Source organism: Meles meles, chromosome 18 (genome assembly GCF_922984935.1).
Source record: "Meles meles chromosome 18, mMelMel3.1 paternal haplotype, whole genome shotgun sequence".
Classification (NCBI taxonomy): domain Eukaryota; kingdom Metazoa; phylum Chordata; class Mammalia; order Carnivora; family Mustelidae; genus Meles; species Meles meles.
In genome coordinates, this window is record NC_060083.1 from 34,383,510 (window position 1) to 34,527,688 (window position 144,179).

The window sequence follows — 144,179 nt, forward strand, 5'->3', positions numbered from 1 at the left end:
GCAATCAATGCCACTGAGCTGAATAACTTGTATCTTCAGGGATGCTGCTCACCCAACACCTTGCACATCAACTCAGTGAACTTCTCAACGGTACCTCAACCCAGGTGCCCATGATCCTGCCCCAGACATTATCAACTACCCACACCCCTTCCAAAAATCATGGCTTTATAAGTCCAATTTCTAGGCCTCTGACCTATAAGGCCAACCACTTCCTTTTTTCTTTTGTTCAATGGCCCTCTCTTGACATTACTTACCTCTTTATGGCTTCTATTTCATGATCTATCAATGTCATCACTCCCCTGCTGCTATCTTTATTTTACCCTTTTCTCTCTTCATTCACACTCACCCTACAAGCGGAAGAGTTTCTACCCCAGCACTGCCGGGAATGGCTATGGGAAACACAATGTGGAGCAAACAGCTGTCATTCTAAATGAATAACTCACTCTGAATGGGTCACTGTGGTACCTTGGCTTCCTACTCTCTCTCTCTCTTGATCTGGTAAGCTTGAGCTCCCCTTCTCTCCTCAAATTTCCTATTCTTGTCTTTCACTTTTTGGTAAAGTAAAAGCCATCATATGGAAGGGCTGCTGCCTTTCCTTGACCGGTTCAGTACACATGCTTGTGTGAGCTCAGTCTTTGCTTCCACCCCTGGTTCAACGGAGCACGTGTCCTCCTCCTCTGCAAGGCCGGTCTCTTCATGTGCACCTGGTCTTGTCTCTCTCGAAGGCAAGAGCACTAATACTGCATCTCATTAACTGCCCCTCCTTCACTGGATCCACAAACACAGTGCAAAACTACTCTGATCATCCCACATCCCTGTGCAACTCCACCCTATTCTCTTGATTCCTCGTGCTTTCTCTGAACTGTCTCCACTTCTCCTCACATCTGCTCGTGCTCACTCCTGCATCCATTCTCCCCTTCCCATTCCAGAACGGCTCCTGTCAAAGTCCCTAGGGACTTGTGTCCTCGTCTGGCTCTGGTTGCTCCTGAGGGGTGCAGTACTGCCCAGCCTTCCTGACCCCAGAGTTGACTGTGATCGAAGGAGAGTTCTTCTCGGCTCTCTCTTTCCCTGGTCTTCCCCACTGAACTTCTGCCTGCTGTGCCATTTTGCTTGTATCATGCAGATGGATACCACTCTCCTTCTGCTTTCCACAGAGATGGCTGTTATTTTCAACAATGCTTGTCATCATGAAATTTTCCACACTCTAATCCAGAGAAAGCCAGTCCCCTAAGGCAGAGCTTTTCCCTCCTTAGGCCATGCTTTTCCCAAAAGGCAGAACCCCTCTACTACTGCACTGGAACTGGGTCAGACCCTCTTTCTCCAGGATGACATCCTGTTCTATGAGGGAGTCCTAGGGGAAAGGGATATGGAAACCCTTTGTCTTCTCAGCTTGCCCTTCCCAACATGGAATTTCTGCCCTGCAAGGAAGCTGGGGTGTGGGCAGGGTCCAGTACCGCTGACTTACCATGACTGGAGGAGAGCTTCTGCCCTACCAGTGGAGGCTAGATAAAGGGGACCCAGTCCTCTTGCTATGCTTATCTGGAACAGAACTTCCGCAAAATGGGGCTGGGAACTGAGAAACACCAGCATTCTGCCCCTTCAGAAGTCAAACTACAGCCCCAGACTGGAGTCTAAGGGACACTGGAGCCCTGTGGCTGCACAAGACCCGGGTAGAGTATAACATGCAGCTAGTGGGGAGGACGATGAAGCAGAACATGGCTCAGATGCCACAGACCTGTGCTGTTCCTAACTAGATTTTATAGGTTTTCATGAAAGAACATTTTCCTTCGCTCTAAGCCCTTAAGACACTTTCCAGAGATTTTCCGTGATGGGTATTTAAAATAATTTTCTCAGTTATATTGTTATTTTGCTGGGTAGAAAGTCTCTGTTCTGCTACTTGTTAGCTGTGTTACTTAGAACAGGTTGTAAAACTCACAGTAGCTCCCTAAGAGGACTGTGGTGGCGTATGTGGGTTAATGCCTGGGAAACAGTTGGCTCAGAGTTAGGTGCCCACTGAAGGACAGCTCTGGGTTCCTCTTGGTAACCCTTGCATGGTGACAGATCGCCACAAGGGGGCATCAAGAGTCAGGCGTAATGATGAGGCACTCAAGGGCTCTTTGGTTAGCTCATCCCCATGGTTATATTTGTAGGCCAATCGGAAGTGGGTATCTTCCCAGGCGACAGAAGATAGAAGTTGAAGGCACTTCCTAAACATCACCATACTATTTTCCTCCAAAGACAGGAACTCAAGACCCTAAACATCACTAGGTCAATCCCCCAAATGGAAGCTTTGGTATATAGAGACAGGAAGTCTGCTGTCAGAAGAAAAGCCTCATTTGATTTACAAGGTACTAGTCCTGTGTGCAAGGTAGTGTTCTAGGAGATGGGAGGCTGCAGAGGTTCCCTTTGGGAACAATCACAGATACGAAGTTGTTATTTACTTACTGAGTGTGTGCCATGTGTCAGGGATCCTAACAGCATAAGACATCAAATTGTTCCTTTCATTCTGATTGAAGAGGGCCCCAGAGGCTCAGCCAAGGGTTTGACCTTTGCTCAGAGGATGATAAAGAGTCAATCGATATTTTGGAGCAAGGAGGAGGGAATTTATGAAGAAGGTACTTAGCATGATTTATTCAGAGTGCAATGCAGGAAAAAAGAGTGAAAGAAAAAGGGAGAGATGCCCCCTGGGAAGACTGCAATAGACCAGTGCAAAGCCAAAGCTGATGAAAGCAAAAGCTCTTAATAAAACTAAATTTTAGGAGAAACCCCCATAGTTAATAAAAATGAAGCTAAACCATGAAACAATGACTAAAGCTGGTGGAAACAGGAGTCTTCAGCAACCTAGACCTCTGTCTCACCTTCTTACAGCTCCCCAAATGGTGAACTGGATATAAGTTTTCGGAGCTAAATCAAATGTTGGAAGGCCCTTGGGTGTATCTCTATGGGACACAACTTGAACACACTGCAATTGTCCAGACAGTAAAGCGTACGGATGAAGATGCAGGAGAAAGGATGACTTGAGGATGGGGGAGGTAGAGCACAAGATAACCCAGGACCAGACACCAAGCGGCCCCAGTGTCCTTACTGTGTCCCAACTGTGTCCTCTGCCCTCTGTCTGCCTCCTCCTTCACTTCTGCTTTCCTTCACATTCTGTCCATTGCCTTAACTAGTATATGTCTAGGGTCTGAGCCCCACTATTGCCATCAATCTTGGTTCTCATCCTTGGTTACAATTCACATTTGCCTCTCCCTTTCCAGAGAGCCCAGCCTGACCCAGGCTTATTACTGGGATCCTTGGCCTAGACCCAGGAAGCCACCATTCTTGCCACCTGCTGTGAACATTAGGAAAGAAGAATGAAGGGGATCTAGCAACAGATTGTGTATGGAGGCAGAACTAATGAAGGGGAGGAAGGGAAAAGGGTCATTAATAAGCTAATATTTATGAAGTGGTGTCTGTGTACCGGGCACACTGCTAAGATGTCATATACACAAGTTATCTTATTAATATGTCCATATTTGTATATAATATACATAGTTACATCCTTATATATCATATATATTTATATAAATATATGGGTGGTGGGTGGGAATAGACAACATGCCACAAAGTCCACTGTTTTTGATGAAGATGCAGCCATTTTTCCTGAATAAATACTCCTTGTATTGTTGCAAGACTTTGGTTAATTTCCAGAGTTCTGAAAATGTTGATTCTGATCTTTTTTTTTTTTTTTAAGATTTTATTTATTTATTTGACAGACAGAGATCACAAGTAGGCAAAGAGGCAGGCAGAGAGAGAGGAGGAAGCAGGGTCCCTGCTGAGCAGAGAGCCCGATGCGGGGCTCCATCCAGGACCCTGAGATCTTGACCTGAGCCGAAGGCAGAGGCTTTAACCCACTGAGCCACCCAGGTCGCCTGAGTCCGATCATTTTTGCCAGTGTTCTCATTGCTTTTGTGGAAGGGTGGATTTTCAGAAGTCTTTGCTTCACTGTATGGAAATCGCCAAGCCCCCCACCCCCCACAATGTTTCCCCAGCCCTGCATCCCACTGCTCACTCACCCTGGGCTTGTAGTCCTCAGAACTGGAAGGCTACTCCTTCCTATATCTGATTGTTTTCAACTAGGTGTAAGAATTCGTTTTCACTAATAAAGTTTCATTTTCTTGAATTTTGTTGTTGTTCCAAGATGTCAAATAATCTGGAATCCTGGCATCAGGAAGTGTGCTTTTTTGGGGTTTCATTGGGAGTCATAGATGTTTATTGGCCCAAGTCGGAGCACAGACCAGCCTTTTGGGGCTCCGTAGGGTATCCCCTCCAGGGGAACACTTAGTCCATTAACTAGTTTGGGCACTTCTATTTCCAAACTGTGTCTCTAGCATTCCAAAATCTGCCAGTAAGACACCTTTTTCTAAAAAGGAAAGTTGGTTAATTTTACATGATTTATTCACAGCAAATTTTCCGAACTCCTATTATTCACTATTTCTTTACTGTCACACATCATTTGCTTCTAAAGAATGTTATAATTATTGAAGTAATAAGGATCCATCATTGTCCCTTTTGGCAAAGTGACGCAACATTTGGTCTGTCCTCAAATTTCTAGCCCCTTTCCATCTCTCCAGACATTTCCCAAAGGACAGTAACAATTGTGTTAGAGTTAATCTGCAGCCTTCACTGTCTTGTCCCTGGTGACAGAGGGGCTAGGAAGAGCACAGCCTAGGGGGCGGATGGCTTAAGGGCAGGGCGTTGTTCCCCTCTGGGTGGCCAGGGCAGCTAATGAATAATTCTAGGCATGGTGTGGGAAATCGTCAACACCAGAGGTCCAAACTGCACTCTGAGGGTGGTGGTATGGCTCGGGGCTGGCTCTTTTGGTTATCTGTGACCGCACCACATCAATAATCAGTGAGCAGAGAGAGAAGAATCCAGTGTTCCCCACTCCCTGGGAGAGGGGGTTGGTGGGAGTAATATGGGTCATAAAGCCCAACTGAGCTGACTGAAACTTGGGGCTAGAGTCTCAGACATAGTCTCCAGGGCAGGAAGCCCCTACTGTGAATTGGGCCAACTATGTGGGCACATGGAGGACAACAGCCCTATTAGTACCCACTGCTGACACACTTGCTGCCTGCCTCCACGAATGCCTCAATATGGAGAGGGGCACATTCCCGATTCCATCTGTGAGGGGCCACAAATGTGGGAGCTACCAAGGAATGTGACTTTTGGAGAGTTTGCATGAGACAGGGGACATAAAGGCCCAGACAGGCTAAATAAACGGTGGTCCAACCACTTGGCAAATTACTTATTACTGTGAGTTTCAAGTTTCTCATTTATGCAGTTAAGTACTCAGCGCACCAGAGCCCCAGTAAATTGTACTCGGGAATTTTCATTATGCAGGTACGTTTCCTTCTCCGAGCAATTCCCCATCCCTACTGCCAGATGGCGCCTGGGAGCAGGGCCACCCTTTCCAAAGGCCTTTCTTTCCACCCTTTGGGCGCCAGGTAGTTAGTGATCTTCCTCTCTGTCATTGCTCAGGCTGGCATTTAAAACCCAGGACTGCACACAGACTTCGTGCCTTTGATGCATCTGCTCCATGAAGAGCTGTGAAACTCAGAAATACCTCCTTCTAGCCAGACACCCATTGCTCCAATAGGATTTGTCGGTTGATGAGCCTTTGTGATATAACCGGCAATGGGGACACTCAGAAGAAGTCAAACATTTCATTAGGAATCCGATTTTTTTTTTCTTTGCATGCTTATCTCTATTCTAAGTTGGGGAATCTAGAGAGACGCAAAGTTCAGGCCTCATAGATTTGAATCTCAGTATGCTGCACACCTTTGAGCAAATGATTTGATCTTTCTGAATCCTACTTTCTTTACCTGGAAATAGCTGTGATAAGAGTAACTGCGTCCTAGGGTTGCCATGAGAATAAATGAGATAATACAGGTAGGACATAGCATGAAATCAGGTACAGAGCTAATGCTAAGTATAAGCAATTATATGTCAAGAGCATGAGCTTCAGAGTCAGACAAGGATTTGACTCCTAGCTCTTTGATTCAGAAGTTGCATGGTCTTGAATAAATGATGCAAATTCTGAGCTCCTTGAAAGTTGAAAGATTTTTATGAAAATTACAGAGCTATATCGACAACACCTTTTCGTTTTATTTGCATCATGACCCATTTCAGATAGGATTTGAGTTTCCCCACATGAAACAAAAGTAACCCAATGACTTTTTGTAAGCAGATAATAAAATCGGGGTGAAGAAAAAGCAAGGATAGGAAACACGAGGGAAAACAAGAGATAAGGTTAAGTCACCCCGATCACATCAAAAGAGTATCTGTGTATCTTCACTAGCGAGGGGGTCACAAATGTGGCTCTGGGCTTCTTAGCATCCAAGGCAATGAGGAAAGGAAATATGGTTCGTTAAATGATTCAGTGTGCCAAGATAAATGCAGAGGAGTTCTGAAGAAGAATCTCAGCTATTCCTAGTTCTGGGACTGAAGAGGCTGTAAGTAGCACATGGTGGATACACAATAGATATAAAAATGTGAGCTGTCCTCATCTTCGAGCACAGAGGAGAAAGTGAGTCTAGGAATAAAAGCAACATGGAAGAGGTAGCTTCTGAGCCGAACAGAACTGAATACAAATTTGCCAGGTGTCGGGGCAGAGACGGGGGGGGGGGGGGGGGGCTTCCCGTAAGGGGAGAGCGTGACAGTGGCAGGATCACCGCCGCCCATCACTGCAGCTCGAAAGCCATGGACTCACGTGGTGTCACACCAGCTGGAGAGAAAGCTCCCATCAGACTGACAGGCACAGGGACCTGTGGCTTGAAAAAGCCAAGCGGGGAAGGACAGAGGTGACTTGGGAGCTGAAGTACAGCTGTTTTGGCTTAGAGTCTCTCCCGACTGGACATCTGGTGTTTAATGACGGTCCTCAGAGGGAAGTGAGTTCTCTTTTTTTGAGTGTGTTTTGTTTGGTTCTGTTTTCCTGTGGACCCAGCCTTATGGCTCTTGAAGGAAGAAAACAGGCAGGATGGTTAAAGGGAATGTTACTTTTTTTGCCAGGTTTTCCCCGCCATTAGGAACAGGGCTGGAGGCTTCTGTGATATAACTGAATCAGAAAGTGTTTTGCGACTGTAAAGACCCACAGCCTTGTATGGAAATTGTATTCCCATTCCTCCTCTTCTCAGGCCACACTCTCAGATCCTTCTTCCTTCTTTATGTCTTCCATCACATTCTCTGACTCTGTCTCTATCTGTCCCTCACTAAGTGGGAGGGGGTGGGATTAAATCTGTGTTTCCCTCTGCATTAGCCACCCAGAGGAGCCTCCAAATCCCTGCATCCCCTTGGGACTTTGTCCTAAATATATCTACATACAAAGACAGAGCTTCTCTGCTTCGAAGTGTTTGTACCCAGGAGGTTGAAAATGAGCTCATTAGTGCTTATAGTTAGGCTTGTATCCCTGGACACACAGTTGGTATTACTGTCCTGCTCTCGGTGACAACTGAGTAGTCACTAACTTTCAGGACTTAAATACCCTTGAGACTCTTCCTGGCCCACCCAGAGTAGGCACAGCATGATCCCCGCAGGCCAGGATAGCAGTTTCATATCTCTGCAGTCATCTGTTTTCTAAGAATTCTCTCCAGGGCCAGTTCTTGGTATGGTTCTGATTATTATCTTTGCACCCTATGGGTGACGACTGTGACAGAGTCCCCTTGTTAGCTGGCTCTGCCCAGGCACGGTGAAAGGGACACAGACTAGGAGTGTCAGACATCCGGGTTCCAGGTATGACTGTCAGGGACAAGTTGGGTAGCTTTGAATAAGTCACTTCTGTTTTCTGGTCCTCAATTTTTTCATCTGTTAAAAAAAAAAAAAAAAGTCTCCAAAAAAATTTTTTTTTAAACATATGGATTTGTCTGGGATCCATGGCTGTCACTATTTTCTCAAAAAATTTGTGACTCAAAAAGGTTAAGAATCCCTGGGCTTGTTGATTTATAAATTCTTAGAATCCAATGCAGAGCAGTTCTCTGGTTCTCTGCTTCTAGGAATGTCATACATTGCATAGTTCAGCAATGTCTGCTGACTGCCTACTGTTTACCAGTTCCTTTGACATGATGCAAGGATGGGAAAGTAAATAAGACAGCTTCAAGGAGACCCCTGTCCCATGGAAAGACCCACCCACAAATAAGGAATCATGGTAAGATGTCTCAAAGATAATGATGGAGAGGCACACAGGCACTTGAGAAAGAGCATAAGGAAGTGACAGCCCCTCTTCCTCCTCGCCTCCAAAGAGCACGTGCGCTGCTGAGAAAAGGCTGGGGGGAACCTCCTTTCAGGTTTCCAAAGTGGAAGGCATGCTCCCACCCACTCTTTCAGAAGTCTCCAGGCTCCTGCTGACCTGGTCCCTCCTGACAGTCTCAAACAGGTTCTCTGTCCTTGTGCTGCCAACAAGGTCATTGAGCTTGAGTGGAAACGGGCCTCCTCCTTGAGTGTAACGCCTCAGAAGCCCGTGCACGCCTCAGAAGCCCCATTCACTGCGGGAACCCCAAGACCTTGCCAGCCCCTCTTTTCCTGCCCTTATGCGCTCTCCTGGCCCGTTTCATGTCCAGCACTCCAGGACACTAAACCTTAAGGATGCTGACAAGGGTGCTATCCTGACAGCATGTTATTCTTGTTTCTATGCAGACCTTAGCAGTTCCCAGCAACCTTATGGCCCTGTAGGAAGCACTATGAAAGGTAAATCCATTTAAAAAAGAAAGCAGAGGGGGCCCGGGTGGCTCAGTCAGTTAAGTGTCTCCCTTCAGCTCAGGTCATGATCTCAAGAGTCCTGGGATGGAGCCCCATGTCAGGCACCCCACTCAGCAGGAAGCATGCTTCTCCCTCTCCCTCCCCCCTGCTAATGCTCTCTCTCTCTCTCTAACTTTCTCAAATAAATAAGCAAAATCTTAAGAAAGAAGGAAGGAAGGAAGGAAAAGAAAAAAAATTTATTTTGGCACATAGTGGGTCAGAGGGACAGACGCTGCCATGAGCCTTGTTCTAGCCCCAGTTCCCTTACTCACCATCCAGATGCAAGCCTTTCCATAGAGTTGCTACCCATACTCTGGGCTACCATCACCTCTGCCCTCAACTATTCCACTTAACTTGCATATAGGTCCAGTAATTCACTACCCATATGGCAGCCAGAGGGATCTTTTTCAAATGTAAATCAGAACATACCACTCCCCTGCTACAGCTTTCCAAATATTTTCACACTCTCAGAATAAAATCCAAACTGCTCGCCAGGTCCTGTAACACCTTCCATGATCTGACATCTGCCTACCTCTCTAGCCCTGTCCAGGGCCCCTTTCCTTATTCACTAAGCTCACTGCTCTTCTACATCATGGTCAGTTCTGCCTCAGGACCTTTGCACATGCCATTTTTGTTACGTGAACTCTTACCCCCCAGGAAAATCCCAGGCATGGCATTTTCCCTCTTATGATTCCAATCTCAGCTGCAAAGGCACTTCTAAGGTTTCCTCTTACTGCCCCCAGCATGGCCTTTTCATTCTATCTTTTACTCTCTTCATGGTGTTTACTGTAATCTGAAATGATCTTGTTTATGTGTTTATTGTTTGTTTCCCCTGCCCCACTAAGGAGCCTTGTCTTTCGCTTTCACTGGGGTACTCCTAGCACCTAGAATATGGTATGGCACATAATAATTGAGTATTTGTTGAATAATTGAATGAGTAATGATGGTAAAGCCATTTAATATATAATGAGTAAAGATGGTAAAGCCAATTAATAAAATATATTTAATATAATTAATAATATTTAATATATCCATTTAATTATATAGCCCCCAATCCCTGGCTACATATCTGATCTTTTAAGATCTTTAGAAAACTCCCTTTGGTGGTCATTATTACAGCCACTTTGTGGCTGAGGAAATAGAAAGTCAGATGGGTTATATCATTTGCCTAAAATCATAATTGTGTCCTAAAAGTTTATCCCCTTTGAGATAAATAAAAAATTGGGGGGAGAAAAATTCTCCCTATTCTTCCAAAATTCAAGTTCCACTAAAAAGTTATCCATCTGGGGTGCCTGGGTGGCTCAGTGGGTTAAGCCGCTGCCTTCGGCTCGAGTCATAATCCCAGGATCCTGGGATCGAGTCCCACATCGAGGTCTCTGCTCAGCAGGGAGACTGCTTTTCCCCCTCTCTCTCTGCCTCCCTCTCTGCCTACTTGTGATCTGTCTATCAAATAAATAAATAAAATCTTAAAAAAAAAAAAAGTTATCCATCCATTGTGAAATGGAACAATACGCTACTATCTGGTCCACCCAGAAGCAAGGTCTGGGGCTGAGACAGCCCTGCGGGGTGACAGACTCTATTCCTACATATAACTCCTGTGTATCTGATCCATGCTGAGCACATCTCCTACATTCAGTCATTCACTTATTTCACCACCGATTCATCACATATGCGTGGTTAACAGCCAGCACTGATAGCTATACAGTAGCTCTAGGGGAGAAACCCCTGATTCATGCCAAGTGCACATCCTTGGTCTCCTCTAGAAACAGGGTCCCCAATAGGGTCTGTTGGCTAAACAGTAATTCTTTTGACTAAATAAGATAATGCTTATGAAATGCTTATTAACCAGAGTTCTGGCTTAGAGTAGGTGCTGAGGGAGTGTTAGTGATGAGGATGACGATGATATTAGATGATATTAGACCTGGACCTCCTTTCTCAGCCCTCTTATGAGGGATAAGATATTATCCCTTATGAGAGAGAGAGATATTAAATATTCCTTTGGCGTGTTTTTCCCTTCCAGATCCATTCCATTAGAAAGTCCAGCACACGTGATTTTCATTTCTTTTTCCTAAATCCACAGCCTGTACAAGCCAACTGAAAGTAATAAGCATAATTCAAATGCTGTGTCTTTCCTAATTAAAATCCATGCAGAAGGGGATGCCAGAGTGGTTTTAGTCCATGTGGCAGAGGAAGTTCCATTATATTAATCCAGGCTTCCAAACAGAGTCCAACGGGAGACGTGTCCGTGTGTGCGTTCTTCTGGCATAAGTTTGGGGGTGCTACCAAGAATGCATAGTTGGCCCTGAACAGGTTGTAGGATATGAATTTTCAGAGGAAGCTGTTGATGGAGCCACTGGGAATTGCTTCCCGAGGCTCTTGAGGCTGGTGAGTAAACCCAGAGTCTGTCTTGGTTGGCCCTTGTCAGTGGTTCTGAAGAAACCCCCTGGAATGGCTTCTCCATGAGGAGATGCTGGCCCAGCTCTCCCCACAGAGGCTCCACATGCTTGGCGGCTCTCCTTGGAAACACCAGTTGCCAGAGCAGCTGTGTCAGCCCGGCTTCCCCAGAAAAGACAGGAAAGCAAACAGGGAGCCCTCAGCTAACCCAAGGGCCTCTTTTCAGGGGACAACTCCCAAAAGCAAACCACACCAGAAACCAAATCCTGACAGAAAGGCAATGACAACGGAAAAACAAGGAGGGAAGGAAGAGAAGGCAGAGAAACTAGGAAGGGCAAGGTTTTGCTTTTCAAGGGCAGGAGGCTGTCTCTGTGGGAGGAGAGTTGGCTGAAGAACGAAGGCAGTCTGGGGCATGCTTTTCATTTTCAGAGGACTCTTCTTTCCCATCACCTGGCTCAGAGCCTTTGCTGTAACTGTTAATGGTTTTGAAATATATCTCAATGTATGTTCTCTTAGTGATGAACCTGTTTTCCTCCCAGCAGCCCTTGGGCCGCAGTGCCACTGGAGAGAGAGTCAGTTATACGCCTGAGATGGGGGTGCTTCTGCTCCCCCAATCAAGGTTGAACCCTACGGTGTTGAGGGTGGGAAGGGTGAAAGATATTTACCATGAATTTAGAAGCACTGCGATGGGGAAATAGGTTAACTTACCTCTGGGAAATGTAAATGTCTTAGATAGCCCATGGTCAGCTCAGAATGCACGTAGTGTGGTCCTGGGGCTGAGGAAGGTGGCCAGGTAAGGGGGCCAGAGGTCCGACTTGCAGAGACTTTCAGACTCCAGCTCCGTGCAGGCAACACACCTGGGAGCTCCTGGGTCTCTGGGAGATGCAGAGGCTGAAAGAAATGAAGGACATAAGTAGATCTGGGTCATAGACAAGGTGACTGAGGGAGTGGGGACCAAACACTAAGCTCCAAAGGACAAGGTGGGACTCTTTGCCAGGCAGATACCCAGAAAGAGTCCAGAAGAGCCCACAGATCAGTGGCGACTTGCGGCCAGCTCGGAAAACTGAGACTACCCCCGCCAGTCACTGTAGGACTCCTAAGTTCCATCCCTACCCAAACACAGGGAAAGAGAAGAAGGTGGAGAGAGATCTTGAGGGAAACTTCCCTGGACATTTGTATCTTGAATTAATTGAATTCTTAACCCAAAGAGATCAAGTTGAATGGAAAAGGCGGTTTTAAATGGAAAAAGAAGAAATTACATTTAATTGGCCAATTAAGTTTTCTGGGGACTCAAATAAAGACGAAATCAATTATAGATCCTTTTAAGAGCTACATTTTTTTCCCCTACCACTGAACTGCAGTGTAAAAATTTTGACCTCTCTATAATAATGACCTTATACAACCACAAATAGATTTAGACCATACAAGTCATTTTCACATACATTATCTTTTTTGAACCTCCCATCAAAACAAAATAGAAGTTCTTATTCCAACTCTACAGATGCAGAAAACAGGCTCAGTGATGCTAGGAGTCTTGTCCAAGTTCAACAACATAGAGGACGGCCTCCTCCACGCCCATTTCAACTACAAGCAGTAGATTCTCAATCAAAATAGTGGTTTGCAACCAGGACCATTTCTGGAGACAATTTTGGTGGCCACGCCTTGGGAGCGGGTGCATGGGAGGAGTGTCATTGACATCTGGAGGGAAGAGGCCAGGGGTGCTGTGACACATTCTATGATGCACAGGGTAGCCCTCACCAAAAGAATTTTCTGGCCTAAAATGTCAGTAGTGTGGAGATGGAGAAACCCTCTCATACAGGGGATTCCAAGGGAGGATACTGTATCTCTCCTTTCACATTGTAAAAATGGACAAGGACCTAGAGCCAAGGCAATTACAATTTAATAGGGAAGACACAACTAATAAACCTTAACTAGCCAGAAACAGTTTCATAGGAGCTTCATTTCCAAGATGCTGTGAGGGATGGGTGGGGCAAGTCTTGTTGGAGGATTGAGAGGAAATTGTGTTCACGTTGGGGGGATGGAGTGAGAAGGAGCAGTGGGGGGGGCGGCATAGGAGGGGGTGGGGGAGCACCCAGAGATGTACTCAGAATGGGTCATTTTAGCCTCCTTTTCTCTGTATAACACAATTACTTTAAAACCAATAATAATGGCAGAAAACTGTGAAATTTTTCTCTCCTTGAATGTCATACACATAATCACATCAGTAATAACAAAAGATATATAAGGAAAAAGGGGAATAGTACCAGATTAATACTTTAAAAAATTTTATCAATGTATTTTCTTGTAAAGGAAAAATGTACACACCTGCATGTTTTGTCTGCTGCAATTAATGAAAAAGAATATTACAAATTCTATGTTTGTCCCTTAACTTTTGTAAATTTGTCAGTGATTTTGTCAAAATTAGTCTTTGCAAATTCATGTTCAGTATCCAGATTTGTCAGGCCTATTTTCTTCACTCCTGGTTAATCAAACAATTTTTTTAAGCCAATTTTAATTTCGAAACTTTCTTTCACACAAAGTAACAGATTTACAAACAGGAATTTTACAATCTTCATCTGGGCAAGTTTGGCAGAGATACATAAAATAGCTCACTTCTCAATAAATTCCAGAAATTATAGTACTTTCCATGTTTTTGTTTCCCTTCAGGATTTATCTAAGAGTGTTCCAAAGTCTCCACAGTTGAAAATTTCCACTAAAATACCTTCAGCAGAAAATTCATCATAATTCCTATCATATTTGGTAAAAACTGAAACTTTTTCTACCATAAGAACAGAAAAATGGCTGGAAAACAGAGAAAACTGACATTATCTTTGTTTTTTTTTACGATTTTATTTATTTGGCAGACAGAGATCACAAGTAAGCAGAGAGGCAGGCAGAGAGAGAGAGAAGCAAGCAGGATCCCCGAGGAGCAGAGAGCCCCATGTGGGGCTCGATCCCAGGACCCTGGGATCATGACCCGAGCCAAAGGCAGAGGCTTTAATCCAATGAGCCACCCAAGAGCCCCCTTTTGACATTATCATTTTAAAAATCACTTCAGGGGCACCTGGGTGCCTCAGTGGGTTAAGCGTCTGGCTTTGGCTCAGATCATGATCCTAGGTTCCTGGGGTTGAGCCCTGCATCTGGCTCCCTGCTTAGTAGGAGTCTGCTTCTCCCTCAGCCCTTCCCCTCCTCTTGTATTCTCTCTCTGACTCTTTCTCTCTCTCAAATAAATAAAATCTTAAAAAATAAAACAAAATCACTTCAAACAATGTACCCCTCTTGTCCACACCTAGGGCTAATCCATCCTGCTCTGAGCCCCTCACCCAGACCTTGGTATGCATCTGTCCCTGGAAGCATTGTTTGGGGGAAGGATCAATGTGGTAAGGCAGGCTTCATGGAGTCACAGTGTTCTGAGATCAGATCATTTTTTTTCTTTTAAACTTTGTGGGATTTTTTTTTTTTAACTCTGCACAAAGAATATAAAAATACAGAAATGCAGGGGCACCTGGGTGGCTCAACTGGTTAAGCATCCATCATCCACTTATGATCTCAGGATTGTAAAATTGAGCCCAGGTGGGGCTCTGCCCTCAGAGTGGAGTCAGCTTGGGATTCTCTGCCTCTCTCTCCCTTTCCCTCTGTCCCTCTCCCATTTGCTGTGGCCATGCACTTGCACGTTCTAATGAATAAATAAAATCTTTTTAAAAATTACAGGAATGCATTAAAGAATAAAGATTATACATTGCATTGGTTAGAAATAAGGTTTGGTTGCAATCCATAACCTAATCTCTGCCCTCAAAGATGCTGACATCTTAAGTTGTGGACAAAGGTATCATCGTAGGGAGTTAGTCATTGTAAGACAGGGATGGGGAGCTTGGGTTGGAACCGGGGTGAGGTTCAGAGGAAGGAGTGGCTGCTTCTAACCAGGAGCCTAGAGATTTCATGGGAAAAGTGACATGGAAGTTGTCTTGAAGAATGGGTAGCATTTGGACACTTAAAGACCTTGCTTAAGCCTAGAAGACAGTATGCTGAGGGAGTCAGGCTCTTCATGCCTCCATTTATCCATCAGCAAAGCCAGGATCAGATAATCTTTGCCCCTTGGGTCCACATAGAAAATAGCAAGAGACAGGGTGCTTGATCTGTTGAAGGAGGGGTTGCTATGCTTGTATTTTGCTGTGTGTGACATTCAGCAAGTCACTTTCCCTCCCTGGACAATGTTCTTGTCTGAAAAATGAAAGGATTTGCCAGATGAAGTATCTCAAAGGCATCCTCTGACTCAGACATTATTGTGTGATCCTAAAAGTGCCTTGGGGTGGATTTCTGCCAATGGGAACAGGGCTTCCTGTTCACACAGACATGTTGGTGAATGGGAATTGCTTAAGAGAGTCAACCATGGTGTTTGCAAGTCACAGTCAGGGGGCCGGGAAGTCTGGGCTTCTCCCATCCCATCCATCTCTCTGGAGCCTTGAATCTCCACCCTTGATTTTTTCCTATGGTCTTTCCTACCTCACTTCCACATCCACCCACTCATGTCCCCCCTCCACTACCACACCCGAGGGGAGAGAGGGAGAAGGGAAAGGTAGAAGGAGCATGTCCGTCTTGGTGCACAAATAACTCCATTCCAGGCTTCCCACTGAGAACTGTGAGACCAAGGGAAGTCTCATCTTCCTGCTCCCCTACCTCCTCTCCGCTTTTAAGTTGCTTTTTCTCTATTTCAGGGATTCATGTTCTTTCAGAGGAAAGAAAGGCACTTTGGTCTTTTGAGGGTACCTTTTCATAAGGCTTTGGTATGAGTCCACTTCCCTCTGTAGTTCTGGGGAAGCGGCAGGGGGCCGGGGAACCTGAAAGAAGGGTGAAGGGATTTCTGCAAGGCTCCCTGCATGGACAGGAAGTAGGGAGGGTGGAGGACAGGGAGGGGCATCTTCAGGCTGTCTAGGTAGCCCTGTCAAAGGATGCTCATTTGCAGGCCTTCAAAGCTACAAGGAAAAAAGATAGGAAGAGGAGAATAAGGTGGGGAAAATAAGAATATAGGTGGGGAAGATTCCTTTGAGGAAAGGCAGTCCTATCTCAGATGGAAAATCCATGGGGATTCTCTGGCACCAATCATGACCTTTGATCTCAGAAGTGGTGGGGGAGAGGGGAATGCCCCTCTGGCCAAGGCATTTATTATTTTCTTGTTTATTCAGAATTCCTTACTTATAGCTGAGGAAGCTGGGGTGTTTGTAGGGCACTGAAGAGATACAGGCGGTGGGCGGAGGTGAGAACACCCCGCGACCCCAGCAGGGAATGGAAGGGAGGACGTCAAAATATACTCTGCAGCACAGACTGCCCCCTGCTCTCTGAATTTGGACAAGGTTTGCTCTGGCTAACCCTCCGTTTCCTTATTTATTCTCCGCCAAGCGCCTCACAGGGATGCTGAAAGGGCCGCCTGACGGGAGGAACACCTGAGGGAACTTTGCGCTCTGCAAGGGTGTTCAGACAAGGCGGCATCCTCATCCCGCGGGAGGGAATCCTTTCTCTTCCCCGAGGGCGTCCTCCTCAGAGGAGACATTCCTCCGGAGCTCACTCCTCAGAGGGAGACATTCATGAGGACGTCTTTCCTTCCTAGAGCGCCTCTTGAGCCTCCGGACGCGGCCGAGGGACAGGACAGGAAGGAAACATGGACTGTAGCTGCACTCTTTGGACTCCCGCCGGAAGCCCATCTTCAGGAACCCCCAGGAAGACCTCATGGTCCCCAGCCCGCTGGGGGCTGCAGGTTCATATCCAACGGCACAGATCCCCGCTCTTCACGTCCTCGGATTCATTTTCAGTCGTGGCTTCAGAATTCCTAGCTGGAAGTGGTCTCGGGGCTGCAATCTATGGGGGTGGGGGGATGCATCTAGAAGAACTTAAAGCAAGCGTCCCAGGGTTACGTAAGCACGTGCAGATTTGGGGAGGCTTTCACATGTGAGTGACCGGGGTTCAAAAGTCCATGAAGCCCCTCCACTCTATCCGTGTATCTCTGAGTGAAGGTTCAAGATGGGATCCGGTTCTTAGGTGCAAGGCTGATGTTACTGCATGGGCAGTAGCAGAAGTTTGCAACCCTGGAGTGGACTCCAGCCTCTACCAACAAGGGTCTGATTCCTCATCTTAAAAGGGGCATAGATGCGAGAATCCCTGAGATTCCTTCCTCAATCCGCTCCCTCTCCTGTACTATGTTAGGGTAGAAACCTGCAAGGAAATCTAACCTCCGGGATTACAGTGCCAAATGCCTCAGCCTGTGATGTTATTCGTTTGACTTTCAAAGCCCAGAGAGAGGACAGGAATCCTGGACCACTCCCAGGAGCTCCTTATTCATCTTCTGCAAGATCGGGGGGGGGGGGGGGGGGGGGGCGGTTGGGGGTTGGGCACATGAGGGAACCAACCAACACTAGCTGAGTATCTCTACTCCAGCTTGCTACATGCTTTATCTTTGTTATCTTGCTTACCGCTACCAACACTGAGATGGCCTGAAACGACCCCGAGGTTCAGAAAGACGAAGTATAACGTTACCAGTTAAAAAGCGCTTCTCTACAGCGAGTGCTCGAGGAGTATTTGTTTCTAGAATAAACAGATGCCAGGGCTTGAACCCAGGCTTGATTCCGCTCCCAAACAGGTACTATTTCCAGGCCGCTTCCTTACGCCCGACTTAAAGAGGAACATGGTGACTGACCTCGAACGCCGCACGTCGCTGGTGAGCTTGATCTAGAAACACGGTATCCGAGGGACGGTCTTCTGAGACTGCCCCGGAACCCCAGCAAGGACTTTCGTGCTCCTGCTATGCTAATGACGCACGCAGACTTACGTGCGCCTGCTATGCTAATGACGCACACCGCAAAGCACTTTGGTTGATTCCAACCAAAGGAAATTTTTAAATAGCTAGCCTCTCGTGGCACCAGTGGTTGCAAGAAACAGAAGTCTGCTCAGGTTGGCCCAATAAAAGGTGTGGTGGTGGTGGTGGTGGGAGTAATTATAATGCTGGAGATCGTACTGAATCCAGGGGAGGCTGAACGATTAAACATCAAGAAAAGCAAAAATCAGAGAAATCTAAACTTTGCGGGTTTACAAAGATTTTTACTCGTTTACATGACCTCGTCCAGTGATTTATTCCGTCCCCCCAGGGCTGTTTGGAGGAGGGTTTTGCAAACCGCAGCTGGCGCAGGCATCACCTGGAGATCCTGTTCAAGTGCGGATTCTGATCCAATAAGTCTGGGGTAGGACCCAGGAGTCTATGCTTCTCGCAGGCTCCCAGGTGATGGCGATGCTGCTGAGGTATAGACCGCACTTTGAGAGCAGCAGGAACTAAGGTCACTGACTCACAAGCTGCAGTTGGAATCACCTGAGAAATTTTTTTTAACCTTGACACCTGAATTCCACCCCACACAGCAGATTCTGATACAACCGGTTCGAAGTATGACCTGAGAATTAGGATTTGGTTTTTTTTAAGCCTCCCCTCCCAGGTGGTTCAAACGAGCAACAAAGTTTGATTTGATGGAGGCGCTTCTCTGAGGGTTAGAGGTCCCTCCTGGTTTTAGGCAGCTGTGGATGGATATGGGGCTTATGAAGTACAAGCATATCAGCCACACTCCGGAGTGTATAGGGTCAATGGGCAAGAATCAGCATATCTGGAATGATAAAGGACTTGGAGTCCAAAAAGCATGAGTACAAACTCTGGCATTCCCGCTCTGCTCCAGAAATTCTGGGTTCAGAACTCTTTTTAAGCCTTAGGGTGTTTAAAAAAAAAAAATTTTAAGTGAAAGATGGAAGCTCTGATTTCTGATCCACATCCCCCTTGGGGTCTTTTGAGGCTCAGTGAGTGTCGTTCAACCAGGGGGCACAGGGGAGAATAAACTTGGAGAGCTTTCTAAGGAAGACAGGCTGGTCTTCCCCCACAGAATTCTGCAAGTCTCAGGGTGGTGCAGGCATGGGTATTTTTACAAGCTCCTCCCCACCCCGGATGATCCTTCTGTGCTTCCCTGGCTGTGAACCATTGATCAACTGACATCATGTCATGAAACTTTCGAGCTGTCCTTGACTCTTCTACCAAACCCCATGGATTCCAGCTCCCTAAATAGCTTCTGAATCTATCCATCCATCTCATCCCTAGAGCCTTACTCAGAGACTAATGGAGAAAGTTCCCTCGGCCTTCAATTCTTCCTAATTCCTTGCGATCCATCTTCCGAGTAGCTGCCAGTATCATCTTTCTAATCCAGGAACTGCTTATGTCATTCTCCTGATCAGGATAAAGTCCAAAGGCCTTAAGATGGTGTGCAAGGACGTTCATGGTCTGGCCATACCTCACTTGCCATCACTCTCCCCCCCATACGCCACACTCTGACAGTCCTGTTATTCCCCGGGGAGTTCTCCGCTCTCAGCCTCTGTGCTGCTACTTGGCATATCCCTCCCCATCTTTGACAAACTCGTGCTTTTCCTCTCCCTGCTCCACCGTCCCCTTCCCTGCAGAGCCCTCCCACACCCACCCTGCTCCCCATCAGAGGTGGAGGGAGGCTTAGGGCCACTTCTGGTTTATTAATCTTAGCGTATATTTCAAAAGATGAAGAAGTGCCCGAAGAAAGTTACTCAAAAAGTTATCATTCTGTCTCTGTGAATATATATTCATTTAGTGACAAATCAAACATCTTCATTTGAGGCCCTTCAGAAATGTAAGATATGGACGAATGACCTCAAAATACAGGTGTCAGCATTTAGCACCACTCAGTACACTGGTTAAAATAAAGGTCTGCAAAATACCAACAATATTCAAGGCAGCATAGTTGGCTTAAAATTAAAATTAAAATTCATGCTTCATGAATTTTATGTTTATAAAATCCGTCTCAGAAACACAGTTTGGCTCAAGAAGTGGCCGCACTCTCTCCCCTGTTTACTCATCCCTGCAGAACTGGAATTTCTCAAAAACATAGCAGTGGCTCTTGAATTGAGTATTTGCAGAATGAAAATGCATCCACTTAAATATGCAATATAGGGCCCAACTCTGTTGTAGCACGTACCCGAGAAACCAGATCAAGCAATATTTATTAACAACCACTATGATTATTACAAAAAGCAAGTATCCGTTGAATTCCTATGACAGTCTGAGCACGTTCTCACTTAATCCTGATAACAACCCTACAAGGAGAGGACTGTGATACCCACTTTACAGATAAACCTCAGGGTGATTTGGTGAATTGTCCATGTCACACGGATGGTGATTATTCGGTCTGAGATTCCAGTCCAGGACTACCTGCTCCCTGCTCACCCTCCCGACCACGGCAACTGCCTTCTGCCTTTGCTGAGCTCTGAACAAACAGTGGAGTGGAGTGGTGTAGAACACAAACTCTCAAATCAGGCTTTCGACCTGGGTTTGAATTCTGCTGACTTCTTTCTTGAGCCGGCTCTTCACCTGCAAAACAGGGATAATAATACCACTGATTTCATACCATAGGGATTAAATGAGATGTGGTAGGTTGAAGTAGTTTAGGACTCAGTGACTGTGAGCTTGTCCTGTTGTTTCCTGGCACTGAGCCAGGTTTGGGAGGATGAAAAGAAGCTAGAGACAGGGGCCTTTAGACCCAAGTTATCGCTGAGTCAAAGCCCAGAAAGGCAGAGGAATCTCACCACCATCTTCACTCGGGCCTTTCTTCTCTAAAGGGTCCTTTTGATTTATTAGCAAGAAGCCATCTTCTGAGTACAAAGGCAAGATTTCAATAATTCTCACCCGGTTCCTGGCTAAAGATGCCCAAAGAGACTTCTAAGCCAGTGATTTTCGAAGCGGGAACTTAATTCCTATGCTTTGAAGAGGGGGGTTGATGGTTGGAGAGTTTGTCCTATTTTAAGTGTGAACGGATGAACCATCCCACATGGGCAGCATGTGATGGGCCCTGACCATGATCATGAAAGTAAAAGGCGCCTGGGTGGCTCAATCGGTTGGTTAAGTGTCTGCCTTCACCTCAGGTCATGATCCCAGGGTCCTGGGGTCGGGTCCCACATCAGGCTCCCTGCTCAGCAGGGAGTCTGCTTCTCCCTCTTCCTTTCCCCTCTGCTCGTGCTCTCTCTCTCTCTCAAAATAAAATCTTAAAAAGAAAGAAAGAGTAGAGCTGAACCCTCACTTGTAACTGCCTGATCTAAATGGGAAGCTGCCACAGAGTGAATGGATACCGACCACCCTGTGTACAAAGCTACGATTGCTTAGGAGTGTCAGAACATGAAGCCCCATGCACGTAGCAGCCCTCATTCCCACACCTCCAGCCACCTGCTCCTTCTTCTGAACAGGGGAATTGTTTTCTGTGCTCTTTGAAGGAACAAATGGTCTAAGAGAGTGAATTGGAAAAATTCCTCCCAGCCCACAGTCCCCTCCCCGGGCTCCCAGGGCAGATCTTTGTTGAGGGCCAATGATGTGTATTATAAAGTCATCCCTGCGCCCCTCAGAGGGGGAAATTACACCTTCTTCTCACAGATGAGGAGATTCGGGTTAAAAAACGCTTAGTGCTGTGCAAGGTCATACACTTGCTAAGTGACAGATTTTTGACTCACCAAGCTCCTCACCACAGAGTCCTCTTCTCTCGTGCCCAAGATGCTGAGCTCCTTGGCCTGGGCTGCAGCCCATGCAGTGCTGGTGTTTGGAGCTTCCCAGGGGAGTGTGGTGGGCTGCAGGGCCGGCTGCCACTGCGCTGCGTCAGCCCTGCTAGAAGGCCATAGTGGGGGTTTTCATTCGTGTCACAGATTCCTTGGGGGAGTGCGGGAAGCTGTGGCTCTCCCCTTTAGAAAAATAGGTTTATATGCAAAAATTTGCATACAATTTCAGGTAATTATGGAAATTTTGAAGCTTCTGCCTGGATCCCCCAAGAGTCATGAACTCAGATTAAGGTCAAGTCTGCAAATCCTTGCTTCCAACTCCTTGGCCACACATGGGAGTTAGCTGGAAGCCCTTAAACAATTCTTTTTCTTCCTACTGACTCGGAATTGCTGGATCTGTAGTCCTGGGGTATGTTCCCAGTCAATTTGTATACATCAAACCAGTCTTTGGACTGGTTTGGGGGAAGCAGCTCTCTAAATGATGCCCATCCAATGGGCCAGAATTCATTTCTGTCACCTCTGCCTGTATAATGTTAGACAAATTGCTTAACCTCTCAAACCTTCTCTTTTCTCTTCCATAAAATGGGAATAACAATAATATATCCTACCTCAAAGAGTTGATATGGGATTAAATCAAATATGCCATGTAAGTGTTTATCATAGTGCCTGGCACAGAAGTACTGAATAAATAGTAACCCATCACTGATGACATGGTATTATTACTTATCATCGATGTAATTAATCTCTATAAATGGTCTCTTGGTGATAGGATGGGGAACAGTCTAATTTCTAGTAGACTATCAACAAAAATACATGAAAGGGAAAAAAATCAAAGTTTATTAAGCATTAATAACAGACAGATAAAGGTTTGGACTTAACAGCATAAACACCACCAATATCATGGTGTAACAATTAAACTAGACCTCATGTGAATTTTTACCTGTTTAACAGATGTGGACTTTGTGGTGTTGCCAGAAGGATAATGGTTATGGTTACTGTTACGTTTGGTAAGGTGCTCCCAAATTAAAGATGTTATGATTTGACTTAAATATTTACACACACACACTCTCTCCTCTACACATACACACACTTGGCCCACTGTAAAATGTACTGACTTCAGTTGCCAAGTCCAATTCAGTCAAGATCTAGGATAAGGCTTTGCTCATTTTTAAAGTGACATTATTAATTGTAGAGAAAAGCAGGAAGAGACCACAGCCTCTCCAGGGAGCCCCAGGAGCCTTGGCAGGAAGCTGGCACATTGGGAACAGAAGAGGTTTACCACAGACACAGTCTCCCATCACCTGCAGCTTGCTGACCCCAGGTTAAATCCCGGCCTCTGCACTCCACTTAGGTAAGCAGGCCAAGCCAGCCTGCCTTGGGATTGCCCTGATGAACTCTGCTAAAATCTGAGTTTTCCTAAAAGGAAAATTAAGGGGGAAATTAGATAAAATACCAGAAAAAAAGAAGCATAACTCTGCATATTACGGAATGCCCATTTTTTTTATTCTGGGTAGGGGGGATGGAAGAAAGGGGCTCCACCTAGAATTCTTTTTGACTCTTCCAAAATCAGATGCAAGACCTTTTAAGTGCACCTTTAGACTCTTCCAAAATCAGATGCAAGACCTTTTAAGTGCACCTTTAGAATTATTGTGTGTTCTGTGGGGATCCTAGGTGGCTCAGGCAGTTAAACATCTGCCTTTGGCTCAGGTCATGATCCCAGGGTCCTGCTTAGCAGGGAGTCTGCTTCTCCCTCTGACCCTCCTCCCTCTCATGCTCTCTCACTCACTCACTCTCTCAAATAAATAAATAAAGCCTTAAAAAAAAAAAAAAGAATTATTGTGTGTTCCCTCACAAAACCTGTAATGACTCACCGGAGGAAACTGTGGGTTACCTAGTACAGCACCCTACCCACACAGATCCCATTCACACTCTCCTGGAACCAACAGTCATTCTGCTTTGAGGGATGGCTTCACACAGGCCTGTCGCACTGGAAGATGAAAGGACCATCACAGTCTTGCCCACTGGGTGCTTTGAATGGTCAGAAGGCGGCCACTGTCTCAAAAGGAGGAAACAACCATATACAGCCCTCCCTCCCCACCCCTACAGCCTCAAGTGGCAGGAGCAGCAGGCCAGGCCAGGTTGATTAGTTTTTGCCTTCCTCTGCAAGTCTAGTCCACAGAAAGGATAGCATGACCTTGTCAGGAAGTCCTGGGCCGCTCCTTCCAAATTGTGTCTAAATGATGTTAGCATGATACGATTTGGATTCATTTTTAATGGCCAAGTAATTAATCTCTGAAAGATGCTTATGATGAAAAGGTGAAAAATGACAACAGGATTTTTAATAGCTGCAGTCTGCAGAACTCATTTGACCCTGGTTGATCCGAGTCGTTCCAGATCAGGCCATGGCTTCCCACGTCATTTAGCAGAACTGCCTTATTTACTAGTTAATTGCCCTAGACAGAAAGCAGGGAGTCCAGGAATGAGTGTTCACGTGTGTGTGGTGACAATGACCTACATAGAAGGCCTGCATACAGACTCCAAAGTTTCTTAAATTTTAAGACGAGGTAGGTTTTCTGAAACCTTTCCTGGCACACCAAAGGATGAGTTTTATTATGATCTGTTTCTTCCGCAGAGAACATTTGCGATCCTCCTTTGATATAAACCACCCAATTCCAAGAACGACCAGTGCTCAAATGTAGTTTTCTCAGCTACCATTTCATTGGGCAGTGAACTTGGATGGTCCACAGTGCATTGCTTCTCCACTTAAAGATACTGCTGGTCTGTGTTTTAGTAACGACTGCCTCTTAACTTCTGGGCTGTTGGTCTTTTTACCTATAAAAAGGTAACTTTGTGTGTCCACCTGTGTCTCTTACCAAATACCACTTACTCGGTTCTGCTAGAGAACTTGGCTGAAGGTCTTACTTATTTTACTAGTTGTATACCTGAACAAAGCATTTTGATTCTAAGGCTCTCCCACATCAGTTGTCAGCGGTGGCCTGGGACAGAATGAATACCTAGTAGGAATATCCTGCTGGTCAGGTTTCCTAAGATCAGGACACTGTTGACAGAAGCTTTGCTGCTGGACTGACCAGGAGACCACCAGGTCATTAAAGAATTAGATACTCTGGAGGCAGGAGACTAGAAAATCCCATTGATGAAAGGGTGTTTTAATCTAGCACAAATTGTTTCTTTGCAATAACAGCAGAATCTCTTGACATTACACAACTTTGTGAAACAAAAGAACAATCATCTTTGAAGTCAAAACACCTATCAAATTAGAAACCATACACTTAACACCGATATCAACCTTATATTGCATAAGACGCACGTGCCCACAGAGGAGAACAGAATTGTTTGGGGTGCTTGCAGTGATATTTCATTCCAGGAATTCATAACTTTGAAATGAACATTTTCGTGACAGATGCTTTTCCTAAAAAACACTGTATCATCCAATAAATATTTGACTAACATCCACTTTGTGCTTTTTGGGTGACGTTAACTAACTTCTTTCTGAGACCTAATAGGAAACAAGAAAGCTCCTTCCATATTTTAGAGCGAGATGCGTCACACCAAGCTTCGATACTGTCATAAAATTTTAATTTAAAGCAAAAAACATGCTGATGTATCAGTGATAGGCTTAAAATATTAAAGACTTCAAAAACCCCCAAGCGCTTCTTCTCTGTACAACATTGATGAATATATATCTTTGCTATATAATTTTAAAACATGGAATAGTTTTCCTTTTCTCTTTGCTATATATAATATATGTCTTCCAAAATACATTGTCAGTATTTATATCTGAAAAATACTGTACAAAAAAGAACTTCCTATAATTACTCTGTATAAACATTAAACAATTTAATAATCTCTCCTTTTGGTCTATAGTAAACATTTAAATTGATTGGATTAACCACAGTTTGTGACAACACCCTCCTCTTCTGAGATACACCAGTGTCTTTTACATTCATTTTTCAGAAGTCCACTTTATAAGAGCACATACGTTCAAAAAGCAAACAGAAAATAAGAAACATAAGCTCCAGAATCATTAATTTATGAAGCATTCAAAAACGACACCACTAGGAAAAAGGGTCTTACAAAACATCAACTTATTAACTTAATTAACTGATTTTTAAAAACAGCAAGATATAATTCACAAAAATATATATATTACAAAAAATGGGGAAAACTGAATCTTAAGTAATTGTTTCGAGTATCAAGAGGGATATGGAAAAAGGCAACTAGAAAAGGGGGAGGGTGGATGGATGGGGGAGGGGAGAAAACAAAACCAGACAGATCAATGTCAAAAGCTATTCCAAGATGCAATTGTTTTTGGCTCCTACACTGATAAGTTAACCCCTCGTTCTGAGACCTGGCATTTCCCTCTGCTTCCCTGTCCTGGGGATGTTCTGGGCATGCTCAAATGCATTACTGTAATTTTTGTGTTGTAAAAGACAGTGAAATTCTTAGATAGGGAACATATCCTATGCCCACTAGTAATACTCAGGCAGCATGCTCTAGCGTACAGTAGGATTATTGCTTTAGGTACAGACAGTGCAAAAACACACTCTGTGTTCTAGAATAGTATTCTTACTTATCTGGGGTTGGTAGAATTAAAAGGAAACTTAGTAGATAGCAGTAAGTAAATATGGGATCTAGTAAATCTAAACAGCACTTTAAATTTGAAGACAATTATCACCAAAACTGAAAATATGAGGAAAGCAACCTATAACTGAGAGAGACAGCTGCAGTGTAGTGCTAAGTGATTTTTGTGCACCTTATTAGCATGGTAACTTACAGATTAAACAGAAACAAGAGCTCGTAGTCTTGACAACTGAGATCTACTAGTTTACCAGGACCCTGCCTGATGAAGCCCAGCAGAGGGTCCTGGAAGTGTAGGCGGGAGTCACCTGGGAGCAACGCTGGAAGGGGGAGGAAGAGTGGGGGAGGAGGGAGGGGCAGGAGATCCCACGGGGGTGTGTGTGTGTCGGGGGTGTCTCCTCAGTCCAGTAAAAACACGGCACCTTTCTTTTTCGGAACTGAAAGACGACGAGAGGGCTACCTTAACATGGCAAGTGCAAAGGCACGCGCGCGCGCCTTGGACCACACGGGAGCACAAGCACGCGCGCGCGCACACGTACACCAGAACGTTGAGTCAGTTGTGTTTACGCCTCCGGTAAAGTGCTGATGTCAGAAAGGTTGCTTCGGGTGTGGTGCTATCGGACGGGAAACACATTGTCCATCTATTCGGAAGCCAGCCCACAAAACCGCCAGCCTACAGGGGCCCGTGCCGGGCCTCGTACTTGGCAAGTATGTTCTTGCATTTGCCCAGCTCCTTCCGCAAGTCAGCCACCTCCTGGCGCAGGGCCGAGTTCTCCTTCTCCAGGAAGGACGCCCGGATTGCAATCTGGTTCTCCTTCAGCCTCCGGGCGTCGCGGGAGCGCTTGGCTGCCATGTTGTTCTTCCTGCGCCGGGCCCAGTACTTGTCGTCCTGCTCATTAGTCACAGGGGGAAGGAAACAAGAAATTAGATTTCAGCCTGGGGGGGGGGGGGTTGTGGTGGTTCAGGGTGGTGCCCGGGCACCAAGGACCCAAGCCTCTCATCTCGTGTCTCCTTCCTGTGCGAATCTGTCTGACTGCGAGGGCTGTGTGCCCCGCTTCCCTCCCGCAGCAAGAACGCACCTGTCATGGTGCGCCCCTCCTTCCTCTCTGCCCGAATATGTGCCCAAGGAGGGGGGCTCCACAGGTTGCATGAGAGCAAGCAGCTCAACTTCACCCCCTAAACTACCTTCAGATCTCTCTGCGTTCTTTGATGAGAATGTTATTTTAAGAACCCTTTCCTTCATGGGTACTCCAATGCTTGTTGGTAGAAGTCCACAGGATACTGTTGCAAGGCGACGTGGCAATGTCTCTCAACGATTGAAATGCACAGCCACTGACAGAGCAACTCCCCTTCTAGGATCTCAGCCTCCGCCCATCTGCACGCGTGTGCACACAGACAGGGGCAGAGAATTTTTACTGTGGCATTGTTTCTAATAGAGCTGGGGGGAAACTAATCAGCAGGAGATTTAATAACTACATGATGGTGGAGTCATACAAAAGGATACTCGGCAGCTGTTAACAAATAATGATCCAGCTGAACCCAAAAGATGTTCATGATAAACCATGACGTGGGTGGAAACAAATGCAATTTGCTGATAAATATGTATGGCCTCATCCCACTTTGGTTAAAAAATCACAGTATTGTATATTCATAGAAAGAGGCCCGAAAGGATTTATACCAAGCTATTGAAAGTGGTGCCTCTACAAGGGGAACTGGAGGAGGGATGCTAAGGAGAAAGGTAGGAGCTTTCACCTTTTCTATCTTTCTGATGTATGTCTTGTTAATCAAAAACAAATTAAAAAAACAACAAGAAACCAAAAACTTCCACCTACCACTGATCAGTATGCTCATATTGGTGGCTAGCATTTAAGTAATTCACTCTAATTTCCTGTTTAACTCTTCTCTAGGACTTAATTTGCCCGGGTACTACTTAAATGTGCATCGTGCCCCTTCCCCCTCTTCACTGCTCCATCTGCCAAAAGAAAGGAAAACTTTCTGAGGAAGACTAAGAAATGTAAATCTTCTTTTAGGCCTCACCAATTCAACTATGGTGCCAGCTGGCGTGTTTTGCAACCCTTTCTCTTCAACGACTTGCAACAGCGAACCCCTCCATCCTAGCTAGGCCAATCCTTCCAGTTGCGCAGTTACAGGTCACCCAGAATAGGTGGGGTGAGGCCAGTTCTTACCCTCCCCCACGGCTACAAGGGGCAGTTGGCTTTGGGGGAGGTCACATGGGTTGGGACCGAGGCTGCAAGGAAGGGCCAAGGCCAGTGAAGAAACTTCATACCGGTCCATTACCCTGGGCAAATGCGTGCCCCGCACCGAGACAGGAAGCGCGAGAAAGTAAGCATGCGCAGGAACCTTCTGCCCGCCACTCAGCCTGGTACCGGTATCTTATTTAGAAAGCTCTCCCAGCCTTCTACGTGTTTCATAATAATATGTAACAAAGTGAAAAAGTGATCTTCCCAGTAGCTGGCACTAGCGGCCTTCTTTAAGAGAAGAGGCCGTGCTCTGAAGAATAGTTGGGTAAGCCAGCTCGGGGCAGGTGTGTCCCCGCCATTGTCGTCTGTGCTTGAGAAAAGGGGGCAGGGGACTGAAGGAAGCGGGAGAGGCCAGGCCAGCTGCATGGGGTGAGTTGGGAAGAGCAGAAAGAGAGTCAAATGCCTCCAGAGATGTAGGAGGACCTGATGGCAGCTGTTCCGTTACTTTGATGTAAGGCCCAATTCTACCCCTCCCCCCACAGTCTGGGTAAATTTATCACAGTCCATGTTCCTTAAGTGTGTGGTTTCCAAGATCATTCAAAAGAGGAGCTTAGAATGCATCAGAACCTGACCCAGGGGACCAGGAGCCCAGGAGGTAAAGGAGTGCATGAGAACGAGCCCCTGGGAGATGGCAGAGGCTGGGGGCAGGAGAAAGGGAAAGGAAGGGGGGTGTCCTGCCATGGGCCCTGGACTTAGAGGTGTGTGACTGGGTATTAAGGATCAGGGGAATCAGCAGCTGACCTCAGGATAACAACCAACTTTTCTGTCTCTTGGAGCTCTTCTCCCTTCTAAGATGTTTTTATTTCCCAGACTCACCTGTCCACACAAGCAGGGGAGCTGGGAAAGGTGTAGAATGGGGACCAGTTCAGGTGGAAGGGGAGCTGGGAGGAGGGGTGGAGCGGAGGACGCAGAAGGCAGGAATGAATGATGGATGGAGGACTGCCCTGGACCAGAAAAGCAGCTTGTCCCCCTTTGTTACCATGGAATGGATGGGGGAGGGGGAAGCAGGCTACTGAGTAGGACTGACAAATCTGGCACTACATTCCTGTCCTTTCCTCCTCTATGCCCAGGGCCATCTGGCTACCCCATTACCCCACCCAGCAAGGGCCCACCCAGTCCTGCCCCATCATCTTCCTGAAGGTCTCGTGTTCCGCACTGCCTCCCTCATGACAAGTCAATGATCCCTTTTTCTTGCCAGACTAGAAGTTCCTTGAGAGTAGGAACAATGGCAGTTCTGGCTCACCTCTCTATATCCCCAGGGCTTGGAACACACAAGCATTTGAAAAATATCTGTCAAGCAAATGAATGAACAGTTACAAGTATGAAGACATCAAAATGATTAAACAGATTCCTCAGGTAGGAATCCCAGGACCAACACTGCTTACTTCTCCCAGGAGATGCGTGCTAACCCAAGTGAATGGTTCCAGGGAGGGTTTAGGCAGCCGTGGGGAAGACCATTTACTGGCAGGGCCATTTCGCTTGACTGGCGTGCTCGTGCCATGCTGGGGGCCACAAATACCTCTCCCACCCACTCCAGCTCAGTCCTCTCTGCCAGAAGGAGAACTGCGTTACAGCTCTGCTTCTCGTTTGCACGTGAGATCACCGTCTGTGGCCCTGAAGCTTCCCTCACAACTGAAGACATCCAAGGACACTTGGCAGGAGAACTTTCCTGCCTGCTACCCACCTGCCATGGGAAAAGGTCAGGCCCGGCTGTGACAGGAGTACTATGCATAATTCCAGCACACAGTTATCCCATGGCCTCTTGGTTGCCAGGGTGACCTGGGTTATTCAGTAAGCCTGCCCTTTGCTTTGAACTTGTAAACCTGGAGACCCTGGCAAGGTCTGCCTGCAAGTCAGAGCTACTACTCAGGATCATCCTTCCAAACGCCTCTCTGTTCAAAAGCAGACCCATGCTGTATGGATCCCCGGTTGAGTTGAAGACATGAGCTTTAGGACACCCACAGGATTAGATGGCTAAGACAAAAAACATCCAGTTCAAAGGAGAGACTCAGCTGCCAGGACCTGATCACCTGGCTCTTTCTCCCCTCTTGTCATCTGACCACCAGTTCCCAGACTCATTGAGATTTCACGGTGTGTCTACTATGAACTTCACTCTTCGGATCCTTAGGGTGACAGCTACCGGTGACAGCCAACACGCTGCAGTGACATTTCTGGAAACTGGAAGACTCAGGGACCAGGCCTTCCACAAACCAGCAGTGTTCACCTCACTTCACCTCTCTCCCTGATCCATTTCCTCAACTGCAAAATGGTACTTTTGGTCTAACGAACCTCTGAGGTCCCTTTCAGCCTGACATTTGATGAGTCTGCCTCACTCAAGATAATCTCGGGTAAGTAGATAACAGCAGTGATTTCAATCTGCTGATTTCCTTTTCCCCTAGTGCTCTTTCTAGATAGCATAAACAGGTTATCTGGTCCAAACTGGTTCTAGGACCATGTCCCAAACTCCCATGTGCCCAGCCTACAAGTGACTCTCCATCCACATCACAGTTAGTTTTGAGAAATGGGGGATCAGAAGCTAGAAAATGGCTAATTATGCCTGATTTCAAGGCCTCGAATGCATACAATCTCTCTCTATTGTCCATATGATTGGAAGGAACCATAAACACAAAAAGTTCTAAGCCATGGCTAATCAAAAATGGTTCTATCTTGGGATTAGTGGACATGGCATAGTTTTGGAAAGAATCCTCTTCCTAATTATTGTTAAATGTGTCAGATTAATTTTGTTTCAAGTTGTATCAGACTTTGTGAGGTAAGTCTATTTTCCCTTCTAAATAATGCATCCTTTCAATATAGCAGCAAACACCTGGAATTAACCCTTTCTTGAGATAGTCAAGTGATCATTATTTAAGACACAGAGTAAACATTACATATAAATATGTAAGGGAACCCACAAGCTTCCTTAAGAAAATCCCACCCAAGTCATCCAAGGGTGGAGGGAGATCCTATCTCTGGTTGTTAACTCCCTAGGGTCTATAAGGCAAAGGCAGCAATTGGTTATCAATCAATTTCCCAAGGGAAGGTAACCCTTGAAGGACTTTTTGGTCCAGATGTCCTTTGCAAATAATTTCCTTTCTCTTTCCAACCCTGAAAGATTTTGGTTTGATTTTATTGGGCTTTCACAGGCTTCCCTGCAGATAGTACCAGGTTTGTTTCCTTCGTGGGTTGTAAATCATTCCAACATTTTATTGCTTCTCCTTATTTCTGTGCTATATCAAGACATGAAAGGCATATTTCAGAAGACACCCAGGGAGAAAGCAACTTGCCTAGAGTCACATGCCAAGAAATAGGATAAGAAATCACAAGTCCTTTGTTCACTGGCGTATGTGATCTTCCTGGAGGTCATGCTTTTTATCTGCCTCTTGATCCCACCCTCCATGTGCCCAAAGCCTGATGACCAGTTCCAATTTACCTTCAGATCATCGGGGATGAAGACCTTGCGTGCTTTCTTGATCATGGGCTGTGGCTTCAGTTCTTCCTCCGAGAACTTGCGTTTGCGGGGATCAAACATTTCCTGGCCAGGGATGCTGGAGAGGGCAAGGTCTGCCGGGTCTGGCTCATAACCCACCGGGACCTGGATGGTGTCAGGATCGATGGGACTTGGTGTATTGCGGTTTGCTGGCAACAGCTGACCTGGAATAAGGCAGGAGCTTTCATTCAGAAACACCACGGGAGCCCCATTAGACAACTACTTCATGAAACTCCAGGAAGAGAGGCAAGTCTTCAACTTACTAGATGACTAACTAACATTGCATATTTTATTCATTTTTGTCATGTTACTAACAACACAGCAGGCTGAATATGACTTGACTCATGTCAGATCAGGCAAAACAAAGACGCACATGCGTGTTTGCAAGCTAAATTTTTAAAAATTACATGCATTCATTCTTTCCTATGACACTTTCATGAAGCACCAACTATGTGCTTCTGATTTTTACCTTTAAGGCATTTTCCAGGTGAGTCAAGGAATCAGACCCATAAGGAGTCCATGTGAAGGGACACGAGTACAGTGAAGGGGCAAGGACAGAAGTAAGCCCAACGTGCTTCCAGTGCATGGGGGATAGTACCTAAGACAAAGGAGGCTTGGTACACTTTCTAGAGGTGACAGGTGCAGCTGAAACATGAGACAAGTAGTAACTGGCAAAAAAGGTAATCCAGGGACAGAAACCAGCCGGAGGGCAATCTTTGCAAGGGGCCACCGCAGTGTTGGGTAGCCACAGCACTGGCTCAGGGCACATGATGGAGTGATAAAGTGGAGAGAGGCACAAAGCAGGACGTGCGGTCAGGAGGGTGTGCAGTGGGGATACTAGACCAGGCCCTGAATGCCACCAAAGGATCCTGAGCTCTGAAGGGACAAGCAGAGCTTAAGTTTGGAAAGAGGGCTCCGGCAGCGTGAGGAATGTCCTGAAGGAGGCACAGCTGGAGATGGGAGCTCGGCGTCCAGACTGCTGTGATGACCCCCGCATGCAGCAGCGGGAACAGTGGGAAGAGGACAGATTCAAGAAGTATTTCACAAATTAGAAAGGACACACCGGGGAGGACCTGACTTCCACGGGAGGGTTCTGTAGGCCCAACCGCTGAAATGCACAAACGTCGTTCCCCGAATAACGGGATGTGTCCTCCTGGTGAAAGTGAACTTAGTAACAGCCCACGATGTTGACGTGGTCGGCTCTGAATCTTAACTTCTAATTGCCTCTGAATTTTACAGTTGCTCCTTTCACACCCAGAGAATAAACGAGAGGAGACAGCCTGGTGGTGTTTGGCACGCCGCTCCCCCCAACTCCTCACTGCTAATGGCTGGACAACGTGTGAAACATCCTTCAGGTTTCATTAAAACCTACCCCAGGTCGAAGCATGAAGCCTCTGGCTCCTGGTCTAGCTGAACTGTAAAACCACGCTCATCTGTTTTCTGGAAAGGCCTGGTGGGGAGCCTGCAGAATGAATGTTCAGGGTGACCTTTGAGGTCCTCACTCTGCTTTGAGCTCTCTTTGTATCCTGCTTGCCAAAGAGGAAGAGCTAGGCCCCCGAGGCATTGGCAGAGGACAGAGATTTCTCATTAGCCAAGCTGCCGCGCAGCAACGGCTTCTAGAGACTGCTGGGTTCGGTATTGGATGGTGTCAAGCTAGATTTGATCTTGTGCCTCCTGACATTGCCTCAGACAATGAGCCATATCTGAGTCAAATGGGGATTTTATTTTCCCTTTAGAAATTCTCTTTGAACTTCGTAACAAAGCTTCCCAAAGCTCTATCGCTCCTGGCACCGCTCCTCCGCCACCTCCCCTACAACCCAGGCACACGCCCAGGCATATGCACCCTCTCCTACCCTCTGAAAGTATCTCGTAATTAATATTTCCCAAACCTAATTGCTCTAAGTTACTTCAGAATTCTGTAATGATGCTGTATTACAGTGTTCTCCTTTATTGCTTTATAAACGTTAAGCTTGACACACACACACACACACACACACACACACACACACACATACACACACCCCTCCTCTACTGGACAACAGGGCCTTTCATGTTTTATCTACTTTATGCCCACCCCACTCTTTGCTGTGGTACCTACTTTAGAGGTCAGCATTTACAAAGAGTTCTCCTCATTTAACGGGGGCCCTCCGAGACCCTGGGTTCTGACATTCATTTGTAGACATTCTAACAATAACATTGCACATTCAGGCAGAACCTTTCTTGGCATTCTTTCTCTCCAGCCCTTTCCTCCATGGAAGTAGGTCACGCCTACCTGCAAAATGCAGAAAACCTAACTGGACCACAGACGAGGTCAATGGCTTCCCCAGGGTCAGATAGCAAATGGCAACAGACCCAAGCGAACCTGAGAAACACAACCAGGTCCTCTTTCTCCCCAAAGATACCCTCATGCCATCTTGTTCATCTTATTTTCTAAGGAGTGGACTCTGCTGGACTCACTTTTCTCCCCTTGATCCGAAAACGTCAACAGTGCCACTGGGTCATGGAAAGGAGGATCTTTATTTCTTTGTCCTACTTTTGTGGATTTTTAAAATTTTAATGGAAGAATTTTCAACCTAAGAATGTATCATTACATAAATTTTGTAAATTACCTAGGATATTCATTGCAAAATTCCAACAAGTGCAGAAATGGGTCAAGAGGTTCTCCTCTCCTCTGTCCCCAGTCCATCTTGCCTCTCTTCCCAGATGTGACTGCCCTTAACTGCTTGGTGTGAACCTTAGTTTTAACACATAAATGATTTAACCCAAGTAGGATTATACTACCCACATATCTTAAATTACTGTTTCAATATACCATATACAATTTCCCATGTTAGTACAGATAGAACTACTTTGTTCTTTTTAAAGGGTGAATAGTATTGAGGCACCTGGGTGGCCTTCGGCTCAGGTCATGATCTCAGAGTCCTGGAATTGAGCCCCATACTGGGCTTCCCGCTTAGTAGGGAGTCTGCCTTCTCCCTCTGTGATCTCTCTCGCTCACTCTCTCAAAAATAAATAAAAAAAAATTTTTTGAAATTTTTAAACATTTTTATTTATTTGAGAGAGAGAGAGAGCATGTGTGCACCATGTGCAAGAGAGTGACCATGAGTGGGGTAAGGGGCAGAGGGAGAAACAGACTCCCTGACAAGCCAGGAGCCACCCAGTTGCCCAATAAATAAAAATCTTTAAAAAAAAAAAAAGGGTGAGTAGTATTTACCTACTCATTCCCAACTGATGGATTTTTTTTTTATTTTTTTATTTTTTAAAGATTTTATTTATTTATTTGACAGACAGTGATCACAAGTAGGCAGAGAGGCAGGCAGAGAGAGAGGGGGAAGCAGGCTCCCTGCTGAGCAGAGAGCCCCATGTGGGGCTCGATCCCAGGACCCTGAGATCATGTCCTGAGCCGAAGGCAGAGGCTTAACCCACTGAGCCACCCAGGCGCCCCATGATGGATTTTTAGATGAGTATTTTTGTAGAAGAGATTCCTAGAAGAGGGGCTGCTCATCCAAAAGGTATGTACATTTTATCTATATATATATTTTTAAAGATTTTATTTATTTATTTGACAGGCAGAGATCACAAGTAGGCAGAGAAGCAGGCAGAGAGAGAGGAGGAAGCAGGCTCCCCGCGGAGCAGAGAGCCTGATGCGGAGCTCGTTCCCAGGACCCTGAGATCATGACCTGAGCCGAAGGCAGCGGCTTAATCCACTAAGCCACCCAGGCGCTCCTACATTTTATATTTTTAACTGTACTGCTAAACTGTCATAGCTACTTACACTTCTTGTACCAACATTTATTTTACTTATTTATTTATTTTTTATAAGATTTTATTTATTTATTTGACAGAGAGAGAGGTCACAAGTAGGCAGAGAGGCAGGCAGAGAGAGAGGAGGAAGCAGGCTCCCTGCAGAGCAGAGAGCCCAATGCGGGGCTTGATCCCAGGACCCTGAGACCATGACCCGAGCCAAAGGCAGTGGCTTAATCCACTGAGCCACCCAGGCACCCCTACATTTTATATTTTTAACTGTACTGCTAAACTGTCATAGCTACTTACACTTCTTGTACCAACATTTATTTTACTTATTTATTTATTTTTTATTTTTTGGTAAGATTTTATTTATTTATTTGACAGAGAGAGAGGTCACAAGTAGGCAGAGAGGCAGGCAGAGAGAGAGGAGGAAGCAGGCTCCCTGCAGAGCAGAGAGCCCGATGCGGGGCTCGATCCCAGGACCCTGAGATCATGACCCGAGCGGAAGGCAGCGGCTTAATCCACTGAGCCACCCAGGCGCCCCTGTACCAACATTTATGAGTGCATTTCCGCACAGTATTAATTTTTAAAATGTCAGTCTGATAGACACAAATATCACTATAATTTTAATTTGCATTTCCCTTATTACTAGTGAGACTGAACAGCTCAACTATTTTTTATTTTTTAAGATTTTATTTATTTATTTGACAGAGAGAGACACAGCAAGAGAGGGAACACAAGCAAGGGGAGTGGGAGAGGGAGAAGCAGGCTCCTCGCTGAGCAGGGAGCCCGATGTGGGGCTTGATCCCAGGGTTCCCAGAACCCTGGAATCATGACCTGAGCTGAAAGTAGACACTTAACGAAGGAGTCACCCAGGTGCCCCGAAGGTCTCAGCTATTTATTATTTATTTCTTTTGCTATGTACCACTTCTTCCTGTCTTTTGCTCCCTTTTAAATGGATTTTGTTGTATACTCATTTGTAAGAACTCTTTATAGATTGGATATAATCCTTTCATCTGATTTATCTATAGAAATTATTATCTCCCAGACTACTGTTTGTCCTAACTTTGTAGATTTTTTTCCAGTATTGGAAAGACCTTACATTGTAATGTAGTAATATCTTTAAATTTTTTTCCTTTATGGCTTCTAACTTCTTACCTTCTACCCCAAAATTATATTACATATGCAGACATATGTATACATCTCTATGTGTACATATATGTATTTATATATGTATATTACTCTACACTTTTCTCTAATACAACTATAATGGATTTGTATTTTTAGAATTGTGAATCACCTAGGATTTAGTTTTGTGTATAAGCAAGGAATTTTACTTAATGTTTTCTAAGTGTCTTAATATAATGGTATCAGTAAGGGTTGATATTTGAGCAAGGCAAGTTCTGCACCCCTTACTGTTCTTTTTAGAAAGTTTTCTTTGGTATTCTTCCTTTTTATTTTATTTATTTTTATTATTTTTTTAAAGATTTTATTTATTTATTTGACAGAGATCACAAGTAGGCAGAGAGGCAGGCAGAGAGAGGGGGAAAACAGGCTCCCTGTCGAGCAGAGAGCCCAATATGGGGCTCGATCCCAGGACCCTGAGACCATGACCTGAGCCAAAGGCAGCGGCTTAACCCACTGAGCCACCCAGGCACCCCCCCCTTTTTTTTTAAAATAAAGTTTCCTTTTAAATTTTTTTATTATTTTTTTTTTTAAAGATTTTATTTATTTGACAGACAGAGATCACAAGTAGGCAGAGGCAGGCAGAGAGAGAGGAGGGAAGCAGGCTCCCTGCTGAGCAGAGAGCCTGATGTGGGGCTCAATCCCAGGACCCTGGGATCATGACCTGAGCCGAAGGCAGAGGTTTAACCCACTGAGCCACCCAGGTGCCCCTCATTTTTTTTTTAATATCTTATTTATTTATTTGTCAGAGAGAGATAACACTCAAGCAGGGGGAATAGCAGGCAGAGGGAGAAGCAGATTCCAGGCTGAGCAAGGAGCCTGGAGTGGGACTTGATCCCAGGACCTTGGGATCATGACCTGAACTGAAGGCAGACACTTAACCGACTGAGCCACCCAGGCATCCCCGAAAAATTTTCTTTGGTATCTTATACTCTTCAAGGTGAATCCCAGAATATACCAAGTAAGTTATATTTAAAATTATTATTGAGATTTTTGTTGGGTTTTTCTTTTGAGATTTTTTTTTTCTTTTGAGATTTTTAAAAAAAAGATTTTATTTATTTATTTGACAGAGAGAGAGATCATAAGCAGGCAGAGAGGCAGGCAGAGAGAGGGGGAAGCAGGCTCCCCACTGAACAGAGAGCCCAATGCAGGGCCCGATCCCAGGACCCTGAGATCATGACCTGAGCCAAAGGCAGAGGCTCAACCCATTGAGCCACTCAGGTGCCCCTCTTTTGAGATTTTTGAATGAAGATTGCATGAAAGCTATGAGTCAATTTGGGGACAAGTGAGGTTTTCGAAATATCGAGTATACCCATAGTATAACTATCCATTTTTATTTTTTTGGTCTTTTACTTACATCTAGCAGGTAAGGCTTATAATTTTCTTCACTTTAACTATTTACATTTATTGCTAGGTCTATCTCTTAAATGTTTTATAGTAGTTGTTCCTAGTGTAAAATTTCCAGGATACTTCCTAATTGGTTATTGCTGGCATCAAGGAAACTACCGGTTTTCTTTTTTTTAAGAGTTTATTTATTTATTTGAGAGAGAGAGCATAGGAGGGGAGAAGGTCAGAGGGAGAAGCAGACTCTCCACGGAGCTGGGAGCTGGATGCGGAACTCAATCCTAGGACTCTGGGATCATGACCTGAGTCGAAGGCAGTCACCTAACCAAATGAGCTACCCAGATGTCTGAAACTACTGATTTTAAAATGCTGGGTTTATATCCAGCCAGTTTACTCTCTTATTAGTCCTAATTGCTCTAACATTGCCAACTTGGTTTTCTAAGAGAAAACTAACATGATCTTGTCTGCTCCTCTGGGACAATTGATAATTATTTGATAATTATCCTTTCCGTGTTGATAATTCCTAATTTTATAGAACCTCACTGCATGAGCTAGGCTCTGCCAGACAAGGAGGAGTAACACAAGTAAAGATTAGAGATTGCTGCTTGTCCCAGCCTTTAATGGAAAAAGTTTTTAATACTTCCTAGGAAGTGTTCAAGGATGAAGGTTTGTTTTCTAGCAACCTAACAGGTGAAGTCTGACAAATGAAGGCAGTTCCAACATATTGTACTGAGAGTTGCTTTTTTTTTTTTTTTTTTAAGTAAAAAACGGTGCATTACATTTCTTCAAATGCCTTTTTAGAATCTGTTGAGATGGTCGTGTGGTTTTCTCCTGTATTTGTTAAGTCTGAGCCCGGGGTTTCTCCAGGGCTTGCTTTGAAAGATCCACCCCATGATCTAGACTACAATTTGCAGGCACACTATTTTCTTCTTTTTAAAAACATCTTGATGAAAGTCACTTCCAAAAGGGCCAGAGAGGATTTCTGGAGGAAAGGGTGGAACAAAAGAACTTAAATCTGGAAGAAGATTAGAAATTACCTTTAAACCCAGAACAGGCCTCCACTTTTGTCACAGTTTAGCTGTGACTAAACCTCCAAATAGTGTAACCAGAGATTGGTGATTTCTTATGTGCTTTAACAAGAAGCAAGCACCTTGTGTTCAAGGAGCTGATTGGCTAGAAGTCACCAGTGAATGGGGACAGCAGCAATCTGTGTCCTGGGTCCTGATCTCTTTCCAAGTCAAGGGTTTGTTTAATTTATGGTGGCGTCAAAGTGATAATAAGTCTAGCTGTAGCAGCTAGTTCATTCTCAAGGCTAATTGCGACACCTCCAACATTTTGGTTGTGCTTCTTGTTCAGGCAGTTAAGTAAACCCAACCTTAGATCCACAGCAGTCATGTCAGGACAGGTAACACTCCAGTGTTTATCACTGACTATTTACAGCGAATAATAAAGGATGGCTGAGGAAAGAGAAAGTAATCTGGTTTGGGCTGGAGCGTTCTCTGTTAGCAATGATGGGTGAACTTGCTTGTAATTCGAAGAATGTTCCCTGAGCTTGGCCCATGGTCTCTCCTCCCCATAACAAGTTTGTGGTCCACTGACTTGTCATCACCTTCTGGACCCTGGATGACCATGAACTGATTTGAAATCGCACCATTTACCCTCTTCGCACCCACTGCTTTCAGAAGAAAACCACCATCAGGGAATCAGAGCCTATTTCGCTAAAAAACACCCCTGCTTCTGAGAAGCCTTTCCCTTACAGGGAGCCAATTAACTTAGAAGAACGTAGTAACACTAGTGAATAGAGTGCTCACGATATGTACAGGGATTAAATAAAAATCTCACAAGTAGGGGTGCCTGGGTGGCTCAGTGGGTTAAAGCCTCTGCCTTCAGCTCAGGTCATGATCTCAGGGTCCTGGGATCAAGCCCCGCATCGGGCTCTCCACTCAGCAGGGAGCCTGCTTCCTCCTCCTCTCTCTGCCTGCCTCTCTGCCTACTTGTGATCTCTGTCTGTCAAATAAATAAATAAATCTTAAAAAAAAAAAAACAACTCACATGTATCTCCGAAGGATATGGGCTTTGTGGACCCCGAGGCCAATTAGCCTGTCTGTGTTCCAATGGCAGGAACCTCTTCTCTTGTTCATCAAGCAAGTCTGCAAAAGCAGCTCCATCTTAAAGGTCAAAGGCCTCACCCTCCCCTCCACCCCTGTTTTGTTCCGTGTGGCTTTGCAGTTCCAGGCAGAGTCTGTTGCCCTGAGCCTTGAATCTAGGCTGGCACTGTGACTTGCACTGGCCAACAGAGTGTGACAGGCGTGAGAGTGTCGGCCCCGAGTCTGGACCTAAAGAGCTGCACGCTTCGGCTTCTCTCCAGCACCTGGTCACCCCCGACACACGCTCTGTCCAGCCTACTGGGGAGTGACAGGGACGTGGGCACAGGGCACAGGTCAGTCCAGGTCTGCTCCCTTGAGACATGAGCCCAGCCCTGCTCAGCAGAGACACTTGACGGACCCATAGAATTTCCAGGTAAGTAAACATGAAGCCTTCATTTGTGCATGTGACTATTTGGCAGACATAATGTTGAGAACAGAGGAGTGACCTGCAAGGCTGAGCTACTGCCCACAGGAAGCTGCTTACAGAGTAACACTAAGAGTCTAGCAGGGTTTTCGACATCCAGGGTAGCGGTTAAAGTGTGAAGGGAGTTAGACTTGGGTTGGAATTCTGATTCTGCCACCAGTATGTTATAAACTCGGGTGCTGGTGAATAAGGGATCATTAAGAAATACCCCTGTCATTTCCTAATAAGGTCCGTTTTAAGGAACAAGAACGCTTGGTGCTCCCCCCTCCCCTTTTTTGTGTTTCCCTCTCTGAGTTTCAGTTTCTTCATCTGCAAACGAAGATTACTATGCCAGCCTCATAGGGTTGTGTGAAAAATGAATGAGATAATGTATATAAAAATAAAATGCTTCACACAATGCATAGTACCTGGAAAGTACTCAATAAATGATCTAGGTATATGCACGATTACACAATATAGATACTATAATCACAGATACTTAAAAAAAATAATGAAAGACTATGGCCGCTTGCCCAAGCCCACCCAGTCTCCCCCAATTACTGCCACAGCCCCCTAAAGGCTCTTCTTCCTCCCATTCGTGTCTCTACAATGCACTCTCCACGCAGTTACCAGAAGGTATTCTAAAAATGCAGACCTATGCAGGGCACTCCCCCATACCAAAACCCTCCAAAGGCTTTCCATCGCCACATATGATAACATTCAAGACTCCCCCTCACTCAATATGCTTAGCCATGCTGGCCTTCTTTCTGCTCCTCACACACCCCAAGCAGGACCCCACCCAGGCCTTTTGTGCTCAGCCTTCTCTCCCCCTAAACCCTTCCTCCCCTGCTCCCTGTCTGCCCAGTCTTTTTGCGTCATTTAGACATCAGCTCGCGGCATCTCCTCGAGCCTATGACTTGCCCCCGCACCCCGCCTTCCTGACCACCCATCTGGTCACCTTTACCACAGTCATCTCCACCCCAAATTGTCTTTTGTGCTTGCTTGACGTGTGCTGACCGCCTCCCTCCACCCATCCGGAAGCTCCATGGGCCACGGACCCTGTCTTGTTTGCTGCCGCAGCCCTGGCTTCTATGTGGAACCTGCGTGCAGGCAGCCCTCGGTACACACCACTGAGTAACCAGAAATAAATACCCCCAGATCCTAACAAGGACTAAGTCGGGAAACAGGGACGATTGTCTCTTTTGTATTGTATTTTGCAAATTGTCTACAAGGAGCATCTTTCATTGCCAAGGTCAGAAACCAAAGCATTACTTTTTAAAGAATGGGTTCTCTTCACTTTGCACATAATACCTCCAGGAGCCCGGGTGAGAGGTGGTTGAGAGAAAAGAAGGAGAGGAAGGAGAGGAGGAGCCAGAGCAGACCAAAGAGAGACAGGAACAGGGCAGAGTTAGAACAGAGAGGAGGAGTCGGAGGAGTCAAGAAACTGAAGCAGGAAATACAGGATGAATGAAAGAAGTGGAAGAAGGGGGAGGGAGGGGGGAAGAGAGGAAACGTGGAAGGACAGAAGGGCATAAAAAGGAAGAGAAGGCAGAGAGAAAGAAAGAGGAGGGGAAAGGAAAGAGTCAGCGGAAGACTAAAATGGGGAATGTCCTTCTGGATCCCAGCTGCTGGGAATCGGACATGATGTTGACACTATTCAAGCCTCCTGAGCCTTACACGGCGGACACACGGACGTGAGGCACAAAGGAATCTCCCTCTGTGTGTGTCAGATTCAGACAGGGTTCCCAGTAAGTGCGCCCATGACTGCTGAACAGGTGCACCAAAAGGCTCACAACAAAGATGGTTTTCATCCAAGGAGCTCTTTGCCCGCGACTCCCTTCACACAGGAAGACCATCAGGAGAAATCTGGGTTAGGCTTGATGCTGAAAGCCAACTTGGTCCCTTATGTGGGACCATCAGTGCCCATGTGCCATCCCGTGGGCTGGCAGGCAGGCAGGCAGGCCCCACCCACTGGGTGATCACAGTCATACGGGTGGCTGACTGGGTGGGGCCCTTACTTCCCAGCAGGCCCCTCTGATGGGCCGCCTCATCTAGTCCTCACCATGGCTGTGTGAAGGTGGAATTATTAGTATCCTCCTTTCCCAGATGTGGAAATAAAGAAGTGGAAACAATTTAAGGCAAGCTCAGATATGCTAAATAATTTGCCAAAGGTTGCCCAACTAGTAGATGAAACAGGGACTCCCCTCCCCATTTTTCTGACTCTGAAACCCAAGTTGTTTTGTTTCTTAAAGACTTATTTTAAAGAGGGGCAGAGGAAGAGAGAATCTCAAGCAGACTCCACACTGAGCACAGAGCCTGATGCCGGGCTCAGTCTCACCATCCTGAGATCATGACCTGAGCCGAGATCAGGTGTTGGATACTCAACCTACTGAGCCACTCCTGGCACCCCTAAACCCAAGAATGCCCCAGAAGTTGAGGCCAGAGAACCTAGCCCTGCGTCAGTGGAAAGCAAGAGACTCTCACTTCCGGAGTGAGTGTCCTGCGTCGGAACCTGGGCTGGGAGCCTAACATTTCACTGAACCATCAGCCTGCCTCCTGGGGGGCGGATCGTGTCCTGCATTTTATGGATGAGGAGACCTTTGGTGAGAGGCAAACCCACCTGCATCAAGTCATGCAGCTAGAAATCTGGGGAGGGCAGGGTCGGGTGCAGCTCAGACTCAAGTCCGCCGGATCCACAGCCCATGCTCTTTCTACTCTGCTTTCCTCGCCGAGGAGCAGACAGGGGTGGGGAGACCCCCACGGGTTCCCTTCTCTCTAGCCCAGCATGGATGGGCAAGCAGCAGATGGATCCCCAAAGAGGCTGGAAGAGCCCATGGACAAGGGCCCCCAGGAAGTTGTGGGCAGCCAGCCACTTGTTTCCTCTCCCTCTGTTTCCTCTTCTCCTCCAAGTTCCCTCCTCTCCCCTCCACCACCTCCGTCCCCCTGGATGGCCAACCTGTGCTGAGGGCACGTCTGCCTTTGACAGCGCCACTGCCGGCCACAGGCTCAGGGCTCCTGTCCACGTGATGTCTTGCTCACTAGCATCTGTAACGAGCTTTGGGATAGCCAAAGACCACGCCTCACGAAGAGAAGGATGAGGATCCCTGGCAGAAAGGGTGTCTAACATACTGTTGTGTGGATAGGACGTTGGCTTCAAAGGTCGCTTCGTGGGGGAGGCGTGTTCCACCTTCAATGACCACTATGCCAGTGAGGGCTCGGTCTGGGTTTGGGCAAAGAGAGACAGCTGGAACTCCCTAGGCAAAGACAGACAGCCAGCTGGAGCTCTCTTCTGAGACTCAACTCTGGCCTTCATCCCTCTGCTTTGCCCCATCCTGTGAGACAGCGTGGTTCATCAGAAAGCTTAGACAGACTTGGACGCAACATGGCTTTGCCCCTACACAGCAACGTGGCCTGAGGCTCTCCCTGCAGCTGGCAGAGTCTTGTTCCCTCATCTGCCAAGTGGAGCTGGATGAGGTGGGCAATGGGGCCGGGCCTGGAGTCCACGTGTCCCTTCCACACGCTCCCCAGCACCTGTTCTCCTGTAGCTGCAGCCCCAGCGTCCATGTCCCCACCCTTTGACCCCATGTCCAGGACAAGCACTTTGCCCTGGGATCGCACATCGGGACCCAAAGTGGCCCTGACCTGACCGGGCAGCTCCGAACTTGGCAGGAGCTGGGACCGGATTAACCAGGCTTCTCATGCTGAGCTGTTTATCATCGCGCTTCTTGCCAACGGTGTCAGCAAGAAACCTGCCTGCTTGAACCTCTGGAAGGGTGAAGCCAGAGGAGCTTCAGCCACAGCCTGCTGCAAGTCAGGCCCACAGGGGGCAGAACTGATGCTCCAGCTGGAGGTCAGGACCCACGTGGGCCCAGCAGCCTTCCTGCCCTGACCCCTGAGGCCCGGCACCCTCCATCTCTTCCCCTGGGGGCCAAGAGCCTCTCCCCATTGCCGCCACAGCACCCCGGGTGCAGAGAAGTCAAATGTGGGCCAGAAATGAACTCAGGGCCGAAGACTGAGGCCCAAATGAGGTGTTATCTCTGATCGGGCAACCCTGGATCCTGGAGTGGTTACGGAGGGTTGTGAACAGGGAACAGGGATCCCTGTCCTCCTCCCACACACTCATACCCCGCCCCCACTGCACCCCAAAGTGGTGGCGCTATGGCGGGAAAAGATCAGGCCCCCTTGCCCACGCAGGGAATGCAGGGCGGGGTGAAGACCCTGGAGCTAGAAGGTGAAATCTCAGCCACCCGCGGGCTACCTCCAAGTCTTCAAGTTGTTTTGTACGCCAGCTCTCCCTGCTGAAGGACGGGAGGCCCAATCCTTCACAAGGCTGCCACAGGGACGGCGGGCAGTGGCCAAGAATGGCCATTTCAAGCCTCCTGGCCACTCCACACCCCAGAAGACAAGCGACAGGAGACACATGGAGAGGACCAAGTGGATACGGACGTGCAGCATCAGACCCCTGCTGTGGGGTGCATGGTAGCGGTGCCCTCCAGACCCACCCCATTCCCCAGACAAGCAGCGACTCCTGCCTGCACTCACGGCTGCCCCTGGACCCAGTCCAGCGGCACGTTGCATCCCTGCGGCCTCACCCCACCCTCCTGACAGCCCTGGGAAGTAGGTGGGACCAATGGACGTCGTTTCCAATGGAGAAAGTGAGCCACTAAGCAGTTTCCCTTGGTCCCCGTGGGATGGGGATACTTTCTGATCAAGCAGAGAAACAAGCTTTCCCAACCTGGAGTCTATTTCCAGAGGCTCTTTCCATTTTTAATGACAGCGTGCACCACTAGAATCAGCACCACCCAGGTCCCCGGAGTCTCTTTAATTTTCTGAGTTGGTGAAAATGTGCAGGCCTAGTCATTTGAAATCGGCAGTTTTCAAAGTGCTGCCATGGCGAGTTATTAAACTGTCCATTCTCCTTGGGGCTAAGTTAAATTTTTTGTTTGGACTTAGGCGAGGGAGTGAAACAGGAGACCAGATAAGGGGTGAGGCTTGCCAACGGCTCCCTGCAAACCCAGGCACCCGCGGCAAACAAACGGCCCACACTCCCCCCCGAACAACACCCTTCCTCCTCTCCCCAACCCCCAACCCAAACCAAACAAACATAGGAAGAAAAACAGGATTGTTTTAAAGCCCGAGCTTCCGGATGAACATGAATAGGATTCAGGTGTGTCTGTGGTTCTGCAGCTTCTCAAGGAGATTCACGAAAATTCTTTCCTGTGCACGACTCCAAGCTGAGCACCCAAAAGTAAACATGCTTTTCCAGAGCCTCCTTGCCTTGGCCCGGGGCCAGGGCTCTGTGTGGTTGTCTCCTACTGAAGTTCACAGAGTCCTGTCCTGATCTGGGTGTCACCAAACATTGCCCCCAGCCTTGCTGTCACCTCCCGGCCAGGGTGTTTAGACCAAACGCATCCTCCAAGCTCCCAGGGAGCAGCAGCCTCTCACGCCTGCCAACAGTCCATGTCTCCATCTCAATAGGCTTCAAATATCAACCATACACCTCTCATGCGGGAGGGAGATGTAAGCCATGGATCCAGATCCCAAGAGTCCATCCGTTACAGAAACCATAGGGAGACTCCCTGGGCTTCCCTTTGACCCCCCATTAAAGAACAGGATGGGAGGCTGGAATGATAGCAAAGGCTCATTCCAGTTCTGGCAATAAATTATTCCTGCGGCTCCTGGGAGATTTTCCCTTGTGGTTTAGATCCCCACTGGAGGCCAGGTGCAGGCCATTCTACAGAGGACTCGGACAACTGCAGTACCTTCCCAACCAGTCTCTCTGCTGCCTGCGATCCTGTCGGCTGACACGGCCACCAGGTTACTCTTCCTAGAACATCTCCAGGATCCAAGGTAGCCAATGGCTCCCCACTGCTTCCCAGTTTAACCGCGGACAGTCAAGGACCTCCTGACTCAGGAACACAGCCCTCACCTTGTAGTCTCCGCTAGAGCCAAGCTGCTCTGCCTTGCTTCCCGGACATCCTTGCTTCACGTCCTCTCTACTTCTACCTGTCCGGTCACCCACTGAGGTTGGATTTAAGCCCTCCTCCTGCTGACTACCCCAGTGTTGGTGGCAAATTTTCATTTCCCTCTCAGTGTCTAGATCATATTACACGAAGCACATGCCAGCCTAGAATTTTTTACCAGATCAAGTCACTCTACAACTTCTAAGCAATGACCTATTCTCAAATTAGACTGGAAATCTTTTCAGGGAAAAGCCTTGCCGATGCCTTGCATTAAAGGTGATTAACAAAGGCTTGCTGATTAAAATATTCATTTGTGGAGACACCTGGGTGGCTCAGCGTCTGATTATTGATTTCAGCTCAGGTCATGAACCCAGGGTCCTGGGATCCAGCTCCGTGTTGGGCTCTGGGCTCAGCAGGAGGCTGCTTGAGGTTCTCCCTCCCTCTCCCCCTGCCTTCTTTCTCTAAAAATAAGTAACAATCTTTAAAAGAAAACCAGAAAACATTTATTTGTGTAACAAACATTCACGGAGCAGCTATGGAGCCACTATGGACAAGGCTCTGAGAATTTATGAATAAAACCCAACCCCTGGGAGCAGACTGGAGGCGGAAACAGTGACAAGCAGATGATTACAATACCCATGCTAAGCGCTCTGCCAGAGCCTTGACCAGGGAACCAAAGGTCGGAGTTCAAAGGTTGATCATTAACTCAGATCCCTGCAGAGATGGCAGGGACATCAGGAATGGCTTCTCTGATGGAGCTGGCATCTTGGCAGACTCCCAAAATTGGCCACCCGAGTCAAGGCACCAGGGGTGGCCAAGGCAGAGAGAACAGAATATGCGCAGGCATGAAGATGTGAGGAAATTCATGAACCAGTCAGGGAACTGAATGGCTGGCGCGGGGGGAGCTCAGAGGGCAGACAACGGGGTAGGGAGAGTGGAGACCAACGCCAGGTTTCAGGTACTCAGATCCGATCCTCAAGGGAATGGGAAAGATGGACGAAATACTGCTGTGGCCCTGAGGGGATGAGGGATCACAGGGGAGACTGGAAATGAGGGTCCCCCCCGAAATGTCAGAGGACTGAGGAGCTCTAAGAGTTACTGGTGAGGTGCGTTCCCCAACTCGCATATGGGGCAAAGAGAAAGAGAGAGCAAGATAAACTCGTAGGGGGGCACCTGGGTGGCTCAGTAGGTTAAAGCCTCTGCCTTCGGCTCAGGTCATGATCCCAGGGTCCTGGGATGGAGCCCCGCATCAGGCTCTCTGCTCAGCGGGGAGCCTGCTTCCCCCTCTCCCTCTCTGCCTGCCTCTCTGCCTACTTGAGATCTCTATCTGTCAAATAAATAAATAAAATCTTAAAAAAATAAAAAGATAAACTTGTAGGTTTCTGGCCTGGACGGCTGTAAAAGAGGTGATGAGAAGTCACTGTAAATAGGAAATACAGTGGAGTGAGCACATCTGAAGAAAACACGGTGTCTGGGTGTGGGCCCAACCAGTCAGGGGTGCCCGTGCATTCCCGAGGAAGAAGCTGGAGCACATGGATCTCAGCTTTGTCCACGAGTCTAGGCTTTGGGAGAGCAACCCTAAAGATACATAGACTTAATGATCTTGAAATCCCCCAGGAGAGGGCACTGAACATGAAGATGAGCAGAAAAAAGATCCTAGGGGAACACTGACATTTTAGGGACGTGTAGGGCCAGGGAGAAAAGGACTCCATGGACAGTACTTCAGAGACAGAGGAGGTAAACTAGTTCTTGGACAAGCTGGTGAAGTGGGACTGACCAAAAAGATGGTTCTCCTAATTATATTGTGAATCCCTGATGGGCAGTCACTGTGCCTCCTAATCAAGGAGCTACGTTATTATCTCCATTAAACAAATGAGAAGCAATACAACAAGACAGATCAAGTGATTTACTCAAGGTCAAATAGTTGCAAGGGCCTCCATCCGAATTAGGACTAGCTCTGGGGCCCTCACGGTCTTTCCACATATCCACCTGCACCCAGATGCGTCCACAGCAAATCAGGGGAAAAAGGCGGCGTCTGAGAAATGCCTTCAAGGAACACACCCCATCCCTTTGCACGAGGCAGGGATCCTAGGGTTCTGGTGCGCGTGTCTGGGAGGTCAGGTGTCTACTTTCCAATCTCCGCGGGGGTATTATGTCAGGGGTGCTTTCAAGGGCGTTCCTGAGCTGAGCAACCCGGCCTAACAGAGGTATTTCCCTTTGCTGTGTGTCCATTGCACCTACAGCCTTCAGTTCCCAGAACAGCTTTTTACTTTTGTATCCTTGGTCTGGCAAGCGTATGTTGGGAGGGCATGAGCAGTGGAGGTAGGGATGGTGCTGGGGGGGCGGGGGGGGAATACATGGAGAGGTCCCCTCTCTAGCCCACGATCAGAGATGTCTGTACCACAGGCTGTGTATGTCACGCGGAACAAGGACATTCTCTCTCTCTTCATTAGTTAATGATAATTCTGAAAGGTTGCTAGAGAAGAGTTGCTAGGCAATAGGAACTGCCGAGGGGGGTTGGGGGGGGGACTCAACTGAATCCTACGGAGTCAGCTCTTATCTAAACAAAATGGACGTTGTACCCCGAGCGTCTCATTTGGGCTGAGGTGAGCCACCCCCGAATAGTGCCGGCCCTTGTAACTGCTGCCCTCCCCGGGGGTGGGGGGGGGCGGTGGGCAGTGGGCAGGGGGCACTTCAGCTTCATGTAAGTGTTCACTGCACAAATCTTGTCATTGCCTGACTGGCATACACCTTTGTGATGAGGTGTCATGGAAGGAATTCCATTACGAAGAAGTGACAGCTCAATCTCAGTCGTTTAGGGAGAGGGAAAGGCAAAGCTATGGAGTAAAATATATAGTTTATAGCGGTCTCCTGGTTTTTACATTCAAAGGCAAGCCAAGGCTTGGAAAAAGGCATACACTCCCATTTTCTTTTTCTTTTTTAAGATTTTATTTATTTATTTGACAGAGAGAGAGAGATCACAAGTAGGCACAGAGGCAGGCAGAGAGAGAGAAGCAAGCAGGCTCCCTGCTGAGCAGAGAGCCTGATGCGGGGCTCGATCCCAGGACCCTGGGATCATGACCTGAGCCGAAGGCAGAGGCCTTAACCCACTGAGCCACCCAGGTACCCCTACACTCCCATTTTCTTAAATAAATTCAAGTCCCACCTAGGGGGACAAAAAGCCAGGCAGCCACTGATTCACATGAGGGATAAAAGTGGAGGGTTATTAAATCTAGTTCCTACCACCATGTTGGTGGGGGGAGGGGGAGACACAGGTCAGTTTTCACCCATATTTATAAGCCTGCAGTGAGTCAGCCTAGAGTCCTACAGTTCCTTAACATACACGACCATAATATCCTAGACCAGACGTTTCTTAGAAATGTGTGGTTTTGGAAAAATTGAAAATTTTCCACCTTGCACAAAGGGTTTGTAGCCAAGCTAAACCCATCTGGCTCCTGCCTAATGTGGTCTATGGAGAAATCAGCATGGGACAAAAATCTGCCTTTATATATCTCATGGGGTGAGATCTGTGTGCCTCTTGGGTAAACAGAAACTAGACACCAAGCTATTATCAAACACTTTCTCCTTTAGTTCCTCAAGTCAGTGCCCACTGGGACCAGGCTTGCGAAGGGAAGTCCCACCACAGTCTAAGTGGACCAAGAACATTCCAGTACCTCTGAAATCCTTGGCTGTTCCAATGTGTTGACAACCGCCCCCCCCCCACCCCCCCATGCCAATCAGCTCAGATTTCCTAACACAAAACTCCCTTCATAGAAGGCAGGTCTTAATCATCAGGGTGAGTTGGATAACAAGGACACCAACTCTAAGGATATGTTGGCCAAATGACAGGTGGGAGAGGCAGGAGTTGGTACCCGCTGTTAGATGAAGTCAAATGGTCCTCAGGTGGGTGGGGGTATGAGGGCTGAAGGTGTCATGTGGCTTCCTAAAGCCACACAGCAAGGGACATAGTCTCTGGCAGCGATTCAGTAGACATATAGAAGAGGATGGCAAGGTATGGCCTCAAGGAGGAGGATAAAAAACTGAAGGTTGGTGAGTTTTTTGTTTTCTGTTTTCTGAAACAGGCTATGAAAGAAGGTCATTAACTAGAATAATTCCTTAGGATGGATACTTTTTTTTAAGGTTTTTAAAAAATGTATTTATTTGACAGAGGGAGATCACAAGTAGGCAGAGAGGCAGGCAGAGAGAGAGGGGGAACCAGACTCCCTGCTGAGCAGAGAGCCTGATGCAGGGACTCAATCCCAGGACCCTGAGATCATGACCTGAGCCGAAGGCAGAGGCTTATCCCACTGTGCCACCCAGGCCCCCCGGGATGGATAATTTTTTTTTTTTAAAGATTACTTATTTATTTATTTGGCAGACAGAGATTATAAGCAGGCAGAGAGGCAGGCAGAGAGAGAGGAGGAAGCAGGCTCCCTGCTGAGCAGAGAGCCTGATGTGGGGCTCGATCCCAGGACCCTGGGATCATGACCTGAGCCGAAGGCAGACTTTAACCCACTGAGCCACCCAGGTGCCCAGGATGGGTAATTCTTAAAACCAGTTTCCTGGAGAAGAAATGTCTACTCACTCACTCTCTCTCTCTCTCTCCCCCCGCTCCCCATGCTCCCTTCCTTAGACTATTGAAGCTAACTAGGCAAGAGAAAGGAGACAATTTAATTCCCAGAGCTGGCAAGCCATGTACCAGCCTGGGGACTTTTCCATACTGAAATCAGAGAAGGAGGTATTGACTTTTAATACCCACAAACTCTACCTACTTCTGATGGAATCTGAGGCCACACCAAAAGGAATGAAATGATTCTTTCTTAAAGGCCTATAAAAAGAAGAAAGGGGTTATGGCTACATAATGAAAGAATAGTGAGAAAAGTATCAAACTGTACCTAGCTATTCACTCTCTCTGAGTCTTGTAGCTTGAATCCTACACTACTTTAATACAGATGCATTTAACATTTATATCTAAATAAAGATCACTGGTTCAACAGGAACTTCACAGAAAATGGATGGTTCCATGTCTCCAACTGACCAACCACATTAAGGCAAGTCTCATTGTATGGATCTGAAAAGGAATGACCAAGGCATCATCATTTAGGAGCATAAGATTAAAATCTTATTTTTACCCCCTTTAGGTAAGGCCATAGTTCCCAACCCCAGCTAGGGACCAGATTCACCTAAGGAACTTTTAAAAAATACAGAGGCTCAGCATCCTTCCTATTTCAGTAAGAAGCTCTGAAAAGGGGACCTGGGCTCTGTAGTATTATTGTGTTTCATTCGTTTTGTTTTAATGAGAGAGGAAATAGTCTTTACACACATGTTTGCTGGGAGTATGAACGAGAACAATTCCTTGGGGTCCTCCTACACACTTTGATCAAGCAATTCCACATCTAGGAATCTAAACTTTAGATATGACGCCCAAATGTAAAAACAAAAACAAAAAACCCCAAAAAGGGCACCCAAGGGTGAAAACAAGCTAAAGGCTTACCATACATGCTAAATAAATTACGGCATAGATCCTGAAATGGGATTCCATGTGGCTAGTGGGTCTATATATGCTCTTGTGGAATGATATCCAAAAGGTATTAAGTAAAAAGGGGAAGTTGCCTAACATTATGGATAGTATACACATTCTATGTGTAGTACACACACTAATATTTTTTTTTTTTTGGTGCACACGTGTGTGAGCTGGTAGGGGTGGCAGTGACAGAGGGAGAGGGAGCAGCAGAGAATCTTAGGTGCCACGCCCAGTGCGGAGCTGAAGGCGGAGTTCTCTCTCACGACCCTATGATCACTGCCTGAGCCAAAATCAAGAGTCAGACCCTTAACTGACTGAGCACCCAGGTGCCCCAATGTGCACACTATTCTACGTATAGGTGTATGTACATAAATATATTCCCATACACACACACACTTGTAAACACAAAGAAAATGGAAGAATGTCCAAGAAACTGTTGACGTTTAAATCTGGGAATGAGATGGAAGAGCTCAAGCTGTACACTTGCACAGTTCTGACTTAATTTACAATCACATATTACTTTTGTAATTCAGTATTTTAAAGTAAATTGTTTCAAAGAGCTCCACTGGCAACTCTCACATGGGGCCAAGGTTGAGAACCAACGATCCAGGGGAAATAGCCCCTGTGGTGGATGTAAGGAGATCAGACACTCAAACTTGTTAAGGAAACCCACCGCCCACGCAAGCACGAGTGTTCACACCATGTCATACTTCGGACTTGCCAGAAGATGGAGCCCCAGAGGCAATCATCCAGCTCTTCAGTCAAAACTTGTCAAAACCAATTTTTCATTAACCCCAGTCTTTTTACTACTCTAAGAATGATTTTATGTATACCCAAAGCATTCTTTGCTGCTGTTTCCATAAACAGAGGTTTACACACATTTTATGTCATACATTGTTTTTTCCATAGAAATCCACAGGCCGTTCAACATATTCAAATACAACACTGGGGAGATGTTTTCCTGAAAGGAATTGGCAAAGCCTGCTCAGACCACGCCCCCTCCTCAGCACGGTCTCCCTGTTGTGTTTGCTCTAGTTTACTCATCTCCTTATCTTATTCCAGAGCCAAAGCCACAAGGGCCGGCGGTAATCAGCCATGTGGAGCATTTGTCCTTCTAAATCTATCCACACCTTTGGCCCAGAAAGTATGGGGCACAGGGCAGCCCAGGGCAAGTGCCACGAGTTTTCCTGCCCTCCCACTAACACTGATTTTCTGCAGGTGGGTGTGTTGCCACAGCAACTGTCAAATCACATCAATTATGCCGCCTCTAACCTCCCAACATCTTCTTTAAACACACCACGCTTCAGACACGTGGCTGGAAGTGCCGAGCACCAGGCCCCTTACCATACAGCAAAGTTTCCTTTCTCTAGGTTGGAGGGAGTTTGCCCCTTTGTGGATTAACCACCATATACATTCTTTCTAGTCTCGTTTCCCCCCCACTTTTTTTTTTAAATTCCAGTTCAGTGTTATCACATAACACTATGATCTGAATTGTTTCCAGTGCACTTTTTTCTCTGCATATTTAATAGAGACTAATTCTTAACATCAGTCAAGAAAAACTCAATGAGTCACTTAAATGTATTCTTCCTATTAACATAATTTTTGCTCATTCTTCAAGGCACAATCAAGGATTCTCTCTGATAGTCCCTATACACCTCATTCAGAGCTGACCACTCTTGCCTCAAAAGCTTCTCAAGTTCAAGGGCCAGTATCTTATCTCTGAATCCGCAACACCTAGTTCAGTGCCTGGTAACCAGTCAGTTCTCAGTAAAATATCTGGTAAGAAAAGGGTAAATGCACTCCAAAACAAATGTTCATTTGCTTGTGATTCTCCATTAATTTTTATTACGTTATTAAAGTAACAGGGATCATGATGGGATGACCAGGTATCAGACGTGCAGTTAAGATCTAAATAACAGTATAAATAATCCCTTTTAAGAGGGGAAATACAGAAAGTTCATTCCTAAGACTTTTATACCATCTTCTTTTTCATTCTTGTTTTTTTCTGATCCAAGAAGTGCATTGAAAGGGAGGCTTCTCCATATGGGGAGAAGCAACAAAGCCCCAAAGAAGGAAGCGACCACATTCCTGGAGTCCTCAGCAGGCAGCCTGACATCTGGTCCGCACTCGGGGAAAAGAGGCCATATCCTCACATGGAGATCTATTTTTGCATTCCGAACTGCTGATGCTTCACTCATACAACTCGCCTCACACACAGGAAGGGGAAGGGAACCAATATTTACCAAGTGCTGGTTGCATGCTCTCTGCTGCTTCACTTACGCAGCCCTCCAGGAGATCTCAGCCCCTTGTTCTGAGTCTGCAAGCAGCTCTCACCAAGCATGTTTCTGAGAAGCACACGGAGGGGAACGCAGAGCGAGCACCTCCAACTGCTTGCGTTCACCCAGCTGATGGCAATGCAGAGCCGAAGCCCAGCATCTCCATGTACCCATGGGTGCTTCCCCCAGGATGTCTTTGGGTGGGGAAGGGGGAAAATCCACTGGTCTCCCTGTTGCATTGGGGCAGATCAGCGGAGGATGGGCCGCGGGAGGCTGAATCCTGTCTTGACTTACAAAAACCATACGGTGGGCTGATTTCAGAGGCATTAAATGTTCCTACTACCCCGCTAGAGTATCCGTATGTCTTCCTGGGTCTGCCTGTTTATCATTTCATGGTGTTTCACACTTAAAACTATATTGGAAGGCAGGGTGGATTTCAGAGTCACACAAAAGAGCAGAATTCATTTTTCAGTTAAATCCTTCCTGATATATCAGTAAAGCCTGTATTTTGAAAACCAGCCTCTCTGTGTCCTTGACATCAGACTCCCTGGCAACTGGCCGAGAACTGAGGATGCCACGGACACATGGGGGGTCTGACTGCGGCGGCCCCTTCCACATCTAGCTGCCCGGGTCGCATGTGTCACTGTGTTGTACCCGGCACAGGTGCTCAGACGCTCCACGACTTCTGCCTTCCACAGGCTAAGCGCCCTCCGCGGAGAAGCAGTGGTGAGTTCCAGCATCTAACCTCGTGGGCTCATGTTCCCACCCTAGATCCTCTGAGCATGCGCCATTCAGCTTGTATCCTGTTCCCTGGGCCCGTTTTCTCACCCGGGAAAGAACGCCAGTGGTGCCTACCAAGTGCTAATAATAGTAGTACCCAGAGGTGGCGTTGAGTTTTAATGACATCATACACAAAAGCACTTAGCCTAGTGCCCAGACTAAGTGCAAAAGAAGGGTGAGCTAGTCTCGTGTCTTTTCTGCCCATCCTGTCTGTTGGAAGCCCTATGTTCAGAGAAAAAACTGGTCCCCACTGCCAACTGATCCTCCGGATCTCATGTCAGGAGAGAAAGAGCAGAGTGACAAGCGGGAAACCCCAGGTTGCTCTGGGCAAGTCGGCATCACAGGGCACTCCTGGAATCCTCCGGCTGCACACCAAGCCCTTCTTTTAACGTTGGTTTTGTGTATTTGTCTGTTTGTCTTTGGCTTAGAGGAAGGTCAAGGGTTAAAGGGTGTCCCTTTTACTTTCAAAGGGACACCCAGGAGGCCTGCGGAAGAGCCCCCCCACCTCTGATAAAGTGCAACCTGAGCAAAGGCAGCAGCATTCTACTGAGCCGGCCTGGCCTTTTTTTCTAGACTAAAAACAGGCTGACTTATTAATACCACACAAGCAAGGTGCGAGGAGGGAGTTAAGACCTGAGGAAACAGGCTTGGAATGATTTTGGAGCTGCTTTAGGAGTTAATATACATTTCTCTTTTTTAAGAAGTTCTCCAAGACCCCAAAGTGCCCTGTAATGTTTCAATCCATACGCAACTGAGTACATACATTTGCATATGAGTACCCGAGGTCAGCATGTCCCATTGTCATTTTGGGGAGACAGGAGGAAGGGTGACTGCTGTGTACTTTTTGTATTTTAAAATTTTTTCAAAATAATGTTTCTGGTACCTCAGTGGCTTGAATAATTCTCTGCACTCTTCCCACGATTTCTCCCTTCCCCCAACCCAACATGGAACTCTGCTACTTACCCTCTTACCCCGCTAAAATCCCAATCAAGGACCTGTTGGATGAGTTTCCAGAACTCTCACAGGTGACTGGGAACATGCAGGCTGGAGCTGGCCACTTCCAACTCCGCCTGTCATCGAGGGAGGGAAAATTGGGGGGGGGGTCAATGTCCACTTTTTTTTTTTTTAAGATTTTATTTATTTGATATATATAGAGAGATCACAAGTAGATAGAGAGGCAAGCAGAGAGAGAGAGGGAAGCAGGCTCCCTGCTGAGCAGAGAGACCGATGTGGGGCTTGATCCCAGGACCCTAAGATCATGACCTGAGCCGAAGGCAGAGGCTTAACCCACTGAGCCACCCAGGTGCCCCTCAATGTCCACTTTTATTTGTGAGCATAGAAATGCTCTTGTCTGAAAACATTCTTCATCCTTGCCTATTAAAGAATCAACTGGAAAACAGCAAAAGTTTCACATGAAGACCAGCTCACCAGAGCCTTCTGAGACACTTGGGAGCTCTCACCGGGTCAGCGGGGGTGTGTGTCTGCACCTCACTTCCTCTGAGACCACCCTGACTCAGCTCTGTCCCAGAAGATCTCACCATGCCATCCCATCCCTTTGCAAAGGCTCCCCATGTTCAACACAGTCCTGCCAGCACCCCTGAACATAGGAACATCAGCGTACATTCTCTTTTAAATCACTTATAATGAAAGTAATGTCTTTGTTATTTCAGCAAATGTTTCCTGAATGCCAGCAGTGGTCTAAAGCACGTGTTTAGGTGCTGGGAAGAAAAGCCTCTGGAAACTCCGAGTCAGGTGCGGAGTCAACAAGCACCTAACCGCAGAAGTGCTTTGGGAGACGAGAGCATAGGCTTCAACACACCTTCAAGGACTTCATTTCATGTAAAATGAAAAAAAAAAAAAAAAAGTTACAAAACCCTGTGGGATTAAAATACTCACACTGGTAAGAGGACAGGCCAGACTCAAGACCGACCACTTAACCTATTGATGTTCAAAGCAGTGCAGGTATAGTGTGTTCTGAGTGATAACAGCTCTGCTGTTATAATGCATGAAGAAATGCACAGTGTATTGTTCTCAGTTAATTATAAAATGAAATTACATTCCCTGAACCCTTCCCCAGAGGATGGTAGGGGGTAGACGCCTGGGGGAGGCGTCTGGCTGGGTGGCAAGTGGCAACTAGCCAGGGCTTACACATTTACTGTGGCTGACACACCAAGCAGAGAATCCGCACGAGCAAGGGAGTACTGACACCTGACGCTGACCACAGGCCATCTCCATCATCTGCTAGAGCTGCTGTCCCTTGAAAAGGAAAATGCGTTTAAAAAAACACATGTCTGGGGGCGCCTGGGTGGCTCAGTGGGTTAAGCCGCTGCCTTCGGCTCAGGTCATGATCTCAGGGTCCTGGGATCGAGTCCCACATTGGGCTCTCTGCTCAGCGGAGAGCCTGCTTCCCTTCCTTTCTCTCTGCCTGCCTCTCTTGTGATTTCTCTCTGTCAAATAAATAAATAAAATCTTAAAACAAAAACAAAAACAAAAACAAAACCCACATGAGGGTTTTTTTTTCCCCATATAAGGGGAAGGGAGACAAAGCTTCAAATAAACTTCTGAACCTCAACCGTTTCTCAATACTTTCAGGAGACCTCTTTGAAATGGCAGGGCGACCGCCATCTCCCCAGTAACCTTCTCTAACCTCACCTGGAATGACTAATGTGATTGCAACAGTATTACTCTGTCAAGTAGCACTCGTTCCACCCCCCACTGAGCTGATGCCTCTACCAGCCATGTGAGAACTTGGCATTATTTTTAAAGCTAATTACCAGCAGGTTTTTGCGACAGGTGGAATGTGTTTCTGTCACTTCCCTTCCGCAGAGTAAGCAAAGGCTTCACCAGGTGACCGGCAGGAGGCTGCAGGCTGCTCCCTGAGTTTCTGGGCATCTTTTATAAATGAGGGGGCTTCCCATTGGTGGTCTGTGCTATGAAATGGCCCCCTGCACAGGCACCCTGCTGGAAAATTTCTTTAAATCTTGATTCATTGTTGCTTGGCTGGATGCGACCAACAGCAACAGTCCAAAGCCGAAAACACTAGAATCAGAATAAGGCTCAGCACTTGGGAAATCCCTGCAGAATTTATGGGTTGGCATGACAGGGAAGGAGGAGTTTATTCTCAGTCATTTGTTACATGAGGGGTCTATTTCATTGACAGAAGAGAAGTTAGCATTATTTCCATAAATCTTTGCTTTTGAATCATTTTCATCTTTCCTAAGGAGGGTTTAAAATTCCAGAAGCGATTTTATTTTTAAACCCAAGTCAGGCACCAGACAGCCACCTAGAGTAACTGAGCATGAGGGGATACCACAAGAAGTCTTTTTGATCACCTCTCCCCTCCGATACCTCTTTTTGAAATTAGATCTGTATTTTCCTGAAGGAAGAATGATCAGCTTGGTCCCTGAGAAAAGGAAGCCAGAGATAGGACCAGAGGTGAAGGGGGGTGGGGGAGGTTGGAGCTGGGGGTATTACAAAACAGTAAAGTACAAGGGGCGGGGGAAATAAATAAAAATAGACCAGGGAGGGAAAACTGAATGGAAGAGGTCCATTTGTTTATTTTCACAGTGTTTGCCATTCCAGGAGGCTTGCTGAAGTTCCTGCCTTTAGTGGTTGGCCCTGGACCAACACTTGAAAGTCTTAGATCTTTGGAAAGAAAGATTTGGACAACAAAGTTGTTTTATCTGGGAGGGTAACTAGTTTACTCAAGAGTTCCAGGACTTTGGTTTTGATGTTATTACCTTGGCCTAAGCTCCTCTGTCCCAGGCGGTCCTGGCTATGTTTACTGATTTAGCAAGGGAAACAAGACATCCTGGGAGGGAGAGGGGTGTCTCTCAGGCCCGGCCTCCAAGTCTGGCTGCACGGCCTCGTTACCTGCGCAGCCCGAAGGCGGCAAAGATGTGGAAAAGTCAAATATTTTTTTTAAAGGTCCTATCTCTCTGCACTCATGAGAGGGAAACAACACTTTTCTAACTTACTCCCCAAATAGACACTACCGTGGATGTTCTGCCAAGGACTGATGCGAAAGTGTGTTCCAAAGTGAAATGTAAGCTTGGCCCAGCGCCCAGCTCTCGACTGTATTTTGCACAGAGGGCTGCAGGCTGGTGGTACCGAAGGAGCACATTTCTCTCCACGTGACTGCCAGAGCCAGGCAGCCCCAGCAGATTTCTCTGTGTTAATAACATGTGATCTCTAGACGGTACACGCCAGCAGCCCTGGGGAAACGTGAGCCAGGGAGAAGGACCCAGGGAAACCCACAGTCCCGGATGCAAAGGGACGGCACTGCCCGTGTCAAGGTGAGGCCTTCCAGGCCTGCCAGTGCAAAACGAGAGCAGAGTCCCAGACGAAAAGACCTGTTAGGGGCTCAGGAAAATGCTGCTAGAGAAAGAAAAATAATCCATGGGATCCCATCAAACATGAGCCCATACAAATGTTTATTCTTTCTTGGTAGTCCTTCATGGACACCTTCTCAAGGTTTGGAGTGAACCTGGGATTCTGGGCATCCTCATCCCCACAGAGGTTACCCCAAATATGGCAGCTTGACTCCTAGGTTCAACGGTATATATTCTGATCGGGTGTAAGGAGCGGCGAAAACACATACTTCTATTCCCTCACCCCACAGGGGCCCAGCAAATGCAGTCAGCTTTCTATGAACACAGGCAGCTATGGGGAGGGAATCATAAGTCACCAGAACAATCACCATGGGAAGGCCTGGGCCATGAAGACCTCACTTCTGTGGCCAACTCCTGCCTCGTTACCACTGTGGCTTTGGTCCCCTCTGACCTCAGGAGGGAATCACTGCCCAGTGCATCAGGCCTATCAACCTCTATCTTTGGTGGGGAGGGTCACCAGCTAAGGAGGAAAAGGGAGGATTAAACTCGCCCCTCACTGGGGCTCTTTTAACACAGCAGATCACTTGATCTCCGGGATTTTCCAATTCACTCTGTCCTCTGGTCAACCTGATCTTCCCAATGCGGAAAGCACGTGGAGGCTGGAGGGACCAGGCGCAGAGCGTCAGGAACCCCAGGGAGCTTCTGAACCTCTCAGGGACTATGCTGGAGACTCCAGGCAGGACTTTATGGCCCAAAGGGTTCCTGTGGTTGAAAGGAGTGGAAAGTCCTAGAAGATATTGCTCTTCTGCTCACCTCCCCTGCAGAAGCCCAGCCCCAAGGCTCCTTGACCACCGGCAGGCAATCAGCCATAACCAGCTAATTATGGAGCAGCTGAGTTGATGAGCACTTCCCAGGTCCAGGTGAGCCTTCACCTTGGTTAATCTGCAAACCAGCTAATCGGCCTCAGGATAACTGAAAGTTAATCGTATGCAGAACTCAAGTGCAGTCATTGGAAACAGCAAGAAACCACAGTAGCAGAGGAAGCCAGGTCCACCCTCTAGGTTCCCCACAATGTTTAACCTCAAGGCCACCACCCCACTGCCTCAAATACTCCCGGATCCACCCCCTGTCACACAGTAACCTTGATCCCAAGGAGCACAGAGTAAGTTCTCAATAAAATGTGACCACTATTACTCCACTAGCTCACTGCCTGGATCTAAAGCTAGGAGACATTTGGTTGCCTATGGGAGGCATACTTGGGGAGCTGTGAGCAGCATCACAGGTTCAAAAATCACCAGGAAAACAGATCCACAGCACAAACACATAAAGCTCATTCTAAAAGGGAAGAGAAATAAATAGACTTTGGAATATCTGTTCCATCAGCCTGGATAATGGAAGGTCATCCCAAGCCCAAGCAGACTGGTAAACTTTCCAGTGTCTTGAGAAGGTGGTGGCACAAGAATCACAGTGTGGGGCACTGAGGGGCCCAGCCTCCTGGTCATTCCAAGGTCCAGGTTTCCCAGGGAATCTGCAGCCATAATTGCTGGCCGCACCTGCCAGGCTCGATGGTTTGTAACGGCCTTTGCTGGAGCAGTGAGTGCCTACCCAAGCCCGACCTCCAATGCAGTGTCCACTGGAACCTGATGGGGATTGTTGCTTTTATAGCTTCTGTCCACCTTGCAACTCCTGCCCCCTAATCGCAGCGCAGAATCAAAAGACGTCCCTTCTTCCATTCTATCAAACTCCCCAGAAGCCTCCTGCAGAGCACAAACTAGTATGTACCAGGGGCTCAGAAGAATGCTTTTCCAGGACACCAGAAACCGTACTGGCCTGAATCCTTGATCCTCTGCCCAGCAGAGGGACAAGTACTGAAGGATCTTCCCAACCTGCTCTGTCGGGGCAGCAAATACCTGCCACAAATACGGTCCCACCTGTGCCTGTGGCAGACATCCCTAATTCATCACAGAACTCTTTCCCCTGAGCTCAGCCCAGGCTTCTGTCTTTGCAGAGGACATTCCAGGCACCTAGCAGTGCACCGCAGCTGGCTGGGAGCTGGAACCTGCTGCCGTGGTGCCTGGGGTGGGGAGGCCAGGTTGGGGGGACGCATAGCCCTGGATCCAGGCATGCAGGGGGGCAAGCTGGCCACTGCCCTTCTGGAGAAGTCACCATCAAAAGAGCTAGCTGTGGGCCTCAGGGATCCACCCCCCCACCCCCACCCCCACTTAAAAAATTTATTTTGTCTATCAACTGCTGCTAAAAAAAATCCAACTCCTGGAGCAGTAATTCCAGCCGGATAACCTGCTTCTGGGTGGACTCGGGAATGCCGAATACCAGAAGCCAGAGGTTCCCATTCAGAACGAAGGCCAATTTTTAAGGGAGAAACGAGCTTTAAGGCTGTTATTTTTTTTTCCAAAGGTGTCAAATGTCTTTTGCTTTTCAGCTCTAGTTTTTTAAACCCCATCATTCTTTATGAGAGCCAGAAGGTCTGATTCTTAATCCACCTCCTTGCTTGGGAGCAGTACCATCAGCCCGAGAGGCTCTGCATGTTTTGCACCAAGATTTGAATGTTAGTCTTCCAGCTCCTAGTAGTCTTAGAACAGAGTCACAGAGCTAAAAATAGCAGCCATGTTTTACAGACAAGAAAACGGAGGCCTTGAGAGATTTGGTGACCAGGGACACACAACTTAATCCTGGCAAACTAGCTCCAGAACCCCAATTTGGCTGACTCTAAATTCAGTGCCCTTTTAAATGGCCTTCCAATTGCTGCTACATGTTCTATCTCTCTTTTTTAAAAGATTTTATTTATTTATTTGAAAGAGAGAAAGAGAAAGATAGCATGGGTTCGGGATGGGGGTGGGCAAGGGGCAGAGGGACAAGCTTAAAACCTAATGAAAATAATAACGCTAACCCAATGTATACTTTAATTTGAATTTACTTTGGTCAATTTTTTTTTTTTTATATTTTATTTATTTGACAGAGAGAAATCACAACTAGGCAGAGAGGCAGGCAGAGAGAGAGGAGGAAGCAGGCTCCCTGCAGAGGAGAGAGCCCGATGCGGGGCTCGATCCCAGGACCCTGAGATCATGACCTGAGCTGAAGGCAGAGGCTTTAGCCCACTGAGCCAACCAGGTGCCCCTACTTTGGTCAGTTTTCTAATTGGGTAAATTATATTTATGACATACTTGTAAATTAGAAGGATATAGATTATTCTCATCTTACAGATAAAGAAGTAAAACCCAAGAGAGGTTGACAACTTGCTTAAGACATTTCATAGCATAGCTAGGACTATAAAGTAGATCTTTTAGTGCACCTAAAGAAACATCATGGGGCTTTGCAGAGACTCAGCCTGACAATGCAGAAATCTAGGAGTCCCAACACTGAACTACAAGTACCTTTTAGAAAGTAATCTTTAAATACCAGACTCCAGGGTCGGGGTGGAGGGGGGCTGTGTAGTTCAGTAGGTGAGCCTTTGCCTTCAGCTTGGGGTCTTGGGATGGAGCCCCAGGTCATGCTCTCTGCTCAGTGGGGAGTCTGCTTCTCCCTCTCTCTCCTTCTCTGTGCTCTCCCTCAAATAAATAAAATTTTAAAAAGTAAGTACCAGGTTCTTACTCTGAGTTAAACCTACACTGAATGACAACTGTGAATAGGCACAATCCCAGATCCCTTCACTGATTTGCCCATTTAATGTAATTTACCCCCATGACCATCTTATGATTGGCTGCCACGTTCCAGGTGAGGAAAGGCTGGGGAGGGGCTCATAATTTAAGTGACCTGGGTTCTCAGGAGACCTCCAACTCCAAATCCAATTTAGTTTAGTGCCTAGAGGGTCCAACCATGACATGCTCGTGCTATTAGGACTGGGTTTCTTTGAATATCTTTATCAGAGCTTGTTATTTCTGCCTTGAAGATGATTTCATTCTGATCTCCATGGTTTTTGGCCACGGAGACATGCCCAAATTTATTTTTAAGCTGCCTGTAATCAGAGTGGAAGGGCTGATGAAGAAAAGAGAAAACGTACTTTGGCGACATAGCCACAATATGCAATCCTCTTGAGAGCAGACTAAACTCCAGGAAGCAACATCGTTTCTAATATGAGCTGATTTCCTACAACCTCTTCCATTAAGTGCTTAGCACCATCCTGGTTTTAACACATAATGGGTATTGCTATGATTTCATATGCAGTTAGCTGATTTAAACTTAGGAGCATTGTGCCCACTCCTTTAGGAAAGCACAGAGATATTTCATTAGATGTAAAAATATGCTCAGGGAGCTCTAGCTGGAATCCAGAGGGGGAATCTTTCTTAGTTTAATACACTTTGTTAATCTTAGACAGGACTGTTGTACCTTGAAAAGCTTTATCCTGCCACACCCATATGTACAGTACATGAAGTACTATAGCAAGACCTATGCCAAGAACTCCACATCTCTAATCTGGTTGAAAAACAAAGTCATATCAGGTTAATCCCAATTCTTAAATTAATCAACTTCTTGTCATCTCCCTTGTGTAAAAAACTATTTTCATACTTTCCTTCCAAATAATCTACTTTGATTTTTTCAATTTCCTCACATTCCCATTCCGCTTCAATAGAAGGGTCCATTTTTTCTATCTGGAGACCTCCATGACACCTTTCCACCTCATAGGGGGAGTTAAGAAGAAAGTGTCTAAGAGGTTTACACTAGGGGGAGCAGAAGGCCAGGGACCTGGCTACCACTGGGTCCCACCATCCTGCTTCTCCCCACCCAACAGTCCATCACCAACAACGGGGTGGGGGGGGGTGGGGAGGCTGCTAGTTCTCCACTGCATGAACCAAAGGTGTCACCTAAGAGAAAAAAAGAAGAAACCCAACACAGAAATCTTATAGCATGTTGGAAACAAGAGTCCCCAGGGAGATGTCTATAAGTTCCATTTCTTCCTTGCCTCCTCCCAAGCTCCTTCCGGCACAGGGTCAGACGCTGGTAGGGGGATGGAGATGAAAGACGCAGCCCCGGCCTTTGGAGCATACATCTAGCAGAGCCACCCAAGGAAGCAGGTGGTTACACTGTTACAGGACCACAGCCAGGGTTTGGAGGTGGAGTAGATCTTTCCATAGAAGTTGACACCCCAGATACTTAGCTTCTGCCTCCTCATGACTCTTTCTTCCCTACAGTGACGCAGAAGGTGGGGAGCCGTTCCTAGGCCATCAGTGCCATAGCATGAGATATGTTCCTACTCAGGGGTCCATATGATGATGAGGGAGGCAGAGGAAGAGAAGAAAGAGTCGAAGAGAGGTCCGAGTGATGAAAGCTACCACTCCTGTGTTGAGTACTGCTCAAGGGCTTTGAATGTATCACTTTGTTTACTCCTCCAGGAGTCCTCTGGAACAGGAATGATCTCCCCCGCTTTCAGAGCAAAAAACAAGGTAGAAAAGTTACAGAGCCAAGATCTAAGTTCAGGCCAGAGGTTTAACCCCCATGTTATGCTGCTCTTTGATGCGGAGAATAGTAAGAATGAGGGGAAGCGGCGCCAACACATGATCATTAGTCAAATTCAAGGAAAAATAAAACAAAACACTATCCTTGGGGATTAGTCTAGGACATCCTCTCCGATGGTAGGTAAATGAACAAAAATGCTCTGCGTTCCACACACTTAGTATATAGGAAAATTTAAGTTTAATGAATATAAAAGGTAAGTGTGGTGGAATGGGGGGGGGGGGAGGCAGACAGAGAAGCTGCAACAATTTGGTGGGAGCTCCAATCAGTACTGCTGCCAGTGTCCAAAGGACAGATAGTCTCCTGCCACTCACTAGGTACACACTACAATTACAAACAATTTATATACACACAGGTAAGGCCTTTAAAAACAAGTTTGTACTAAAGTAAGTTAAATGTGCCTAAGATTATATTTGCACAGTTAATCTGCTTGGTGGTATCTTTCTTCATAAAGAGGAAGTAAATTTTAGCTTCATCAATAAAAGGTCAAATCATCACAAAATCTGAATCAATGCGGTGTGACCATCAGGAAAGCTGAAGGGTAGGAAGAGAAACAATATAACTAAATTCAAATTGCTTCTTCACACCTAGTTTTTGAAGTAGTGAAGTTTCATTCATCTTCAAACATGTAAGGAATGCAGTCACTAAATGCTACTAAATGGCCTGTTCTGTTTGAGGAAATTTCACTTACAATGCTGAAAAATACTTACTTTTTGACACGGATGTAAATATTATCTTAAAAATCATTCAAGTGGGGGGCACCTGGGTGGCTCAGTGGGTTAAAGCCTCTGCCTTCAGCTCAGGTCATGATCCCAGGGTCCTGGGATCGAGCCCCGCATCGGGCCCTCTGCTTTGCAGAGAGCCTGCTTCCTCCTCTCTCTCTGCCTGCCTCTCTGCCTAGTTGTGATTTCTCTCTGTCAAATAAATAAAATATTAAAAAAAAAAAATCATTCAAGTGGTTACCGGCCATTTGAAATAAACATACGCTAGATTCTACCAGGAAAAAAAGGACACCAACAACCCCTCCCACCACCTCGGGAAAGTATATTAAAATAAAGAAATCAACTGTAATAAAATAAATTCTATGAAATTCTTTACGAAGTCAGTTTTATAAATTTATCCTCAGAAAGTCTATTAAGGCTTTTTACTTCTCTCTGCACTTTCTAGATCATCACTCTTTCCTCTCCGAATTTTTCAGTGGCCTTTGGCCTCTTAAAAGGAATACTGTTTTGACTGGATCTGAGATCCTCATCGTATTTTTAAACTTTTCTCTCGTAAAAGCCTTCATAATCTCCTTAGCGATACTAACTAATGAAGCCCACAGCATAATGAATGGATTCTAAGGTGGACAGGAGTCTTCTGTTTAATCCTCATGGCAGATGGAGTTGGACTGTGTCACTCTCCTTAGAAGTACTCTTCCCGTCTTAGGCTACTGAGATCTTCATCTGGGTAATCTGATTACTGCGTATTTACATGATCTTGTTCTTCTGGTTTCTAGCATGGATTCCCATTGGTCAGGACGGGGTGGCATCCTTCCCCAAACAAACCTTCCCTCTCCCCATTCAGTTCAGTTCAAGAGGCATGTATCGTGCATGAATGAACAGCCTCGCTTCTTAACTCTTTCCATTAAGGGTAGAAGCACTTACAGAGCAGTAACGAGACTCTCCTTCTCTGCTCTGCTGTCCCGGCCTGGATTCCATCGCAAAGACAGCGAATCAGACTGTTAAACCCAGAGCTAATTAGGAAAAGAAAGCATTGCTCTTCCCCACTCGAGGAGTTTTCTGCCAGAGCACTTATTTTTGCTGATCCATTTATGCAATCCCACTTTCTAAGAGAACATTTTGTCACAGATGATTTAGTGTTGTAGCTCCCCAGAGCATCTTTCTGTAGCAGGCACTCATTGTTTTTAGGAATCTACGGTCTCCCGGGCAAGATTTGAGAGAGAAAGACATTTCATCAGCCATCAGCCATCTCTCATTTTAAGACCTCAAATTCCAAAGCATTCTTCCAAAAATCATTAATGAAAAAAAAAAATCCCAGATTAAACTTCTAAAAACAAAAGTTTCAGGAACCTCACGTGACAGTGGAACTGTGGGATTTTTCAGGACAGAAAGTGAGACTGGAGGTTCCCATCAAGACAGTAAGGACATTTGTTAAAGTCAGAAGAGAAAGAAAACAAACATTTTAGGAATTTCCACCTTCAGTCCCAGAGTATGTATCCACGAGTAGTCAATTCCACAGAAACAAGTACTGTATGGTTTTCCCCCAACAGACCCTCAATTCTGCCAACACTCCTGTAATTGTCTGCTGCACATGGCTGGCAGTGAAACTGCACACAGTGACTGTTATTTTTTTATTTAAGTTAACTGGTTTGGGTTTGGGCAACTCCTCCAGCTTTCTGTAATCTTGGCTTCATACCAGAGTACACTTCAGTGGTATGTGGGCAAGTCACCTGATGCACGTACAATTTGGCGACCCCATCCCGCCCCCCCCCTCCAGGCCCTGCCCCCACAACACACACAAAACCTCTTTCCTCCAGCAGCATTTCCAGAGCAACACACCCACCCCACAGCCACCATATCCAAGCATGATGGGCAATTAATTCCGGTTTCAGGGAAGAAGGAAGCCACAAATACAAGGTCAGGACTCAAGAATGCGAAACTATGATTCCTTTGTCTCTCGGGAGTAAAATTAATCAGCTGGCCAGAAACCCGGCTAAGTATTTTTAGCTGGACATTACTGCTGCAGGTAATCCTTATAATCAACTACTATTTGTATCATTGAGGCATTAATGTCTTCTTTTTCTCACATACATATATACACACAGAACAACAACAAAACCACACTTGGAAGTCAGTTCCGTACACTTGTTTGCAAACCTAGTACGCTTATAAAATAGAGGCATTTAAAAGTGATGAATGTTAATGGGTTGGGTTTATTAAAATCTATTTCTCTACTCCTAGGAGAACAGGCCTGCTTTTGGACTTTTAAATTCTGAACCATTCAAATCCCTCCAACTATTTGCTTGCCAAAGAGTGTTTCCCCCCAATCACTAAAATCATAAAGCCCAAAATGATGGGCTTTACAAGTGAAACCTAAACCCTGTGTTTTTGAATTACTTTCTCTAGATCATGAGAACATTGTGTTTGCAAAAGCTGTTTGATGTTCAAGGGAGAGTATTTATTTTCAAAATAATAATAATAAGGAAGTCCCAGTTTGCCAGAGGAAACTATTGTGAAGTATCTAAAAATGTTTCAGATCCAACCTTGAACCCTAGTGGAACCAGCCACATGCCTCTTCCCTCCTCTCAAACCTTCAGGGGCTCCCCACTGCCTACTGGATAAAGTTCAAGCTGCACAGCCAGGCATTCCTAAAGCTGCCAGCCTGCCTGGCACCTGCCTCTCCAGACTCCTCTCCCTGACTCCTTCAAACGCATTTCCTGCACCAGCCAAACTGGATCTACACCTTGTTCCCTCACGGCCCCGTGGGCGTTCCCACCTCTTCAACTCTACCTCGCCTGCCTCCCACTCACCATTCTGGCTCTCCACCTCTCATTCCCAGACCCAGCACCGGGTCCAGCGCTTCCAAGAAGACTTGCCTCAGGCACTCTTACCCCAGGCAGTGGCTGCTTCCTGTGAGATCTGCTGTGGTTCCTATTGTCTGCACTGCTCCCTTATTTACTTTAAAGCATTTTACTCACTTAATTGATCCCTCTTCCACCGCCTCTTTTCAGTAAATTTATTGGAGGCCTCTCTGTCCCCATCTTTTGGCACCAAGGACATGCTACTCTGTCCTGTCAGTCACCCTTTTACCTAAAAGTTCTATCTTCCCTTCTAAATTGCCACTTCTTTGAGACCAGAAGCCAAGCTGTACCCTTGTCTGTCTTCCCCGGGGCGCACCACAAAGTGAAAGCTGATGCTATTTCTGGGGACAAGCCAGGCTGCTCCTAAATCTTCCTCTGACGCTCCTTAACCTTCACATCATTTGACAAGAGAAAAGTAACAGAACAGACTCATGCGTGGTAAAGGCTGGCCCCCTGTGGGCCAGGGGCCACGCTGGACCCTTTGCGCATCATACCTCTACAAAGCTCACAGAAACCCAACAAAGATGTTACCCGGCAGATGAGAAAAGGAAGGTAGAGGAAGGGTAAGGATTTATCCATTATAGGACTGTTTGGGGGAAAGAGGAATTATTATTATTCTGGAATGTTCATGCAAAGCCTTGCTTGTAAACGGGAGGGGGGTGAACTAGACTCCTCTCCTCCTCCAGCACCGTGATAGGCCTTAGAGCTTCTTTACTCCTGAGGTCCTTCCATTGCCTTCAAGTCAAATTACGAACGCCCATTCTAAAAATTCAATGGCAACATCGACTGATTGATTTGCTAGCAAATATGTCAACCTTCTAATTGGGAACCTCTTTGAACTGTGTTTCGTCTGTTTTGATTTTTAATCTCTCAAGCAAGGAGGAATGATCACAGGTTGTAGTGAGCTACCCCAGATTACCTAGAACTCAGAGGCTGAGAGGGGCAAGCAAGACTGGGCAGAGGAGCAGAGGAGAAATTCATTCAAGTTCCTTGACCAGAGGCCTTCATGCACTAGGAGAGACAGCATATGCAGACTCACCAGGAGACCAATGCTAGGTCCTCCCAGGAGAAAGATGAGATGGCAGTGAGGACACCACTCACAGGCAGTTAGGGACGGTTGCTGAGCGCTTCCTGCGTGCCAGGCACAGTGCCAAGCACTCACTCTGCACCGGCTCACAGGACCTTCCCCAACCCCACCAGGCAGATCCAGTGATTATTTCCAAAGTTCCAGATGGGAAATCAGAAGCAGATCGTTTAAATGACCTGCCCCACATCCTGAGCAAGCACAAGTCAGGGTTCACAGCCAGGTGGGTTGGTTGATTGGATTGTAAGCTCTGAGCCATTGCTCTAGGGCCCCTGCAGAACTGCCTCAGACACAGGGCCACTCGGATGGGTGCTGTGAATGGGAGGAGCCCCCCCACCCAACCCTGCAAGCATCAAGGTCTTCAGGAAATTGAGGTTCATTCGAAAACAATGGTTTAGGGGCTTTCGGGTCAACACATTTGCTGGAGGAATATCAGATATATGCTAATTGAAAGGTATTCTCAGCCATTTCCATTACAGAATCAAATACAGACCCTATCCCTCTCCAAAGTTTTTTTTTTTTTTTAAGGTTTTATTTATTTATCTGACAGACAGAGATCACAAGTAGGCAGAGAGGCAGGCAGAGAGAGAGGAGGAAACAGGCTGCTTGCGGAGCAGAGAGCCTGATGTGGGGCTCGATCGATCCCAGGACCCTGGGACCATGACCCGAGCCGAAGGCAGAGGCCTCAACCAACTGAGCCACCCAGGCGCACCCCCCCCAAAGTTTTTTTTTAATCCTGTGATTTCGCCTGCCACTTCCCTCTTCCCTCCATTTTCACTGCTGAGACATAAAGAATGACTCCCGGGGAAGAGTGATCAGTTGCAAGAGAGTTTCCAGAGAAGCCTAATGAATCCTTGCCGTCTTCTCATCCTCTGGCTTTCTACATTGGGATGTTATCAAAGCTTTTCACGTCCCTCCTTGCCCACCCCTTCCTTTCTCCTCCACCTAGTTCTGTCTTCATCTTGCTATTTTTCTAGTCTGCTAGGCACAGTGCTCAACTGGAAAGACTCTGCCAAGACCCTTGGCAGGAGCCGGCCTTGAGGAATCCTGCCCGCTGTAGCGGTGCAGAGAAGACAGGGCCTCTGGGCAGACAGGCATGGCAGAGAGGGCCGAGTCTGGGGTCTGGCTATGGTGCCAGGCAGAGCAGGTTTCCCTGGTGTATGACCTGCCCTACAGGGCTCAGCTTTCTCATGCCAGGGTCAGGATTACAATTTCTTGTTGGCGCTTGCTGTAGCTCGCCTGGAAAGAGAAGCAAGGGCTGGGGTGGGGGACGGGAGCGAGCCAGCACGCCACCCCGAGCTGGGCAAGCTTGACAGGGCACAGCCACGTGCCTGAACCACACGGTCATGCAGGCAGGCGGCCAGGGTTGCAGAGCTCGCACGAGAGCCAGGGGTGGGGAAGGGGTCGGGCACCAAGCGGGTGGCTCTTTCCACACTGGCAGAATAGGCACTGCTAACCCAGAAGCGAAGCTGCTGGGTCAACACCAGGAAGTCACTTGTCCTAACCCAGAATGAAGGAGCAAAGTCAAGCAGGCTACACAGAAGAAGGATTGGGCATGCTGGAGGGAAAAAAAAAAAAAAAAAAAAAGCATGTCCTATTTTTGCAGAGAGAAGGGGACTGGATGAAACAAATCCCTAAATGGAAAACGGGGGTTGGGAATACAGTCTAGTTCCTTCCCTGCTCCCATATCACTGACATCAGAACAGCAGCTCCAGGCCCTGAGTATTCCTGTGCCCCACACCATGCCCGATGGTCAGGTGCTACCCCATTTAACCCTGCAAAACCCCCATAGGAAGGGGACTGTTTATCATCTCCACACTCCTGAGATGTAACCCAAGGCTTAAAGATGTATGGACATCAACCCAAAGTTGCCAGAAGCCGATGTGGGTCCAGGATGGAAACCCAGGCCCCCAGGACCAGAGCTTACGGTCTTCACCACCACCCCGACTTCCACACGCACCTGAAAACCCCTCTTGCCAGAAGACGAGGAACTCCTGTCCTGGGAATGTCACAACAGGTCAAAATGAAGAGACAATGACAAGCCTGTCCTTTACAGGGTGTGGTGGGGAAGATACACTCTAAGAAGAAAGAGAACAGCTGCCTGCCTCCAGAAGAAAGCTGACTCTCTCCCCTTCATGATGTCCTTGATCCCAATGAATGCAAAACACTTCCAAGATACTTGAGGTGCGCTGCACAGCAACTATCCATCACGAAGCTCCCAACCTGCAGACATCTCAGTGTGCTGGAGGGGAAAATACAGAACTGCACGCCCTGAAGGGGAGGGAGAAACTGAACCTTCATCTTCTGATGTTGAGAAAAGCAAAAGAATCCTGTTGCCTGGGCAGGACCTCCCACAAGCCCAGACCCACCAGCATACAACTCCCCTCTGTCCTTGCTCAGACCCCACGGCCAGCATGCTCCTTCCACGCCAAAACCAGATCATGAAGGAAGGTCAGCAGAAACAGAACACACATGCCATCTTGCAAAGGTACAATGGGTTCTCCCACACCTCCCCACCCTTCCTCGGCCGCCCACTTATGCCCTCCTCTTCCCACACACCACCACATGGAAGGATTTTCACTTCACTCCGTAACCAGCTCTGTGCTCACAACTAGAAAGACAGCCTTCTTAATTCTCAGCTGAATATGGGTCTAACAGGGGTAGGACACCCCCAAGCTATTCAAAGAAAAACCACCAGAGGAAACGATTTCAAATCTGGCTTTACAAGCATGTGATTTAAAAATAACTCTGCCTTTGTCTGCTACAGATGACTTTCCCTAAAGGGACTGCTGTCCTTAAAGCAATCGCTCAATTCTCTGGGCAAACAGATTCTTATTTTTCCCGTACCCACCGCATAACTCCAGGAGAGCACGCCCGGGTACCAGCTCTGATAGGATCTGAAAGGCAAACTTCACAGCGGTCAGGATGACTCCTGCCATCCCTGCTGACCTGAGACCATCCAGAATGTGGCACCCTGGATGCCAGAGAAGATGGTGCAGGTGGCTACAGCAGCCAGCAACCACCACTTTCTTCACCAAGACGTCAGCCCAGCCAGCTGCGCCATCGCCCCACCTCCTGTGGCTGATGGGGCGATCCCTGGGTTATTTCTTCAAGGAAAACTGCATTTCTTTGGCTATTTGATTTATTCTCTGATCAGACAGCTAAAAGGAGGAATAAGGATGGGGAGCACAAAACAGGAAAGGGGGCTGGGGGGCCACGATGGTAAGCGGTAAGAGCTTTCGTAAGAACGCTCACCTTGTCGTTCCAAGACACACTTGGGGTAGACCTACAAATGCATGAGTTGTCAGCTTACGGCTTAATTTCCTTTCAACCAGACAGGTGGTACTAATGACACCAGGCTACTGAGCATAACTCAAAAACCGCATGCTGAGCAAATACAGAAAACAAATGTTTAATAAAATTACTTTGCAATTATCTCCCGATTCGCTGGACGTCATAGTTTCATCAACCAGCAGCGTCTAACCATGCTCTTATTAACATGATCTTTCTTCTTGGCAACCTAATGTTGCCTGACCTTCTCAAAAGTTTTGCCAGAAAGCACGACAGGAGGCAAAAAGCATCCATGTGCGTGTGACAGGATCCTGAGTTATGCCCAGATTTTGCTGTCCAAATTCAAAGTCTCTATCAGTAGTTCCCAGCAGGGGTGACTTTGCCCCCTGGGGGACAGCTGGCAGTGACTGGAGACATTTTTACTTGTCAAGGGGCAGGGGCAGGGGGGTAGTGACTGGCATCCAAGGGCTCAGGGCCAGGGACGCTGTTGCCCATCCTTCAGGGCTCAGGACAGTGGCCCACAGCAAAGACTCATGCGAAACCTTAACAGTGCCAAGGTTGAGAAATCTTGATCTAGACTGAAATGATCCAGTTCCCAGAATGCTCGAGGCTACACACGTGCTCTTCCCTTCTAGGGACTCCTTTTCCTCAAAATGAACTTGGTATTTCTGTTCTGGTCACGACTGTGATTACATGAACGATTGGGAACTTTCTTCCTTTTCAGTTGTGTTTGGGACATCATCCGCCCATCATGTCCACATCCCTCAGACATTTATTTTGCCTTACAAAGCTTTATAATGACCACCACGGTGTGAGTTGTTACGGAAGAGTGTGACGTCTCTGTACTTGGCACTTGAAGACGACCTTCAGGTTTTCCCCCCTTCTTGTGAGGAATATTGAGTACTACTGAGTTTTCGATGCGAAGATTATTTTGAAGTATGTTTCCATGTCCAAAAAAAGACATTTAAATGAAGAACTTGTGCCCTCTTCAATCCTAGTACCTCTCCCCTGTAACCTAACAAAATGATTTCTGCTGAAACTCAGGAGTTCTTTGTCACAGTTTGCAAATCTGATCGGGGCACCCCAAGTGTTTTTTTGGTTTTGATTTTTTATTTTATTCTTAGGCAGATTTTATTTTTTGCCTCCCAAATATTATATTTAATATTGCTAGATTTTTGTATTTTTAAAAATTCAATTAATTAATATATATTATTAGTTGCAGAGGCAGAGGTCAGCGATTCATAGTCTTATAGACTACCCAGTGCCCATTACATGAGTGCCCTCCTTAATGTCCATCACCCAGCTATTCTATCCCCCCCACCTCCCTCCCCTCCAGCACTCCTCAGTTTATTTCCTACGATTAAGAGTCTCTGACGGTTTGTCTCCCTGATTTCATCTTGTTTTATTTTCCCCTCTCTTCCCCTATAAGCCTCTGTTCTGTTTCTTAAATTCCACATATGAGTGAGATCATATGATGATTCTCTTTCTCTGACTGACTTATTTCACTCAGCATAATACCCTCTGGTTTCATGTATGTCATTACAAATGGCAAGATCTCATTTTCTGGATGGCTGAGTAGTATTCAATTGTATATACATACCACATCTTCTTTACCCCTTCACCTGCCCACTAAAATCTGAGCTCTTTCCAGAGTTTGGCTCTTGTGGACATTGCAGCTAGAGCAATATAGGGGGCACCCCAAGTTTTTGAGAGTCACTGATCAGCACTGATTCTAAAAGCCCTGACAAATGGCTTCTAAGGAAGCCTCCAAACCTCAAACCCTTATTCTTGATTCTCAGTAGGAACCAAGATGTGGCGACTCAATATTTACCTGCCTTTGGGGAAAAAATAAATATTTCCAACCTGGCAAACATCTTGTATTTGCCAGGGGATGGAGAAATTAAGTGTTAGCACTGGTACGCATCAATCCAATAACTATTAGCCAAAATCTCTTGATATTTCTTTCCAGAAGGGGGTAGGGCTATATACTGTTCTTAAGTATTTTAAGAAGGTATTTCAGAAGACAGGATTGAAATCAATGACAAAAGTTGACACAGGTACAACAATAACTACGGCTCTCATTAACAGAACATCTATTGCAAGTCTTTGGCCCTTTATCCATATTACACGTAACTTTCACCTTAACCCAATCTTATAAAAATTATACCCTTCTATACAAAGGTAAACTGAAGCTCTGAGAGGTTACATCACTTCCTAACGCTACAAAGTGCTTAAGTCTCACTCTGCAGAGCAGAGCGACTGAGATACCTTCTTACTGGGGCTCCAGCTCCCTGGTTTCAATGTTTATTCAGCTGATTATCTGTTCCTGGGAAGAAACAAAACCATGGCACTGTGCACTGCAAGGAATAAGGGCTTGGGGTCACACCAAGGAGTATATTTCCCAGCTTCTGCAGCCTTCTGGGCTGGGAAGAGGTTAAGACTTAATTCCATTCCAGCCAGCAGCCTTGAGTTATCACTCAAAGTAGGTTTTGGAGAAGGGGGCTGGCACAGAAAGAAAGACCTGAACTCCGGTACTAATATTTCAAGGCAGGGGTGTTCGTTTCCTCCTTTGAATCATTTCCTTCCATTTTAGTCTTGCTCTGCATGTCACAGAAATTCTACACGAGGCAAGGACACGGAGTTCAGGAATGATCTCCAGCACAAGTCCTCCATTGTCCTGCTTTCTCTGTCCCCTGCAGCAAAGGACCTCAGCTCAGTGACCTTCCTGGCAATTTCTCTGGCTCAATCTTTGTTCCTGGTTACCTGTGCACGTGAAATGTGCTTTCTTCCTGTTCATTTTGCACCACAGAGTGTTAACAGCATGAAGCCAGGGCCAATCCACCTCAGCCTGTGTTTCTATCTGAGCACTGAGCAGTGGGTTTTGAAGTCCTGGACAATTCGGGTGATGTTTTATGTAGTATTTCAACACCGCTTACAGCCGACCTTGCTGGCTTCCAGACATGGATTAAGTGTAATGAATAGATGAAAATGGAAAAAAAGATACTGGAAGAACAATTTGGTTTCTAGGAATAATGGGGTTCCAGCCCTGAAGAAGGCTAAACCAAGCTTAACAGTGAGAGGCGCTTTTAAATTCAATTTCTCAATCAAGGAGAATGCGAGAGGAAAAGGTTAAAAAGATGATCGGCCCACACACTTAACTCATATATTTTTTCCCCTTCAGGTGAGAGAAAAATGAAAGCAGGTGAATCACACACAGCCTTGGAGAGAGTATACCCACATCATTTAGCAAGATCCCATATCTCTGTGTTTGGGGAGGAGGCCAAAGGGCAGGAGAGAAGGAAGGGTGCCTACAGTATCTACACCATTCACTGTAGGCTGGTGTTTCTTAAATGCTATCCTCAGATCAGCTGCATCAGTATTCTCCAGGGTTCAAAATGCATATTCCTGGGCCCATACCCCGGTCCTGAAAAATCTGAATTTCTAGAGGTAGGTCCATAGAACCTGCATTTAGCTGACTCTCCTGGACATATGGATGCTCACTGATGTGCGACGATCAGGGCTGTGAGTGAAATACAAGCTTCCTCTCTCAGGCCAGCCCGCTTCCCTGTGAGGGTATTTGTGCCCCACCCCGCCCCGCCCTGTCCCTCCCTTTCACCCTCTTCCCCATCTGAAGGGAAAATCGTTTTAGAATTTACCTGGTCTGATGGGGCTCTGCATGCAGTTCGGGGATGGGATGCCAGGGTGAATGGGTGCAGATGCCCGACTGCTGAGGTCCATGACAGAGGGGGCTGCGGAGGAAGCCGGCTGCAGCCCAGGAGGGTGAGGGCTGTGGTCGTGCTGGGACGGGCTGGGGGGAATGCCATTTTCCGACAAAAACTCCTCCAGGTCCATGTATTCCAACTGGAAAGTATCTCCGTCATAGGGAAGGGTTTTGTCCCATAAGGTGGGTCCCAAGAACGCCGACTGGGGGACCGTCGGGCTATTACTCTCATCATCCAGCTTCTTTTCCTTATCTTTATCTTTACTAAATGCTGCAGAAAAGGGGGGAAATTTGGACTTCAAAAAAAGGAAAAAAAAAAGTGTCGCTTTTTTAATCACCCCTCCTAGCCTCTGCTACAAAACACCACGTTCAAAATGTTCTCACAAACACCAGGATTCTTCTCTGGCTGCTGGCTTTTGTGGATCTAGAGTTAAAAGTTCAGACAGGACATGGATCTCTGCCTGTTTTTCAACATCTTCCTATTTACTTTGGAAAGAAAGCTCTAGTCCTAGTCCTTGGGACAGGGTTACAGGCTGATCTAGGATATAAACAAGAGAATGCAGTTTTCAAGTACATGATTTGAGGAGACAAATAATTTAGATCTACAGTGAGAAAGTAACACCTGCAGTTACATACAAATGCTGAGATTTTTAAGAAAACAGCCAATAACCAGGCATGATTTCTCTTCCAGGAAATTCATTACAGTAACAATATGAGGTCATTCAGACTTAGCCAGTGAGCTGAGGATTCTAATTTTGGTAAAGTAGGGACTCTCCACCCTCCTTTGAAATCATGCATTGAGCACCTACTATATACCTGATACTTTCCACATATTACCTCCAGAAATCTCATAATAAACCTGCAAAGACTATTATCCCCATTTGTAAGGAAGACACAGAGGCTCTAAGACCTGAAGGAACTGACCAGTGCCTCATGCTGACAGAGGAGAAAACTGAGAATTTCCTGAGCCCGCATATGTTTGTTTAGAAAGCTGCTGGGGCACCTTGTATTTTACAAAAGGAGGATTGTTTTTGTTTTTGTTTTTTTGTATTTTTGTATTTTTCCCCTCCTCCTCCCCAAAGCTTAAGTATGATCCAATTCACAAAAATTACACATGTATGCAATCTGTCAAAAGCACAACTATTGGAAAGGTGATTACATACCACTAACAGAGGTATGCAGCTATGTCCTACCTGGAAAAACCTCTCACCTCAGGCTGTCTTTAAACCCTGCTCTGGATTTTGCCCATTCTAGTACTCAGGCGAGGGTGGAATCTAGGATTAGGGAATTTGGCTTCTTAGTTTCTTCCTCAGAGAAACACAGCCTCCGCTGCCATCCATTCTAATCCTCTAGTCTCATCTCCTGAGAACTTGACTTAAAACACCCACAGATGCAAAAGACTGCAGGCAGCACCTTCCTCCCAAGTGCTACTCCTTAAAGGAGAGTTAAAAGGAAAGCTATATTTTACAGAAGGCGAACCAAACCCCTCAACTCTTGCAAAGCAACAAGTTGTCCCCCTGCTAGAAGAGAAGATGCGAGTACTCCCAAGCTATCTGTAGCCAAATGATCTTTCAAGACTTTTACACTCAAAGCCGCACGGTCCGCACTGGCTACTGTGACATCGGAGGCATGAAACCGCATCAGACCGATTGACAAATCCCTGGCGGCACCAGCTCGGTTGGGCGCCTTCTCGCCCCGACCCCTCCTCTCCCGCTCCAGCCAAGGTTGCCTGGGGGAGGTTTGGGACTTACCAAGATAGGGTTCAAGCCAGAGAAGGCTCCAGCGCGGTTACACGTGAGCCTACTCCGCTCTCCCCTCCCACCAGGAAAAGTGCACGGGGAAAGTGTCAGAGCTGGAGGCGTGCACAGCTTCCCGCCCGGAGACCACTCCCCCCCCGCCGGCCCCAGCCCCCACCCCGCTTTTTGAATTACCCCTGGCAGGGAGAGCACGAGGCTCCGCTCACACCTCGCAAGCTCCGGACGCCAACACACACACAAACAGTAGCACGAACCCAATACACAGGCTACGCTGCGGGACGCCCCCCTCCCCGCCACAACAGAACCAGGCCCTCTGGTTTCTTCTCCCCAGTCCGAGAAGCTCTGCCCTCGCGCAGGCGGTTTCACTCTGCGCGAATCTAGGGAGCACTGACCTGTCAAGTTATGACTCCCACCTGCGCCGGAGGACCGGGACCCAGAGAGCCTGGGTCGGTCCCAGCACTATTTTAAAGGTTGCTCAGTGAGGGGATCCCCCCCCCCTTGGGAGGAGGGGGTGATGGGTGAGCGCTTCAAATTTCAACAAAGCAGGGATAGGGTGCCAGGGGACAGGGAGGGAGGGGATGGATGCTCCAGCAGGGTTGCCCGGCCAAGGAAAGGGACCCCAGGAGCGTCGTTCCTTCCCAGAGCGGGGCAGCCAGGAAGGCAGCGCTCACCGTCTTCGTGATGAAGGGGGAGCTTCAGCGGGTTCTCCAACAAGGACCTGAGCACGCCGTAGGGAGGCGGAATAAAGGTGGGATTCAGGGGGAGCGGTCGGGACATTTTCTCCATCGCGATGCACTCAAATTTTTTTCTTAAAAAAAAAAAAAAAAGCCCAACTGCCCCCCAAAATGTTGCTGAGCTTTTTCCTCCGTCCTTTGCCAAAAGTACTCGCTTTCAAGGCGGTGGAGACAAGAAAAAAAAATTACTTGTATCTTTATAAATACATCTGCATAAGAAAATAAAAACAAAAAACTTTCGGGTTCCCAATGCAGATGGTCCCCGGAGTGCGCGCCAAGCGCCCGCGGGCTCCTCGGCGACGTGCAGGATGCTCTCACCTGCCTCGAACCCCTCGTCCTGCAAAATGTTCAAAATTGCGAAAAAGAAAGAAAAAATATGCAGATGGCTGCAGAAGGGCGGAAGGCACCGCGCCGGCCCGGCCCCCACGCGCCAGCACCCGAGGCTGGGCGCCGTCCCACCCCACCCCCCTCCCCGCGCCGGCGGCCGCTGCTCCCCCGCGCTCCGCGGCCCGGCAGCGCTGGGCTCAGCGCATCCGGCCGCCCATGTGCCGCGGCCCTGACAAGAGTGACGTCAGGGCCCGCACCGCGCGCCGATAGGCGTGCAGGGGCGGAGCCACACGCGGCACCGCCCGCCTGCCCCACCCGCCCCGCCCGCCCCGCCGCCACGTGTTTAGCGTCGTCGCGCGCGCGGATTTTCCAAGATCCTGCAGCGCTAGCCCAAGGTGAAGTGACAGGTGCCAGATGCCCTGGATCACCGATCTGGGCTGAGAGCTCAACTTTTTCAGAGTAGGAAGAGGAATGGGGATTTTTTTTTTTTTCAGTAGTTTTCAACATGGAAATAATCTGGGGAGTAAAACAAAACAAAAACAAAAACCCAGATGCTCAGGCAGCATCCCAGATCAATTAAATCAGACCTCTGGGCTGACATCCAGGCATCATTAGTTTCTGAATTTCCCCAGGGTGGTTCCAATGAGCAGCAAGTTTGAGAATGACTGGTTTAGTTCGAATGGAAGGTAAGTATCTCTCCTGGCCACAGGCAAGCTTAACACCCTCTCTCTTGCCCCGTACCCAAAACTACTGAAAAATAAGGACTTGCTTACAAGTTCTAATGAGATACAGAGGTAGAGTGAAGAGAGAGTAACAGAAGGAGCACTGTCATCGGTTTCCCGCGCTGTCAGGAGGGCATTCAGAGGGATACACATTTGCCAGAGAGTGAATAAAGGCAGAGGACACACACACACACACACACACACACACACGCGCACACTAAATGGGGTTTCAGAAATATTTGCTGTAGGAGAGTACAGATGATTGTGTCCTGGTCAGGTTACAAGGTTTGCACAGTAATTAAAATAATTCTTTAAAGTATTCCTTAAGAAGGGTCTCGGGCTTCACTGCCATTGCAGTGGCTTCAGCATCTGGCCCTGAGGGTTCCAGCACAAGGCAACTGCAGTCGCTGGAGCCCCGAGGCTGTGGTATGTGAAGACTTCTCCCCACCGTGGGGGTGGACACTGGCCTCAGGCCTGGTGAGCTTCAGGCCGGCAGGCAGGGTCTTCCCACTCTCCCCACAACTCCATGCTAATATCACGGCAGCATGATCTGGGGAAGGGTCTGCAAGAAGGTATAGGCACAAATTAAAGAAAATATTCTTTCTATGAGACACAAGGCTATCTCTGAGGTGGGATATGGTGGAGTCTCAATGGAGTCTCGAATTTTCCTGAAATTCACCCCAGGAGAGAAGTGTAAGAGAAAATGCACTTGAAAGCCAGGAGACCAGGAGCCAGGAGCCAGGAAAGCCAGGAGACCACACATGGGCACCAGGCACGGTGACTTCTAGCAAATGCCTTCTCCTCTCAGCTGGGCTGTGATCAAGTGATCTCTGCAGTTCTCTTCACTCTAAAATGATAATAAAAAAGTAACATTCTGAGATAATGTGATGATGTTTCAAATGTCAGCCAAAGTCTGAAAACATCAGCCTCTTAGCTAATGCCACCTACATTTGTTGAGTCCCAACTATATGCCAAGGACTGTGCTGGGACTGGGGAGAAAAAGATGTATAAGACATAATTCTAACGGAGTAAGTTATGGCCTGACATATCCAAACATTATAATATAGTCGTAATAGAGCAAAAACGGGTACACGATGGTGACACAGGTACTTATATGAGGAGAGGGATTCAAGAGAAGGTGTCTGAGCTGGGCACCGAGCTAAAGGTCTTTCATGAATTTCCCAAATCCCGCAATTCTATTATACTGTTTTTCACAGAAGAAAGGACTCTTCCACCATCCTTCAGAGAGGAAGAGGCTATTTTTCCTGCCTTCATTCCTCTACCTACCTGTAAACCCATTAAGTAGGATAGCTGAGAGCATCCTCTCGGACTGGTCAGAAACAGATTACAGATCCCAGGTGCGCACAAGGGTAACAGTCCACTAGCATTTCCCGGCACATCCAAAATACTCCACCTGCTCATGGTTCTCTGCATTTCCTCACCTTCCTATGAAACCTCTATCAGTCCAAGGGATCTTGTTTCCCAGAGCGATTGTGGTCCTTACCACTGGAGAGAACCTAACACTGTGGTTTGAAATTAGATTTCTCATTGCAGATGGACACGCTGGCATCCTGACTGATCAACCAGTCTCTTGGGAATTTGGTTCATACAAGTCAGCTCTTCTGATCAACTCTGGACATGGGCCACATTGAGGACTGTCCCATGAGACCAGGATTTCGGGATGCACAATATTTGTACATGCAGAAGTCAAAGGGACAGAAATAGGAGAAAAGGAATTCCAGAAGCAAATGGCACGGGGGGTGGGGGGAGGATACGGAGAAAGGAAACTGGGAGACACAATTTGTGAACATGTTTTCATTTCTCTTGAATAAAGAAATCGGAGTGGAATTGCTATAACGTGGGGTAGAGGTATGTTTGACTTTGTAAGGAACTGCCAAACAGTTTTTTCTGTATTAGGTGAATTCTCCTGCATGGCCAGCAGCAGTCGAGAGTTCTGCTCGCTCTGGATTCTCACCAACATTTGGTGGTGTCGGTTTCTTAAAATTTGAGTCATGTTAAGTGCATGGATAGCAATGTCTCATTGTGCTTTTAATTAATTTTCCTGATGACAAATGATGTTAACTGCTTTTTCATGTGCTCCTTAGTCATTGTGTACGTCCCTTTGCAAAGTATCTGTTCAAGTTTCTGGCCCATTTTACAATTGGGTGTCTAGGGGTGGCTGGGTGGCTCAGTGGGTTAAAGCCTCTGGCTTTGGCTCAGGTGATGATCCCAGGGTGCTGGGTTTGAGCCCCACATTGGGCTCTCTGCTCAGCGGGGAGCCTGCTTCTCCCACCCTCTGCCTGCCTCTCTGCTTGTGCTGTCTGTCAAATAAACAAAATCTTAAAAAAAAAAAAAAACTGCGTTGTCTTGTTTTTATTGAATTTAGGAGTTCTTTACATATTTGGGATACAGGTTCCCTACCAGATATATGTGTCGTGAATATTTTTTTCCAGCCTGTGGCTTGCCCATTAATGTTTTAACATTGTCTTTCCATGAGCAGAAGTTTTTAATTTTGATGAAGTTCAATTTACAAACTTGTTTTTTATGGTTATTCCTTTCTGTGAACTAAGAAACCTTTGACCACCTGAAGTCTTGGAGATATTTTCCTCTAAAACCTTTATAGTTTAAAGTTTTAGGTCTATGATTTATCTCAGATTAATTCTGTATCTAGAATTGAGGTAGGGGTTGAAGTTTTTCTATTTCGTTTGTCTCATGGGGACTTCCAATTGTTCTAGCAGCAATTGTTGAAAAGATGTTCGTTTCCCCCTTAAATTATTTGGTGCATTTTTATGACTGTATATTTGTGGGTTGTCCAAACCTTTTTTTTTTTTAAATATTTATTTATTTATTTATTGACAGACAGAGATCACAAGTAGGCAGAGAGGCAGGTGGGGGGGGGGGGGAGAGCAGGTTCCCTGCTGAGCAGAGAGCCCGACGTGGGGCTCGATCCCAGGACCCTGAGATCATGACCTGAGCTGAAGGCAGACGCCTAACAACTGAGCCACCCAGGTGCCCCTTTTCAGAGAGAGAGAGAGAGAGAGAGAGAGAGTACACAAGCAGAGAGAGCAGAAGGCAGAGGGAGAAGCAGGCTCTTTCCTGAGCAAGGAGCCCAATGCTGGGATCCTGACCTGAGCTGAAGGCAGATGCTTAACTGACTGAGCCACCCAGGCATTCCTGGTCAAAACCCTTGCCCTCAAGGGACAAAATATTCAAGGATAGAATAATTTTATTTATAAGTTTCCTAGGCTCTGATTGTTATCAAGCAACAGAACAAAGTTCATCAAAGTTCATGGCTAAAATAAATGGCTTGCTTTCAATGGCTCATTTGGTTTGTTACAAGACCTTCTACAAAGTTGTCTATATTAACTTAAAAGCCTGGAGGCGGCAGCAATGGCCAACTTGCTTTTTATGTACACAAGCAAATATTCATCTCTTGGAGGCTCCTGGTTACCACTATCAATATTTCAACACTTCAAAGAAAGAGAAAAAGGTCAAAATCAAATACTTTGTTGGAAAAAGCCAAACTAATAAAGACCATAAAAAGAACATTTGACAAGTCAGTGGAAAACTCTTCAAGGAGGGAAGGACAGTAGAGGCTCCAGAGGTGTGAAATGGTTCTAAAAATAGGAATGATCATAGAAGAAAGGTTTCTCAGAATCAACTTCTTAAAAGACGCCAGCACAGCCTGACTCTGCTCTGAAGCTCTGGAAATCGGCTTCTGCCCAGCCAGTGGTTTCCACCTGTCCAGTCATTTCAGGATTTTGAGTAGTGGGGTTGGGGAGGGAAGTCCTTCTCGCAGCCCAGTGGGCGCGGATGTGAGGCGGCCATTGTTGGCCCCAGTGCCACAGGTCGGCAGAAAGAGCTCATTTGAGGTGTAAGCAGTGTCTGTGTTTCAGATTCTCAATGGGTGTGAAAGCTTGCTGAGCATACAATGCCTGCCACTGTACCCTACAGGGGCTGGGAGCCTGGGGTGGAAAGAGCCCAACTTTGTGGTTATGAAGGGCTTTATACACCACCGAGCCAAACCTCTAGATGAACCTGTTTATCTTGTTGCCAGAAAGGGCACTTTGTCCAGGGAATTAATTCAGACGCGAAAGGCATCACATGGGAGTTCAGCTGGATACACCTAACCCAGCTTGTCTCCTCCTTCCTGAAACCTCTAACCCAGCTAAAACACTGAAAAGGAAAATTATATCGCACTGCCTTAATTCCTGGAGACCCTCAAATCTATTTGCTTGAGACAGGAACATGCAAGTCCGAAACAACAACAACAACAAAAAAACGGGTTGAGAATGCTAAGCTCTCCTCCAAAGGGTGACTTGTGTCAAACCCCATGGCTAGGCTTTCTTACCTCTTCTTGGAGTCCTGTGGTGCTCTAGTAAATTCCAGTGAGAAAGACTAAAACAGACATAAGGGGCAGCAAGCCAAGGGTGTGTGTTTAAGAGTTAGAGGCTTTATGTAAATGGGATAGGAAGGTAGTAGGAGGAAAAGAGCATATAAGAGAAAGAAAGAAAGGATATGTGTGGTAAAAGGTGAAGAAAAAGATCAGTGCAATGCTTTGTAATGGAATGGTTTGGGGCCAGTATTTACTATCAGTATTTACTACTACCCCTACTAAAATAATAATCACAGCAGTATGAAGACAAGAAGGCACATTTATTGTGTGCCTAACTGGGTTCTGGCACAGCATTAAACACTTTAAAAAATATTTTTTAGATATTTTATTTATTTGAGAGAGAGAGAGAGCACAAGTAGGGGGAGTGGCAGAGAGAGAGAGAGAGGGAGAGGGAGAGGGAGAAGCAGACTCTCCGCTGAGCATGGAACCCAATGCGGGACTCGATCCCAGGACCCTGGGATCATGACCTGAGCCGAAGGCAGATGCTTAACTGTCTGAGCCACCCAGGTGTCCCCTAAACACTTTTCATATATTATCTCATTTATAACTCTCAACCCTGATACAGGACATGTAGAATTTTTATCCCCATTCTACAGATGAGGACAGTGAGAGTCAGAGAAAATTAGTGACATGCCATGGTCCTATGGCTAGCTAAAACATGGAGATGCTATGAGTTGAAGACAGCTCTGCTTAACTCTGAAGCTTGTGCTCTTAACTTGGATACCGTAAGTGAATAGCGAACATCCATCCAACAAACTCACGAGGCTTCCAATCGGTTCAAATTCTGTCCTGTAACCTTGGATAACCTCCCTGATCTCACCTTCTTTGTGTGAAATATAAACTAAGGCCTGTGTTTCCCAGCTCGCAGAGTGGCTAGGGGGACTAACTGAGATCACATATCTGGAGATGCTTGGTAAATTGTGAAGGGCCAAGCAAATGTGATGACTTGTTAATTGGGGCATATTTGCATTTTCTGGAGATGCTCCCACCTGTGAGTCTGCATCTCCCTGTAGTCTGTGATCTTAGAGGCTACTTTCCATCCAAACGTGTGTCCTTTTTTCTTCACTTCTTTCTCTCTCCCACCAGGGCAGACACCTTCTACTGCTCCCAGGACCCGAAAGAAATGGGAGTTTGAGGTTCATTGGGAAAACAAAATATAGCGGATTCCAAATAGCCCCTCAGGCAGAGTAGGGAAGGGATGCCCATTTCCTTTATTTTCCTAAGGGATGAGAGGAATGGAAATTTGTGGATTAATTAACAAGGGAAAATTATGTCAAGTCAAGGAAATACAGCTGAAGTTAGAAACAGCTTCGTTATAGAAGCATGCAATCATAAGGACTCAGAATTTAGTTATTGCTCAGGATCCAGGGTTGATCAAGTTTAGCAAAATTGACTTACATCAACCACACTCTAAAATACAATTTTCCAGCTACGTGTTAGGCTCTTTAGGAACAATGGAAATATGAGACTAGATGCCTTGAGGTGATGGGTTTCTTATTCAGCTAATCTGGTGGCCAGGAGGACTACAGAACTGCTAGGAGCACATGTGTGCTCCTGGACCAAGTACAAGCATCCTGCAGACCTAGGGAGAACTGGAACAATGGCCTCTTACCATGCAGAGATAGAGGAGCAGCTGCCCTCCATTCACTGTGCCTTCATCCCACGACAGAGGTTCTGATTTGTAGACATTGTCGCCATCCTAAATGAAGGTCTTACATTGGGCAAAGTTTCACAGGAGCCATCTCATAAGTGACTGGCCAACCAAATGCCTATAAATGGGTGTCTTTGTTGGGACATCGGTAACTGGTCTAATTACTAGAGGCCAAGGCAACCAGTTAAACTCAGACAAATGGCACAAACCATATGAAACCAGATTAATTTGGCGTGGCTTTCCTTTAGAAAGAAGCTCTGGGCACGTCGGATATGTTTGAACTCCAAGTAGTACTTAAAAATGTGTGTCAGCTGGACAGTGAGCTCCCTGCCCGGTAGGGACACTCTCCATGGGAGCGTTTTGCTGAGCACGGAATCAGAGTGAGGCAAGGGAGTCAGATGGCCTTAACGACATCAGGCAGTGCCCGGCAGGTGCACAGGGCCTTGCTGTGCCTTCTTTCCGATTGAGAAACTGAGTGGATGTGGACATTTCCACCGTGGGGACTCACAGCCAGGGTGAGAGGAGCAGGAGAAAGCATCCTGAAGATCTGTTCATTAGGTCTGGTAGGCATCACATCTGCTGGGCTTTACAAGGGGCTAGAGGTGGTATTCCTGGTGCTTGGGATTCTGCATTTACTAGGTCCCAGGCACACTATTCCTCCTCTGTTACTGACTTTTTTCTTTCTTTTTGGGGGTGGGGTGGGAGCACACATTGAACATTAAGATCAAACTTTTAGCAGGTCTGCCTTCTGGAGACAGTACCCTAGTCTCTTCCCCTCAGTGCACAAACACTCGTGAAAGGCTCTCCTGGGCCAAGTGCTGTGCTGGGTTCTGAGGAGTAAAGCAAAGAAGAAGTATGGCGTTCCTTGCAGTCCAGTGGGGAGACAGCCCCTTAGCCGATGCCTATCTCTGTGCGATAAGTATAATTGATATATAAAAAGGGAGCATGAATGAGGAAGTGATTAACTGTGTTAGAGGGGCTCAGGGAAGTCTTCACAGAGGGGCCTCAAGGAAGGTTCTGAAGATGGACGTAGCTCAGGGAGGAGGAGAATGCCAGGTACAGGGGCACAGGCACCACAGAGCCTGGTCAGAACTTCAGGCTGTTCAGTTGCTGGAATGCAAGTTGACGAGAGGAAGAATGAACTTTCTTCTAGCACCGTCCGCAGAGCGCTGACTGGGCCGGGCCCCGTGCTACCTGCTTTGCGTGCACCGTTGCCGTCTCACGTCAGACCAGCCCTGTGAGGCAGGTGTTAATACTTCTTAGTGAGGAAGATCCTTGGTCGTGTCCTAAACCAAAGTTGCGCGGTCCCAGGCAAATGGGGCTGGGGGTTGGAAGAATTTTCATTGTCTCTTCACTGTCTCCTGCTTCTCTCTCTGTGCTGACTTCATTCTCTCCCCGCAGAACGGCCTTGTCTCTCCACTGGGGCACGTGAATTCCAGCAGCTTGCAGCGTTCACGTCTTTAGTTTTCCTCTATCGGAGAGGGACAAACGCTCCGAGCTATAGCTCAAGAAATCCAGGAGGAGGGCTCTGATGGGCCCAGTGTAGATCAGCTGCCCATTCTTGGACCGAGTCACAGTGGCCCGCTGCCGGGAAGAGTGTGGTCACTCCAACTGCGATCAAACAGTTGGGGTGGAAGGAAGAGTGATTCCCAAGAGGAGGGACTCTTTGGTGGACAACATCACAAATGAGCACCGCGTTCTTCGTTTTATAGATGAGGATATTGAAGCTTTGAGGGGTTGAGCAACACATTGAGGTCACACAGCTTATAAGCAGCAGAAACTGGAAACCAGTCTAAGTCTCTCTCGGTGGTTCTCAAACGGAGAGCATTTCGCCCCCTCCCGTGGGGTACATGGGCAATGTCTGGAGATATTTCTGTTGGTCCCCGGGGTGGGGCTGCATCTGGCATCAGGTGTGTTGAGGTCAGGGATGCTGCTAAAATTCTACAATGTATGGGACAGCCCCCCAACAAGGAATTAATCTGGCTCAAAAATGTCAATAGTGCTGAATTTCAGAGACCTTGGTCTATCTGAACACCAAGTCACCACTACCCTACAAACTGCTCCCCTCTCCCAAAGGCCCTCGTTGTCCTCCTCCCCGCACATTTACGGATCATCTGTTTGGGTATTACAACCTCATCTTGTTATGTTTTAGATTCTCATGTTTCCGAGTCACGGAGTAGCTGCCTTGCTTCCAGGTGCCAGATTCCACTTCCACCAACCACCTGTAAAATGCTGGTGGAATGCAGCACAGGGCACAAATGGAACTCAGACGCTTTTACTTGTTTTTCCAAATTAAAGCTGATAGTCTAGTAAAATGCCTCCAGACTCTGAGGATAATGTCCTATCTCCACCCTGAGCAGTTTTTCCCAGAGGACAACTGGATTTGCAATGAGGTGAACCTATTCTTTCATCTCTCCTCTCCGTTGTTTTTGCCCAAGGATAAGAGGTCAATCTGGGGCCACGGAAAAGTTCTTCTGGAGACAGAGTTGGTGAATTTGCCTGCGTTCTGTGTTCTTTTAGGTGATGGTCAGCCGGCCATGGCCATGGCCACGGTAGGAGACGAAAGGGAGGCTCAGGACAACAAGTTTATTATAGTCAGGTCCTAGAAACCAGACACAGGACACACCATGCGGGACCATACAGGGAAGCACCACCACTGGGCAGAGGCAGAGCAGTAAGGGGAGAACCAAGGCCAAGGCCTTGTTGGAGTTAACGCAGGAAATCAAAGCAGGGCAGGGTGATGAGTTTAGGATTAGTTAGTTTGAATAGTTCTGGTGGTCCCTAGTTGCCCAGTACCTGACTCTGGGATGATTAAAGAACTTCAGGTTTGGGGGCGCTTGGGTGGCTCAGTTGATTAAGGATCTGCCTTTGGGGGGTACCTGGGTGGCTCAGTGGGTTAAAGCCTCTGCCTTCGGCTCAGGTCATGATCCTAGGGATCTGGGATCGAGCCCCACATCAGGCTCTCTGCTCCGCGGGGAGCCTGCTTTCTCCTCTCTCTCTGCCTGCCTCTCTGCCTAGTTGTGATTTCTCTCTGTCAAAAAAAAAGGATCTGCCTTTGGCTCAGGTCATGGTCCCACCGTCCTGAGATTGAGTCCCACATAGGACTCCTTGCTGAACAGGGAGTCTGCAGCTCCTTTGACTCTGCAGCTCCCTCTGCTCAAGCTAGCTTTCTCTCAAATAAATAAAGTCTAAAAAAAACCAAAAAGGAGCAAAACAAAACAAAAAACCCAAGAACTTCCGGTTTCCAGGCTGGATAGAGGAAGATTGGCTCTGGATTGGTTCGTTTGCATATCAAAGGGATATTCCCAGCTGAGTCCTTTGCTGCCTTTAAGAAGTCAGTAGCCCCAGGCGGGCGCCTGGGTGGCTCAGTGGGTTGGGCCTCTGCCTTCGGCTCGGTTCGTGATCCCAGGATCCTGGGATCAAGTCCCGCATCGGGCTCTCTGCTCGTCGGGAAGCCTGCTTCCCCTCTCTCTCTGCTCTGCCTCTCTGTCTGCTTGTGATCTCTCTCTCTGTCAAATAAATAAATAAAATCTTAAAAAAAAAAAAAAAAAGAAGTGGGTAGCCCCTCAGGAGACAGCCGACCTCTCACACTATCCCAGCCAGAAAAATGTTAAGATGTCAAGACATGATAATAGAGAGAAAATAAAAATAAAAACAATATGGACTGACTAGTACAATTTTCTAACTCAACCAAGTAAGTAAGCTTAGATGCTACAGCCCTGCAGTAAGTCCTAATATCTAAGACTCTAATTCTCATTGTAATATAACCCTAATTTTAATCCCTCTTTCCTCCAACCTTCAAATAAACCCAACTCATCTTCTTTTTGTATTACATCCTTCCCGTAATAGTACCAATTTACCCAATCACTAAGTTAAAAGCTGCAGAATTGACCCTCCTCCTTATCCTCCAATTTGGCTTTTGAGAACAAAATGCAGTTCTTAAAGTCAAAGCCAGAGCCTAACTATTTCTCAGAAATACCCTCTCCCACCAAGAAATGGGTAGAAGACATGAACAAACATTTCTGCAAAGAAGACATCCAAACGGCCAACAGACACATGAAAAAGTGCTCCACATCACTCGGCATCAGGGAAATACAAATCAAAACCACAATGAGATACCACCTCACACCAGTCAGAATGGCTAAAATTAACAAGTCAGGAAACAACAGATGTTGGCGAGGATGTGGAGAAAGGGGAACCCTCCTACAGTGTTGGTGGGAATGCAAGCTGGTGCAGCCACTCTGGAAAACAGCATGGAGGTTCCTCAAAAAGTTGAAAATAGAGCTACCCTAGACCCAGCAATCGCACTACTGGGTATTTAGCCTAAAGATACAAATGTAGTGATCCAAAGGGGCACGTGCACCCGAATGTTTATAGCAGCAATGTCCACAATGGCCAAACTATGAAAAGAACCTAGATGTCCATCAACAGATGAACAGATAAAGATGATGTGGTATGTACACAGACACACACACACACACACACACACACACACACACACACAATGGAATACTATGCAGCCATCAAAAGAAATGAAATTGTGCCATTTGCAATGACGTAGATGGAACTAGAGGGCATTATGTTGAGTGAAATAAGTCAATCAGAGAAAGACAATTATCATATGATCTCCCTGATACGAGGAATTTGAGAGGCAGGGTAGAGGGTTGTGGCCGGTATGGAAGGTAAAAAGGAAACAAGATGGGACCGGGAGGGAGACAAACCAAAGAGACTCTTCATCTCACAAAACAAACCGAGGGTTGCTGGGGGATGGGGGGGGTAGGGAGAGGGTGGCTGGGTTATGGACACTGGGGAGGGTATGTGCTATGGTGAGTGCTGTGAAGTGTGTAAGCCTGATGATTCACAGACCTGTACCCCTGGGGCCAATAATACATTATGTGTTAATAAAAATAATTAAAAAAAAAAAAAAAGAAATACCCTCTCCCTTGGGGCAGCTTGGTGGCTCAGTTGGTGACATGTCTAGCTCTTGGTTTTGGATCATCAGGTCATGATCTCAGGGTCTTAAGATCAAGCTCCAAGTCAGGCTCTTTGCTAGGCGCAGAGACTGCTTATGATTCTCTCTATCCCCCTCTCCCTCTGCCCCTCCTCTGTGCCTCCCCCATGCTTGCTCTCTGTCTCTCAAAAAAAGAAAGAAAGAGGAAAAAATAAATACCCCCTCCCTTCCATCCTCAATGCCATGCCTTTGTGAAGACTTTTTCAGCTCTCCCTTAGAATATCCCAATGGCCTACTTACTACTCCCCTAGCATTTTCCCTGTTCATCCCCACCCCAAAATAATCATCCACTGAAATGTCTCAGTGTTTATTATTTATTGCTTATGAGACATCAGTGTCTCCATGTTACGTGTAGAATGAATCCCAACCTTCTTTTTTTTTTAATATTTTATTTATTTGACAGAGAGAAATCACAACTAGGCAGAGAAGCAGGCAGAGAGAGAGGAGGAAGCAGGCTCCCTGCAGAGCAGAGAGACCGACGCGGGGCTCGATCCCAGGACCCTGAGATCATGACCTGAGCCGAAGGCAGAGGGTTTAACCCACTGAGCCACCCAGGCGCCCCGAATCCCAACCTTCTTATAGTGCAGTAAGCCCATTCCAGTTGAGTACCAATCTCCAGACTCATGTCAGGCTCCTGCCCACCCCTTGCCCTACACCTATACTGTGGCCCCACTAGGAGGAAGGCACACACAGTATACAGGTGGGCAGCTCTGGAATAAGACTATGCTAGAGTTCAAATTCTGGCTCCACCATTGGTTAGCTGGGTGACTTTGGGCAAGTCACTAGGCTTCCTGGTGCTTCAGTTTCCCCAACAGTAAGATGAGAATCATGACTGTACCAACCTCACAGGTGGGGATTAAGTGCGTTAATATACATGAAGACCTTAGACTCCTGCCTGGCACAAAGTACAAACTCAGTAAATCAGAGTAGTCATGTTTCACACTTCAAGCTCGCTTCCTTTCTTCATGTGATGAGCACCTCCCAAACTTCTAGGCTCCACTTAGCTGTCACTCCTTGCTGAAACCTTCCCAAAGCCCCCAGAAAAAATGAGTCCTTTCTTGGATTCCTGAAACCCTTGCTTACATGTTCATCACCCCCGCCGTCCCTCTAGGGTATGGCTCTTTCCTTTTGACATTCGTCACTGTAACACCGTACCTACTACCTAGAAGACACTCAATAACTAGATGCAGAAATATGCAGATTTCATGGGGACAAGACCAAAACATAGAGTCAGTGGCCTGGGTCACCTAAACGTGCTCATTAGTTTTCCCAAGCATTGTTTCCTCTAACTCTCACATATTTCAATTATTATTACGTGCCCACTTCAGGAGGAGTGAGAAATATCATTTACAGAGTTCAGTAGCTTGGTCCTTCCTCCTTTGCCTGTCAGCTTTTATCCCCAGATGAATGTTAGTCGTGTTTGTTATCAATGCTCCCAGATTCTCCATTACCTTTCCAGCTTGGGTTTCTGTTTACCTGCCTGGACTAAGCCCTGACCATTCAGCTCTCCTTCCTCATTTGTTTCTGCACACAGTGATTCAGAAGGTTTCCCATCCAGTGAAACCTGCCACCATGTTTTTAGGCTTGTGCGTCTAGTTGCTAAGCAGTCAGTGCTTAAGTAATTATAAGTCTCCAATAACCAGTAATCTGAGTATTTTGTACAATTGTCTAATAATCCTGTGTTCTTTGCTAAGAAAATGGCAGGCAGCCTATGGGATTTCCTTTTTTTTTTTTTTAATTGAAAAAAAAATCTTGAAATAGTGGGCTCTTTGGGCTATTTTTGTTTGGAGGACAGAAGCCACACTCAGTTGTTCTTATCAGTAGCTGTCAAACTTTATAGATAAGAGTTAGAGGAGTTCGTTAGAATGCAGATTCCAAGGCCTGCTGCTAAGGATTCTCGTTCAGTAGACTAGGTTAGTGCCTGAGAATCTGCATTTTTGATAAGGTATCCTGTTTCTAAGGGCTCCCCTAACAAATTACAGTCAACTTGATGTCTGAAAACAATAGAAATTTTCTCTCACAATTCTGGAGGCCAAAGATCAAGGTGTTGGCTGAGCCATGGTCCCTCCAAAGGCAGTTGTGGAGACATCTTCCTTGCCTCTTGTGGCTTCTGCGGGCTCAGTGTTCCTTGGCATTTGTCTAAAGATCCTTAATTCCAACTGCAAAGATCTTGTTTCCAAATAAGGCCCCTATTCACCAGTTTAGGACATGGGGAACATATCTTTTTGAGAGTATGAAATTCAACTCACTACAGAAAATTATTCGGATGTGTGGAGTTCTGGAATCCTATTGCCAACAATGCTACCCTAGATCAGTTTTAGAGTTTATCTTGACATTAATTCTCACAATATCTCAACAGTTCTACTATAGGATACTATGAGTTGAAAACAATAAGCGAAAAAAGAATGAATGCTCTTCCCCTGGCAGAGCACACCTTCCCTTGAGCATTGCTATGGCAGTGGGAGGGAGGGGAGGAAAAGCAGGAAGATATCCCATATTGTGTATGCTTTCTCTCCCTCTAAAAGCAAAGTTCTAGGATCAGATATTGCCTCTTAGTCAAATGTGCTGAACCTGCTGCCTGAAACACAAATATTAAATATATGAACGAATGAGCAAACACATAAAAGAATGGATATATTTCCTCTTCTTTCAACTCCTTCAGGATTCTGTATATTGAACCTTGAAAAAAATAATCAACCTTTCCTCCCTATAATCCTTATCCTGGCTTTATCCTCTCTATAGCTTATCAGTATAATTTTACCTTTGAGATAAGAATCCTTCTCTTTCTCTTCCTGTGTGTTAGTCACCTTCCCCATCCTGTTTCAAACCAAAGAAGTCTTGAAAACAAAGGACCTACAATAACACCTGCTTTTTCTACTGAAGTATGGGTGTCTTCATTTCACGGTTGCAATCTGCCTTGTCTACAAGAGTCTCGTCTCCTTTATCATACGTCCACTTCTTGTACACCTAATCCTGAAACTATCAGTTACAAATCCCCTAGCTGGTGCCCCCTCTTTAGAAAAGATGCATTTCACCTATTATATGGCCCTCAATCCCTTTTCTGTGCAGTTTCCAGGTCCTAAACTTTTCCAGAAGCTATGACCTTCTTTGACATTGGGATCAGGGCCAATCACTGGGTTCCATCTCAGAGCTCTGTCTCCCTCTCCTAACTCCATTCTCAGTTCCTATCCCAAGAGCAAAGTCTGGCCAGAGTACCTCCTTACTGGTGTCCGCATCTCCTACGCTTGGCCCCCTGCTGTCCCTTTAATGCATCCAGTGATTTGAATGAATCTCACAAATACAATGTGGCTGAAGCCAAAGAGATCAGATCAGCCCCCCAAGAGTATGTCTTCTGTATAAAGTTTCTATGGGTTTATTTTTATTTATTTATTTTTAAAGATTTATTTGACAGAGAGAGAGATCGCAAATAGGCAGAGAGGCAGACAGGGAGAGAGAGGGAAGCAGGCTCCCCGCTGAGCATAGAATCCAATGCAGGGCTCGATCCCAGGACCACTGAGATCATGGCCTGAGACAAAGGCAGAGGCTTAACACACTGAGCCACCCAGGTGCCCCTCTATGAGTTTAGAAGCCAGGTTAGTAGTGGCTATCCTTGGAGGTATATGTGGGGGACTGACAAATGTTTAACAACTGGCTGTCCCCAAAAACAAAGCTGTGTTTTGTAGTATGGGCTGGTTTCTCTGATGTAAATACCCTTATTCTGGCCATTTTGAGGCTACTAATATGATGTCAGTTAATACGGAGTTGGGATGCACTGTGCTGTAGTACAATATCTGTTTGACAAATTCTTTTTTTATTTTATAAAGATTTATTTATTTATTTATTTGACAGACAGAGATTACAAGTAGGCAAACAGGCAGGCAGAGAGAGAGAGAGAGGAAGGGAAGCAGGCTCCCTGCTGAGCAGAGAGCCCAATGCGGGGCTTGATCCCAGGACCCTGAGATCATGACCTGAGCCGAAGGCAAAGGCTTAACCCACTGAGCCACCCAGGCACCTAAAGTCTCTCTCTCTCTCTTTTTTTTTAAAAAAGATTTTATTTATTTATTTGACAGCGATCACAAGTAGGCAGAGAGGCAGGCAGAGAGAGGGAAGAAGCAGGCTTCCTGCTGAGCAGAGAGCCCGATGTGGGGCTCGATTTCAGGACCCTGGGATCATGACCCTAGCTGAAGGCAGACGCTTAATGACTGAGCCACCCAGGTGCCCCGTTTTCCAGATAATTTTAAACCTGTGTACTTGTTTGTGTATGGCCAGCCTCCACCCCCCGCCTCTCCCCGCCTCTCCCCGCCACCTAAAGTGAAGTTTGGTGAGGCCAGACATCCTCTGCATCTTGTTCATCTCTGTGACCAGGTGCCCAAGTCGGGCTCAATAAATGTTAGTGAGTGAAGCAGTTAACTCTCGGGTTCCTTGGGGGAATGCAGGGAGGCCGTGGCCCCTGGCATGTGTGTGGACCTAAGTAATGGGAGCAGAGAAATTGGCCTAATGTGGTGATTGTGAAGCATCTGGGGTCATTCCTCAGCGGCTGCAGGTTCCACATCCTTCTGTTTGGAAGATGGAGAAGGAGATGGAGTTCAAAGTGGCCAAGATCATGAGAATTCCCTTCTCTTGACTCCTAATCTGGAGCTCACCTGTCTTTCTCACTTGTTGGAAGCTCAGGTAGGAGGAACAAGAGTCTTTAACCACAGATATGGAAGAAAATCTGGCTTTATTTATAACTGCCTTGTTCAGCATTCTTTGACAAACAGCCAATCCCCAAGCCTCAGTATTCTCATCAAAGAAATGGGGATCATCATGACGGTTTCTAGGGCTCTTGTGAGGAATGAAAGAAATGTTTGTAAAGAAAGAGAAATCTTTTAACGTCAAAAATATAACAGCTCTGGGGGCGCCTGAGTGGCTCAGTCGGTTAAAGCCTCTGCCTTCAGCTCAGGTCATGATCTCAGGGTCCTGGGATCGAGCCCTGTGTCGGGCTCTCTGCTCAGTGGCGAGCCTGCTTCTCCCCCTTTGCCTGCTTCTCTGCCCACTTGTGATCTCTCTCTCTCTCTGTGTCATAAATAAATAAAATCTTAAAAAAAAAAAGTGAAAGAACTTTAAAAAAAAATATAACAGCTCCTAACATACATGTTTATTGATACTATCCCCTTAAGAACCATCTTTCTAATTACAGGTATTTAATTTCCCATTAAATTTCAATCACACTGACCTTAGGGCCTCTAGGCAAAGAAAAGGAGGTGCTGAGTGAAGGGGATGGGGAAAGGCACGGATATATTTTTAGTATACACCTTGATGTAAACACTGCTAGGTGCTAGTCTCCCTAGGAGATACGCATACTCTTCTTCAGATTAAGAAGTTCATATTTAAGGGGCACCTGGCTGGCTCAGTGGGATCAGCCTCTGCCTTTGGCTCGGGTCATGATCTCGGGGTCCTGGGATCGAGCCCCGCATTGGGCTCTCTGCTCAGCGGGGAGCCTGCTTCCCTCTCTCTCTGCCTGCTTGTGATCTCTCTCTCTGTGTCAAATAAATAAATAAAATCTTAAAAAAAAAAAAAAAGACGTTCACATTTAAGCGTGAAAGGAAATATATTGGTTAGGCAGGATCTAAGATGCTGGGGCAAACAGACCCCAAAAGTGGAGCGGTTTCAACAGGTTACAGTCTATTTCTCTCTCCCATAGAACTGTGTATATGTAGGCAGCCTGGGATTAGTAGCTGGTTCTGCCATCCTCAAGAGCCTCCAGCAGAGGCAGCAGGAATCGTGATTCAGAAACGGGAGCCTCTTTTAATGGAACGGTCCAGCAGTACCCCACATCATTTCTGCTGAGAGCTCGAAACAGCCATGATTTAGATCACACAGAAGTTCCTCTCTCCCGCATCAGCCTGAATGTAAGCAGTCCAGAAGGAAAGAACCACTCTTCTCCTTTGAAGGGCACTAAGCTAGAAACTGTTCAGGTCACTTCCGCTTGTCTCTTGTTGGCTGGGATTTGATCACCTCGTCAAAGCGGGCTGCAAGGGAAGCTGGGAAATCTGCCTCGCTAAAACCGGGCAATTTTATTAGGCGAGAAAGAGGAAATAAATGGTTTCTGGTAGAAAGTAACCCTCTTTGTCATGGGAGGCCAGCGTTGAGATTTGTGCAAGCCAACGACAGTGTGTGACTAAGTTTTCACAAATTACTCTGGACGCTGGAGGACGGCAACTGAGAGGACACGAGTGGAAGGAGGGAAACCAGTGACGAGTGAAGGTAGCCCGGTCCAAGGTGGTAGCAGCCGAGGTGATGAGAAGTGATCTGACTTTTGAAATCACTCAGAAACCCCTGCAGGATTTCCCAAGGGGTTCAATGTGTGACGTGGCAAAAAGGACTTGAGGCTCTTTGGATGGATGGTTTCTTGGAGACCTTCAGGGTTCAGTTCAAATGCTGTCGTTGTCCTCGATCTGCTGCTTTGTGGTGGGCACGCTGTTATGTCGCCCTGGTTTTTCTTCCGAAAACATATCTCCATCTGAAATGACGCTAATGATTTTCTGCCTCCTCCCACTAGAAAGCATGCTCCGTGGAGCAGAAACTTTGTCCATCTTCTTCACCCTGTTGTTGGCTTCCAGAACAACGCCTGACTGGCGCATAGTAATACAAAGAGTGGTGGCCTGGGGCATCTGAGTGCTCAGTCGTTTGAATGCCTAACTCTTGATTTCAGCTCAGGTCGGGATCTCAGGGTTGTGGGAACAAGCCATGCTTTGGGCACTGTGCTCAGCACAGAGTCTGCTTGAGATCCTTCTTTTCCTCTCCCTCTGCTCCTCCCACTGCTTTCTCTCTCTCTCTAAATTCATAAAAACTTAAAAAAAAGTGGTGGCCAACATTTATTTAATGTTTGTTGAATGGATGAATAAGCTATGATAGTTGGTGCTTTTGAAGACAACAGAATAAAAAGAAAAATTAAATAATATAACAAGAAAATGACATAATGGAAGCCAGAAATTTATACACTGAATAATCTACAATGTTCTTTTAAAATGACTAAATACTGACCAGTGCTGTCACATAATCTTTACGGAATTCCTGTCCCAAAGTTTACAGTCTGCAAGCCCCCTAGCAGAAGAGTCAGATTACTTTTTTTTTTTAAGCTACACATTTCTTTTTAAGATTTTATTTATTTATTTGACAGAGAGAGAGAGATCCCAAGTAGGCGGAGAGGCAGGCAGAGAGAGAGAGAGAGAGAGAAAGAGAGGGGAGGAACCAGGCTCCCCACTGAGCAGAGAGCCCAATGCGGGGCTTGATCCCAGGACCCTGGGATCATGACCTGAGCCAAAGGCAGAGGCTTTAACCCACTGAGCCACCCAGGCGCCCCGAGTCGGATTACTTTAAAAGAAGAAATAATCAGGCTGATCTCAATACTCCCCTTCACAGACCAATAGGTTTAAAAAAAAAAAAAAAGCAATCTCCAGAGGCTTCAGGGGAAAGGTGTGATTCAAAAATTCTAAAAACAATCAAGATGTCATTTAAATATGAAGAACTCTGAGAATATATTATCCATATGTCTCTTCTGGAATGAAAAGATATATCAGGGGAACTGAGCATGCTTAGAATAAAGTATTTATTACAGAGGGGATATTGAAACATATAAGGATTACTGGTAAGCACCGTATATTCAACATAATGCGAATTTTTAAATAATTATGGTCATAAGACATGTTATAATTGCATATAGAAGCTACACAATATAAAATAGTAACAGAATATTGATGTGGCAGCTTTAACAGATACAAATTAATAGTAGTTTAAATAAGATAGTTGCTTATTCCACTGCTCCCAACCCCACCTCAAACAGTCTGATTGCAAATAGTCCAAGGTTGATTTGGGACTCTGTAGTATCAGGAACCAGGTCCTCTCTCTTGTTACTCCCCATTCTCTAGACGGTGGCCCTCTTTGGCTTGGTTGAGTTTGGCTCACCATCATGTCCACTCAGTCTATATTCTAGTAGCAAGAAAGGTTAAAAGAGGAAACATGAGCAGGGGGTACACTCATCTCTTCTACAAGTATCCAATTAGTTGGCCGCCTGCCAGCAAGGGAGGCTGGGGAACATAGTCTCTAGCTGGGGGTTACATGTCCTCCCAAAGCTCCTATGATTATAGAAGTAGAGAAAGACGTTTGTGGGGAAGGAAGAAACCGAGGATGAAATGAAACGATGTGTCAGGACACTTGTTTAATAGTTAGCCCTGCAGCACACTGGCTATCCAGAAATTGTTTAGGCATTCTTTTAAAATGAAAATAATATTACTTTTTAAAAATAAAATGGTATATGTTAGTTAAAAAGTCTTCAACCAATATAAGAGAACACACAAAAGAGTAAAGTTCACTCTGACCCCTCCCATCAGAGATAACCACTGCTAATACTTCACCCATATCTGATCATTTATCAAGTGTTTCTTTGAATCCATCCCAATATATAATTTTTTTAAAGTTTCTATTTTGTTTATTTCTGCTCTCATCTTTATTATTTCCTTCCTTCTCCTGGTTTTGGGTTTTGTTTGTTCATCTTTTTCTAGCTCCTTTGGGTGTAAGGTTAGGGATATGTAGTTTTGTTTTTTTTTTTAATTTAAATATTTAATTTATTTATTTCTTTTTTTCAGCGTAACAGTATTCAGTGTTTTTGCACAACACCCAGTGCTCCATGCAATACGTGCCCTCCCTATTACCCACCACCTGGTTCCCCCAAGCTCCCACCCCCGCCCCTTCAAAACCCTCAGGTTGTTTTTCAGAGTCCATAGTCTCTTATGGTTCGCCTCCCCTTCCAATTTCCCTCAACTTCCTTCTCCTCTCCATCTCCCAATGTTCTCCATGTCATTTGTTATGCTCCACAAATAAGTGAAACCATATGATACTTGACTCTCTCTCTGCTTGACTTATTTCACTCAGCATAATCACTTCCAGTCCCGTCCACGTTGCTACAAAAGTTGGGTATTCATCCTTTCTTTCTTTCTTTTTTGATATGTAGTTATTTTTATAAATGTTTGCTGGAGCAGAGGTTGGTGGGGTGACTGGGCGATGGACATTATGGAGGGCACTTGATTTAGTGAGCACTGGGTGTTCTATGCAACTAATGAACCACTGAACTCTACCCCTGAAACTAATAATACACTCTATGTTAATTAATTGAATTTAAATAAAAAATATAAATGTATCAACACTTTAAAAAAGAGCATGCATGTATTTTCTACTTACAGGGTAAATCACTGATATTTATATATGTTATTTCAACCATATTACGTCCTACATTTTTCTATTATGTTATTCGGTACAAAAAAAGATTTACGATAGTTATACTTCAAGGTAGTTACACTTCGCCTTGATTTTGAATGTCTGATATTAACATCACAACCCTTCCTTCCTTTCTGCTTCTACTATCCTAGACATTCAGGTTGATACAAGACTCTGCCCTAAGCAAGTTCAGGTTTTTAAGAGGTTAATTTTTTTATCTTTAATTTTTAAAAAGATGTTATTTATTTATTTGAGAAAGAGAGGAAGAGCATGAACACAAGTAGGGGGAGACAGAGGGAGAAGCAGACTCCTTGCCAAGTAGGGAGCCCACACAGGGCTTGATCCCAGGACCTCAGGATCATGATCTGAGCTGAAGGCAGATGCTTAACCAACTGAACCACCAGGTGCCATATTAATTTTTTTTTAAGGTTCAGTTTTCTTTTGCCTTCCCTCACAACAACTAACAGACAGTTTACAGCCACCTGCTCTGTAGTTTACTCCTCTTAGATTCTGTAAGAATTGAGGTCTTGTAAGTCCTAGTATCCTGTTGGAATCCAGGTCCCCCGTACCGAAAAAGATGGTGCCAAATTGTAGCAGCAGGTCAACTCCAGGGAGTATGAGTTTTCACTATTTTTCGACGAAAGCTATTAAGTCACAGCTAATGGGCAGTTCAAAGGAAGTTTAACGGCTTCTTTCCTTTTTCCCCTTGAGATGATCGCATTTGCCTTAGTATTTGAACACATTTTGTGCTTCACCTCTCGAGAAGTGGCCACTTCCAAGTTAGCATATTGTTATTTACAAATGGGCAAATTAAGAGCTTTCTAAATTTAGTTTAACTCCTTTTGAGTTCTCTCATTAAGAGGAAACAATGAAGAAAAACCAAATTCTTGTTTCTTGCACCTATTTTTGTTCCCAAGGGGAGAATAACGATGATGCCAGGAACCACTCGAGGATGCCTGTTATTGCCTATTATATTATATGTACCATCTCTACTCCAAACCTCAGAGCACTGAGCCCCATGAGTGTGACTCCTACCCTCTCCAGGTCAGAGTCCTGAAGCCTACAAGGGGTAACAGGCAGTTACACGGGGCGACCAGTTGCGGCAAGAGTTGCTGGGAGCTGACCCAGTTCTGCTTGACTCCACAGTATCTGCTTGTTCCACTCCTCCAAGAGCTGGACTTCTGGAGGAAGCAGGAAATTCTTTGTTTTTCTATGTTTTGAGTAATGTTTCCTCTTTTACTCTCCTCGGATGTTCTTTCCTGGTGTCCAGTGAGCACGAATTCCATATGCAGCAACAGAGATGCAAATAGGAAGGAGTGGAAGCCTAGAACCTGTTTAATTTACAGTTCAGCCAACACATGTAACTTCCTTGAATAAACCCTCCAGGAGTGTGAATGGAATCAAACCCCCTGTTATGTTAGTGCTCTAATTAGAATGTACCTCAGTGATTTAACAAAGAACACAGATACCAAATACTGCTCTCAATCTATTGCCAATGCCATACAAAGCTTTACTGTCGTTTAGAGGAATCAGCTCCGTAGCAAAACATTCTACCTAGTGTCAGGAATAACTGCAATCAGAATGGCAAAATAGGTAAAATTTTATGAATTACTTAGACTTTTTTTTTTTCCACAACCAAATAAACTTCTAATATGTAATTTTGGGGGGAAAAAAAGAGGTGCCCCTCCTGATTGCACATACATTTTCATTATGGGAGCTGTGTAAGGTGTTTTGGTATCATTGGCTAAAAGGACCTGGGAATGGGAAGGAAGTTAAGTGTTTGGTCCAAACCCGCAGCTTAGAGCTGCTGGTACACAACGTTATACCTGCAGGACTTTCCACACATTCAGGTCCTTCTCCAGACTCACTGATTCAAATTTCTGAGAAGTGGAGTCACAGGCATGTGTATTTTTAAAAAGATGATTTTGATGTGTATCACCGGTTAAGAACCTCTGGGCTGGAGCACTGCCTTCCCCGGGCCAGCACCCCGAGTAGCAATGATGCAATAATGGTGGCTTCCACTATAAAAAACTCTTCCCTTCCCCTTCCCCGCCTCCCCACCCCGTGTAAAAATCAATCAATCAATCAATCAAAGAATTGTACAACGAAATAAACATGGGAAGATATACAAAGATGGCAGATACGAATCATCCCATTCTCAGAGAGCTGAGGCTTCGTTGTCTGCTGTGAGTACCTGACACAGGTGGGTTTTCATAACCACGTGTACGCTGGGAAGGAGTTTCTGAATACAATTAATACACTTTTTACTAGCAAAGCCCACCAAAGAAACCAAAACACTTTCTTTCCATCCAGTCATATGATGAGTAGACAGAAATGACTTTTAGAAATCATGGAATCCAACAGCTTCATTTGACATGTGAAGAAACAGCCCTGAGTGGGGAAGTGACTTATTTCACATCACACAGCACAAACCATGCATCTCAGGAACCGACCTAGGAATGCAAACCAAACTGTCCATTCTTTCTTGGAAACTTGCTCGACTGACATTAGAAAGAACACAAACAGCTGCTCAACTATGTCTAGAAAGGAGAGATTCTCCTCTTCGATAAAGCACCAGCAGTCTAACCGAGAAGTGTTAAGGGAGAAAAGAGAAGTCAGTCTGAAACTCATTCCTTTGAAAAGCTACCCATCTCCCCAAAGAATAAAACAACCAAAGCCACCTCTACATTCGCTTTCCTGTCATCAATGTGAATTGTTCTCTGAGGACAGATCTTTAAGGGCAGACCCAGCCACAACTTCATTGCGTGCTGTTTTCTGGATCTATACTTGCTCTTCTAAACTCAGTCACTCTCCTTTCCCCAGCACCTCCCCCTCCCCCAACACACCTGTGCGCGTGCGCGTACACACCCACCCCCAAACAAAAACCTTAAAGATGGGGACTAGAATAAGGGAGAGGCTCTTATTTTAAGGAATGCATATTATATCATTAATGTCTTCATAGATATTAATGTCTCCATAGACATTAATGTCTCCATAGACTCATTGTGCCCCTCATCTCATTCATATCATGATGTCCTAGCCCCTAGGACCTCAGAATGTGACTCTATTTGAAAAGAGGGTCTTTAAAGAGGTCACTTAGTTAAAATAAGGTTGTTAGGGTGAGTCCTAATCCAGTATGAATGCTGTCCCTATAAGAAAAGGAAATTAGGACACAGACGCACACAAAGGGAAGCCCACGTGAAAACAGCAGGAGATGACAAGCCAAGGAGAAAGGTCTCAGAGGAAACCAACCTTGCCAACACCTTGATCTCAGACTTTTAGCCTCCCAAACTGGGAGCAAACAAATTTGTTTTGTTTCAGATACCCAGTGGTATTTTGTTATGGTAGCCAAGAAATGAATACACTGAATTACTGTATTCATCTGCCAGGGAGATAAGTTTTAATCCCATTCTTTAACAAGTTCATGCTCAGAATGGAATACCAGTGTCATCATTTCGACCCCTGAGTTAAAATAAGGACCCAGGCTTGGAATCAGTTAGGGTGCTTCTGCACGGGAGAAAAGGGAAAACCCACCTCCAGTAACTGAAGTAACAGATGGGATGTATTTGTCTCAAATAACTGAAATGTCCAGAGGTAGCTCAGATTGCAAGAACAGCGGGGGGTCAGGGTGTGGTCTCTTCGCCCCTCCTTGTTTATCAGGCTGTGGTTAAGCTGACTCCCCTGAAGGTGGAAGGATGACATCAGTAAGTACACACACTTCACCACCATCCAAGAAGAAAGAATGGCATCCCATAAGCCCTGAAACAAGTCCAGGCCTTCTCAGATGGAACCAGTCATTGTTACACTAGTGGCAACAACTAATGTTCATTGAGCACTAAATACGTGCCAGACACTCTTCTAACTGAATTTGCTTCTGCTGAATTAACTCCGGTAATCCTCATAAAAAGAGCAATGGTACTACCCCAAATTGTTAACTTAATCGAGGATGACTCCTGGAGCTGAGGAGAGGTAAGCCCCCCTGCCCCTAATGTATTCAGTCATTTCACAACATGCAGAATGGATATTAAGGAAACCCCACAGCATGAACGAAGCCATGTCTCTGGAAAATTATAACTGCACCATGCTTCAGTTAACCGTCATGACGTAGCTCAACACAGGCAAAAAGCAAGATCCTCTCTGTTTTCATTGTCCATATGACCCAAATTACCCTTTTCCTCTATGTTCCTCTGAATGTCAGAGGACTGTGTTCTCCTTGTAGGCACAGATCCCAATGGAGACCAAGTGCAGAAGATGTAGGATTCTGGAGATTTGTTCCCAAACATGTCACCAGCCTTCCTCCTGCAAGTTATAGTGGCCTCTTGGGTCAAATCTGGGCCTCTCTGAATCTGCTGCTCTTGTGACATTTGTGTGGAAGCCTCTTGGCTTGTTCTGACTTGTGTGGAGCTACCTTCTCTGTTACTTCTTTTTTTTTTTTTTTTTTTTCTCCTCTGAAACACCTCAGAGACACCTGGGTGGCTCAGTTGGTTAAGCCACTGCCCTTCGGCTTGGGTCATGATCCCGGAGTCCTAGGATTGAGTCCCATAGTGGGCTTCCCCTGCTTTGTGAGGAGCCTGCTTCTCCCTCTCCCTCTGCCTCTCCCCCTGCTCATGCTCTCTCTCCCTCTCTGTCAAATAAATAAATAAAATCTTAAAAAAAAAAAAAGGAGCAATCAGAGACAGGCATTTGGTGCTGCTGTAGTTTGTCTCACTCCTTTCCTCCTTCCAAACCCAACCTTGCACCTTCTGTGTGGTTCACTGTAAAGGATTAAATGCACTGGTCTGATAGTCTCCATTTTTCAAACTTGAATTCAATTTGAATTTTATCATGGGTCACAAATCCCAGAAATGCATGTATTATGATTTATGGCATTCTACTAAATCAGGTGTTAATCTCATCAGGCTTCACTGATTTGAAATAAATAATGGGCGACTTTCTGCCCAAATGCTAAACAGATAATGCTACCTTGGCACCAACTTAGTGAAACTTTTTGGGAACATAATTTGATGATGCTTTATCAAAAGTTACCAAATATTTGTATCTTTTATATAGTCATCCCACTCCTGGAGGACTTATTTAAAAGTGCAGGGGTAAAAGCATTATGTGCAACTATGTTCGTTAAAGACTGGCTTAGAACAACGTAAATGGAAACAGTACACAGTCTAACCATAGGCATGGCTAAGACAATTATAGTAAAAGGCTCCCTGAGGGAAATATTATGTAACTATTAGTGTAGTTTCTTTTGTTTGGAACCCTTTTCCACACCCTCTGCCTTACTTTTCTGCCAGCTAACTCCAACTTAGCCTTCAAGACTCAGGGTACCCACCCCATGCTGGGGCCCCTCCTCCTCTGTGCTTATGTAACACCTGGGTACACCTCTGTGAAGGCATTTCTAGCCCATCCCATTGATTTTGCTTGTCAGTCTCCTCAACTGATTGAAACTCATTGAGGCAGATTCTGTCCTTGGCGCAACAAGTTAAAAACTAGAAGGGTTTTTAACCCTTGGATTAATATTATTAATTAATAATAATATTATTATTATGAGGAATAATAATATTATTCCTAACACTGAGAACTCAAGCTTCAGCTGATTTCAGTCTGCCTTCCTACCGACCCCACCCCTGCCCCTAAACATCCAGCCCCATCAGCGCCACAGTCACCGCCTTGCGGAAGGTGAGAAATCCGCTTAAAATCCCTCTACAGGGAGTGTCGGGGGGGGGGGGGGGGGGGCAATGGGTAGGAGTTTGGAAATGGGGCCTATGGAATATTGCTTCAAAACTCCAGGAACCGCTAACATTCTTTCACATTTCGTTCCACAAATTTCGTTTCCATGAATGTCTGAGTTACCTTTTATACAAATGGGGGCTGCAAACGGTCGGGTGATTCAGTTTACACTGAAACGCGAAGCGCGTTCCCTCCTCGCAGGCAGCACTGCTTCAAAGAGCAGGAAAGGGGGCTCAGCCCGGTCCCCGTGTCAGGGATTTGAGGTCGCTTCTCCTCTCCCATTCTTTTCCAGCCCGGCTCCCTGGAGGCTCCGCGCCGCGCTCCCTTTTGCCCGCCCGACTTCTGAGCGGAGCGCTCGGGAGGGAGGAGAACCGGCGAATCCTCGCGGGCTCCCGGCGCTCGCGGACCGGGGCCCGCCCCCACCCGCGCCCGGCCCCGTCACGTTGGCTGCAGAGCGCATCCCCGCTGCACCCCGGCGGGGGGGCGCTGGGGGTAGCTAAGGGGAGCAGATCACGTGAGAGGAGGAGTCTGACCTACTTTCCCTGGCGGTAGGCGCCTGCGTACCTCCGGGCTGCACGGCGGCCGGGAGGCTCACGTGGAATCGCACGTGCCGGGTGCTCTCGCTCGGGCCCCGGGGCGGGGCGCGCACAGGGCGGGGCCGCGTGGGGAGGTGGACTGGGGCTGCGGGACCCGTCCGCAGGCCCGCAGGGCTCAGGGGTCCAGCCTGCCAATCCCGCAACCCTCGCCCTTGCACCCACTGTTTTGGAGAGCTGCTTCGGCGTCCCGGGGGGCTTCCCACAAATTCATGGACTTCAGTATTACTGAACGCACAAATTAAAACAGAGTTCCTGCACGTATGCCCTTTAAATCAGCAATTCCACGACTGGGAATTTGTCCTACAGATGAGCTCCCACTTCTATGAAATGTCGCTCCAGAAGGATAATCGTTACATCACTGTTTGATATCACACGCGATGGGAAACAGTCTGTCCAACAATAAAACTGGTCAAATTCGTGGGAACGTAAATTATGATTGGGCGTATTTGGAATTCTCTGCAGCTGTTAAAAAGAAATGGACAGCTCAATAGACATTGATACGGAGAGATCTCCAAGATCCATTCCGTGATCCAAGAAAATTTAAATGGAGCAGAAGAGCGTGTATGGGATTCTGATATTTGTGTGAATAAATACACATATATGTTTGTAAATGTATAGAATAGCTCTGGAAATATGCGTAAGAAACTGATAAAGGAAGGTGTCTTGGATAACTGAGGAGCCAGTGGGGAGGAAAGAGACTACACATACACACTGTTGTAACCTTTACATTTTGTACCCTGTATGCCTAATTTATTTTCAAATACAGATTTTAAAAACGAAGAGTTATTTAGCACCAACTCTGGGCTGGGCATCAGGTTTGATGTAAATAATTTCCTTATAGAAAGTTTGTCATATATTGTATCTGCAGCATTTCCTATTCTATTCAGCTTGTATCTTAATGTTTCAGGCTTTCTGATCAACTCGATAAGAGATTTTTTTTTTTTTTTTTAACTTCCAAGATGAACAACCCCATAGGTCCTCTCCAAGTTCTTGGAGGTACTCTCCAAGTTCTAGCTCTTAAGGGAAGACATCTTAACTAAGGGATTCTCAGCAACAAACATTTGCACAATAAAGCCTATACAACAATATTGCATTGGTAATTAACCTTTGCTCTCTCAATTACTTTCTGAGTTTGTATAGCAGCTATTATTGTCACTGTAGTTATTACTATTACATATCAGTTGTAATATATTTGACTGCAAGTAACAGAAAATCTAACTAAGTGGCTTGAGCAGAAAGTTCCTTTAACTGAAGTCCAGGATAGGGTGGACTTCAGGAATAGTTTGATTCAGCTGCCATACCTTTCATGGTGGCAGCTTCATCTGAAGCTGTGGGAACATCTCACCTGATGAAAATGCTTCTTTCCTAGAGGCAATAGCAAACATCTCATAATTCATAATTCATTGGCCTGAGTTGGATCAAGTACCTGGTAAGTCAGGGAGAACTAGGGTTTGGATGTTGAGGAAGCAATGATGCTGACCCTCACATCACTTCTACTATCATTGCTATCACTATTATAGTTGACCAGTAAGCAACACAGGGGCAGGGACACTGCCTTCCCACACAGTCCAAGATTGATGTATGACTTTTGACAACCCCACTCTTAACTATTAATAGCCTAATAATACTGTTAACCAGAAGCCTTACCAATAATACAAACAGTTGATAAACACACATTTTGCATGTTATATGTATTATATACTATATTCTTACAATCAATTAAGCTAGAGAAAAGAAAATATTAAAGTCATAAGGAAGAATACATTTATAGTACTGTACTGAATTTATCAGAACCAAAAATTCAAGTATATGTGAACCTACACAGTACAAACTGTGTTGCTCAAGGGTCAACTGTATTTTTCCCCGTTCCAGGTACGGATTGGGTGATAGTTCTTGGCTTGCCCCACGTTATGCAACCAGTGCATGTGCATCTTCCCTATACCTCTTCCTGATGACAGAGTAAAAGCAGCAGTGAATTAGGGGAAATCAATCTCCACTACTAGGGAAACAACTTGAGTTATGGTGAGTGATCAAATGATGTCATTTTGGCAGATCATATAAAGGACGTATACAAGAACCACACTTATGTGCTATTTCTTTATCCACCCCTCCAGTAAGTATTAGACTCCTACTGTATATATATCTGGACACACATGGGCTCTTGGAGAAAATCAGAAGACATTCACAACCAAGACCCTGGCCTCAGAGGGAATATGGTCAAGTCAGGCAGAGATAAGATAGATGCTTGGAAAAATGTTAAGATAATGATATGAGACAGCATGTAATTAAGTGCCTAAGTGGACGATAACACAGTGTGGCAGGTATTCCCAGCAGAGGGAGACCACATAGGAGTAGAATGGTGGAACAAGAGAGCAGATAGAAGAGGGCCTTGACAGAACAATCAGATTAGGTAAGATAAACAGTGGAGAGGGGAAGGGCTGTAGAGAGGATCAGACAATATCTGAGCAAAGGAATGGAAGTCAGAAAGAATCTAGTATTCTCAAGATCAGAGGAGAGACTTACTGGCACAGGGTGTTCGTGGTGAAGAGGAGTGAGAGATGATGATGGAAACATAAGGGAACATGTATCCCAGGTTTATATCCTTTGTGCACAGAGAAGCAGAGTAATTATTTAAACCGTGCTGACTCTTGCTCCCACCTGCTCATGCTTTCCAACGCTCATCCAGTTACACAAAATAGTACTCAAGGGTCTTCCGCGTGTGCTCACACACCAGTCAGCCAATCATAGTCATCCTATGGCAGCTGCCAGGTTCCTCCCGTCCTGGTCCCCCTCCTATCACCCTTTCCAAGGAAAGTGGGATGAAAGGTAGGTCACCACCACTTGACTGGTTATGTGGGGAAGAGAGGGAGGAGTCAAGAGCGATTCCAAATGTCCTCACCGTGTCCACTGCACGCTATGTCAGCAGGGTGCACGTCACACCCAGAGCATGCCTGCCACTGGCAGGTTTGCACAATAAGGGGAAGGACCTCCTCCAGCACACTGGGTGTTCAAAAGCTCAGCAACCGTCAACCCAAGATCAAGGCGCAGAACCTGGACTAGGGTGAGGCAAATGAAGGCTCAGTTGCACCATCTGAAGAGGCACCTACTCTGGGATCTCACAAGGGCAACTCTACGGGAGTGGCGTACCATTGTCTTTGCTCTGTGGTCTGGATAGGCCAAGACTAGAAACCCAAGTGTCCATCTGAGACTTTTAGACACACAGCATTTTAAGGAAGTTTTAACAGTTGCTAGGGACAGATGTTGATTTTGATGGACACCTATATATTTGTCTGGTTTTTTTCTCCTCTTTCTGTTTCTTTCTTGTGAAAGTCCTTTTTGCTCATTCTTTTCACCCAAAGCCCAAATCATACATAGACTTTGAGTTATGAATGAGATGTGTGAATTTATATGAAAATATAAGTTGTATATTCATCTGATAATTGAACATACATGCATTAAAGAGTCTGCAGGTATAGACCAGGGATGCATTCGTTGTTGGGACTGTGAAGAAAATGAACAAAAATCAGTGGAAGTCTTGCTTTCCAGGAAATCTCAGCCTATTAGGGGAGATGGTCTATAAGGAGAAGACAAGCTTGTCAACAAATAATGGTAGTAAGCAAGTACAAAAGTTTATTGGGATTGGTAGACCATAAGAGTGAATGGGGGATGCCTGGGTGGCTCAGTTGGTTAAGCATCTGCCTTTGACTCAGGTCATGATCCCAGAGTCCTGGGATCAAGTCTCACACTGGGCTCCTTGCTCAGCAGGGAGCCTGCTTCTCTCTCTACCTGCTGCTATCCCTGCTTGTGCTCTCTCTGACAAATAAATATTTTAAAAAAATGTTTAAAGTTAAACAAATTTTAAAAAGGGAGATAGAGAGAGAGAGTGAATGGTTCTTTCTACCATAGCTGGCAGTGTGTGGTAGATGGAGGAAGTCAAGAAAGGGCTTCAGGTAGAATGTGATACCTGACATAGGTCTTCAGAGGTCAGGCCCCTCATCAGTCAGGCATTGTGCTAAGCAGTTGGGGTAGGGAATGGAGGGGTGTTAAATTTCAGATATTAAAAAAAACTTATAGTCCTCCTGGGAACAGGCCTGAAGATAGAACACTGCAAAAGTCCTGAGAAGTGATCAACAGGGATTTCTGCCCAGTGCTTTGAAGGGACGGGAGAAAGGACCAGGTGCCTTGTGTGGGAACGGGGAGACAAGTCTGGGGTATGACAAAGCCATACATTCCCCTGGTATAGACAGCTTACAGATTACTGAGCAGACTGGAGGACATTTGCATAAAGAATCAAGTTTTTTGAGGGCTGGAAACTCCCGTTTTTTTTCCCCTTCGATGTTCAACATTGTTTGCAAATTTCTGATGCCTGAGAGAGTGCTGACTGATACTACAACATACAAAAGGATAGCAAAATGTCACAGTGATGGAGCGGTAGTGTGGTTGATGATAGGGCCTTGATGGTCAAATTGAGGATGAAGCATGTGTTCAAGGCTGAGATGTCTTATCACCAAGGGAATACTGACTTCAAAGAATAAAGAAATTTTTTTTTTTTCTCATACTGTGTCTCCATTGCAGATTGGCATGGACTTTGCTCCGTCCTGGCATTGTTCTCAGTTGGGGACTGAAATAGAAGGAACAGCCATTATGTGACAAATTGCTCGTCTTGGCATAGGTAAAACAGAGCTCTGGTGGGTCCCGCATCTGCAATGTTTCAAGAAATATTCCAGCTGGGAAAAGCTGGCCCTTGCTTCTGGTCACAACCCATTGGCCAGAACTAGTCACATGGTCTCACCCAACCTCAAACGGTAGAGTGAGCACAATTCTACGTGGTACCAGGAAAGTAAGGGAATTGGAATATTTGTGAATAACTACTTTGCCTGTGGCATCCTCTTCCTCGAGCTGAGTCACCAAATTCAGTCTCCTGGAAATATGAGGAAAGATACTGATGGCAAGAATAATAGTAAACACTAATTCTCGAGTGCTTCCTACTCTATTAGAATCCAGGTAGACACTAGTCTAAACACTTTCCCTGTAATTATTTATTTCTCCCAATAAGCTGGAATCATAGGAAAGGTGATCTGAGGGCAGGGAAGAACAACCTTTCAGCAGCAAGTGTCAGGAAAATGAACTCATTTTATAAACCAGGTCTATGAAGTGGGACATATTGATTTCACATATATACTTCCATTTTGTAAAAGATGGATTCGGTGTGTGACAAAACCAGGGAGGTGTAAATTCAAGAGCATGAATAAATGAACGAGGGCACTATTGTCCACAATAATAGTAGTTATTTTATCAGTTCCTGCACAACATTTTATTACAGGCTATCCTTATCCCCAGCAACCACAGGCTCCTCGAGGGAAACCGTGATTAGAACGCTTTCCTCCATATTGGCTCAGGGAGCATCGCTAGAGGAGCAGAGTTAAGAGTGCTTAATGTGAGATAATGTTTGCAGAATTCTAACCCAAGGGACACCTGGAAAAGGTGTGTGTGTGTGTGTGTGTGTGTGTGTGTATGTGTGTGTGTGTGTGTGAGAGAGAGAGAGAGAGAGATCAGGCATGCTTCTGTATCTCTAAATGCATTTTCTTTTTATGTTTGCTACTTTGCTTGCTATAGTCTGAATGTTGGTGTTCCCCAATTCATAGGGGAAATCCTATCCCCCCCAAAATTGTATTAGGAAGTGGACCTTTGGGAGGTGCTTTGGACATGAGAATGAAATCCTCAGGAATGGGGTTGTGCCTTATAAGAGAGGCTCGGGAGAGATCCTTAGCCCCTTTTACTGTGTGAGGACACAGCAAGAAGGCACCTGTTCTAACAGGAAAGGGATCCTCACCAGAAGGCCACCATGCTGTCACCCCGATCTTGGACTTGCCAGCCTCCAGCACTGTGAGCAATAAATTTCTGTTGTTTTTAAGCCACCCTGTCTGTGCTGTTTTGCTAGAGCAGACAAAGACAATGCCTAACTATTTATAAGCAGCTTATTGAGAGTCTCTCCTTTATATTTTCTCAAATTTTCACAGCCCCCAAAGGGAATTACTTACCAAATATTTCTGAGAAATTGCTGCTGATTTGGGAAAAATGTTTTATGAATTGCATGCAAAAATGGTAAAACAATAATAGCTAACATCTGAGAGCTTATTATATGCCAGGCACCATGCTAACTACTCTATGTGCAATAGAGCTTTCTTTTTTAATTAAGAAGTTTATTTTTTTTAAAAATTGAAATGTTTATTTTTCCCTTAAAACATTTTTTAAAATTTGAGTTCTAGTTAGTCAACATACAGTGTAGTATTAATTTCAGGAGTAGAACACAGTGATTCATCATTTACGCACAACATCCAGTGCTCATAATAACAACTGCCCTCCTTAATGCCGATCACCCATCTAGCCCATTCCCCACCCACCACCCTCCATCGATCCTCATTTTGTTCTCTATCATTAAAGTTTCTAATGGTTTGCTTCCCTCTCCTTTTCTCCCTCCCATATCTTCATCTGTGTTGTTTCTTAAATTCCACATATGAGCGAAATCATACAGAATTTGCCTTTCTTTGACTTATTTTGCTCAGCATAATACATTCTTGTTCAATCCACATTGCTGCAAATGGCAAGATTTCATTCTTTTTTTTTATGGCTGAGTAACATTCTACTGTATATATATATATATATATATATATATATATATATATATATACACACCACATATTCTTTATCGTTTCCTCAGTTGATGGACATTCAGGTTCTTTCCATAGTTTGGCTATTGATAAACATTGGGTGCATGTACCCCTTCAAATCTGAGCTTTTGTATCCTTTGGATAAATACCTATAGTACACTTGCTGGATTATAGGGTAGTTCTGTTTTTATTTTTATTTTTTTTAAAGATTTTATTTATTTATTTGACAGAGATCACAAGTAGTCAGAGAGGCAGGCAGAGAGAAAGAGGAGGAAGCAGGCTCCCCGCTGAGCAGAGAGCCTGATGCGGGGCTCGATCCCAGGACCCTGGGATCATGACCCGAGCCGAAGGCAGAGGCTTTAACCCACTGAGCCACCCAGGTGCCCCGGTAGTTCTGTTTTTAACATTTGAGGAAACTCCAAACTGTTCTCCAGAGTGGCAGCACCAGTTTGCATTCCCACCAACAGTGCAAGAAGTTTCCCCCTTCTCCCCATCCTTGCCAACATCTGTTGTTTCTTGTGCTGTTAATTTTAGCCATTCTGACAGGGGTGAGGTGGTATCTCAGGTTTTGATTTGTTCTATATGCATCCTTATTCATCCTCAAAAGAACCCTACAGGGTAAGTAATGCTATCTACTCATGCTGACAGAGGAGGAACTGAGACACAGAGACGTTAACGCTACTGGTTGCCAGAAACAGGTTTACTGCAAAGCCCACACTTAGGAACTCTCTCCTATCCTGCCTTCTCAAACCTTCCTTTTGCCCACCTGAGTCTGGCACTGTGTTCTAACCCTGAGCCGGCCTTACACCTTATTGTCCTCTACCCATCTAGACTTCCTGCTGCTGGCTCTTCTGCTGTTTTCTGAACATCTCTAGGTTGATTCTCCTGACTTTTCACTCATGGCTCATTCTGTCTTCTTTGCCTGGTTGGGATACAGAAATAAGTAAGATAAGATGCCTGCTCCTGAGTATCTCGCAGGACAGCAACAAGGTAGGCACATAAACAAATCGTTTAGATGCAAACCAGGGTAGAACCTGATGCTTTATCAGAGGAGGCATGGAAGGTGACTCGTCCTGACTGAGAGTCATTGGATGCGATGGAGAAATGACAGGGCTGATCCAGCTGCAGCGCTAGGTGGTGAAAACGGAGCGATTAATAAAACACAGTCCTGCCCTTAAGCAGCCCCACAACCAGTAAAGCCTGGGATATTGGTATATGGTCTGTCTGCGCACATGGCGATGGCGTCCCTGGGTGGAACTCAGGTTCTTCTCCTCCACCCTTTGCTGCCCTCATCTCTCCTCCATGTTGGGCTTTCACTGTGTCTACCTTATGGGATCAGAAACTCAGATTTGGAGGACTCCTCTGTGACCATGTCTCTTCAGTGGTTTTCAGACCATCCCGTAGGGCCCTTCAGGGTTCCCAGGGGCTCTAACGGGGGCAGGTGGGGGTGAGTCAGTGGGGCAAAGAGAAATCCAGCAGGAAAGATTATGCCACACCCCCCCCTTTTTTTTGTTTGTTTATTTGTTTATTTACAGCATAACAGTGTTCATTGTTTTGGCATCACGCCCAGTGCTCCATGCAGTACGTGCCCTCCCTATTACCCACCACCTGGTTCCTCAACCTCCCACCCCCCCCCCCCGCCCCTTCAAAACCCTCTGGTTGTTTTTCAGAGTCCATAATCTCTCATGGTTCATCTCCCCTTCCAGTTTCCCTCAACTCCCTCTCCTCTCCATCTCCCCATGTCCTCCATGTTATTTGTTATGCTCCACAAATAAGTGAGACCATATGATACTTGACTCTTTCTGCTTGACTTATTTCACTCAGCATAATTTCTTCCAGTCCCGTCCATGTTGCTACAAAAGTTGGGTATTCATCCTTTCTGATGGAGGCATAATACTCCATTGTGTATATGGACCACATCTTCCTTATCCATTCATCCGTTGAAGGGCATCTTGGTTCTTTCCACAGTTTGGTGACCGTAGCCATTGCAATAGCCATTGCAATAAACATTGGGGTACAGATGGCCCTTCTTTTCACTACATCTGTATCTTTGGGGTAAATACCCAGCAGTGCAATTGCAGGGTCATAGGGAAGCTCTATTCTTAATTTCTTCAGGAGTCTCCACACTGTTCTCCAAAGTGGCTGCACTAACTTGCATTCCCACCAACAGTGTAAGAGGGCTCCCCTTTCTCCACATCCTCTCCAACACACGTTGTTTCCTGTCTTGCTAATTTTGGTCATTCTAACTGGTGTCAGGTGGTATCTCAATGTTGTTTTAATTTGAATCTCCCTGATGGCTAGTGATGATGAACATTTTTTCATGTGTCTGATAGCCATTTGTATGTCTTCGTTGGAGAAGTGTCTGTTCATATCTTCTGCCCATTTTTTGATATGATTATCTGTTTTGTGTGTGTTGAGTTTGAGAAGTTCTTTATAGATCCTGGATATCAACCTTTTGTCTGTACTGTCATTTGCAAATATCTTCTCCCATTCCGTGGGTTGCCTTTTTGTTTTGTTGACTGTTTCCTTTGCTGTGCAGAAGCTTTTGATCTTGATGAAGTCCCAAAAGTTCATTTTCGCTTTTGTTTCCTTGGCCTTTGGAGACATATCTTGAAAGAAGTTGCTGTGGCTGATATCGAAGAGGTTACTGCCTATGTTCTCCTCTAGGATTCTGATAGACTCCTGTCTCACGTTGAGGTCTTTTATCCATTTCGAGTTTATCTTTGTGTATGGTGTAAGAGAATGGTCAAGTTTCATTCTTCTACATATCGCTGTCCAGTTTTCCCAGCACCATTTATTGAAGAGACTGTCTTTTTTTCCATTGAATATTTTTTCCTGTTTTGTCGAAGATTATTTCACCATAGAGTTGAGGGTCCATATCTGGGCTCTCCACTGTATTCCACTGGTCTATGTGTCTGTTTTTATGCCAGTACCACGCTGTCTTGGTGATTACAGCTTTGTAGTAAAGCTTGAAATCGGGTAACATGATGCCACCAGTTTTGTTTTTGTTTTTCAACATTTCCTTAGCAATTCGGGGTCTCTTCTGATTCCATACAAATTTTAGGATTATTTGCTCCAGCTCTTTGAAAAATACTGGTGGAATTTTGATCGGAATATGCCACATCCCTTTTAACTTCAACAAGGACAGCTGTGTTTTTATTTATTTGTGTTCATTTTCACAGAAGATCTCACTTAACGGGTTAGGAAGCTGGAAGAAGTTTGGGTGGGGGGCACTGATTTTATCTCTACACAGAAGAAATCAGGAGGAAAGGGGCTCTTCAAGAGATCAGAGTCAGAGATAGCTAAGACAAGAGCCTGGGCCTTCAACTTGGGGGCCACAGCACTTCCAACTGGGCCACACTGCCTCACTGTGCAGAAGGGAACATCTGCAGGAGGCCCCCAGCTTCTCCCTAAAGTGACTGGAGACAGGTCCTGTGAGGGGTTCCCTTTGGGAATGGAATGGAGGAGTGCGGAAGAACTTTGTGGCTACTGCTTAGCACCTCTCCCTGCCTGTTGGTCAAGGTGGTGTTATGTTCTCCTGTAGAACATGAGAGTGTGCTAGAAAAGAATCCAGGAATGGGAAGGTGCCAAGAATTAGTGTGTTTGGAAAGAGAAATTGCTTAAGAAGTGTCCCAGGAAAAACAGAAGTAAGCAGCTTTTCCCTGGGCACAAGGAACTCAAGTAGCTTTTAGGATAATGCTGTATACTTCATTTGTTTGCCGACTGCCCATGGAGGAAATAAAAGTAAATCAGCCACTGGCCGTGCCATAAAGAAGCCTACAGGCCAGTGGGGAAGTTAAGGTATCTGCATTTGTCAGTATAACAGGAAGGTGAAAGAAAGAATGCTGTAAGAGATAGGACAACAGGTGCATATGAGCTAGACATTTCTTTTTTTTTTTAAGATTTTATTTATTTATTTGACAGACAGAGATCACAAGTAGGCAGAGCGGTAGGTAGAGAGAGAGGAGGAAGCAGGCTCCCTGCTGAGCAGAGAGCCCGATGTGGGGCTCGATCCCAGGACCCTGGGATCACTACCTGAGCCAAAGGGGCAGAGGCTTTAACCCACTGAGCCACCCAGGCGCCCCGAGCTAGACATTTCTGAAGGGGAAATCACTGGCACCTCCTGGTGCCGGGTTGCTTTGACCTGGCACCCGAAGCCAAGTAAGTCATCACGAGGTGGGAAAAAGCACTCCATACAGAGGACACAGCAGGAAACACGGCACAGAGGCAGGTCCTCCCTACATCTGTATGGAGAGTGCAAATACTTTAGTCTGTCTTACTTGTCCACTCTGAAAGGTGGTTTTGAACTCTATCCCATTCTTTCCAGAACTTCAGGGGATGTCCTCTGAAATAAGTGGCCCTATTTCTTGGAATGCTAAGTGGGGCATAGCTGACATGGTAGCTTTTGGAGGATTTAGATTTAGTTATGAGAGGAAGCCGGGATCACGGAGAGATAGTAGACTTCCATCTTCTCATCAGTAATAGCTCATCTTCTCTTCTGTTTCTTCCCAGCGGGAGAAGGTGAGAGCTGATGAGCTGTGGGGCCCAGCAACGAGTCTGGAAAGGTGACAGGCGAATGGAATTCCCCGAGAACTCTGTCCCCACTTCTAACTTCGGTAAGCAGCTTGGAGACCAGCCTGAAATCATCAGGAGTTACGAGCCTTCTTCAGCCAGTTTGAGAACAGTGTTTATTGCTCCTCTGGCACTTCCCCAAGCCAGCCACCTGACATAACTCACAGAGCGGAGAGGGGATGGAGCACGGCAAATGGAGGGCACCTTCCTCTCCCCTAGAGAGAGAGTAAAAATGTGCCAAAGGTGTGGAGTGTGTGACTAGGTGGACAAGGGTCTTCATTCAGACACCCTCAAGGCAGAGACAGACCCAAATGGAATCTTTTGGGGCCAATTTTGATAATTTATCTTTTCCTTCTAAAAAACATCCAAGGGTGCCTGGGTGGCTCAGTGGGTTAAAGCCTCTGCCTTTGGCTTGGGTCATGATCCCAGGGTCCTGGGTTCAAGCCCTGCATCAGGCTCTCTGCTTAGCGGGGAGCCTGCTTCCTCCTCTCTCTCTCTCTGCCTGCCTCTCTGACTACTTGTGATCTCTCTCCGTTGGATAAATAAACAAAATCTTAAAATAAAAATAAAAAATAAAAAACATCCAAATTAGCAAGGAGTTATACATGATATTTTCTTAACATTGAAAAACAAAAATCCCCTCTCTGTACTCTGAACTTTAAAAAGTTCTTACATGCCTTCTTCAATAAACCTGCTATAGAATAATATTCATTCTCATGGTCAAAACACCTTAATATATTATAAAGTACAAAAGGTAGCAATAAAGTATGAATCAATGTCATAAATAAATATATATACATAAGATTAAGGAACAGAAAAAAAAAAGAATGAAGATACACATACCTTTATGCTTATCTGTCTTCTCCAAATTTTCTACAATGGGTATATCTTTGTATTCAGCAAAGTTTTACTTTTGTAAAAACCAAGGGGATTCCTTCCCTTCTTCTTCCCTGGGAATAAAGGGGGAACATTCATTCAGAGGATATGGTTTCAAGTCCCTTCACCTTTATTTCTCAAGATACACTAGCATGTTTAATACATAGAAGCAGGTCCTATCTCAAGATGTGGTCTGACTATCACAGAGCAGAGAGCGGCAACAACCTAACTCCTTGCACCATGAATATGGCAATATGACTCAAGTTTATGTTGATGTTTTTGTTAACCAGTCTGATGGTTAGACTATTTGTGTTGTACTTCTAGCAAACTAAGGGCCTTCATTTTCCTTATGTGTACCAAGACTGATGAATGCTTCAAGCATTCTGTGGTCAGAGAAGGTGCTGATAGGGTTCTGGGGACTGGGCTCAAAGGAGCTAGAGTATAAACCAGATGGGGCCAAAGCAGGGGAAATGGGATCATAGGAGCAGAGGGGAGCTCATGGGCAGAGCCAAAGGGAAGCGTTCAGCCAATGTCAAGAAATGGAGAAAGAGGGGCGTCTGGGAGGCTCAGTCAGTTAAGTGTCTACCTTCAGCTCCGATCATGATCCCAAAGCCGTGTTAGGCTCCCTGCTCAGTGGGGAGTCTGCTTCTCCCTCTCTCTCTGCTCCTCCCCCTGCTCAAGCTCTCTATCTCTCTGATCACTCTCTTTCAGATAAATAAATAAAAAATCTTTTTAAAAAATGGAGCACATCATCAAGAGCCTTGATAACAGACTGTGCCAAAAAAAAAAATGAATGAGCTGTGACCTTGGGAAATAGGACTCTGAACCTATGCTCTTGGAAGATGTCAGGGACTGAGTTTTCCAGCATATTCACTGTGCAGCTTGGGAATGGTTTGGTCAATTTAAAGGAATTTAGTTTTGGGCAGAATATGTGATTAATCTGCTGAAACCAAGTGCACACCTTGATACTTATCTCTATTAAATTCAGTCTTGCTATATTTGGTCCATTTTTACAGCTCAGTAAGAAATCTGTGGAACCTGATTCTGTCACCCGTGTGTTAGTTCTTATTTCTCCCTCTGTCTTTGATCCACAGGTTTGATCATTATGTATTCCAGGTATCCCTACCAAGTCCATTGAAATCCATCACCAAAGACTCCTGCTGCATCTCTGGGGATTGCCATTCAATCATAGGCCAACTTCCCACTACTTCCCTTCTTATCTCTGAGGATAACCTGAGAGACCCCATGAAATCTTTCTACAATGAAAGAACATTGTAGAAACATTTCCCCAGATCCATAAGTTTATCCCTAACCAAAAAAGACATGAGATTAATTTGACAAGACTTACTCTAGTGAGCAGATTATATCTCGTCTTAGCATTTCCCCTCCAGGCTAAGCAAGCCCAAGGGATCTTAATCTTTTCCTAATACCAAAAAGGAGAATAATAAATTGCAATAAATGGAGTGACAATAAGCTAGATTCATCTTCAGTTGGGTGATATACAAATTTCCATTCCCAAATATTTTTATTATTGTCTAGAGTTACTATGCTTGAAGATTCCACTGTCTGGATATCCAGACACATAGCCACAAAGAAACCTTATCTTGATACCAGATCTGGTCTGGGACCAGTAATTAGCTTTGTTGGTCTAGAAACTCTTTGATCAGTCCTCAAGAATTGAAAAGATCCAGGAAACCCAACCCCTGACAAACATACATTCAACAAATTCATTTATTCATTTGGGGGAAAAAAAAGCTTCTTTGTATCTACTTGGTGATTGGCACACTGGTTTTGAATGCTGGGCTATAGCAGCAAAGAAGATAAAGTCTCCGTCCTCATAGAGTTACATCAGAGGGAAGAGGTACATAATAAATAAGTAGGCAAATAAATAAAAAAATGGAATTTTAAATAATTGTAAATGTCAAGAAAAAAATAATGCAGGATGGCGGATAAAAAATGACGACCTTGTGGCTGATGGACAACTGATCACGTTAATAAATTCATGTGTAATATGGATTTCCTTTCTTGTGGCCAGTGCAAGTCCTCACTCCTGGGCTTTAGTTTTTACTTACAGAGGGCAGGAAAGCTAATTGGAATCCATGGTGATTTGGAAATCAAGGAAAGCCAGAAGGAGGGTAGGAGAGCCAAAGGATGGTAGCTTGCCCTGTTGTGTTGAAAACTCTAGTAGACCCAGTGGAATAGTAGGAAATGATATATGTAAGGAAGAACATTACATAACTATGATTCAGCAAGAAAAAAAAATGTAAACCTAAGCTCAAATAACATGTTACAGACATGATCTGATGTAGCCTCTCCCTTCACTTTACCTCCTAATCCCAAGTTAAAAGTGATGAAGACAATGAATGTGCAGTTCTGGGTTCTTCCGACTTGAAACTCCCTCACTCTGTGTGTGCTGTTGAGCCCACCCCATCTTTGGTATGTCACTTGAAAAGAAAAGGAAGGCACTGGAGACCTATTCACTCACGCCAACATGTATTTTTCATCTCGCTTATAGCCTGCGTCGTGCTTTTTGACTAATATAGCAAGTGAAAAACAAAGAAACTTCAGTTGAGTCTGATTTATCAATTTCCATCTTGAAGCCTTCACCAGCCTCAAAGTAGTCTGGGCTAGCTGAGAATAAAAAATAATAAGCTACAATTTTTAAGCATTTTCTCTGTACTGGCACTATCCTACATGTTGTACATGGACTCGTCTCTTTTAATTCAACAAGACAATCAGCGGTGTACTGGTTAAGACGGTTAGCTGTTGTATCAAATATGTATCCAAAGGAATAACAGTTTACACAAGAATTTAATTTTTAATCATACATATAGTCTAAGTGGTTCCAGGTTGGTAGAGGGCCTCTACTCCACATAGTCACTCAGGTATCCAAGATGTTAGAGGCTCTACCACATCTAACCAGTGGGAAAGTAAAGAGGATGGAAGTTTGAATATAGGAAGTTTTTAATGGTTCAGGCCTGGAGGAGTTGCAGACTCTTTTTGCTCATATACTACTGGCTAGAAGTTAGTTGGATGGCCACTGCTCAAAGTTCAGGAGAGACTGTGAAATGTAGTCTCACCATATTCCCAGGAAGAAAAAGCAACAAAGAACTGTTACTATTATTTTGATTTTACATATGAAGAAACCAAGGTTCAGAAAATTTATGTATCTTGTTCCAGACAGTAATTAAGTAAATAAGTAAGCAAGTAAGTAGGTAAGTAAGCTAGGGTCATGGTGTTCCAATTAGGTTATTCCAACTCTAGAGACAATCTTCTTCTTCTTCTTCTTTTTTTAAAAAAGATTTTATTTATTTATTTGACAGAGAGATCAAAAGTAGGCAGAGAGGCAGGCAGAGAGAGAGGGGGAAGCAGGCTCCCTGCTGAGCAGAGAGCCTGATGTGGGGTTTGATCCCAGGACCCTGAGATCATAACCTGAGCCGAAGGCAGAAGCTTAACCTACTGAGTCACCCAGGTGCCCCTCTAGAGACATTCTTAACAAATGCGCTGTGTGATTCTTTGAAGGATAGGCAGACTGTGGTATACCTTCCAGATATACAACCTCTCTCCCCTGGGTAGGACTGAGCACATGATACCAAGTTTTGCCTCTCTGATCCCAATTTATCTACACTTTTTTGGCTGACCAACCCCCATCTATAGCCAAAGTCTTCCTTTGCATGAGTTAATATCTATTAATCTGGAATCCCACTTAGCTTTTCCCTCTGTCCAGAAAGATTTTCCATATCATATTTCTGCATCAATTTTGCTGACAAACTCAGAATTCTCAGGTGTACTTCATTGTTTCTTCCACTCAGATGACTCTACCTTTTTTTTTTAATTTATTAATTTATTTGTCAGAGAGCGAGAGTGAGCATAAGCAGGGAAGCAGCAGGCAGAGGGAGAGGGAGAAGCAGTTTCCCCACTGAGCAAGGAGCCCAATGTGGGACTCTATCCCAGAACCCTGGGATCATGGCCTGAGCCAAAGGCAGCAGCTTAACCAAATGTGCCACCAGGCGTCCCCAGATGATTCTGCCTTTAGTCAATAAAGTCACTGCAGAGAATTAGGCTATTTCTAGGCATCATTTTTACACCTATGCATTCAAGACAGTCATGCCAGCTTTCTCTTTTGTTGTCACTACCATAGGATGCCCTATTCATAGCTGTTACTCCTCTGAGGTCCCTGAATAACCTGGTTCTGCTTGACTATCTTTAGTCAGTTTTACTGACCTCATGAGCACCCTCTCATCACAGGGGTAAGCAAGGCAGTGACAGTGCAGAGGATCAAAATTTCACAAAGGTTTATGCCTGCATTGCAACATCTTTCTCGATTCCTTCCCAGTTCTGAACACACACTCACTCCCACCATAAAACCTATCTCCCATAACATATACAAGGAGTGTTTTCAAGATAAGGGAATAAGTTTGACTTAAAAAAAAAAGAATTATTTATTTGAGAGAGAGAGAGAGCTCACAAGTAGGCAGAGAGGCAGGCAGAGAGAGAGGGGGAAGCAAGCTCCCTGCCGAGCAAAGAGCCCAATGTGGGGCTCAATCCCAGGACCCTGAGATCATGACCTGAGCCAAAGGCAGAGGCTTAACCCACTGAGTGACTCAGGTGCCCTTAAGCCTGACTTTTGACACCAATTCAGAGGTGCTTGTCATCAGGAAACCAGATGATCTAGCCTCTCCATTTCACAGAATGATGCTCAGAAATACAAATGTTTTGGTGCACCTGAGTGGCACAGCTGGTTACGCTCACCACTCTTTATTTCAGCTCAGGTTGTGATCTCAGAGTCATGAGATCAAGCCCCATGTTGGGCTCTGCGCTCAGCAGGGAGTCTGCTTGAGATTCTCTCTCCCTCTCCTTCTGCCCCTTCCCATTTGTGTGCGCGCGCGCTCTCTCTGTCTCTCGCTAAAATAAATAAATCAATCTTAAAATAAAAAAAGAACTACAAATGTTTTTAACCATGACTAGAGTATGTAATTATGCACAAGGTAAAATTAGAGCTCTGACTATCTATATTTTAATTTTTTTTTTTTTTTGACAGAGAGAAATCACAACTAGGCAGAGAGGCAGGCAGAGAGAGAGAGAGGAGGAAGCAGGCTCCCCGTGGAGCAGAGAGCCGGATGCGGGGCTTGATCCCAGGACCTCGGGATCATGACCTGAGCCAAAGGCAGAGGCTTTAACCCACTGAGCCATCCAGGCGCCCCTGACTATCTATATTTTAATCAGAAAATCCTTTAAGAAGAAAGAGAATGCTGGTTGTTCCTGCAATACAGCATTTTAGGGAAGGTAAAAGCACTATCTTGAAGAGAAAGTGTAAAGAAATTAAGTGGATACCTTTCCCCTTTAAGTTGGAGACCCATTATAGTTTACCCCAATTCTGCTTAAGTATTCCCATTTTCAAAGCTCTGTAAATAGTAAATACATTGTGTAGGATGGGAAGTATAAAAGTGATGTTATCACTCTTCTCTAAAATTGTGAATAGGTTCCTTACTATTCAGTAGGAGGAAAAATATGCAAAATATACAAAATGTACCTTCTATTTATTATTCTGACCATGAACTTCATTGTTCATTGTCTATAAAGTTTTTAAACATGAATATTCAAATCTGTAGATTGAATATAATATAATCGATATGACTGACCAATTTGGACTGATGAAATTCCATTTTCATAATGACCCTTTATCCCTTTTGGAAAAAAAAGTGGTGAGAAGTGGAATGGACAGTAGGTTTGTGTGACGTGGGGATTAAAACATTTGAGAAAGTTAAGTAGGGGGAAAATACCTTGGTGAAAAGGTATTTCCTCCACCTCACCAGGTGGAGAGACAACAAGGTTCTGAGATGCTGGGTAGCCACTGGTGGGAATGAATGCTTTTGAGTGTGAGCCTCAAGGTACCCTCCAGATGCTTTTCTGCATATGAGGAGATTATCAGAAGTTTATTGGAAAAGGAAGATAATTAGAACATTGGACTATGTGCTCCACGAAGTCAGTGACCATCATTGTCTTGTTCTCTCCTGTGCCCCCTAGTTTCAAGCCCAATGCCAGGCATGGGGTATCTGCTAATCAAATATTTGTTGAATACATGTTGAAAGAAAGAAAGAATGAATGAACAAATGAATGAATGAAAATGACAAAAACCAAGCTAGTCCTTGAGGCTGCTTGTAAAGAAGTTATAATATTCCTGGGGAAGGGGGCGCCTGGGGCACCCACTGGGGCAGTGGGTTAAAGCCTCTGCCTTCAGCTCAGGTCATGATCCCAGGGTCCTGGGATTGAGCCCTGCATCGGGCTCTCTGCTCAGCGGGGAGCCTGCTTCCCCTTCTCCCTCTGCCTGCTTGTGATCTCTGTCTGTCAAATAAATAAATAAAATAAAAATATAAAAAAAAATTCCTGGGGAGAGAACCTTCTCCTATGTCCTTGGGAAGGCCAACTTAGGGTAATGACAGCCCTGAGGTTAAGAATGCAGCAGAGGATTCCCACAAACAGTGCACAAAGGTTCCTTTTCCTCACATCCTTTCCAATACTTGCTATTGCTATGAGGTGATTGTTATTGCTATGAGGTTATTGTTATTGTTAACTAAACTTATATTGGTAATCACTTTGCAATATATACATATATCAAGTTACTATGTTGTATATCTTGGGATAATACAATGTTGTATGTCTATTATATCACAATAAAGCTGGAAAAAATAAGCCATGGCAATAAAATTCCTTTTTTAAAAGCCAAAAAAAAAAAACCAAACAAAAAAAGAATGCAGCAGAGGTGGTCAAGAAGAGGTCTGATGGTCAAGGCTACCATATGGTAAACTGAGGTCACAGCGTGACAGAATGACAAGACAGCAGCAAGAAGCAAATGAGTGAGCTCCATCCCTTGCAGGACCTTCAAGGGGGAAGGCAGGAACAAGAGAATGTAGGGACTGATGATTCTACTGGGGATATGATATCAAATTACTGTGGATCATCACTTCTATCCATAGCAGTAACTATATGTCTCTCATCTTATCTTCTCCCTGGTTTCGGCTTTGCTCCCTCGATGCTAATGTGAAAAATGAAGGTAATATATATATATATATATATATATATATATATATATATACACACACACACACACACAACCCAATTCTGCTTTGTGGAATCAGAACCTTACATAAACCTAGTTTCTTTCCTACACATTAGTCCTTCAAACAGAGAATGTATGACAGGAAAAAATTCCACTCTCCTTTTGTGTCAGAAAGATCCAGAGATTATCTCTCCCTACTTATATTGTGGTTGTGGGAGAATTTTATTCAAGGTATACCTTATAGTCCCTCTTCACCTTCTTGAGCTCAGAGGAGAGTTTAATTAAGACACCTCAAACTGATTAATGAACAGAGGTGGGAATTCGTTCTCCCCAGTTCACTTCTCTGACAATCCCAAAGTCATTTCAGGTTGGAGGCAGACTAATCTGGCTTTTTTGTTGTTGTTACAAGGTTCAGATGTGTTCATTGTCCAATATGTAGGGGCCATGAGGATAGAATTTCTTTCTTTGTCATTCAATACACATTGTCGAATTTATAAAATTAAAACTACGTGGAAACAGATAATTTTCTGAATGCTTAAATATGGTTCTCATCCCATCAATAGTTTCCTCCAGGTAAGACTTTCCTCCGGTAAGCCCTTATTTCCACTCTTTGTTCCTGGGGGTATTTCTGATATAGGAAACCAAAGATCTGGAAGAAATCTGCCCCCCCCCACCAACCCCCCCGACCTCCATCACATCATCTCACTTAGAACTGCACTTGTTGGTAATTAATGGATGTGTATAAGTCTGCGGCAGAGTCTCCTTCCCCACCCTTTAGCTCAGGAAACTGTAGAACGGCTGGCTTCCTTCTTGTTGGCTCTGAGCGGAGGGGAAGTGGGTGTACATGTGGTAACTTTTGTTAGATAACTGGAGACTGGAAACACACACACATTACAGATTAAAACTTAGAAATATTAAATAAGGTTTGTTTTCCTCCTTCCCACCATGATCCTATCTCCATTGACTTAGGCCAGTGTTTCAGAGAACACTGTTAGAAGGGAGAGTTAGAAAGAATAGAGGCAAATTCTTTCTATGCTTGTTAAAAAAAAAGTTCCAAAAAAGACTCTTAAAACTCAGAGCAGAGGCACTATTCTTAAAATCTAAGGCCTTTTATTTTTGCAGGGGAGGCGTGAGATGAGGTGGTGTTCTGTCTTGTTTTTAAAGGCTAAAACTCTGAAGGAAGCCAGATAAAGAGTTAATTCTCTCTACAACTTTCTATAGAAAAAGGTCACAGCCTGGGTGAAGAGGAGCTTCCATTAAGGTAAAGGAGCCTAGCTGACAGTCGTCCCCAGAGACGGGTCTGTCCCTTTCCCTCTGCCCCTGAACCAGCCTAGAACCGACCCATGATAGCAGAACAGAGCCCAGAGAAATGGGGGCACATCCAGGAAGAGGAGATCTGTATTTTGCTCCCTACATAAATCCTGAGTGGGGAGCATTGCTTCAGACAAGTCTTGTATACCCACTTTGGAAAGTAGTTTACAAATGGGGACGGGGCAGGTGTCAGTGGAGAGGGCACCCCTTCCACCCCCACACCCAACAGGCACTCAGGACACCCAAGAGGCATACAGCATAGTAGCCCAAAGTTCCACATGCCCCTTAGAGGGACACAGCGGGGCTGACAGAGGAGCTGGGCCATCAGAGTGAGGATGATGACCTCTGTGGGTCTGTCCTCTGGAGACAAGGCACAATGGAGCATACACGCTGGTGGATACAGAAGGGACCCAAGGGAGCGACCAGTGTATACATGGTGCATTACACCCCAACAAACTGCATTGGACACGGGAGGCAAACTGTAGACCAGACACCGCACCCCGCCAAAGTTCCCCTCAAAGTTAGACGCCACATTGGGGGCGGGATGAGCAGAGCACGGATGAAATCTTAGCCTGAAGTACCTGGAAAGAAAATCACTTAACTAATTGACTGATTTAGCTGATTTAATAGCTTACGTGTTCGACATCGACAGAATGAAGGCTCTGGCTAGGTATTAAACAAGTTACAGGAAAATTTTACAGTGTTATATTCTTTGTGTCCGTTGAGTTTTATGGTCTGATGATTAATACTCACTATTTAAACAAGGGATCTTGGGGGGCAAAAGGCCTGCTCAGAAACCAATTTCTCTTAATTTCCTTTACAGGTTTTTTAATAGAGGCATGATTTGCACTTTCCTAATTTGCTTGACCCCCTTAATGACTTTTTTCTTTTTTCTTGTTTACAGTAACTGTCATGTTGAACATCAGCATTTGAATGATGGAACAGAAAACGACCTGATTCTGCTCTAAGGGCCGCTCCTGCAAACCCATCTGAAGGGTGAATTCTTTCCTTGTCTCTTAGATACCATCCGGGATGGGACCTATGACATTTCAGGCTTCCCTGAGATAACTAAAAAGTCTTTGGTCACTTTAGTTCTCAGAACAAGCAAATATTCAAAAATTAATTTGATGTAATTAAATCAATTTGAGAAAAATCAAGTTAGATCCTTATTTTATAGTTCCCAGAAGATGAATTTTACACAGATAAAATTGTTTTCAAAAAATTTAAACACGGGAATAAAGCACTGGCAGAGAGTAAACTAATTAGGAACAGACGAGGACTGCTAGCATAAAAGCAACAGGAGAGGCTGTTGAAAAAGATGGTTATATCCAGCTACCAAAAAATGTAAGTCACTTGTTACCAACACCAAAAACAAAATGTAACGGTGTCCGACAAACTGGAAAACCCATTTACAAACAAACAGAATGAAGGATGAATAGCCCTCAATTAGAAAAGGAAAAAAAAAAGATTCTAATTGTATGAACACTAACACTGGTATAAAAGTGTGCAAAGGACCCACATAAATTGCATGATTGAAATGAATGATGCTTAAGGCTGATGAGGGTGGGGTGAAGTCTTGGCCCGTGTCCCCTCTTATGGGAGTCACCCAGTCACAAATGTCGTGTGTGTGGGGGGGCATTTCACAAGAAGTATCCCATGAGCTTTAGAACGAGCATTTCTTTGACTACAAAAATTCCATTTCTAAGAATCTAAAGAGATACAGGATTCCAAATTTATGGTTAAACCTGGTTACTGTTCATACATGACTTATGATGCTGACTCATTAGAAAGAATACGTACCGGCAGGAATAAGGGCTCTTCAATGAATGATGATTTATGTCTAATATATGATGGGTAGTATGTAGCCATGTTAAAAAATCCACTTTTAAAATAGCATTCCATGGCAGGAGCAATAACAATGGTATAATGGTATATTATGTCATTATGGTATAATTGTATATTGGTATATTGGTATATTATACCAATGGTATAAGATTAGGTGGAAAAGAACAGGATACAAATGTCTGCACAATGTGTGATACCAATTTTACTACAAACATGTATGTTTATGGATATCTTCATAGAAAGATTCTAGAAGAAAACACACAGAATGTACACAATGTCCATGTATATTTTAAGTGAGGAAAAGGAAATCTATCAAGAATTAATCTTTTTCCTCCTTATCTTTCTAACTTTACAATTTTATAATCTGATGAAAACATTATAAATAGGCACATCAAGCAAAACCCATAATCTTATTTTTTTGGCATTTATGGTTTTTTCCTTTGAGTTCTATCAAAGAAAGGAATGCAGGACTTTCAGATGGCAACTTGCCAACATCACAGATCAGGATTTTAATGAATTCCCTCCTTCTGAGGCTTAATTTAAGCCCAATTTAAAGTAAACAAAACAAACACACTACACCATAAAGGGGAACGAGCACTTCTTTGTTGTGCAGGCTTTGAATTTGGATCTCTTTATAAAATGAAAAATAGAGCAAAAAAATTAGCTTAATAAGCTAGACTTAATAAGCTGAGGCTTTTTTCATTAAAGGTTTAATAACACAGAATGTCATTAGAAAATGTAGGTTTGTCAGTGATTCAGTTTTCTTCTGCCTGAATGTTGACCAGTGAATATTCTAGAAGCAGGGGTCAGCATGTTTGGGAGATAATCTGTGGTTGATCAGTGACCTCAACCCTTTTCATCTCACATCTTTCTTACCTACTAAACACACATGCACACCTCCCCCCAACACATACACCCTAACATTTTTTTTTTTAAATTTTTGGTGACCTTACTCACCAGTCTAAACATGACATTCAGCCTGCCTCTTCATGATGCTCTGAATCCCACAGAATGAAAAGCCTATGACTGACACCAAGATGAGAATCCTCTTGGAAGAGGGGAACGAATGGCGGGATGGATGGCGATGTTCTCAGCAAGCCGAAACTATCTTTCAGCCCATGACATGACCTGCAGGACAACACGGATGTAACGTGCTTCATCTGTCCTAGTCCAGTTGAGCTGCTAGAGCAAAAATGCCATAAGCTGGGTGGCTTATAAACAACAAGCATTTATTTCTCACAGTTCTGGAGGCTGGGAAGTCTAAGGTCACGGCATGGCCGATCCAGGGTCTGGTGAGGACTTACTGTCTTCACAGGGTGGAAGGGAAGAAGGAGTTATCTGGGGTGTGTTTTATAAGCATATGAATCCCATCCATGCTCATGACCCAAGCACCTCCCAAAGGCCCATCTCCTAATTACCATCACAGGGGGCGGGGGTGGGGGGTAGGATGTTGGCGTAGGACTTGGGGGTGAGGGACGCAAACGTTCCGTCTGTAGCACTGTCCGAAGCATCAGCTGCAGATGGGAAAGAGCATAGACCCGTTGGTCACGGATCCCAGGCTGCTCACTTTTTACTAAGAACCATGGGCCACTATTTAAAACAACGGGCCCCGATGAGTAAGATGGGTGCTTGTCGCATTTGTCTCTCTCAGCTTTCACCTCACCCCGTGAGGTAAGTGTTTTTTGCTCCAAATGGGCAGATGAGCAAAGCGAGGCCCAGAGAAGCTCACCTGCCTGCTCACCTCGCTTATTTGGGTCTTTCACTCCCCAGCTCAGGCCCTTCCCCCACCGCTGCTCCTCTCTCAGCTCAGAGGACTATCCCGGGTGTGCCTCGGTTGGGTCTGGACATGATGTGGTAGCTCTGCCTCCCCAAGCACCTCCAGTACAGCACTTGAGAGAAGACTGGAGCCTCTCCCGCCCTCTTCTCTACCCAGACAAACTGTTAGAAAGAACTTTGTTTCTACGGCTTTTGTTCTTTGGTGTATCATTGGATCTTCTCACAGAGTCATTGTCTGTTGAGAGTTGAAAATAATTAGGATTATTTTGCTTCAAAGTCTTCAGCCTTCTCTTCCTTCCTGATAGCTCTTCATTTCTCCCCTTTGAAAGACTTATTTACTTATCTGAGAAACAGAGAGAGGGCCTGCCGGAGCAGGGGGAGGGGAAGAGGGAGAGAGAGAATCCCAAGCAGACTCCCAGCTGAGCGTGGAGCCCAGCTGAGGGCTTGCTCCCACGACCCTGAGATTATGACCTGAGCTGAAATCAAGAGTTGGACCTTTAACTGACTGAGCCACCAGGCCCCTCCTCCCATTTTATAATATGACTTAAAATCACTAACTTCCAATAACTAAAACTCATTTACACAGATGTATCACCTCTCTCAGGCCTATTTTGCTTTTAAGGCTCATGTAATTAATTGTGGAGGAACAAGCTTTCCTCACTCATCAATATATAGTCGCTAATCAATATATAGTCTACTATGGTAAGTCTAGAATGGCTTTGTACTTTTAAATAGATTTATAGTATACTATTTAATGTAAGCACAAAAATGTAATTAACCATTCCTTTACATGGGGAACACTGAGATAGTTTCCAATTTTACACCGCTAGAAATAATGCTTCAGTATATTTCTTTTTATCCAAGTGCCAATATTTCCATAGAGGAGATTCCTAGAAGTGAAATGATATGAGTATTTTAAAGTTTGGTAAATACTGCCAAATTGTCTTCCATAAAATTTGCATCAATTTGTCTTCCCACCAAGAGTACATAAGAGCTCCTATCTCCTCACATCCTTGACAAGGATGTAAATAAATATTTGTTAATTTAAAAAACTAAAAAAACGATCAATATTATTTGGTTTTTAGATTTTTTTTTAATGTCGTGAGGCTGGACATCTTCAAATAGGTTTTTAAATTTTTGTTTTTATGTAAATTGTCTATTCATCTTGCCCACTTTTCTATTGGATAATTTATCTTTTTATTGACAATGTTAGAATTTTTTTTCCATCTCTCTAACTCTGTGTCTCTATGTACACATATACATGCAGGCTGAAGAAATATATATATAACAGCTATATCTGTCTCTCTCTGAATCTCTCCATGAGAGACGTGTCTGTGCACATAAATGTCTGAGATTTATATCTTTCCCAGTTTATTGCTTACTCGTTTATCCCTTAACACTTCTTATGGTATCTTTTGCCCTACAGAAGTTTTATTAAAGGTAGACTATCTTTAATTTGTTTTTACTTTGTGTATTAACCTAGGGAGGATTTCTTTAATCTTCTTCAATAATATGACTGTTTGAATCTTTAGATATTTTAATTCATCTGGCATTAATTTTATATGAGGTCAAATGCCTCCTTTATATATAATACATAATAAATATATAGTATAACCAATAATTTTGTTTTTTTTTCTTTATATGAATCAATTTGTCTCTTCTTATCTCAGCATCATACAGTTTTATTACTAAAACTTTATAGTATAAAGACAAATTTTCCCTAATTAAAAAAAAGTTTCTTGGCTATTTTCTTGCATTTACTCTTCTGGATAAAGTTTAAGATTTGTCCAGTGAAACTTCATTCTTCCATACAAATACTAACATGTGATTCTACTTCTGGCCATCATATACTAACTTGTTTTAAACAATTCCTTTCATTAGGAATGATGAGAGAGGCTGGACAAACCATTTTCTTAATCTCTTTGAAAGTTTTGGAAAATCACCAAAATTACAAGATATATAAATGTAGATGTAGATATAAGTAGACACATTTTGGAAAATTATATCTGTATCTGTATCTCTATATCTGTGTCTATATATCTGTGTGTGTGTGTGTGTGTGTTACCTTTTTTGAAAGTATTGGCGAGATCCCAAAGCAATAAGTACTTGAGAGGGCAAAAACTCAGAGAAAGGGGAATCCATAGAGTCGAGTCCAACTGGTGTCAACTGGTGGCTAAGAGATTGATTTCTTTTGATTCATATGAAGGATTTGCCACCAAAAATTGAGCACAGGTTCCATCAAGGGGGACTGGCCTTGGTTAGATAGAGAGCTAAGGTTTCCAGTCAAAATCCTTGAAGAGCTATATTTTAGGAGTAAATGTGGCCTGAGATAGACTAACCCTAGCTATTATAGATTAAAACCCAGTTATAAGGGATTCAGGTGATTAAGGTGATCTACATCTATTATAACTGTTTTCACAAGTAAAATCAAATCTTTTCTGAGGAAGATATCTTTTAAAGTCCTGAATTATCTCCATAATTTTTCACACAGAATATTTAGAATTCAATTAAAAAATGAGGCAAAGAGAGAATAATTAGCAAAAAAATAAACAAAAAAATAAGAAATAGAGACCCACACATGATCTAGATATTGGAGCTATCAGGTATGAACTTTAAATTAACATAGCTGGAAATTAGAGACTATGAAAAAGGAGCAAATATAAACTGTAGAAACGTACAATAAAGTAAATGAAATTAAGAGCTAAAGAGCTTAACATCAGATTAGCCACAGCTAAAGAACAAATTAGTGAGCAGGAAGATAGGTCAGAAGAAAATATCCAGAATAACACAAGGAGAGAATGGTATTAAAAGTGAAAGCATATAGGGACATGGTGTAAAGGTCTAACATATATATAGCTGGAGTCTTAGAAAGAAAGGAAAGAGAATATGGGCAGAAGCATATTTGGAGAGATATTGACTGAGATTTTCCAAGAATGACAAAAAACTCAGATCACATTTTTAAGAAGTACTATAAACTCTAATTATAATATGTGGCACACAAACAATCCCTCCTCACATCTATAGATAACTTAGTAACACTGAAAAAAAAAAAAACCCCAAAGACAAAGAGAAATATTAAAAACCAGTCAAAGAAAGAAAGAAAATAACTGTCTTCTGAAAAAGCACAACAAAGATTTAGGGCTGACTTCCTAATAGAAAAAATGGAAGACAAAAGATAATAGAATGACATCACCTAAATTTGAAACATATATTACAGCAACCTTTTCTTGAATACCACTAATAAGTTCACCAAATAATCAGCTCCCTTTGGGGATACATGTGACTGACAGAAACTTCTTTTCTTAGTTTGTGCTAAAATATATCTGCCTATAATTTTCACTGTTTAAGTTTTATCCAGAGAATTTCAGAGAATTTGGAATTTCAGAAAATTTGGAGCTAATTTTTCCTCTATTTTGTTGGGAAGGATAATTCTCAACACCTTCTGGAGCTTAAGAAACATTTTCAGACTTACTGAAGGTCTCCTACCATCTATCCTTTCTGTAACCACTGAGCATCTATTATGTGTAGGTCAGCTCTCCTAACTGATGTGAATATGGTGATAACCGGGACATATTCACTATTGGAGTTCATAATTTGGAGGGTTGGAAAGATTGTAGACAGTAGTTGTAATGCTGTGCGATAAATTCAATCATAGGAGTGAGTACAAGATGCCACAAGGGTATACAGCAGGGGTATTTAACTCAATATAAAGAGAGAGGACATCACTCTCAAGGAACTGATACCTGAGATGAGACAGGAGCTATATATTTTTCTTTTTGAATGGAAATGCAAACTATGTATTCTAGATGTAGAGAACCATACATGCAAAAGCATAAGAAAGTAAAAGAACATGCCATCTGGTCTGTCTTATTCTCAACTACAGCAGATGAGCTCCTTCCTGAAGTCAGCAAATACAATTTCCAGCAGCTCCAGAACTGCATTGTTCCAGTTTAGCACTCAGTGGAAAGAAGTTTCTTCCTGTGGTCCATTTATCACTTTCCAGACATGAATGCTTCTTGATCTTGCTTGGCTCTTATGCCCACTGCCCAGACTATTTAGCTTTGGTAGAGGAATGAAGTACCAGGATCACACAACCTTGAACCACAATTAGGAAAGAGTCAATCATTTCCAGCTCCAGTGGAATTACATGGAGTAGGGGATGGGTAGGATCTCAAGGGATAAGATGCTCGTCATAAATAAGTGATGCTTATTACATTCTCTCAGCCTAAACAGCAGGGGTTATCTGCGATCCTATTCTCAAGAGGTTTTTTGTGTGTATGTTGCTATGGAAAGAGCATGGAATTTGGAGTCTGGACTCTTGGCCATTTTTATTACCTTTGTCATGTTGAACAAGTCACTCTTTAAACTTCAAATTCTGTGTTTATAAAAATATGTGCAATGTCAGACTGGCTATAGTCCCCAAAAATTAAAATGAAAATTTAAATGAGATCATTCACGTATAAGCACCAACCACAAATCCCAGTACACAATACCTATTTATGTCCTTTGTTTTGATTGGGCTATCAGTCATCTAAGAGTCAGGGCCAGGAGTGAGAATTGTATATAGATAGATCAGATATTCCCAAGAGTTGAAGAAACACCACAACAGACTGTGGAAAGGGCTGCATTGGGGGAGAGAGGAGCAGAGATCTGGGTCATGGTGGAGAAGAGGATTTGTGTCTGCAGTAGACAGTACCTTAGCTTTTGAATTGGCTCCGTCATCATTTGTGTGTGTGTGTGTGTGTGTGTCTCCAACCATATCTATGTGTCTTACTCACAATAGCCAAGTTAAAGATAAATGATTGCCATTGGTTCAAAATGACACTGAAGAATGAGGACCAAGAGAAAAAGAGACACATCTTGCTTGAACAAGGTACATGTAATGCTCCCTTCACATGGAGTGTGTACCATATATGTTAATTATCCTGCAGCATAACAAGAACTCCAAACAGGACATATGCTTCAGATTAGGTTTGCTGCAAATCCCGTCTGGTGACAGCAGTCAACAGTGTCTATGTGGACCCAGCCTTGCTGGGTCGCTGCTCTTGCAACATGGCTATCTGCTAAAAAGTTTGAAAGAGAAAGAGAAAGTGCTGACAGAGCAAATACAGCAAGAGCAGGTCTCCTAGTGAGGCTTATCTTGGTCCTCCCTGTCTTTGCTGTGAATTTTTCCTTCACTATGACCTTAGCAGTTACAACCTGATTGGTCTTCTTCTTGCCTGGAATATGTTCAACTTTCCTGGGCATGCTGAGAACAGAATTGGAAGTTGATGGTAATGAGAAATGCTGTAATTATAAGGCATCTTAATATTGAAAAAGAAAATGGATCTTTAAATTTATTTTCATTAATAACACAAGATGCTGGCATCCTGGAATGTAGCACTCCTCTCCTCTCTCCTCCTCTTCCTCTCCCGGCCCTTCTCTCCTTGCCCCCTCCCCTCCCTCTTTTCTTTCCTTCTCTTTCTTAATTTTGATCTTTATTGTTTGAATAAAACATAGTAGTAATACACAATCATAATTTAAAAATGAACAGTACCATCATTATGTAAAAATAATAATAATAAAGCGTAGCTGCCTTTAAAAATTGCTTTTGTAATTACTCCTTTAAACACCAGTGTGACTGTGGGGGGAAGCTTATTTCTGCAGCCACAGCTTACACGCTGCCATGGTAACATCTGGGCTGTGAGTGAACAGTGAAGCTTGTCATAAAAATCAACTTTGGCATAGGGAAATGACAGTGAATGGAACAATTTTAACTATGGGGGTACTTCCATTAGACAAAGTATATGTACAACTGTCTCCAGAGAGGAAAAAAAATATCGGAGAGTCTCCTCCCTGGGACCATCCTTAATAAGATGGAGAGCAGCGGACTCTCCATTGACTTAGAGACACAGAGTGTGGCCTCTGTTTACTTAGCCTTTTCCACTATCTTTTAAAAATGGTTTTGTTTTTGTTTTTAACATACACATTATGTTTGTTAATTGCTAAAAGTGTATGCTGAAACTGCTCCTAGAAAATGGATTTTCTCCAGCAAGTTAATTTAGCTGTACATTCAATCAAATTTGAAATCAAACTATATTTCTCCTTCAGGGTAGATTCCTCTGAAAATCATCTCCAGACTTTGGCAGGAGTAAATTGACTGCAAGACAGAGAGAATAATGAAGCTGGGAGGAGGGAGGAGGGAGGAAAGACCAGAAAATTAAGTACCTGTCAACCTCAGTTTGAGTTCTAGTTCTGTCCCTTATTAATTTGTGATCTTGGGCAACTAAGAAGATATAGAAGTTCTGTGTTTCATTTTTCTCCTCTACTACAGAGAAGACAATAATAGTAAAAGTATAAGGAAGTGCTCTGTGAGTTACAAAGTGCTATATAAATGGCAGTTATTACAGGAATTAAGTCCCCTTGAGTTTTAACTCTCTCTTTACAGAGAAAGGCTCTTATTTAGGAAGATCTCCTAAGATAGTTTCACTAACCATGACTGAGAAAAGAAAAATGTCCCTTCCATTGTAAAGCATGGTTTGGTCACATTGTTAATACATCAACTGACATTCATTCATTTATGAATTCAGACATTCACTCATTCATTCTTATAGATGTCTGACATTTATTCAAATCCTAGTAAATAAAAGGTACTGTGCTAGGCAAAGGAGATATGATGAACAAGAATAACTTAAGCTCTGGCTTTTTGGATCTTTCCTTCCACTGGGAGATAAAGGCAAAAAAAAGTACACAAATAAAAAACTAAATTACAAATTATAATAAGTGCTACAAAGAAACAAAGAAGGGAATTAGAGAGATTTTACAATAGGAGGAGAGTGGGGCTAAATAGATATGATCAAAGGTCTATCATAGGAATTAATGTTATAAAGAACAGAGGTAGGGGAAGTATTCAAGAGAAATCGCATGTGCAAAGGCCCAGGGGTAGAGAAGAATTTGGCTCACTGAGAGAGAGAGAACTGAAATTAGGCCAGTATGTCTGGGTCATGTACACCAAGGGGAGACAGGGTCAAAATGAATGTGGAGACACAGCTAAAAGCTAAGTTATGCTGGGCCTCGGTAATTTTAGTCTGTATGAGATGGAAAGCCATTGAAAATGTTTTAAACAATGGAGGACACAAGTAGCTTCTTGGGCTACTCTACTGTGAGTCTTTTTTGAGTTAGAATTCTAGTTATTTTGCCACATACCTTAGCGTACTTGAACATACAAGTAAAAAACAAATTCTGGTTATCACCCGTTAAGGGAAATCTGAAGATTAGTCTAAGTTCAGTTTCCTATTGCTTTAGACATTTAGGTTGAAAGCAGGAGTTGGTGTTATTAGTGGAAGGTAACTCCATCTTCCATTTGTAGTATGATGGCAAACTTATGATTTTGATGGTCTTTAGAACTGAGGAACAGGAAAGAACAGACTGAGGCTTTTCATCAGGAAGGCATGCATATAATGAACTGAAATTCTTTGAACTTAACTGCATCTAGGGAAAAAACATATTGCTGGAGAACTTTGTTAGCGTCCTATACGTTCCCCCCCCCCCCCCCGCCAAGACATTCAAGAATTCACAGAGTACAATTTTCAGCAAGAATATGAATAAAAGTTTCTGTTCTGTTGTGCTTTCTGTTTCAAAATTTTCGTTCTGGGCAGAATCCTGTCACCGAGCAAGAAATGCTAATTGGACATTTGATTCATCTGGACAGCTGTGAATGGAATTTTTGCTAACCAGCAGCAGATGTAGACCTAAAACAGCATGGCAAATGGCCATTGGCATAGATGTGATGTTAGCTGCATGTGCCCATGCTCCAATCCACAAGCATCTCAAAGTCTTTTTTTCCTTGAAAGACGTTTATTAAATATTTCTGTAAATTAATCTTAGTGATTGTAAAGGGCCAACCCAATTCATTGGCACGGGAAGAGAGAATCTGTCATAGTCTTTTTTAGTACTCCAAAGACTGAATCTGTGGAGTTAGATGGGAAATACTTGCTTTCCAGTTGAAAACGCAGAACAGATGCTGGCATTATTAACAGAACATTGCCTGCTTGCAGTTCATGTCCTGGATGGAGCTGTCTGCCACTTAGTCTCCAAGTAATACCCTTTAGTTTATTTAGGAATAAAAGCCTTTGGAAATGAACCACCCCAAAACAGGAATTCAGTACATTCAGAAGATGATACTGATCTTTCTTTTTCTTTTTCTTTGCATACTGGTCTTTCTTGTTTGCTTTAAAGTCTGATGAACTGGCGAATTGATTTTATATCAGGTGTTGGTTTATTTAAAGTAGTCACAACTAACCAGGAGTGAATCCTGAAAATCACTCATGGAATTTATGATAAAGGAACAAAAAAATATGGGTTCTAGCTCCAGAGGTTTTGATTTCAAAATTTTTCCTTGACGATTTTGATGTGCACCCATCATTGAGACCCTCATCAAAATAAAACTTTTAAAAAATTGCTTAAGATTTCTATCATTAGTTCAATGTAGTGTCTATGGACAGTCACACCACGCTCATGCATCATATAGTTCCCATAACTAAGGAATGAGTCAAGAGGAAATGGGATTTGGCATTCCCAAATCCAGCTGGCCTGTGATCCTCCCTACACTATTCTAGCTTGAATTTCTAAAAGAAGTCAGTCAACTTTTCCAATGTAGGTTCCCTGGGCTTAGTTCCCACTGTATGAAACTGTGCCCCACTCTCCCTCTCATTCTGTGTAAAATAGAAGATTTTTCATTGGTCACTTTCATTTTGGCGGGAAACCACATTTTCCTATGGCCACTTACATCTTTGGAAGGTTTCCCTCTATGAAGAACTTCTGACAATCTACATGGAAGCACATTAGAAACCATTAAAAAACAGGGGAGTTTTGTTTTGTCTCAAATCATGCTCTTCTCTCCTACCTGCCAAGAGATTCTGGTTTAACTGGTTGGGCCTGAGGTGTTTAACTATTTTAACATATTAATAGCTTTCCAGATGATTTTAATATGGCCAGATTTAAGAACCACTGGTCCATAGCCTCCTAGTTCAGTATCCACAGGTCTAAGGATCTGTCTCATTATTATGATTAAGAATCATCAACAAAGAAAATCATTGGCTGGATTTATAAACATGCTGGGATGCATGCACATTCTTTATTATAGCCTTATTATGGCTTGGCTATTTATACATCAATATGCAGATCCAACTGAGTTGTCCAACATTTATAGAATGAGACATGTTGTAGGGAGTGGCACATGGTAGGCAGGGACTGGTCATGGTGGGCCTTATCCGCCATCGTTAAGGGCATGCATTTTGATCTATAGGCAATGGAGAACGATTGAAGGGGAGAAAAGATGTAGACTCGTCATGTATCATCTTAAAAAATGCAAGTCATCATGACTGATCATCTGTCCATAGACACCAGTCACGTCACTCCTGAGCCAAACCATACTGAGGGGATTTAGGCAAGAGATAATCTACTTAAGAAACTGCAAACCATCCATTTATCCATTTATTCACTGAACAAACACTTATTGAACACCTACTATGTACCAAGCACTAGGGATACAGAAGGATTTCTCAACGATGGCACTATTGACATTTTGGACAGACAGGATATTGGGGGCAGGGAGGGGGCAGCTATCCTGTGCACTGCAGGATGTTTGACAGCATCCTTGTCCTCTACACACCAGATGCCAATAGCACCTTCTACCCTCCACCATGCTTAGCCCAAGCTGTGACAACTGAAATAAGCACTGGCATACAGAGATGAATAAAGCATACATCCTGTCCTTAAGGAGTTTGTAATCTAATCTGGCAAAGAAAATATGGGCATAAAAAAGCATAATTAAGGGTAAAAGTATCATACAAACTGTTAAGAGAGATAATATAGAAGGAAACAGTATTTCCATTTATGGTAAGCAAGAAAGCCTTCATGAAGCAGAAGAGGCCTTTGAACAGGACTTTAAAGATGTTCTGGATGCATGAAGGTGAACTGGAAAAGCCGACACTCAGAAGAACCCCTCAGCTCCATAGTCCCATATAAGGCATTCTTTTTGTGTAAGTCACCATATGAGTATAAGCTGATTTGGACCCCACTAATTGGACCAGGGTGGGCACCTAATCAATGTACAGGTTGACTAGTGAGCCATAAGGTGGCGTGCCAGAAATGCTCTGATTGTGTGCTTTCCACCAGATTTTAACTTTTCTCATCCATTTTTTCACCCAGCTTGATTTTAAGGTGGTATGCACAAGTAAGACTATTCAATGTTCAGGTCTCATTTTGATTGGTTGATACCTGGACTGCACAGGTCATTACATACCATGAATATACTCCTGAACTCTTCACCCAAGGACATCATTCAGATTGTATTCTATGGGAATGGTGCCCTTAGAGAGAGGTACCCCCTCTCTCTCAGCAATGTGTGAAGTGGATTAGAGGAGTGAAAGCCTGACATTTCTCTGCCAGACAAGTCTCTTGTCTCTTGTTCTCTTGACCTCCAATCTGCCTGACCCTGTGATGGGTGCTTGTACCCTCTGTCTCTATCTGCATCAGTAGAGTGAGTTAGTTCAGAGAGGGTAGCGGGAGAGCCCACAGCATTTCCATGAATAAAATGGATATTTCAATCTCTGCTTCTCCTTGGGTATATTCTTTAAAAGCTAGAAGAGCAGAGGCAAGTAATTAGATGCTTTGCACTGTACTCATGATCGGACTGGGTTTCCATGGAGCCATGTAGCAGCTTTAGAGTCGGCAACGTGGGACAAGGGATAGGTCACATAGGAGGAGCTCCAGATTCCTGACTCACTCTGTTCCTTTGACCTGGAATAGTTCAGCTATCTATCTATCCATAATCTATCTGTCTCCTGAGTAAGGTGTAATTTGGAATAAATAAAATAAGAATTTCTACTGTTTAAAAAGATTTTCAGGGGCGCCTGGGTGGCTCAGTGGGCTAAAGCCTCTGCCTTTCGCTCAGGTCATGATCCCAGGGTCCTGGGATCGAGCCCCACATCGGGCTCTCTGCTTGGCAGGGAGCCTGCTTCCTCCTCCTCTCTCTCTCTGCCTGCCTCTCTCCCTACTTGAGGTCTCTATCTGTCAAATAAATAAATAAAATCTTAAAAAAAAAAGATTTTCAAAAGAGCTGATATAATGGTTTGATTGTATGGCCTCAACTTCTCATTCTGTCATCAAGACTAATCTTCTAAGAGCCAGCCTGCCTGGGCTCTTATCCCAGCTCTGTCCCCTCTTGTGATGTGATTTGGGGCAAGTATAACCTCTCATCCTTCATCTCTAGAGTGGAGGCCACAGTGTTAGCCTCATGGGATTTTTGTTAGGGTTCAATGCAGGCGTATGTGTAAGGCATTCAGGAGGATGCCTGGCACACTGGGAGCATCATGCTGGTGGAAACCCTGACACAGCACCATTTCCCAAGAGCAGGGGGTCTCCCTTTTCTTTTAAATTCCTCCTCTGTTGGCTGCTTGTGTCTGGATTTCTCTTCTTGGGAGAAATAAAAAATACCTTTCAATTGTCAATGCTTTTTTCTGAGAGTGGTGATGCCTTATTCCTTTGCCTGTCATGCACACCTGCTGTAGGGATTCATTAGGCCCTTTCCTGAGATCAAATCTTGGTGGGTGAGGGAGGAGCCCCAGGAAGAAGAGATGGGGAGCTCCAAAGTCAAATTTCTATTTATCCCACTTTTTCCAAGTGATAATTTCAAGTCCCCCAGCTTAGAAACTTGTTCTTTTTTCTCCATTCTTTCGGTCATTCATATCACCAAATTGCAGATGGCCTTAGTATGGCTCTAATAGCCACCTCTGCCTTCCCATTGGTCTTTCACCAGCCAAGTGCAGGTCCTCATCATCTCCCTTTTGGACAGAGGTGCTCATCAGGCTCCCCACTGGGTTACTTAAATTTGGTCTTATCCTTCTCTAAACCATGATGGACATCATGACAGGTTCTATGGCTGATTGTTCTCTTAAACTGTGCTCAAGAATCAGACAATCCACACTTTGTTGCCTGGTTTAAAATCCTCACAGTTGGGCTCATTTATTCAACATTATTTCTGACCCCAGACTTATGAATCCTATTTTGTATTTTGACTCCCAGGTGGTTCACATTCACATTACAGTTTGAGAAGCACTGCCCTTGGGTATTCAGAGATCATTACAGGGAAGACTTGGGTTCTCATACTTCTTTCATTGCTCTCCAGCATGTGACATTAGAAATGACTTATTCCTCCTGAGTCTCAGCTTCCTTACCTGTAGAGTGGGAAGGACATATCTGTACTCATTGTTTTTGACTTCTTGGACATAAAAAATGGAATTTGAATGTGCAGGTACTCTAAAAACTGGAAAGGGCCCTGGAAATGAAAGCTCTCCAGTCACTTACTATATGTGGCTGGGGAGGGGACAATGACCTTCCTCTTGGCTATCGCTTGTGAGTTTAACTTTACCACTGTATTCTTTCTTTCTAGCTCTGAGTGAACTCTACCGTGTGTGAAGATGTGAACAAGTCAGCAGATGATGCATTTATTTTTGAACACGTTAATTTCTTTATCAGCTCTATTTATTTTCTGAGGGCATCACTGTATTACATTAATGCTTCAAGTTGTTAATAATACCAGCTGGCACTGCAGGCATCACTTATATTCACAGTGTAAAAGCCCGGGGGTAGCATAGAAATTGCCATCCAAACCCCAATGCTGGATTTCTTCCTTGGCATGCTTTCCATCTCCTCTTGGGAGAGCAGGACCACCATTCCCTCCTGTTTTCAAAGCTTTTTATTTATGATAGGATTTGGCTTCTCTGAAGTTTATTTTGTTTTTCTCTACTGCATTTTGAGGTCTTGGGGGAGCAGAGATCCTTCATAGTTTCTTTCTTATCTCCGTTTCCTCAAGGCTTAGCACATAGTAGGAATGCAAGAAATACCTGCGTAATTTGAGTGGTGGAGGAAAATACGAAATCTATCATTTTATCCTTATTCACTCATTT

General features: G+C 45.0%; 1 protein-coding gene and 1 long non-coding RNA gene across 3 annotated transcripts; one reads left to right on the forward strand and one right to left on the reverse strand.

Moving 5' to 3' along the window:
• The first annotated feature begins 18,108 nt into the window (after positions 1 to 18,108).
• Positions 18,109 to 25,906, forward strand: LOC123929053. Its single transcript, XR_006815880.1, has 2 exons — positions 18,109 to 23,104; positions 24,386 to 25,906. It is a non-coding gene; the product is annotated as an uncharacterized LOC123929053 (long non-coding RNA).
• Positions 24,900 to 79,971, reverse strand: HLF (HLF transcription factor, PAR bZIP family member). Of its 2 annotated transcripts, none has more exons than XM_045984251.1 (4): positions 79,377 to 79,971; positions 76,884 to 77,219; positions 32,044 to 32,264; positions 24,900 to 27,241 (listed from the first exon to the last, which is right to left on the reverse strand). In XM_045984251.1, exons 1-4 carry the CDS (start codon positions 79,489 to 79,491, stop codon positions 27,026 to 27,028), a joined length of 888 nt encoding a protein of 295 aa, XP_045840207.1. In that variant the 5' UTR covers positions 79,492 to 79,971; the 3' UTR covers positions 24,900 to 27,025. The 2 variants fall into 2 exon arrangements, with proteins under 2 accessions (XP_045840207.1, XP_045840206.1); XM_045984250.1 differs by having other exon boundaries at positions 24,900 to 27,244.
• Positions 79,972 to 144,179: the final 64,208 nt, after the last annotated feature.

What these genes read in the sequence shown, in the direction of transcription:
- HLF (XM_045984250.1), bottom strand. Translation starts at nt 79,491, where the DNA reads ATGGAGAAAATGTCCCGACCGCTCCCCCTGAATCCCACCTTTATTCCG. An exon ending in CCCCCTTCATCACGAAGACG is followed by an intron (nt 77,220 to 79,376) that starts GTGAGCGCTGCC and finishes CCTTTTCTGCAG; the next exon opens with CATTTAGTAAAGATAAAGAT. An exon ending in GCAGAGCCCCATCAGACCAG is followed by an intron (nt 32,265 to 76,883) that starts GTAAATTCTAAA and finishes GCCTTATTCCAG; the next exon opens with GTCAGCTGTTGCCAGCAAAC.